The sequence below is a fragment of the Musca autumnalis genome, unplaced genomic scaffold, assembly GCF_047663935.1.
Source record: "Musca autumnalis isolate F117 unplaced genomic scaffold, ASM4766393v1 scaffold_3, whole genome shotgun sequence".
Lineage (NCBI taxonomy): Eukaryota > Metazoa > Arthropoda > Insecta > Diptera > Muscidae > Musca > Musca autumnalis.
Genome location: NW_027411866.1, coordinates 93,319,791 through 93,463,969, shown reverse-complemented (window position 1 = coordinate 93,463,969; position 144,179 = coordinate 93,319,791). Strand labels below are relative to the sequence as shown.

Sequence of the window (144,179 nt, the reverse complement as noted above, 5' to 3'; positions counted from 1 at the left end):
GGATTATTTCCAAAATTTCCAAAAACCATTATACACATCTGTGGTTTTTTTTTTCTTTTTCCTAAGTTTTGGTTTTCTTCCATACATTAATAATTTAGTAAACTTATTATTTTTACACAATAATATGTTTTTTCTAAATTTTAAATTTACTTTGAATTGTAACGCGTTGACCTTTTATAGTTTGAAAATCACTGTAGCGCATTGCAGCTGACCCCCAGATACCAATTGCCAACAAATGCATTATTGCAGTTTCTAATCATATAAAAACAATGATTACTTTATTTACATTCAACTAAATCTGACATTTCGTCTTTGATGAGTGTGATTTTAAACTTCCTTTCCTGTCTAAAAACCGAAGAGTGAACATCCATTCCATTGGCAAAAGTATTAAAACAACGAAATAAGAAAAGTGCAGTAAAAATTATCTTTAACATCAAAGTGATTTGGCATATCAATAAGTGCACCAAAATTCTCGTTGTATTGCTTAACAATCTTTTCTAATTATATTTCGGAGTTCTGTGAGTAAATTTTTTCTAAACCAACGTATGGCGATTGTAAACGTTCTTACTTCACAGGCAATTACATTTCGTTAAACCAACATTGTCAACCAACCTGGTCTTTGGGGAATGGTAAACGTGATACAAACGTTTTACCATAATCCCTCCCAGTTCTGCATCATTTCGTGAGCATTTATTGCTACTACCAAAATATCAGATTTTTTTTCCGGAGCTTGTTGCCTTATAAAGATAAGTTGGAAGAAGAAACATTCCCCGTTCTTAAATTCTCACATATGCCTTGTGAGTTTTGTCTTTCAAAAATTGTTCCTTCCAAACCTACGCCATTGATATTGGGTAAAGGCTTCTACACATAACCAGACGTTTGGTATGCAAATTTTATGACTTCTAGGCTTAACAACATTTCTGTTAAGTCAGATCAGAAAAACCAACATTGAATAACAACAACAACCACCAGCGGTCATCCAGAACCAACATTGCACAAAGCAACAACAACCACGGTAGTGATCTCCCCAAAATTTCTGTTTAACAACAACACTTCAAACAGACCATCAATCGATCACACGTTAGTCATAAATGTGACGTCATTAAATACCGCTCTGCAATCCCCAAAAACAGAATAGTTAATAGCATTTGACTGCGCTGTACCAGTCGTTTTACAGAGCAATAAGAAAAAGACGAAATCATCATCAGGCGCTAAAACATCAGTTTATTGTAATATCATATTATCAAAGACGGAGCATTATCAATTCAAAAAGCGAAAACGGAACTTAATACTGGGATTTGGATATCAAAATTGAAGTCAACAGAATTCCATAGCTTGGAACAAAAAAAGAAACCTGTAATGTATTTTTAAGAAACCAAGTGCTCCCTACGCAAATCAAAAAAAAAAAAAAAAAAAAAACAAAATCATAGTCTTAAGTTAATCATATTATCTTTCGTCTAGCATTACGATGACTAGTATATAAGTTGAACGTCAACATACATATCATTAAGAAACGCTAAGGCAAAACCAAGAATTCAATATTTAATCTCATCAGACATCTGCAGAAAAGGGCCCTCTTCGTGCATCGGTGGACAATTAATGTGGTGAGTGTTTTTGATATGGTTATTCATACATAGTGTTTTGCCTTACTAATAGTGATATTTTAAAAACCACCGTTTAATAATAATCATCTGACAGAAAGGGTTAAGCTAAAGTGAAGTACTTCTAAAAGTTGCATAAAAATTAAATCAAAATAATTGTGTTGTTGTATATGCTGATGTAAGCCTTTAAAGCGATATGGTCCAAAAACAAAACAAATAGAAAATTTGTTTATCAACCATATCAACTACTTAAAGTGAATGTTTAGAAGAAGTCAAGTGCATAGACTTATTGTTCTAGTGTTTCTGAAGATGATTATTACTAAATGCAAATCTTACCAGATAAAGTCTTGAATATTACCTCATATATAAAATAAATGTAACAATATTGAAATTATAATGAATTAACAGAAAGAACTTGAAATCCGCTAATAATCATCTGAATAGATAGCCAAATTGGACAATATGTAAATTTATTGAAATTAACAATTTTACAAAAATAATGAGAGTAGTCAAGGAATGTGCTTGTTTGCAGATGATTGTTAGTAAGTTGATCAAATGTTAGTGGAACATAAGAAACATTTAAGTTATCATAGATTTTTTTTTCCTTTCTAAAATTATTCATTGTTTCGACGAATATTAAAATTTCCTTGCAATTTTACCTTGCGGAATAGTTTAGAGGCGAAATTTGCAATTCAATACTTTGAATAATACAATAATTTTGAAGCTCATATACAAATTGTTAATAAAGATTAGCTTTAGACTAGAATATAAAACTACGCATGATTACAATCAGAACTTATTCCCTTCTAATCATTATTAATAAAAATCTACATATGTTGAAATTTTAATGAAAATGTTGTGGTTCTAGATACTTTTATGGGTGTTTCATTTTCAAAGGTAATGGTTTGGGGATAGTATAGTTTAATACTTTAGGCTTTCGTTATGGGGGTTCTATAAAATATATGGCTAATAGAACCTATGGTAGGGAGGGTTTAGAAGCCAAGGTTTCTCGCAACATCTTGAGAACCAATTATTCTAAGGTTTCGTTTTAAAGGATATCTTTTTTTTTTTGTATAAGTATAAAAGGGGTTTTTGTTTTATTTTAAATTAGTCCATTTCGAGAATTTCGAGTTAGAAAAACAGGAGTCTATAATAATTTTAGTATGTTGTACCAAAAGTAGTCGCTCAAGGGGAAAGGACACGAACCCCGCATCGACTGTTTGCTAGCCCTATAAATGGCTCCTACGTCCTCCTCTCTTTGGGGTATCCTTCTAAAATTTTATGATTTTTGGCGATCTGCTACAACAATAGAAATTGGTACGTTACAGCTACTGGTAAACACAACTAGTTACCACCCAATCTACTCGCAATGCTATAGACTGGTGAATTTAACATGGGGATGTCATAGGGAGGGGTCTATTGTCCCCTTACTGCATTCCAGTAACCACCCAATTCGAAAGTCGTGTGAAAGGCAATTGTCTCTTCATTGCATTGCCAGTAACCAGTCAATTCGATAGTCTTGAGAAACCCAATTGTCCCTTCATTGCATTACCAGTAACCAGTCAATTCGGTAGTCAAAAATGATAGCCAAAAATACTAGTAACTTGAAGTCTGGTAAATGGGTTAATGCATATATGCATTAGCCACACTTTATTTTATTACATGGAGTGCAAATATTTTACAAAGAACAATATAATCTTATATACATATACATAGATCTTGATCCTTGATACTGGAACGAGTGTATGACTACTTGATACAGCGACTTATGTTTATTTGGCCCTTGGAATGTTTTTCTCGTGGGTCCTTCAGATTATACAAAAGTTCCTGGAATAAAGTGTATAGAAGTTTAATGAAATGATGCGATAATGAATTGAGTCAAGATATGTAGCAATACTTACCACATATATATTATAAATATTCTTCTTAAATTATTCATCTTTTCTATGATGTAGCTCGTAACACGTTCTTTTTTGCATTTTTTCACAACAAACGCATCAATTAGTTTTTTTTTTATTTATGAATAAACAAATTGACAGAATATTTTTTGTATTTTGTTAAAAAAAGAAATAATGTTGAAAAGAAAAGAGAGAAACATTGTCGATTACACTATCCATCGGTAGTCTATAAAATAGTCAATATATTACACGCCGCATTAACTGTAACTAGTGAATTGAAATCAGGGATGGAAAATTAAAAATTTCAAAAAGTACTACAATGGTACTTTTTTCTTTGAAAAGGTACTTTTTATTATTTTTTTAAGGAAAAAAAAAACAACAGAAAAGTCTATCTCTTGTGCCAGACATTGAAAATACAACGTGAATTTTTTTAACTTTTAGGAGAGAGAAGGAGCTCCCTTTCTCCCTTCTTACCCATAAACTCAAAACTTTTCATGAAAATTTTCATAGCCTGGCACAAGAGTATGGTATATATTTTTATACCATACTGGAGGGTATAATTAACTTTGTCCTTCCGTTTGTAACACATCGAAATATTCGTCGGAGACCCTATAAAGTATATAACCAGGTCCGTCCGTGTGTGGAATTCAATATTTAATATGGAGCTTTTTTATTTGGTGCAGAAGCTTCAATTACGGTTCTCGTTTTGATATAGCTCTCATACAACAGTACCTCCCGATTTTCGGCATTTTGAAGCTTTGAGCAACATTATCATACCAAATGTGTTGAAATTTGGTATTAAGTCTTCGTTGGGGCTACAAAATTCTCCCCAAGAAATTTTTCAGTGCGGGTCCACGTTCTTATATAGCCCCATAGAACGGTATTTTAAAAGTTTTAGCCACTTTGTATTCGATATGGGTATAAAACATTCCTATAGAGAATGTGTGGATAGATGCACGTTTTAAATAGCCTAGAACTGACAAACTATCGATAGTCCGACTATCGTTTTGCTCGCTGTCGTACAGCCTTGTTTATATTGAAATCTGAACAAATTATTTTTTAAATAATTCGTGACAAATAGTCCACAAAAATGTTTTGATGGCCGATGCAAACATTGTTTTACGTCAGTAATCAATACAATAGTCAAGACTATCGATAGTTTGCCAGGACTAATATAGCCCCCATAAAAGAGGTATTGTTGGTTCTCATATTGGAATGTACTTCGATACCGCTCGATGTGAAGTCTATAAAATGGTTAGTCCGCCGCAGTGACTGTAACTTGATATTTCGGAAGGGTGGAAGACCTCCACGAAGAAAATGATCAATATCAGTTCATATTCTGGTATATTCCCAACATGAAGGTATATACATCCTGGTTTTTAAAATGTCTAGCAATTTTAATCTTGAATTTTGCATTTTTAGTTCCATATAAAATTTTTCTGGACTAGAGTGTGTGAAATGGTACTGAATTGTCCGCGGGGGTACTTCGGTACTTTTTATAGTGAAATGGTACTGAAAATAGTACTATTGTACTGAATTTTCCATCCCTGATTGAAATGATAGGCAGGGAAACCCATTTCCATTGACAAAAGCAGGCTATAGGCTATTTTGTGTGCCATTTTTGGGTGTAAAGAACCTAGGATCAATGAGTAACTAGTTACAAGCCTATGTCAAAGTAAACAATTGCTATTTATTGAACAACTGGGAAACCAAACAATTTTAAAAAGAATCGAATTCAATGATTTTTAAAATTGATTTTAAAACATTTGTATGGAAAGACACAATACCACTGAAAACCGTGAAAAAATAATAAATAATTCAATAGTTAACTATCATATTAACAATACAAACTGGGATGAAATGCTGAACAGTTCGCGCGATGTTAACGAATTATTTAACAATATCTACAATGTTTTTGATAACATATATTCCAAATCTGAAGTGAAATCTTCGAAATTTAAAAAACGGAATGCACATCCTTGGCTTACAGTCTATATTCTCAAATGTTGCAAGATAAGAGATCAGCTGTATAAGAAGTGGATCCAAGATAAAAACAACAACGCCAATGAAAAAATATACAAAAATTTTAATAACAAGTTGAATAAAACTATAATTAAGGCCAAAAATGATCACCTCTACCAAAAATTCGTAGAAAATCGAAACAATATAAAAGGAACTTGGCAACTTATTAATAAAGTCATTGGTAAAGAGACGGATAATATTGATGCCAATATAAAAAGAAGTTTCAAAAATGACACACTAAAAAAAATCTGCGAGAATTTTGCCATAAACTTTAATGAAAATGTACTGAAAATAGTACATCCATGTGCAATTGTAACCCTAAGTACTCGTGCAGAAAGATCTATACAAAATTCAATGTTTATGGAATATGCGACAGAACGAGAAATTCATAATATTCTAACGACCATTAACGTTAAGAAAAGCGCTGGAATTGATAAAATAAGAGCAATTGATATAAAAAGTAATGCAAATACACTCACGCCGATCATTACTAAACTAATTAACAATAGTATAAATGAAGCAGTAGTGCCGAATATCATGAAGCAATCGGTTATACGACCAATATACAAAGGCGGCTGTAAAACTGACTTCAACAATTATAGGCCAATATCAATACTCCCAGTCATTGAAAAAGTATTGGAAGAAGTTGTGGTAAGAAGATTGTCTGCTTTCCTAAAGAAATACGATATTATAAGCAAGCAACAGTTTGGATTTCAAAAGGGTAAAAACATAAACCAGCTTTTGGGATATTTCTCTGACCACATAAACCAATCACTGAGTAAAAATTTGAACTGTCTAGCCTTGTTCATAGATTTCAGTAAGGCTTTTGACACTTTACCTCACGAAAACATAATAAAAGTATTGGAAAAAATGGCATAAGGGGACATACATTAAAATGGTTCACAGATTACCTATCGTTCCGATCGTTTAATGTAAGATTAGACGAAACATATAGCGATAACAAAAACTTGAGTTATGGCGTACCACAAGGGTCTAAACTAGGACCAATTCTATACATAATATATTCAAATGAAATGTTACAACAACTAAAAAATAGTAAAGCTTTCGCTTATGCCGATGATACAGCAGTGGTTGTTTGTCATAAATCACTGCCCTCGGCTGTAAATATCATACAAAATGAACTAAACATCATTGGAAGTTGGTGTCATGACAATGGGCTAATTATCAATTCGAAGAAGACTAAAATAATGCATTTTAGAACAAGAAATACACCAAAAACTAACATCGACATCAAATTTCATGAAACTGAATGCCTACATAAGACGTATACCAACCAACCATTGATCGACAAATGTGAAACTCTAATAGAAGTTGTACAATCATACAAATATTTGGGAGTCCAACTAGATGAACACTTCAAATGGAAAACCCACGTTCAAACTCTGCAGAAAAAAATAAGAAAGTCAGTATATGCGCTTTATCACTTAAGTAACTGCGCCCCCCATTGCGTAATAAAACAAGCTTATTTTTCCCTGGTTGAGTCTCATCTTCGACACGGAATCACGGCATGGGGAAACGCCAGGAGCTGCAGACAATTACAAGCAACACAGAATAGAATTGTTAAATCTCTAAACAAGAAATCGCCAAACAACGTATCCCAAACTAATCGAAACTCAGTGGACAATTCCACTAAACAGATGTACATAAATCAACAAATACTTAATGTTCGAGAACTATTCTTAACAACAGTCATCAAAGAATTTGCAGAAGATAGTACGGTAGCAAAAAAACTTGATCATTGCCAACGCACAAGGAGAAGATCGGAAGGAAGGTACATAGTCCCGACTTATAAAAATGATTACGGAAAGTACTCTTTATCTGTTGCATTACCCACCGCATTGAACAGTTTGCCAATAGACATACTACAAGAAACTAATAAAAGAATTAGATATAAGTTAATCAAAAAACACTACTTAAATAATTAAAACAACAATCAATTGTATCATGAAATTTCATACTCATATTGAAGACTGGAGTAAAGTAAAATATATAACGTCCATTATTTATGTATTACCCACAGACAAGCTAAGATTAGCTTCGTGGGATCTATAAACTTATGAATTGTTATTAATTTTTGAACAATAAAGAATAAAAAAAAAAAAAAAAATTTGTCAGCTTTGCATTAATACAAATTGATACAATTTTATCATATCCACAACTCGATTATATGGAAAAACCTTCACATTTCATTCATGTTTCGCGTTTTTTATAAAATGCTAAAAAATGGTATTGTAAACAAACCCACTTGTTGCTTTTGTGTTTACTAATTTTGAAGTTTTAGGAATTCAGGAAAAACAAGGGTTCTATAGATTGTTTTCATTTAAATCTACCTCTTTACTTATAGCATGGCTGGTGTGATACCACTACCTGGGTAATTGTGCCATGGTTAATTAACTAAAATATACCTCATATTTGTGTTCAAAATTTAAAATTAAACATTTTATAAGACAAAAATATCAAAAGACCTTTAAAAATCGTTTTCACCAAACGACATAAAATACGCGTTTTTGTTATTGGAACAAAGAGGATGTGGTATTTTTTTGCTCTAATGGTTTCCCTAATTTCGATGACAAATTCAATATATCATCTGATTGTGGAGGGTATATAAATCGTAGAGTCACTTTCGGTATATTGATCATAGTTGCAGAAGCAAATAACCACCACGGGAAAGAACCAGATCCACGTCATTCCCAAACCAGCACTCCGATATATGCATATATTTACAGTATTTAATTCATGAGCATTGGTAAAATTTTTCAAGCGATCAGACATTGATTTCTATTCAGAAAGTCTCAATATTGGAGAAGATTTGAGAACCCGTAAGAAATTCCTCTAGAAGATTGTTTTCAAACAATCACTTTTAACTTTTTCCTACATAACATTGATATTCTTTACTAGTATTAGAAATGCACCAATTCCTACTGAACACTAAGAATATTTTTTTAATATGACGAAGAATAATAAATTCAATTCGAAATTACACTAAAATAATTGGTATTAGTATTCTTTCAATTATATACAATTCTTGATTCTATCTTCCTCATCGAATTTCTATATTCACCATTCCACGGCTCTGGGAACACAATCCACATTTGTATAAGATCTAAAATGATAGTGCCATTTGCCTTAAATGGAATAGCGACTATATTTCTTAAATATTGCCGAATCACTCATTCGACATTAACATATAAACATTCGGTATTGGATAAAACCATGTTCTTTCGACACAAAATAATCCTAATGTGGTTCTAGAAAGTTGTTTATTGAATTCTTAGGTACATTTTTGTAGTTGAATGTATCCTTAATTTTTGAGCGGTTAGGTATCTGTGGACCGGAATCGGAGAAAAAAGTATAAAAATCGAATATTTTCAAAAGTTTTTGGCTATTTTTACATTTAAGAACCAGACGTATGTTCAAGAAAGTTGTTTGCTGATATATTTGCTACATTATTGTGGTCCATTGTTTTTTTTTGAATTTTGAAAGGTTTAGTATCTATGGAGCTGGAACCGAGAAAAGAGGACAAAAATCGCATTTGATTTGCTATTTTGAAAATTAAGAACCGTTTCTACAGAGTTCGTATGTTCTAGAAAGTTGTTTACTAAGATCTAAGGTAAATTGTTCTAGTTGGTTGTTTGCTTCAATTTTGATCGGTTTGATATCTGTCGACTAAAATCCTAAAAAAATTAAAATGGAAATTTGACTTTGACGATTTTGACCTTGAAGGTGAAGTTAAATGGATTTCATGTGTTCACAATTATTATTCTTTAAGACGAGAGCTACAACTTGTATTGAAGTAAAATGGAACAATTAGTTCCCTTTCGTTTACGGAAAAGTCTGAATAACAAATTGCAGCAATTTCGGTAAAACAATGTTGCTAACCTTCAAAATAACGAAATTCGGGAGGTACAAATTTCTGGTGGAAAGTGTTTAGACTCAAAGAAGACTAAATACCAAATTTCCGATATTTCTATAATAATGATAAATCTCTTCAGAAATATTTTATAACCCCATGGAAGACTAAATATCGAATTTCAGGCCTTTGGAGGGATATTGAAGTCACGACCTTCAAAATACCGAAAATCCGTAGGTACTGTTCTATGGGGCTATATAAAGGCGTGGACCTATACCGATGAATTTCATATGGAATGTTTAAAACCTCAACTGAATACTAAGTACCAAATTGAGGAGTGAGGAATATTGAGGCCACAACCTTAAAAACACCGAAAATCGGGAAGTAAGTTCTATGGGGGGCTATATAAAGGCGTTGACCTATACCGACAAATTTGGAGGGGAAAGTTGAATACCCCCAACGAAGACTAAATACCAAATTTTAGCCATTTCGGAAGGTGTCCACAACCTTCAAAATACCGAAAATCGGGATGTGGGCTATATGAAGTCGTAGACTTATACCGAAAACTTTCTGGTACCGTTGGTTGGAAACTTCTATACCAATTACAAAGCTATCTTAAAAATTGCGAGCTATATTTTGATCTCAACAGACGGACATGGTTTTATCGACTTAGAATTTTACCCTGATCCTTCCCGCGAAAAGGGTGTACGCGACAAAAAGCAATTTTTACAGGAGACGGTTTTTATTGAATAATTGGTATAGTTCCGTTACTAAATGCTATTTACTAAAAAATATATAATTTGTGGAATATCTTCAATATAACGGTAATTAGTGTCGCTTACATCTTTTTCGCTGTCACGCAATCAGACTGTTACATTAAGAAGTGGCGGTAACATTAAAAAAAATGTATTTGAAACAAATAATTTTTAGAGTAAATCACATCTATAATTTAAAAGCAAAGCAACTTACTTTAATAGCAAGTGTTTATTCAAAAAATTATAAGATTAAAGCGTGTTTCTTGTAATATAGTCGAATAACTACATGGTATGTTAATGTAAAATTTTGATGTAAGCAACAATTCAATTTTAAAAACTTTTTAGTTCTGGAACAGAGCTAAAATTGTTTTTGCTCTAATTTCGTAACGGTACGTGGCAGAGTTCTAAAAATTTGTTTTAATATCGAGGATATCCAGCATTTGCCCCCGAAAACAAGCACCATGGCGCTGGAAACCAACAACAACAATGCCCCGCCAACCATGGCGCTGGAAATCCCGGCAACAACCATGAAAACCATGGCGATATTAATATTGAGGATATCCAGCATTTGCCCACTTTTTTAAAACTTGCTAATGCAGAACAGAGAATGCTACGTGCAGCTCGCACATGCTTATATACGAAAAGAAGCCTGGCGGAGGGGGCATCCATTTAAAACGTCATCCAAGAGGAGTTAGCCCGAAGACTATGTTGTAAAAGAAGAATGAACTACCTAATACTACTACTTTGCTTATTGCATTTAAAAAATATCTAGTAGTCATGGTACACTAATACAGGTAGCATTATCATGCCAGCTGATGGTAACATAATGTGTCAACTGCATTGAATTGATGTCAAATTTTGACACCTTATGTTACCAACAATTGCCGATGCGGCTACCTGTGTATTTGTACCATGCTAGTAGTTTTATATAGTTGTCATGTTATACAGAAAATTATTAAAATACATTTTTATTCGTTGAGAAACCTTTAATAAAATAACATGTTATGGATCGTTCCGTGTTTTAAACTTGAAAATTAAGATTATTTGCGCTTTTATAAAGCGAGAAAGTAATATGCAATTGGAGAGACTTCGCGGAAGCGAAAACTTCGAAGACTGGAAGTTTGCAGTGGAAGCATATTTCCAAATGAAAGGTCTGTGGAAATCCATTCAAGGGACGGAAGGCAAAGAAAACAAGAATTTTCAAGCTAAGAGAGAATTAGTCTTATTGGTGGATAAGTCTGTTTATCCTCATGTACGAGAATGTTAAAGTGTAAAAGTTATATGTACGGCATTAGCGAAAATTTATGCGGACAATGGCCTGGTCAGGAGAGCTAGATTAATTCAAAAATTGAAAGATTGTTCAAATGTTGAGGAATATGTAAATGAGATAATCAACTCGGCGCACAAATTAAGGGCTGTTGGACTTAACGTAGATAAAGAGTGGATCGGATCAATGCTATTAGCTGGATTACCAGATCAGTATAAGCCTATGATAATTGGGTATCAAAGCTCGGGTATAAAAATAACAGGTGACAAAGTTGAACATACTACAAGATGTGAAAAATGAAGCAACTGAAATGGCTCTAGTTGGTAACAAAAAAAGAATTGGCAAACATGTGAAAGAACCAAAGTGTTATAATTGCAATCAATGTGTTCATATTGCCGTCAAATGCCCGAACAAATCATTCAGGAATCCAAGATTTAAGAAGCCAATTTGTGGCACAAGCGAAAATGGCATCAGGAGCTGTCATTTGAATAAATTGTGAGATAAGTAAAGAACATTGTATTCCTTGCTTGAAAGGGAAAATATCAAGAAAATCATTTAACGATACAGTAACTAGAGTCAATGGCATATTGGATTTAATTCATACTGATCTCTGTGGTCCAATGGATACAGACTCCATTGGTGGTTCTCGATATATATTAACTTTTATAGATGATTACTCGCGAAAAGTTTTATTTTATTTTCTGAAACGGAAGTCTGAAGTTGCTGAAAAGTTGGTCGAATTAAAAAAATTTGTCGAAAATCAAACAGGACGAAAGATAAAAGCCTTGAGGAGCGACAACTGAACTGAATACTGTAATGAGAGAATTAGACGCATTTTTATTGAAAACGGTATTTATCACCAAACTACGGTACCATATTCGCCTCAGCAAAATGACGTATCTGAAAGAATGATGAGGGGCTGGATTCTTGTTCTATGAGAAATTTAAATGAAAAATGCTTTCTTTATATTTTTTTCATTTGAGAGTTTTTTTTATAAAAGTTTTCACTTTACATTTTCATAGAAACAGAATTGAGCCCCTGGACTATTATAAAAAAAACTTACAGCCAGTTTCTGTATATCGGAAGAAGAATGTGTGCGAATGAAACACGTCCTAACTAACGGATTGTTCATCCTTTCATGGTTTCGACAATGTATCGGAAAACATGAATCCAAGATCATCAGATACTTTAACTTATGGAGATTTCCACACCAAAACTGTCAAAATGTCGGGAGCAAATATTGGATATGTGTGTCATGCATCAAGTGATGATGAAGAGCCAAAGACGGTACAACAAGCGTTGGGAGGAAACAAAAAGCAAGAGTGGAAAAGGCAATGGATGATGAACTAGCCGCTTTATCACAAAATAATACTTGGGAAATTACTGAATTGCCAAAAGGAAAAACGCCAATAGATAGTGAACGGTGCTTCAAGGTGAAACGCAACTCGAAGGGAGAGATTGAGAGGTACAAAGTAGTAGTAGTAACAGCTTTCCTGCAAAGTGAACTGGAAGAGGAAATATATACATATGAAAATTTCAGAAGGTCTTGAGAAAAACAAAGGAAAAATTTGTAAACTAAAGAAGTCTTTATATGGCCTTAAACAAGCTAGCCGGGTTTGGAATAAGAAAATAGATGCAACTTTAAAGAAAACCGGGCTAGCACAATCTAAAACCGAACCTTGTGTATATTACAAATTGAACGGGCAGGTGACGTTGATGATAGAAAATCTACCTCTGGATATATTTTCAAATATCAAAGCGGTTGCATTTCATGGAACTCGAAGAAACAGTCAACAGCGGCATTGTCTACTACCGAAGCCGAATACATGGCAATGGCTGCATCTGCGCAAGAAGCATTATGCTTGCTATTTAAAGAGCTTGGAAATTCTTCTTTCATCAGTATCAAATGCGACAATCAAAGTGCAATAAGTTTGAGCCATAATAGCACATACCACGCACGATCAAAACATATTGATATAAGACACCATTTCATTAGGGAATTGTTTGAGATTAAGAAATTGTGTATTTAAATACAAACGAGATGATCGGCGATATTTGTACGAAGTCTTTATCAAGATTGAAACTCCAGTATTGCTGTGAACTGATGGGATTAGGAGTTCAATCTAGTGGGGTGTTAAAAAAGAAGAATGAACTACCTAATACCACTACTTTGCTTATTGTATTTGAAAAATATCTAGTTAACATAGTTTTATGTAGTTGTCATATTTTTGTTTTTGTATTTTTGAGCGCACACGCAACACACAGAGCTATAGGTTTGGTCCTTATACATAAAATTATTAAAATAAATTTTCATTCGTTGAGAAACCTTTAATAAAACTTTTACGAGGGCGGTTCGGAAACTTCTTAGCCTATCAATGAAAGAGAATAGTTAGTTTTTCAAAAATATTTTTATTTTTCAATATAATCTCCTGAAACTTCAAAACACTTAGTCCAACGCTTTTCTAGCAATTCTATCCCTTGATTAAAATAGTTTTCCTCAAGGTCTTCAAAATAGTGGTTTACAACTGTAATTGCATCTTCATTTAAGGTAAAATGCTTGCCAGCAAGGATTTTTTAGATTTGGGAACAAGTAAAAGTCACTGGGAGCTAAATCAGGAGAATAAGGTGGGTGGTCAAGCAACTCGTACTTTAATTCCTTGATTTTAGCCATTGTTAAAACACTCTTGTGCGCTGGTGCGTTGTCTTGATGAAAAATAATTTTTTTTGTGCTGAAAGCCAGGACGTTTTTCTCATATTTGTACATTTAATTGATCCAAAAGGTTGCAATAGTACTCTGAATTTATTGTTTTACCCTTTTGCAGATAGTCAATCAATAAAATACCTTTGAAGTCCCAAAAAACCGTTGCCATAACCTTACCAGCCGATTGAATTGCTTTTGCCTTCTTTGGGGCACTTCCTCCAGCTTCAGTCCATTGTTTGGATTGTTCTTTTGTCTCTGGAGTATAGTGGTGGATCCATGTCTCATCAACAGTTATGAAACGACGCTTAAAATCCATTTTATTTCGCTTAAAACGATCCAAACAAGCTTGAGAAATGTTCATTCTTATGCGTTTTTGATCGACTGTTAACAAATGCGGCACCCATCTTGCAGAAAGCTTTTTCATCTGTAGTTCTTCATGCAAAATTAAATGGACTCTATCATTTGAGATGCCCATGATATTAGCAATTTCACGCACTTTTATTCGTCGATCATTTAATACCATATCATGCACTTTGGCTACAATTTCTGTTGTTGTTGCTGTTTTTGGACGTCCACTACGTGGTTCATCTTCAATGCTTGTACGACCACGTTTAAATTCAGCAACCCAATTTTTGTACTGTTACATATGAAGGAGCACTTTCACCTAACACATTCACCATATCATTATGAATTTCTTGTCCGGATAAACCTTTTTTATGTAAATATTTAATGACAGCACGCATTTCTAATTTTTCCATTGTAAAAAAAATGCGAATGCGTCTGTTTTGAACACCTGTTTCTAGATGAAGGAGTTGCCAGATCGTAACAAAATTTAACATGTGTTCATAACAGAGATGGAAGTTTCCAAAACACTTAACTTTTTTCTGTTTATACCGCCCTTTTTGTGCTAGGCTAAGAAGTTTCCGAACTGCCCTCGTAATTTAACAGACTACAAGAACATAAATATCATATTACACTGTGCAACAAAATTAAATTTTTTTCAAAATGATGGGAAAAATCGAGTAGATTATGAAAGTACAGCTAAAAATATGAGACACGTGTATCGGCGTTTTAAAAGTTTACGTCGGAAAGTAACCAAAATAGGCGGGGCAAGTTCCGCCCATTTTTAATTTTTTCGAAATATTCGAGTTAAGATATCTTTGAATCCTTGCATTTCAGGTATATAGTGTCTTTGGCAACTTTACAGAGGAGTATGTGGGCAATATTTTTGTTAATATTTTCCAATATTCATACAGATTGTCGTTGTGATTGGATACTATAAATATGATATTGATATTGAAAATATGGCCCTACAGCCTATATATCAAAAACAAGTGCTGCTAAGAATGTTATATATTACGGTTACAGATTTCTTTTATTCAGAAACTCATAATGAAATTTCATTTGGAACATTTCTTTCTTTAACAATATTCCCATAAAGTAAAGGATTTTGCTAGATTTTGATCCAGTATGGAATTATGTAAAATTAACAGTCCAAAATTAAAACATATAATTTCTTCCAAATATATATAAATTTGTAATCTAATTTATTTAAGGAAATAGTATAGCTAGATATATGGTTTATTCTGAAACTCATAGTGAAATTTTGTGTAGAATTTTTCATCTTTTGACACTTTTCACCTATAACCAAGTTTCATATTACTTCCATGTATCAACTCGAAAAAAGAAAGAACAATTTTTCATCAAAAAAATTGGGAAATATTTTCATGTTTTTCAGCAAAATTGATACTGATATTTTAATGCTTTAGAATGTAAATAGACATTTCACTTCTTTGGTGACCCATAGTGAATTTTGACGAAGAATATTTTTGTCTCTGACATCATCTCTCTAAAATTATGTTTTGTGGGACAATTTTGAATAAACTCAGATGAAGTCCGACTTTAACCTTAAAACGTGTTTTTCATTTTTAGAGATTCCTGGCGATTAGACAAGAGTTACAGATTTGGTGTATTCTGAGACCTATAGTAAAATTTTATGGCGAACAATTTTGTAGAATATTTGGATTTGATACAATCACATTTTTAAGGAGTTTTTAAAAGATTTTTGAAAAAAGGACAAAAAAGACCCCTTTGATGAACCGCATGAGGGTTAAAATTTTTAACAAAAATATTGCCCACATACTCCTCTGTAAAGTTGCCAAAGACACTATATACCTGAAATGCAAGGATTCAAAGATATCTTAACTCGAATATTTCGAAAAAATTAAAAATGGGCGGAACTTGCCCCGCCTATTTTGGTTACTTTCCGACGTAAACTTTTAAAACGCCGATACACGTGTCTCATATTTTTAGCTCTACTTTCATAATCTACTCGATTTTCCTCGTCATTTTTTTGTTGTCGCACTGTGTTATTATTACAAGTTGTGCTTCATCTCTTTTTATGGCTTTAAATCCACAAGTGGAGGAATGTATCACTTTTTTCGGATGTCGGGGTATGTAAGTATCATCTGTTGTTGAAAGATACAACGTCGGAAGAAAATGTCTTACTAACCACTTTCTCAAGGACAGTGATTACCTTAAAAACTGCATATTTACGTGAGAAGCAAACAATAAAGAAGCGAAAAATAGGAGCAATCAGCCATGATTCGGAAAATCATGCAAAATTCAATTCATGCTCACCAGACGGTCACTAGATCAACTATCTCCAATCAAGTATTGTAGGCAATCGATCCGAACCAAACGCCTCTATACACAATGTTATGTATATCGGTTATATCACTACCTAGACTAATTTTATATAATTCCCTAAATTATAATTATGTGCCTTTTTTAGTGCCGTTCTTCACATTTTAAAACCCTCAAAATTAAGCCACAAAATTAAAGAAGTCTTTGGAGATGAAGTGTTTTTGTCCACACGTGAAATAAATAGTGTGGCTTACCTTAAGGTAAGTTCAGGATTCCATTCAATGACCCGCTATTATTACTATAGTACTATTATTCAAATAGACATGGATAATTGTCACCCTCAAGTCGAAGAGATTAGAGATTCGCCATAGAAATCGAAACCATTGGCAATACAACAAAATAACATTGTCGTAACGTGTAATTAAAATGCCCGAGCAATGACGAGTTTAGTATTGTGCGGATTGGAAGTGCATTTCATGCATGTTTGCTGGACAAAATGTAAGATATATCAAGTGTTTTCCGTGGAGTATATCTTTAAAACTAATTAGAACATTGTTTTACTACTTTAATTTTTTTATTATTTATGTAATGGAGAAAGATTTATTGTTGTGCGTCATGAAGTGCTATATGTAGCATACCCAGCAGATATAAGTAGTATACCCAGCAGAATTTTTTTCCTATCATTAACAAAGTTGTAGCTGAAACTAAATTAATGCTCAAACATTGGTTAAATGACATTAAAATCTGCTGTAATTTCGGCCTTTAGGCTAACGACAAAAATGTATGCATCGAAATAATGGCCCTTGACTTCTCATATGTTTCGACAAAAGCCGTTTCAAAGAATTTGGCGTCGATTTAGCCCAGTTCGTTCTTCTGTCTGTCTCGAGCGCATAAAAACTCTCAAACGGATCAACCGAACTTTAATATCGGTCATCTCCTTTTACCCCATAAGACTACAAAATGTTTCGCTAAAATGGTGCGCACAATAATTCTCGAAGGTCCAAATCGATTTCTTCGAGACATAGATTAGGTTCGGATATGGATTATATCAAATGTCAATATCCGATTTCACCGAAACTTTGTACATCCTGAAATTACTTCCGGACGTACATATGTATATCAAGTACCAAGAAGGTCTATATGCGACAACATCTTCGGATACCTCCCTAACAAAATTTCAACATAAATACAATATAAGGGCTGTTCGAGAATCCATTGGACATTTTGACCAATGCTACTGCTTGCGGTCTTGTTTACAGCGATATTCTATTTTTAGTGGGTAAGTCCATGCTTGGGTGTCACCGTGGTGCAATGGTACGCACACCCGCGTTGCACGCTGAAGGTCGTGGGTTCGATTCCCCGGCCAGTCAACATCAGAACACTTTTCAACGGTGGCAAAATACCCCTCAGTAATGTTGGCGACATTTTCTGAGTATTTCAGCCTTGTACAACTTCTCTACAAGTGGTGTCTTAGGACACGCCGTTCGGACTCGGCGATAAACAGTAGGTCCCATATCATTGAGCTAATATGAATCGGGGTGCTCTCATTGATATGAGAGAAGTCTCCCCTGTCCCGCCTGGGATGTTTGTGGAACAATTATTATAAGTCCATGCTTCCTGACATAACGGTTCAAAAGCTCTAAATCTTACCATGACCAACTAAAATGACCACTTGACACCATAATTATCAAAAGGAACGACTTCCGAAATTAGGACCACTTCCAAAATGGAGCATTTTTTCAGGTATCTTCTCCACAAAAGTGCAAAACTTTTGCGCTCTTATTGAAGTCAAATTTATGAGCTCAACATAAGCATTTATTCGCAACGCCCACAATCATGAAGTTTTATACCCAAATGTTTCGATATTTTTGTCGGAAAGTTTATACGTCCAAAAAAGGCCATGAAATTCTGAAACTCTCTGACTACACAATTTTTATGACAAAGACTTTGGTTATGAAGTCTGTATTCGATCTCTCTATAGATTAAAGTCTCAACTCACACAGGCTGAGGGTATATCTATGTCGGCAAACCCGACTGATAATTTTTAACTTGTTTTTGAGAAAACAAAAGTTATGCATTTTCATAAGTTTGCCTCCGCTGTGTCGACAGAAGTCATAGTCCTTGGAAAGTTTTAAATGTCATCGAGTTCATAAACATCTAATCGTACAATTAAGATTGAAATAAGGCGGAACAACAACCATTGGGATATCAGTTGATGGAGTTTTTCGACTTAACCTATTTTGCCAGGACTTAGCTAAAATTTTGCCAAGACCTAATGTGGATTTCGTAGTCTCAAACAGTGCTGCGAGTACAATTCGGAGTGTATGAGTCGTAGTTGGTATCGCAGTTGTCGTAGTTGTTTTCTGTTTTTTTTTTTTTTTCTAAATGCCTGTACCAGAACCTGCAAGAATCTACACATTTTTACTACTAAAAATGTGTAGATTCTTGCATTACTGGAACAGACCATAAATGTAATTTTCTGAAATTTTTAGTTGTCTTGCATGGACTCTATCACTTCTGTTAAAATAGTAAAGTTTTTGTGTATTTATGACAAAAAAGAATATTATTTTCCTACAATAGTTCGGTACAAGTCCAATCTGCACTCGCGGATTCGATTTATTCTTTTTTGAAGTTATTAATTTCAATTAATTGTTGGTATACAGATAATATTAATAGGGGTTTTAGATAGATATTCTTATCAGAATCAGTCCTCGCGGTAAAAATGTGTTCAATTGATAACTTACTAAGGCAAAAACAAGACAAAACTTTTTTAATGGGACTGAAGTTAATGTGTGATGTGTATATGGATATGTACTTTAAAGAGGAAGATATACTGAAAATCTTTGAAATGCCAAATTAGAGCTACTGTGGTATACATTAAAACGTAAACCTACATGGGTAATATTCTTTTGAAAGATTTTTTAGTTATTTCGTCAATTCTGTTGGAGAATTTGGTTAAAAACTTTAAAATACCAGGCGGAATTTTTGTACGTGTTCTGATATGGTTCATTTAAATTCTAAACATCCAAAGACCAAATTATTATACTCTGTTCCAAATTTCTATTGAAATTATATATTTTGTGCCAATATTTCATATAAAATCAACCAATAACCCTTTAAAATAGTTTTATGTAACGCTACACAACATTTTTTAATTCCATAATTCCCGAAATGAAATCCTGCGTACGTCCCTGGCCTCGGTAACCGGGTAGGTAGCTACCCGTTAGTTATCTTTACCAACGTGTTTGGTAATTTCTACGTGCCATTTACCGAGGCGTGTAATTTTTGAAAATATGTGGTAACATTGGTGATTTTCATTAATAATTTCGCAAAAACATTGCCACATATAAGTGTTTTACAATTTTTAACACATTGGCAACGATCAACCAGGCAAACTCCTTAGTGTAATGCCCGTAATTTCAACGCCTAGGTAACCATGTAGGTAACTACCCATCAGTTATCTTTACCTACGCGTTTGGTAATTTCTACGTGTCATTTACCGAGGCGTGTAATTTTTGAAAATATGTGGTAACATTGGTGATTTTCATTCATGATTTCGCAAAAACATTGCCACATAGAAGTGTTTTACATCTTTTAACACATTGGCAACGATGAACCAGGTAAAATGCTTGGTGTAAGTAACACGGCCGTTTTTGGTCCGATAACGTTACCTATGAGTTGAGATTATAAAATTTTGCTTACACGGAGATATCTATGAACTCATAAGTAACTACGCGTAGAAATTACGGGCATAAAACGTGTTTTTAATTTTTAGAGATTTCTGGCGATTTAATAAGATTTTCAGATTTGGTGTATTCTGAGATCTATAGTAAAATTTTATGACGATTGTAGAATATTTCGATTCGATATGATCACATTTTAAAGGATTTTTTGATGATGATGATTTTCGAAAATAGAACAAAAAATACCCCTTTGATCAACAGTATGAGGGCTTACATTTTTAACAATTATGTTCTCCACATCCTCCTCAGTAAAGTTGCGAAAGACACAATATCCCTAAAGTGCAAGGATTCCAAGATATCTTTACTCGAATATTTCGAAAAAAAAAACTAGAAATGGGCGGAACTTGACCCACCCACTTTGATTACTTCCCGATGTAAACTTTAAAAATGGTGATACACGTGTATCTTATTTTTAGCTCTACTTTCATAATCTTTCACTTTCATACGGGAAAATCAACAAAATACAAGATATAAAGTATTTGTCGGTTTTGCCGTTTTTTTGCACAAGTATATTCTGGAAGGAACTCTTCCCAGTGAAAAAATTTTTAAGCTTTTAAAATATGTGAAAATGAAGGGAAAATACAAAACATAGCGACTACAAGCGATACAACTTATAAGCAATTCATGACCAGATTTAAAATGGAAGTAAGCCAGCATTTTAGAGTGCTTCGAGAGCCTTAAGAGGTGACATCCAGTTGAAAACCCAATAAAACCCATTTTCATGATTTTTGTCCAAGAAAACTTTTGTGACAGATGTTTTCTTCATCAGAATGAGCATAACTTAACCCTGTTTGTATACCCTCCACCATAATATGGAGGGTATAATTAACTTTGTCATTGCGTTTGTAACACATCGAAACATGGTAACACCCTATAAAGTATATATCACGAATATTGTCAATTATTTCATATTCCATTTCAGAAAAAAGGATAAATTTTTTTCGCCCTACATCAACGATTTTTGATATGTAGGTTAAGAAAAAAATTCCCAGTACGAATCTGGTCGCGAGCCAATTTTTGGTTGTTGCGGACAAAAGTTATAGCGGTTTTACTTCTGCCTTTAAGAAAAAAATATTATAAAACCGCTAATTACTTTAGGGAGCAAAATTTTCACGGAAAAGATATAACTAGGATTATAAAATACATATACTAGCTACTTTAGAAGTTAGAAAATAGCTGTCCAAAAATGAGCATTTATTAAAATTTTGACTAAATCATACACAGAAAAAAATTTTATGAATATTTTTCTTATTCCGTGCATATATTTGATTTTTCATAATGTGCACGCACCTTGTTTAAAGGGAATGGACAAATTTGTCTATTTTTCAATAGTATGAATGATTTTCTAAAATACAAAAATAAATTTTCTAGTTTCCCCTACTTTCCCCAGTATTTGCTCTCTGTTTTTTTCTCGTTTGATGTAAAAACCTCTTTTTGTGCTTTGTGTTGTGGTTCGTTTTGATTCTATTGTTTTTGTCTTTCCTTCCCTCCATCGTATCTACTCGCACATTGACTTTGTATAAACAACCTTAAAGTTTAAGGGGTATACTATCTACGACTTTTATACTGGCATGGTACTACTGTAATCCATTCTTGCATGCTTATTCGTGTTTGTTTTATGACTTGAGAACATCAAAAAACGTTTTGACCTGACTATATAGGTGCTACAGCTGTATAAAAGTCGGGCATATCATACCGCTCTGTGCTAAATTTGAGTTCAAATTTTCCTCGTTATTTGTCGTCGAAGAAACATGACCAACTTTTGAGTATTTATGATACATGTGGTCAACTGTGGTAGAGTTCTGAGCATAATAATGCTTAAATTTATAATGTAGTTTATCGATCCTAATATTATGGCTAACACCTGTAGGACTATTCTGTAACTTTTTAACAATCCGACAATCGACAACGTTGTCGACACTAAAAATTGTTTGCAGTAACGATTGTGCTATGTCGTTAAAAAGTTACAGAATAGGCCCACTGGTATTTGTTCTAAGACAATTTTCGAAGCTCAGTGGGCCTATCCTGTAACTTTTTAACGACAGTCGATATTATTATTTTTTCGAGAAACTCATTTTAACAACATAATTAACAACCTTTGTATTCTGTAAACAAATTTTAACAACTTTTGTTAAAAATGTCGCTATGAAAAGAACACATAAATAGGTGTTGTTTGTGTGTATGTTTTGTTTATGAATACACGCAGAAAAATATATGTTAGAAATATGTTTGGATCCAAACAAATATTTGTTTGGGACTGATTGCAAACAAATATATGTTTGGATCCAAACATTATTTGTTTGTGTCCAAACAAATATATGTTTGCAACATTTTGTAACATATCTCAATTTAATATATTTGGGTACCAACATATTTTTTATGTTAGAACATATTTTTTATGGGTGGAGAGGATTTTGGTCAAAGAGAGTAACAACAGGGCTATCGCAGCTGCGGAATGCTTGTTTATAATAAAGAGCAGTGTGCATGTGCATTGTTACTATGTCGGTACTATTGGTTTGCTGAGCTGTTATTCCCTACATTTTCAAAACAACAAACAAACCACAATACAACCCCCACCATCGTCTCACGATAACATTGAGACTTTATCAACAAACAACACACACACAACAACTACCGCTGTCGCAACAATTGTTGTTAGTTAACTGACAAATCAAACAACTACAGTGCGTTTGGTGTCGAAAAAACAAAGTTCGTATAGTCAAATACTTCGCAACTACAAATTTGTAATTTCTTTAATATAAAGGCAACATCTAATATCTCAACTTAGCGCTGAAAGACTCAACATCTATGTACATATGATTCACATTGTTCTGCCATGCTTACAAATGGGGAACATTGTTCATCAAGACGATAACAACTACAGTGAAAATCTTTAGAAGAAAACCGGTAAGTTACAATATTACAAGATAAAAGAATTAATAAATAACAAGTGGGAAAAGCGTTAAGTTCGGTCGGGCCGAACTTTTTATACCATCCACCTCAAATTTCAGCCATTTCGTTGGATTAATGTGGCCACAACCTTCAAAATACCGAAAATCGGAAGTTACCGTTCTATGGGGGCTATATGATGGCGCGGACCTATACCTACAAATTTCTGGGGAGGAAGTTTTATACCCCCAACGAAGACTAAATACCAAATTTCAGCCATCTTGTGATAATGAGGCCAAAACCTTCAAAATACCGAAAATCGGGAGATATCGTCCTATGGGGGCTATATCAAAACGTGGACCTATATAAACATTTTATGGTAGAAATGTTTCTTAGCCTCTGGAAACACAAAATACAAAGTTGCAACCGATTCTGTTGTCAAATGGGACTAATAGATTCAAAATATATTAAAATGACGCGTACTTTATATGGGGCGTTATATGGGGGCTATACCAAAATCTGGACCTATATAAACCAACTTTGGTAGGAATGTTTATTGGTCTTTGGAGACACAAAATACCAAATTACAACCAATTCGGTGGTAAAATGGGACAAATATCTTAAAAATTCCTTAAAACGACGACGCGTCACGCGTCATTTTGTATGGGAGCTATACGAAAGCGTGGACCTACATAATCCGCTTTCAATAACAATAATAGATTTTCCCAAAAATTTCATCCACCTACGTCAATCCGTTCGGACGCTAGAGTGTTTTCCACAGACGGACGGACATGGCTATATCGATGTAGAATTGCACGCTGATAAAGAATATTTATAGTTTGTGGGATCTACAATGATTATTTCGAGTAGTTACAAACGTAGTGACAAACTTAATATACCCCCATCCTATGGTGGAGGGTATAAAAAGCAGCAAAATTTGTCTCTGCTTTGTTTGGTGGTGTGTGGTGGTTGTTAGTCAATAAAAAGAAAAACTCGCCTAAAATTGTTTTTTTCAATGTCTCAGAAAAACCACTATTTTTGTTTCGCTTTATGAAAGGCGTTGTTATGTTTGGGACTGCGTGCAAACAAATATATGTTTGCTGCAGAATATGTTTCAGACATATGTAAGAGAGGTCCTTTTTTTGTGTGCAGACATCTTTATACTTTATAGAGTTTCCGACAAATATTTCGATGTGTTACAAACGGAATTTCGAAGTTAGTATCTTGTGGTGGAGAGTGTCCATTGTCTACCATCTCCAAAAGAATGCATGTAAAACCAACGTAATGTTCGGGTAGGGCGAACAGACAATCGGAAATGATTAAATAGACATTGAAAATAATATACATATCTACCATCCTATGGGGTAATGTCCATAATTTAACGTCGATTTGTTAAACATTGTTCCTTGGCAAGAAGATCATCTTAAAGAATAATGTAACTTTTCTCATACAAATTCAGCAAGAAGTTTCAATATCACTTCTACAAAAGTGCAGTTGGTCTTCGATATGTTTTCTCTTAAAGTATTTCAAAGTTTTTCCTAGAAGTGCAATAGGTTTTTTCACAGAAGACATGAATGATATCTAATAGAAAATAAACAGTAAATCTTCTGGTAGATCTTCCCTAAGAATATGTGGGTATGAAACCATTATTCCAAAGTATATGATAAACAATCAATTGACCCAAAAATGTTTCCTATATGCATTTTGTAATCAAGATAAAATTAAAAGGATTGTATTTAAATTATGGTCCTTTAACGGATTTTAAGAATTTTTGTTGCCCGGAATCGGAGTCGAGCTTTTTTCACGACCCCGATTCCAGCAAAATTTGCTAGACTTCGACTCCGAAACCCTGCATTCATTTTTATCGTTTTTCATAAAGTGATCAAAAAATTTATTGTAAACGAACCGACTTGTTGCTTTTGTTTTTACTAACTTCGAAGTTTTTGGAATTCAGGAAAAACATGTGTTCTATAGACTATTTTCATTTAAATATACCTCTTAACTTATAGCATGGCACAATTACCAAGGTAGTGGTATCACACCAGCTGTTCGAATATGAATAGTCAAATTCCTTTATAAAAAAAATATTTTTGTTGTAATTTCCCCAAAAACATAAATCAAATTTTGACATAACATATATATATATATATATATATATATATATATATATATATATATATATATATATATATATATATATATAAATATATAAAATTTACGATGCCACTGCCTTGGTAATTGTGCCATGACTTATAGCATGAATTTCACATTTTTTATATTTTTTAAGCATATTTCTATTTTACATGTTATTATGAAGATGGTTGTTAATTACAAAAAAGTGCTATTCCTGTCCTGTTAAAAAAACTGACAACGTAGCACCAATGGCAGTAACTCTGCGGTTATATGTCAAAATTATCAAAATATTCCATTTTAATCTTAATTAGTCTCTCACATTAGTAAGAAGTTGTGGATTCGTAAGAAACAATTTTTTTTATACAGAACGGGATATATAGAACAGTTGTTGTGTTAATGCTACCTTTTTAATACATGTTTAATTACGCAGGAGGAATATGATTGTGGGACGCAATAAAAGAAAAAAATTGAGAAACCATTGAAATTTACAAACAAACGTGAATATGTGTGTATTATACATTTATTTTCATTAATATATTTATCTATGTATATATATTAGACTGATTTTAACTCAAGGGGGAAAATCGATGTCGGATTTTTTTATGCGACACCCCCTAAAGTGTTGAGTTTTGTTAGATTTTAAGATTACCAAAGTTTGAGCATAGACTAATAAATGTATAGACAAAGAAATTGTAGTGTGCTTCTTTTTCTCTAGGCGTCGCTCTGGCGAAATATGCTAGTGTTGTCACCCAATTGTTCAATGTTGTGCGGTAAATTGCAACATTTTGTTGCATATTTTCATATGTGGATGTAGATCCGGCCAAATACTACCCGCATATTGTCTTTTACCGGAATGTATAGTTATTGCCATTTTAAAAATTGAGTTCGAATGAGTGCATATTAAAGAGACTTAATTCGAACATACTCACTTCGTCTATACATTTATTAGTCTATGGTTTGAGCACAATCGGCATATGTTAACACTTGACACTGGGACCTCAAAATTTCCATAGTAATTTGTATGGGACCAAAGGTGAATTTTCACGAAATTGCTCTAAAGGCCTCATTTATTGTCCAATCGATGAGAAAATTTTACCAGTGCCGCCTTAAAAAATCCGACATCGATTTTTTAAACCATTCTAATGTACATATCACCAATATTTTTGAAAATTTAACATAGCTGAAGCCAAGGTTTACCCTTTTATAATACGCGACTTGTGGTTCTATATTATTCAAATTAAATATTTTTGGATAAAATGAAATGTTGTTGGACGTGGCAAAAAATATTGGCCTTAAAAGATAATTTGTGTGGAAGCTGTGGCTATATTTATGTTAAAAAATGGGTAAAAAAGGGTTGAAGTCACCAAGTCTGGACCTATATAAACCAACTTTGGTAGGAATGTTTATTGGTCTTTGGAGACACAAAATACCAAATTACAACCAATTCGGTGGTAAAATGGGACAAATATCTTAAAAATTCCTTAAAACGACGACGCGTCACGCGTCATTTTGTATGGGAGCTATACGAAAGCGTGGACCTACATAATCCGCTTTCAATAACAATAATAGATTTTCCCAAAAATTTCATCCACCTACGTCAATCCGTTCGGACGCTAGAGTGATTTCCACAGACGGACGGACATGGCTATATCGATGTAGAATTGCACGCTGATCAAGAATATTTATAGTTTGTGGGATCTACAATGATTATTTCGAGTAGTTACAAACGTAGTGACAAACTTAATATACCCCCATCCTATGGTGGAGGGTATAAAAAGCAGCAAAATTTGTCTCTGCTTTGTTTGGTGGTGTGTGGTGGTTGTTAGTCAATAAAAAGAAAAACTCGCCTAAAATTGTTTTTTTCAATGTCTCAGAAAAACCACTATTTTTGTTTCGCTTTATGAAAGGCGTTGTTATGTTTGGGACTGCGTGCAAACAAATATATGTTTGCTGCAGAATATGTTTCAGACATATGTAAGAGAGGTCATTTTTTTGTGTGCAGACATCTTTATACTTTATAGAGTTTCCGACAAATATTTCGATGTGTTACAAACGGAATTTCGAAGTTAGTATCTTGTGGTGGAGAGTGTCCATTGTCTACCATCTCCAAAAGAATGCATGTAAAACCAACGTAATGTTCGGGTAGGGCGAACAGACAATCGGAAATGATTAAATAGACATTGAAAATAATATACATATCTACCATCCTATGGGGTAATGTCCATAATTTAACGTCGATTTGTTAAACATTGTTCCTTGGCAAGAAGATCATCTTAAAGAATAATGTAACTTTTCTCATACAAATTCAGCAAGAAGTTTCAATATCACTTCTACAAAAGTGCAGTTGGTCTTCGATATGTTTTCTCTTAAAGTATTTCAAAGTTTTTCCTAGAAGTGCAATAGGTTTTTTCACAGAAGACATGAATGATATCTAATAGAAAATAAACAGTAAATCTTCTGGTAGATCTTCCCTAAGAATATGTGGGTATGAAACCATTATTCCAAAGTATATGATAAACAATCAATTGACCCAAAAATGTTTCCTATATGCATTTTGTAATCAAGATAAAATTAAAAGGATTGTATTTAAATTATGGTCCTTTAACGGATTTTAAGAATTTTTGTTGCCCGGAATCGGAGTCGAGCTTTTTTCACGACCCCGATTCCAGCAAAATTTGCTAGACTTCGACTCCGAAACCCTGCATTCATTTTTATCGTTTTTCATAAAGTGATCAAAAAATTTATTGTAAACGAACCGACTTGTTGCTTTTGTTTTTACTAACTTCGAAGTTTTTGGAATTCAGGAAAAACATGTGTTCTATAGACTATTTTCATTTAAATATACCTCTTAACTTATAGCATGGCACAATTACCAAGGTAGTGGTATCACACCAGCTGTTCGAATATGAATAGTCAAATTCCTTTATAAAAAAAATATTTTTGTTGTAATTTCCCCAACAACATAAATCAAATTTTGACATAACATATATATATATATATATATATATATATATATATATAAATATATAAAATTTACGATGCCACTGCCTTGGTAATTGTGCCATGACTTATAGCATGAATTTCACATTTTTTATATTTTTTAAGCATATTTCTATTTTACATGTTATTATGAAGATGGTTGTTAATTACAAAAAAGTGCTATTCCTGTCTTGTTAAAAAAACTGACAACGTAGCACCAATGGCAGTAACTCTGCGGTTATATGTCAAAATTATCAAAATATTCCATTTTAATCTTAATTAGTCTCTCACATTAGTAAGAAGTTGTGGATTCGTAAGAAACAATTTTTTTTATACAGAACGGGATATATAGAACAGTTGTTGTGTTAATGCTACCTTTTTAATACATGTTTAATTACGCAGGAGGAATATGATTGTGGGACGCAATAAAAGAAAAAAATTGAGAAACCATTGAAATTTACAAACAAACGTGAATATGTGTGTATTATACATTTATTTTCATTAATATATTTATCTATGTATATATATTAGACTGATTTTAACTCAAGGGGGAAAATCGATGTCGGATTTTTTTATGCGACACCCCCTAAAGTGTTGAGTTTTGTTAGATTTTAAGATTACCAAAGTTTGAGCATAGACTAATAAATGTATAGACAAAGAAATTGTAGCGTGCTTCTTTTTCTCTAGGCGTCGCTCTGGCGAAATATGCTAGTGTTGTCACCCAATTGTTCAATGTTGTGCGGTAAATTGCAACATTTTGTTGCATATTTTCATATGTGGATGTAGATCCGGCCAAATACTACCCGCATATTGTCTTTTACCGGAATGTATAGTTATTGCCATTTTAAAAATTGAGTTCGAATGAGTGCATATTAAAGAGACTTAATTCGAACATACTCACTTCGTCTATACATTTATTAGTCTATGGTTTGAGCACAATCGGCATATGTTAACACTTGACACTGGGACCTCAAAATTTCCATAGTAATTTGTATGGGACCAAAGGTGAATTTTCACGAAATTGCTCTAAAGGCCTCATTTATTGTCCAATCGATGAGAAAATTTTACCAGTGCCGCCTTAAAAAATCCGACATCGATTTTTTAAACCATTCTAATGTACATATCACCAATATTTTTGAAAATTTAACATAGCTGAAGCCAAGGTTTACCCTTTTATAATACGCGACTTGTGGTTCTATATTATTCAAATTAAATATTTTTGGATAAAATGAAATGTTGTTGGACGTGGCAAAAAATATTGGCCTTAAAAGATAATTTGTGTGGAAGCTGTGGCTATATTTATGTTAAAAAATGGGTAAAAAAGGGTTGAAGCCACCAAGTCTTTTTTTGTTTTCTCTCGATTTGTGAGTAAACCACACTTCTCTCGATTTTCCTGTCAAAGTAAAAGTAGAAGCAAACTCACTAATGTACTACTTTTCAAAATTTGAACTGCTTCTACCATTAAATGATGCTGACATTTTGAAGCCAGTTTTACAGTGTTTTTTGACATTTTCTTCTAATTTCATTCCGCAAACAGGTTTTACAAAAAATCGTATATAGGATTGTAGAACTCGCGATTCTGAGTTATTTGATATATGTGTCGTGAATGTAGTCTACACAGCTTCATAGAAATCTGCATCCAAATACGGAAATTTTGTGCGAACATTTTTCTAAAAATCATATTTTCCTCGTACTTGATTCGATTTCATTCGATTGCACATTTTAGTTTTTTACGTTCCGGATCTAATAAATCATTCCCCATGAAAATCCATCTACTAAAACGCGAGTTACAAGAAAGTCCAAAGTAGAAAAATCACCTAAAATTGTTTTTGGAAATATCGCGTATTTTATCGCGTTTTCTGCGGTTCGTTTCCACTGCAATGAAACAACTAATACAGCATCTTCGTTTTAGCGGAAACAGCGTTTTGAAAACTTCACTGATAAGGGAGCTACATTCATTTTATCCCAAAAAATAGTGTGTGATGCTACATCCACGGTTCTTAATTGATCGCCTTGAAATAGATATATATCGATGTAGATTTTCATGGTGGACATTGAAATCGGATGCGGACAAAAATTGTATGCACTTTGCGTAAATTAGCGATATTTTATAGGTTTTTTAATGCTAAGATGCAGCTGATGCTACATCTTAGCCTCCAAATTAAATTTCGAAAAATGTATACAAATTAACAGATATGGTCTCGCTGTACATGAAAATCACATGCGGACAAAATGATTTTGATAATTACGCGATTTACACGTATTTTAAAATGCATATAAATAAAAATGGATTATTTGACCCCTATTTCCATTTCAGAAGCTTTGACATACATATATCCTCATCAACCCAGTTAGCTTCCCTAATGGGAAAGCTTTAATATGAATGTCAATAAAGCAAAATCCGTCTATTTTGTTAGGAGATTTAAGCAAAATGAAGGAAGTTTTCCTATAAATTTTTACAATATTTTCTACTACATAATGCATGTAAAAAAATATTTTTTCAAACAAAAAATTATTTTTTGACCAAAATATGTGCTTATTTTGGCTGTAACATGCAAACTATAACACCAATCTGTATGATTGCAGTCTCATTTGATACGCCGTGAAGTTTGGATCCACAACAATTTTTTATGTAATTATATGACAACTAAATGAGCTTTAATTTGGAAAAAAGTAGACTTATATTCAATAATTTAGAAATTTTATGTACATTCCGCGAATTCTGTGTAACATGTTGCAGGTATTATGCAGTCTACTCGCTGAAGTCGCTTCGAGAGAACTTGTTTGTAACAATGGTGCTCATTAAAACAATTAGCGTTTTTATAATATTTTCTTTCTTAAAAAGCGAAATAAAAGCGCAATAACTTTTGTCCGTAACAACCAAAAATTGGCTCGCGACCGGATTCGTACTGGGAATCTTTTTCTTAACCTTCATATCAAAAATCGTTGATGTAGCGCGAAAAAAATTTATCCTTTTTTTCTGAAATGGAATATGAAATAATTGACAATATGCCTGATATATGTATGTATGTATTGAAGTATAGCATTATTAAGTCCATATTTATATTAGACAATTTTCCGAATATGAATATGAATATGAATATAATGCAGTCACGCGCAACAAATACAATATGGAGAATATATTCTATTTATATTATGCAATTTGAAATACTATTATATTGAAGGCATATTTCTGCCAGGGTTTCGGAGTCGGAGTCTACAAAATGTTGCTGGAGTCGGAGTCGTGAAAAAGCTCGACTCCGACTCCGGGCAACAATTTGTTCTACATTTATCAAAAACTAGGGGACCCGGCGAACTTCGTCTCGCAGTTTGTTAGGTACAGAACACAACTGTAAATCGGTTACTTGGTTACCCCATATTTAATCTCGACGTAAACAACATAGTCAAATTAATATCACAATGAAATTACCTCCGAGCTCTTGATTTTTCAAATAACCCACCAATTTTGTGGATTTTTACCTTTTTCTTCAAAACTGTGGAAACCACTTTCGGCGTTATCATCTTCATCTTTTCAATCGGAATCTGAAACCCCCACTAATCTTTACAAACTCTAAACTAATAGTACGTTTATATATAACCGGATTTAACAAACCCACTGGGTTTAAAATGTCAATTACTTTGCGTATACGTCAAATAAATCCCCATTGAGAAGGTTAACCCTGCAAAAGGCTATAATATAAACATGGTCTAAGCCCTCTCCTTTTAAACATTTTTCGCTGCTAATTTCCTAAAAAGACGCTTGAAAATAAATGAAAATCGATTTGATTGTGAATAACAAATTCTATACAACTTTCAAAAATTTACAAACCAGAGGCATTTTTAGCCAAAAACTGTCCAAATAGGTGTCAAGGTATACTCCAAACGCGAAGCTCGATAGAAATTTGTGAAAAAATAGACTTTCTTGAAAAAATACGTTTGCAATTTTTTCGCAAAGTTTGGCGATTTTTTTAGGTTTTATCCTTTTCTGCCATGAGACCATTCCGAATTGGCGCGAATTGTCAAAATCTGTTCAGCCGTTCTTGAGTTATAAGCGTAGTAACTAACATCATCCTTTTTTATATATATAGATTTCATAAATCAAAAATTCTTAAAATCTGTTAAAGGACCATTATTTAAATACCATCCTTTTAATTTTATCTTGATTACAAAATTTTTATTAGAACCTTTTTTGGGTCAATTGATTGTTTTTAACATACTGTGGAATAATGGTTTCGTACCCACATATTCTTAGGGAAGATCTACAAGAAAATTTACTGTGTATTTTCTATTAGAAATCTTTTGCAGAAGTGATATTGAAACTTCTTGCTGAATTTGTATGAGAAAAGCTACAGTCTCTTTAAGAAGATCTTCTTGCCAAGGAAAAATGTTTAACAAATCGCTGTTAAATTATGGACATTACCTCTACAGGATGGTAGATATGTATATTATTTTCAATGTCAATTTAATCATCTCCGATTGTCTGTTCGCCCTACCCGAACCTAACGTTGGTTTTCCATGTATTATTTTGAAGGTAGAAGACAGTGTCCATTGTCTCCGCCATAAGATACTAACTTTGTTATTTCGTTTGTAACACATCGAAATATTTGTCGGAAACTCTATAAAGTATAAAGATGTCTGTCTGTTGATGTCTGCTCGCAACATTAAAGATAGATCCAAATAAGTTGGTTCATAAGTTTACAGTACTCTTAAGATGTTTGGTGTTCAAGTTTTGACACCACATTATCGAACCGAGGTGCCTTAAAATTGTTATATAATCGCCAGGGGTATAAAACATTCATGCAAGGAATTATCGAAATAGGTTTACGACTTAATATATCAGAATGAAAGGGCACGGAAAGAATTTATGTATTTCGAAGGTTTTCTGTGTTTAGGAAATTTAATCCCTTCTCGAAGAAAACGAACAATATTGGAATTTATTTTCGGAGTCGACTCCGGAGTTGTAGTCGGATTCGTGAACAAAATGTGACTGGAGTCGGAGTCTGACAAACAATGGCTCGACTCCGAAGCCTTTATTTTTGCACCGCTACACAAGTTCTTCGTTTAAGAACAAGGTTATCAATGATGCGAATTCTCCTAAAAACACTATTCCGTTTGTTGTTGCAACGCAAAAATATCCTTGATTTCGTTTGCTGGAAAATCTGATTCGTTTAACCATAGACTAATGAATGGTCAAATAAGTATAGACAGATAAATTGTAATTTGTTTGTTTTTTGTAGGGGTCGCCCTTACATCGAATATACTATGCAACACTGAAAATGCAAACAACCCTAGTAGGGTTTTGTCCTGTCAGATCCAGTTCGGATTTTATGGCCTCATCTAAACCGGGCTAAATCTACACTTTTTGACTTTATCAGGCCTTTATTTCAGAAACGAATAGGAATTTGGTCTTGCTGTCTTTACCAATATTGTAGCACTAAACTAGTAGAACTTATCTTTGGAAAAAACCACATAAGAAAAACACCATCTAGGGCATCAAAATCTATAAAATATAGAAAGTTTTACATAATTGTTGAAATTCTGGTCAGTATCGGCTAAACTATTGGGAGTTGAACCAAGTAACCTTTTGCAAAAAGCTTCCAAATAAAGTTCTCATCAATTCTTTAGAACATTCTGAAACTCTAAAATGCTTACTTCATGTTGTTTCAGCGGTATTTTGCATCATATCTTTTACAACACGTATTTCAAACACAGTTCACACCAACAGTTTATTCTCGCATTTCGGATTTCACTACATTATTGATATTTATATTAAATCGTCGTTGAAAAATGTACTGATAACCACGGCTTAGAGGCATTTTACAACAATCACATGTTCTGAATTGTATTACATTCCAGGGAATATTTTTCCAAAAGAAAATATTCAGAAAAAATTAACGGTTTTCGAGATACCGTGCGAAATGTATAAAAATTGTGGAATTTTCGCATATATTTTGAAATTTGAGGCAATAAATGTAGTTTTTCGAGTTCATTATTTCTCAAAATATTTTATTCTTGTCCTTATCTACAAATTTGCTTTAGATGTCAGAAGAAGATTTGCATTGGTTTCAGAGATATAGCCCCGAATTTCTATAAAAACTCAATATTTAACCATGTTTAGATGGGGACATAAAATCCGAGCTGGATCTGACACAACGAAACCCAACTAAGGTTTCTTGTCGTTTGGGTCTGTACTTTCAAAAAATTCTCAGTTCGAATTGTTTGCACAAGATCATCTTAAAAATGTTGCACAGTGATATGCTGTGTGTTCACTCAACTGCATTTTGTTTTGGGGTAAATTGGAAGATTTTGTTGATTTTTTTATATGTGCATGTAGGTCCGGCCAAATACTACCCATACATTGTCTTTTACCGATGCCAATTCTCCGGCCAAATACTACCAACATTTTGTTTTTTACCAGCAAATATAGTTTTAAAAATGTATAGTTATTGACATTTAAAAATTGAGTACCTCTTCAACAGACTCAATTTACACTCTGTGAGAAAATTTGACTGAGAGATTTTCTTTGTCTATACATTCATTAGTCTATGGTTTAACTAGTTTTACCCCCTGTTTTTGTAAAAGTTTTTATTCTACTCACACGAACTGTCAAATTTTGTAGATCGATTTACTCGCCTCAGCGCAAATGTAGAGCTCTGATTTTTAAAAGAGGATTTCTTAACTATATATGAAGCGCGTCTGCGAAAAATTAGGTCCGTATGTCATCTGGGGGCTGAGCTATGGATGCCTAAATTATTACGAATATAGACGAATGAACAAAAAATAGTTACAAAAAAGGGGGTTAATAACACACAATAGACAAAATGAAAAAGAAAAAAAATTCAACTATATTTTTGTATTCCCAAAACTGTATTTTAACCCGCCAATGGAAACTAGGGTATCCAAAAACCGGGTTTTCCAAACGAAACGGTTTTCGGTTAACCGAAGTTTTCAATTTTTTTAAAAACCGGTTTAAACCGATTTTGTAAATTGCTCATAATTGATGAATATTTTATTAAAAATGTGCGGTAAGGGGTAAATTAAGAATAGTGGTTTCGTTATTATATAATTATATCTTAATATTGCTGTTATTTGACATTGAACCTCAAAGTGGGGACAGCAAAATCAAGACAGAAATTGTGCACGGTGCGCCTTAACTAAATTTAAATGAAAGGTACTTACACCTGGGAAGTTTTTGCGGTTTCTGAATCTACAATGTTCATAGATGAGAAAAATAAAAAAAAAAACAAAAAAAAAAAAAAATCACCGAAGGGATTTTCAAATAAATCGCGGTCAAAGTTCACATTTTTAGGGCTTTTTTAGGTTTTCACGATTTTGCTTGGAAACCGCAAGCCATATCGAAATGGCATTAAAGAAAGTATTGTAGCAGTGAAAATTCTATACAAGATTGTCCTTTATGATGTTTTCGTAGGTTTACCATTTTTGAGATATGATGACTGCATCGTCTCCTTATAAAACTAGGTCATGATTGCAATTTCCCAACTTACCTTATGTATCTCAAAAATAGTACAACCTAGGAAAAAATTACGAAAGCCAATCTTATAGAGAATTTTCACAGCTGTAAGATTTCCTCTAGTCCCATTTCGATGAGACTTACCGTTTTCAAGCAAATCGTGAAAACCTAACAAAAAAGTTTAAAAATGTGACCTGAACTTCTATATCTCAAAAATGGTAAAACCTAGGAACAAATCATAACGGCCAATCCTCTGGAAAATGTTCACAGTTGAATAGGTGATGTGTGGGCCCATGCCGCATACTGGGCAGATGTTTTGCACGGTGCTACCGATACTTGCCCAATAGAAATTTAAGCGACTGCAATATCCCGAACGTAGGTGAGCCAAAACAGATGCGATATATGGGGGATGTACTCCGAGGACTTTATTCACACTGTATTTGCTTATGGCCTTAGCAACTGCGTCCGTGTGAATGATATTCAGACCTGCCTCATATGCATGTTGAACTAGGGGTTGTCTCTACTATAGACCATGAATATCCTTGCTGATATGCCTGGGTGTGTCAGGCCTAGGCAGCAGATGGTGATTGGGATGGCGCTAAAAGCATCTCATTGTGTTTCTGTACTGGAAGAATCTTTGCCTCCTCATGTAGATGGTCCACTGACGACTTGAGGAGGCACCCTGTTGCTGTTCTCAGGGCGATATTTTGACAAGTTTGAATCTCTTTCCAATGCGTATACATGTACATGTACATGTGTTTGTACATTTGTAGAGTTGTGTCAATCTAGTTCCAATCCATTGCATCGTTTGTATGATTTTATACCTTCGTTCGTATGAAATTACTCAAATTGCCCTGCTATAAATATTTGTTAATATTAAGTCATTTATATTTTACCTGCTATTATGTATACCCTGCTATAAATATTTGTTAGTATTAAGTCATTTATATATTACATGTTAAAAAGTATTTACAGAAGAAAGCATTATTTGTTTCCATTGAATTATGCTTTTAGATTTTTGAAACTTATTTTTTTCTTTACGATTGGCCACAAATTAGTTCACGGACTTTATAATAACTTTATGTAGTTTTAATTGAATTATTTTCTTTGCGATATAATGAATCTCAAGTACTTTTGCAGTTAAGAACTTTTATGAAGATTTCCCCTAAGCTCTTCATTTCGTTCTCTGTTCTTGGCAACGGAAGTAGTAAAGGACAAACTGGGTGGACAAATATTATGAAGTTTCATCATATTTTCCTTGAGCTAAATTTTTTTAAGGGACTGCTGATTGTTTGGTATTTGCTACTACTACTGTTGCCAGGATACTGAAGGAAATTTCATTATGTACTTGAACTGGACTCAACACTTACAAACTGGGAAGAAAACTTTTCTGTAAGAAAATCATTGAACGTTTATGACATGAATAACGAATAAAGTTACATAGGGAATGTCATCATTGATTCATATTTAAATGTGTTAGAATGCTATCCTGTACATTATGTATGCGAAATATGTTTCAAATTCAAAGTCAGAGTGGTATAATTTGCTTATTTAATTGTTTAATTGTATTGATGATGCAATCATAGCATATTGCTCTATTCTTTAAAATTAACTTTATCAGACACAATTTATATAATTATATTTTACAATAATTTGTTGAGCTTATAGCTGGTTTATTTTCGGCATTGTTTCGTGATTTCGTGCGAGTCCAGCAAAATTAACATGATTTCAGATAACAGTTATTCTAAAGCTAGATAAATTTGCTGAATAAAACTGTTGTGAATTTAAGTTCAGTGTTAGACTGAACTCTGTAATCCGGACATTACATATTTTTTTGACCTCGATAATCCGGACATCAATATTTTTTCCTATTTTGAACATTATATTCTTATTTATTCCGTTTTCATTCTTAGCTATAACAATTGGTGTATAAATAAGAAAAAAATAGTTTTTAGAGTTTTACTACAAATCTCGACTTTCTGGCTAGCCACAGTTGACTCAGTATACTGACAGGAAGATCAATCTGTCGAATAAAGCAAATAAATAAAACCTAGTGTTGCGTAGCCTATTTCCCTAAAAAATCGGTCTTGCGTGTTCCTTTCCTCTTTCATTAGCCATTCGCTTAGTGAGATACTCCCTAAGGAGTATCCAAGGATAATTTACCTATACATGTTTAAAACGTTTGAATTGGTAGTTTAGTTTTTATTGGGATTTAAAGCTGAACGAGGAAACGAGAAGATATCTTGTATATAAATTACACTGTGTGTCATTTTTTAAGTTATGGTATTCTGCTAGAAGACTAAGAAAGAGAAGATACGTGTCTCGTCGTCATGGTTTATTAACCATATTCTGATAAAAGACTAAAAAATAGAAGATACGTGTCTCGTCGTGTTTCCATATCTCATCAACTTGCGAGGTTATGGCTTCCACAAATTTCAGACTTTGATGTCAAAAGGGACCATTTTGTGAGGATCATATCTTTCAGTCAGTTAAGAATCAATTCAATCAAACCTCATCTTCAAGGTCAAAAACGACAAGGTCTAATTTCTTTTAACAATTTGTCGCTGGTTTTGGTCTACAAATTTCTAACGAAGAAAATTGAAGCAAACAACCAACTACAAAAATGTACCTTAGATCTCAATAAATAACCTTCTAGAACATCTGAACTCTTAGAAATGGCTCTTAAAAGTCATAATAGCAAAACAATGCGATCCAATCCTTTAACAGTTCAATTTCTAGGAAACAATTAACTCCAATAATGTAGCATAGATATCAGTAAACATCTTTCTGGAACATAAAAACTGTCTTTGAAAGGATCTTAAAGGTCAAACGTAGCAAGAAAAGCTGCTCCCAGTCTTAAAATGATCACAACCCGTCACATTTGCTTAATTAGATGTCACATTATTATATAATAAACGTCCGTTAATAATAATTTAAACTTACAAAATTATATGTTTTTGTTACTACTCGATAATCCGGACACCCCATGTTTCGGCAGTGTCCGGATTATCGAGATTGCACTGTATTTCAAATTGAAAACAAATACATGTATTTTCTTTTTGTTTTTATACCCTACACCACTATGTGGTAAGGGGTATTATGTCTTTGTGCATTTGTATGTAACATACAAAAGGAAACGAAATAGACCCATAGTTCTTTTTGGGGATATACATATAATCACTTTCTGAGTCGATTTATGCATGTCCGTCCGTATGTCTGTCTGTCCATGTATTTTTGTTCGCAACGTACAGGTCGCATTTTTTGTCCGATTCAGCTGAAAATTGGGGACTACAACTTTTTTAGCCATAGGAAGAACGCTATTGCTTTTGGTGAAAATCGGTTCAGATTTGGATATAGGTCCCATATATATTTTCGCCCGATTTCACGTATTTGCTGCACCAAACACGCTATATACGTCCAATTTTTATGAAATTTTGAATGTGTGACTGAATTCCGTCTAGAAATAAGTGTGCCAAATTATATAGAAATCGGTTTAGATTTGGATATAGCTCCCATATATATTTTCGGCCGATTTCACGTATTTTCTGTACCAAACACTCTATATATTTCCGATTTCGATGAAATTTGGAATGTGTGGCTGAATTCCGTCTAAAAATAAGTGTGCCAATTTATATAGAAATCGGTTCAGATTTTGATATAGCTCCCATATATATTTTCGGCCGATTTCACGTATTTTCTGTACCAAACACTCTATATATTTCCGATTTCGATGAAATTTGGAATGTGTGACTGAATTCAGTCTAGAAATAAATGTGCCAAATTATATCGAAATCGGTTCAGATTTGGATATAGCACCCATATATATTTATGGCCGATTTCGCGTATTTGATGCTCCAAACAAGCTATATAAGTCCGATTTCAATGATATTTGGAATGTGTGACTGAATTCGGTCTGGAAATAAATGTGCCAAATTATATCAAAATCGGTTAAGATCTGGATTATCCGATCCGATTTATATTTTACATATTCACAGTGGTGTAGGGTATCATATAGTCGGCCCCGCCCGACTTTGATCCTTTCCTTACTGGTTTTTCTTGTACGCACACGCAATTAATTAGGTAAAGCCAACGAACATTAAGAGTTGTTTAGACGCTTTCATGACTGTCACTGAAAATGATGGAAACGAGTTGAGATTTTTTAACAATTCAAAAAACCACTTTGTAGGCTGAAAAGTTGTCTTTAAGATGGCGTACAGAAATATTCCGTTTACAGTACCGTTATACTAAAATTTTACCGGAAAACAAAAAATGGGCATATTTAAATTGAGTATTAAAAAAATGCACCATAATAACAGTACTGTAAACGGAATATTTTTGTATGTCATCATAAAGACAACTTTTCAGCCTACAAAATTGTTTTTTGAATTGTTAAAAAATCTCAACCCGTTTCCATGTTATCAACGTTTAAATTTTTTATTTCAGGTTGCATTATTTTTAGTGACAGTCACTGTACATCAATAACTCTTCGTAGTGTGAGCGATGAACACACAACTCCCGGTTTTGTAGTCGGACGCATCCAATCTTTAACACCGAACCTCATTACGTAGTAATGAGTAAAATAAGAAGGTTTGCCTTGGAAAATTTAAAAAAATATAACCCATTTTACTCAACCTACTGCTAAATCATACTTTGTAATGGGTTGTTCGGTTCATGTGCCACAAAAATCATTGAAGACGACACAGGTTGTCAATTTGGTCCTATTACAAGGCAAGAAAATCATGATTGAAAATTATGTTCTACGTTATCGAAATCGTCTTGAAGTCAACTCCAACGGTGAGTTCGAAGCTCCTGTCCACTGAGTGCATGTGCGCAACATTTCCTGCTTATTCAAGCCATATAAATTTTATATATATATATATATATGGCGTCTTACTAACTTTGAAACGACATACTGTTGGGCTAAAAATTGAATCAGTTTCACCTTCTGGAAATAGTTTTATTCCACAAGTTCGAATCACATTATAGAAAAATCCTTAAATAAAAATGTACATATTATGTAGTTGTTGTTATCATGACAAGTAACAAACCAAAAAGAACGCGAAACATGTAAAAGAGTGACATACACACATTGTCTTTTGTACTTTTTCGAAATCCATGTAGACTTCTTACTTTCTGGTTAATTCAATGCTCCAAATCACCAATAATACCCTTCATGGAAAAAGTGACAATCCCCTAAATAACCTGTCACATTAAGGACACACTTAACCGTTCACTTGTGTCAACTTAAGCTGTGCAAAAAAAGCGAACAAACGTCACAAAGTGTCACTTGTTTCAGTAAATATTTAAAATTGTTTCACATGTTTGGTTTCTTAACTTATCTGTGCTGGCAAGGACATAGTAAAAACGGATGAAATCCCTTGCAAGAACAACACAAAGAAAAAATCTCCTTGCTTTTGTTTTTCGTATGTGCCTCCCCACCAAATCTGTCAAAAACAATACATTTCAATCACACATCACATCCACTAAAACAATACATTCTTTATTCTTTATCTCGCATTCGAAATCACAGTTGGTGAACACTTGAAGAGCTACGATTTCGATTTGGGAATACGGTGAATATGTTCCCCAAAATATCACATATTTAAAATTTACTTATGTTTCTTGGTGGTATAGAATAATTTTCTAACCAATGTAATTCCTATCTCCAGTATGGGTATGTTTATTGTGGAGTCTAAAAGATTTGTTTTAAGAAAAAATTTGTTTTGTATCATATTTGTAGAAATTATATTTCTTTAAATTTTAAAATCGATCATGAATGTCTTTGTTTTTGTTGGATAAATCTGTACACTTATTTGTTAGCTGAAATGAGATTTCAATGACTGGTTAGGTCTTAATAATTTTTTATTTTAGTTGATTCATTTATATAAAAACATTGTTCCACAACATCCCATACGGGACAAGGGAGACTTCTCTCATATCAATGAGTGCACCCCGATTCATATTTAGCTCAATGATATGGGACCTACTGTTTATCGCCGAGTCCGAACGGCGTGTCTTAAGACACCACTTGTGGAGAAGTTTTTCAAGGCTGAAATACTCAGGAAATGTCGCCAACATTACTGAGGGGTATTTTGCCACCGTTGAAAAATGTTTGATGTTGCTTGGCCGGGGAATCGAACCCCCGACCTTCTGCGTGCAAGGCGGGCGTGCATACCATTGCACCACGGTGGCACCCAAATTCATTTATATACATAATAAAAATACACAAGTAAAAAAGCATCGTGGTGCAATAGTATGCACACCCGCCTTGCACGCTGAAGGTCGTGGGTTCGATTCCCCGGCCAGTCAACATAAAAATTTTCAACGGTGGCAAGATACCCCTCAGTAATGTTGGCGACATTTCCTGAGTATTTCAGCCTTGTAAAACTTCTCTACAAAGTGGTGTCTTCAGACACGCCGTTCGGACTCGGCGATAAACAGTAGGTCCCATATCATTGAGCTAATATGAATCGGGGTGCATGGGATGGGATGTTTGTGGAACAATTATTATTATATAAAAAAGCATCAATCGGCTTTGCCGATAGAGATATACCCTCAGCCTTTGTGGAGTAAAACATTTTTTCCAAAAAAAAAAACTTATGTATGTATCAGGGTTTCGAAAATTTTGGGCGTATGAACCGACAAAAATGTGGATTGGATTAAAGCTCAAAAATGTGCGGGTGATATCGATAGATAGGGCATACATATCGATAGATAGGGCAATTTTGAACATTTGTGTGGGTGGTACCCCAAGGATTGGACCGATAGGGCCCATATTTGAACATAAACTAAGTTTGGACAAAATATTTAGAGATCCAAAGTTTTCGAATATTTTCGAACTTTCGTGGGGGAAGTGCCGGAAGGAGTTAACCTATAAGCACCAACTTCGAATTTTATCTAATATTTGAAGAAATGTTACGATATCCAAAGTGTGGACGCACGCAGTATTTGGTTCTAGCCACTACATATTATGGTATAGGGGTTTTTACAAGTTTTGGACTGTTTTTCAAGAAGTACGGACTTGCCCCTGAAAAAAATTTAGCGTCGTAATTGAGGCAGCAAATGCAGGTTGCTTCCACAAAAATCAAAGTTATTCGAAAGCAGGTCTTAAAGTGTACTTATCCGAGGTACCCGAAGGAGTGGGGTGAATATGTCTGGTAGATACATTAGGATGTGTAAAGTATGGACCAAATCAGTCATCAGGGTATAATAAGTTTATCACTCGTAATGGAGCTTCTAGCAAATCACTTAAATAACAATTTATTTACAAATTATCGACAAAACTTCTGAAACGTCTACTGTCCTGTGCCAGGTGTCTGAGCTGTTGCCACGTGAGACCTTTGTGCCTAAACTCTTCTTCTACACGCAAAAAAAAAAATCGGCCTCTCTAACATATGTCCCAAACACATTTTGCAGCAAACATATATATGTTTGCAACAGTCCCAAACATAATATATCTTTGGGTCTGCAAACAAATATATGTTTGGGTGGAAACAAATATATGTTTGGGTGCAAACATATATATGTTTGGGTGCAAATATATTTATGTTTGGGTGCAAAGATATATATGTTTGGGTGCAAACAAAGATATGTTTGGGTGGAAACGATTTTATGTTTGGGTGCAAACATTTTATATGTTTGGGTGCAAACATTTTATATGTTTGGGTGCAAAAAAATACAAACCCAAAAGGCACAAACAAAAAACAAACACATGCACCAGTGGGCGCTTACTGAGGGCAAGGGAGCGTAAAATTCAATGTAAAACACTTTAAAATGTGTGCTCACTTGCTCTCAGTAAGAGCTCACTGGCTATCTCTATAGTATACACACAAATGTTGTGGTTTTTTATTAAAAGGCAAAAGAACAACAAACACATAGGTACATACAAAATTCCAAAGAAATACATAACACACTTTAATAAAAGAAAAACAGATTGAAATAATTTGTAGTCACACTTTTAAAAAGAAAAAATATATAGAAACGTAGTTGAACGCTTCTCCTTAGTTGTGAAATAAAACAAATTGTCCTCTTAGTTAAAATCATCAGCGGGGAATCGGCATCTAGAATCAAATGATTATGTAATGAAATAAATATATATGGATATGCCATATTTCAAATATACATAAGTATGTACATATGTAATTACCAATATTAAATGCGATTTTTTCCTTGTCCAATAAAATAATTACATTTTTGTATCCCCCACGGAGTCTAAGTACCAAAATTCAGCTATTTCGGTGTAATAATGAGGCTAAAACTTTCAAAATACCGAAAATCGGGTGGTACCGTTCTATGGGGGCTATATCAAAACGTGGACCAATGCCGACAAGTTTCATATGGAACGTTTAACACCCCAAATGAACACCAAATTGGACCTATATCCATTTCTGGGGGAAATTTTTGTACCACCCCCCCAACGAAGACTGTGTACCAAATTTCAGCCATTTCGGTGTGATAAGGAGGCTAAAACCTTCAAAATACCGGCAATCGGGAGGTACCGTTCTATGGGGGCTATATCAAAACGTGGACCGATATAACCCATTTCCAATATCAAACATCCTAGGAGTAATAGAAACTTCTATACCAAATTACAAAGCTCTATCTTACAAATTGCGAGCTGGATCTTGATTTCAACAGACGGACATGCTTATATCGACTTTGAATTTTACCCTGATCAAGAATATATATGGCGAATAACAAAAATGTTTTACAATCGATGAATCCGAGTTTCACCCATTCATAATTCGCGAACTGTTAACATATTCTATATAGTATGATTGAAATTCTTTAAAATAAAGTGTTTTAGGAGGGATCCTATAATGTCGACCATTGAAATTAATTTTCGTGGAAGCTGTGTTGGCATCAATGTAGAAAAATGGGTAAAAATGGGTTGAAGCCAACAAGTTTTTTTATGCTCCCTTCCGATTTCTGGCTTAACCTTACATTTTATAGACATATGCCCAAAGAAAGACTCAAAGAATGCTTCATGGGCAATATGATACTAGTATATCATTTTTCGATATATGCACTGCATCCACCTAAAATTGATACTGACATTTTGAAGCCGGAATTTCGGGGTTTTTTGAATTGTTTTAATAATTCGGACGCGCAACAAGATAATATTCAAAACTCATAATAGGGTTATAAAACTCGTGATTTTACGTCGTTTAATGCATATCTCATGAGAGTGCTCCTTACAGCATCCTAGTAATTGGAGTCTAAAAGCCAATATTTGATGCGTGAATTTTTTTAAAAAACCTATTTTTTGCGTTTAAAATTTACAAGTGCCATTCAATTTCCTTTGTACCCCGCGTGAATTTAGTTTTTTTACGCGACGGATCTAATGAGCCCATCAGCGATCGAATCCATCCACTAAAACCGCGGATATAGATACCCTGAAAATAGGAAAATCAGCAAAAATATATTTTGACAAATCCGCGTACTAAATCGCGATTTTCTTTAAAATTTTTCACATAAATGGAATCCTTTACTGGCGATTTTAATATTTGCGAAAACGCGTGTCATAAAAGAAAAGAGATACGCGAGTAATATGGGTCTTTGACAAAAAATTTATTGTGGAGGCACATCCGCGGTTCTTGAAGAATCTAATTAAAATTGGTATATATTGACGTATTTTTGATAGGCGCTTATGAAACCGGATGCGCATCAAAATCGTATGCACATTGCGCGACTTTTACCAACTTTAAGTTTTTTTGCAGTGTATGATGCAACTGGCGGCACACAATGGCCCCTGAGTGAAACATCGAAATATGCATAAATTTTGAAAGAGATTGATTCGCTGTATCCAAAAACGGATGCGCATCAGCCGACTTTAACTAATTCGCGAATAAAGGGCTTTTTAATTTTAATATTAATTGAATGATTGTAATTTCAATATTACTCTTAATTTCCTACCCTTATAAGTTATCAAAGTAATCAGTTAAACTCTCGCGATGGTAAACCATATTTTTTGATGAAGTTTTAACAGTATACATTCATTATTCTATGTGATTTTAGCAAAATAGTTGGAGAACTCACAAATATTTTTTTCTAATTTTTAGAATAAAACCAAAAAAATATTTGCAACAATATTTTCCAACAATAAGTTTTTCTCTTTTGTTGTTGCTATAATATACAATTTATGTACCCAATATCTATAAATTTGGTATCATATTTTTCTACGCATTGTCTAGATTCCCATATATTTTTTAATTTATTTTTTGACGGTTTGTACGGATTCTTGGACAGGATAATTTGGATGTACTTCAAATTTTTTTTATTATTTGTTGATTTTCCGCGAAAATAATAATAAATTAAATAACTATTTAAACATCTACGAATAGATATGGAATACTGTTAACGATTTATGCATACATTATCTCATAACAACAAAAAATATAATTTTAAATATTTTTTCTTTATATGAGAATAAAAACCGCTTTAACTTTTGCGCGCATTGGCCAATTTCGTGAACGCGAGCAGATTTGAAACCAGATTTTTTTTCTTTACCTCTATACCAAAAATCGTAGATGTGCTCGCAAAAAAATTTTTTAATTTTTTTCAAATGGAATTGTAAAGGAATTTTGTTATTCGCCATATACTTTATAGGATCTCAGATCAATATTTCGATGTGTTACAAACGGAATGACAAATTTAATTATACCCTCCATATTATGGTGGAGGGTATAAAAAGGTTGCAACTTAAGTTGGTGATCAGATAGTATTTAGCGGGTTAAAATGACTAAAAAATTTCGAAATTTTTTAATACACATACATCCTATATTTTGATCCTGGAAGACATATTTCGACCAAATAAATTATATTTGGAAGAAGAGCTATGACCTTGCTACTGATGCCAGTTATGTTAATATACGTTGTCGGATAAAAGAGTTATACCTGATACCACAACGAGAAATTAGGATAACGTGTTCCCATTTTCCCCAACTGAAGCATAAGCTATTGTAGAACTGCGTTGTTTTCAAATTATTTTTTGTCCTTTGCTTACTGCATTCGAACTAGAATTTCTTGATTTCTAAAGTACAATTGCAACAAAAACATTGGCTTGGTAGATGCCAACCAGTTTTTTTTTCTATTTTTCTGAATTCTTCATTGATTCAAGTAAACCCTTTTCGATGTTCACGTCTTTTGTTCGTACCCAAGGAATGTACGAATGTATGCGATATACATGTGTATTGCAAAGAAACATAAGTAACATTTTTCATTTACATTGGTATTATAATCGTGAATAAAATACCTATTAACAGCTTTAGTGACAATAAGCAAAGTATATGTACAGTGGTGCTCAGAACATTTGCAACTGCAGTGTCCATGTCACATTTTATATACTGACCCTTTTTTCAAAACAAACAAATGATTATTCAGTTATTAACACCTTTGTTTAGCCTGCTCAAAACATTTATTTATTTTATACAAAGTAACGCAAAAAGCTGTAGACAGCCATAAAATACATTACAGTAAGTACATGCTCAAATGTGTATACCCCGAAAGGTATTTTGTAATTACCATGTGTAGCTAGTATTTTTTTTTTCAATTATGAGGTTCCAGGGGCTGCATTCTTGTTATATGAAAATTTGAAATGAAAACTTTTATAAAGGAAATAAGTGTAAATGAACATAGAACAATAATCCAGCCCCTGGACTCTAAAGTGAACCCTAGACAATTAAAAATCTGTTAAAACCTTGTTATTTAACGATTATCCTTAGAACTCATATTAATTTATTCAGTTCAATGGACCGGATTGTCACGAATGATGAAAAAGAAGAAAATCACGATGATGTAAAATACAGTCGAAATCGCTTATAACCTCGTCGTAATATCGATTATAACGACGAAATTAGGGTCTGAAACCGGAATCGGTTATTCGGTTTTGGGTTACAAAACCGCAACCGGTTTTCGCCGAAAACGCCATTTTCGGTTAACCGAAAAAAAGTTATTTGTGTCGTTTAACCGGTTTTAAAAAAATAGTCATACTTTTAATATTTCATTGCAAATGTATTCTTGAATGAACTAACACTAACTTTAAAAAAATATTTTGTGTATAATGGTCCTAAAATTACCATTGTAGCAACAACATAGTCATTATTCAACAGACCGCCGAATTTGCCGTTGTTGTCTACACGCAGAAAAATTTATGTTAGAAATATGTTTGGATCCAAAAAAATATATGTTTGGGACCGGTTGCAAACAAATATATGTTTGGATCCAAACATAATATGTTTGGGTCCAAGCAAATATATGTTTGCAACATTTTTTAACATATCTCAATTTGATATGTTTGGGTAAAACATATTTTTTATGTTAGAATATTTTTTTCATGGGTGGAGAGAGGATGTTTGTCAACGAGAGTAATAACAGTGCTCTCGCGGCTGTGGAATGCTGTTTTATAATGAAGAGTTGTGTGTATTGTATAATAGAAGACGTAGAAGCGAAGAAGGGGTTTTGGTGGCATGTATGCGACAAACTCGTGTGTTTTTTGTTTTGTTGTTGTTACCCAACTTAGCAGGCGAAGAAGAAATGATATGAATTATATTTTTTTCTTTCTTCAGTTTTTAGATGCCTTTGTAGAGTCAAGACGGTAAAGAGAGTGAATAAATCAGTGTTTTGTGTTTTCTTAAAGAAATTGTGCTTTTTAGTAAATTAAATGCCCAATATATTTTATAATTGAATCGGAAAGTTGAATGGAATTATTTTATTGGACAAGGAAGAAATCGCATTTAATATTGGTAATTTATTTATTTAATACATTACATAATCATTTGATTCTAGATGCCGATTCCCCGCTGATGATTTTAATTATGAGGACAATTTGTTTTATTTCACAACTAAGGAGAAGCGTTCAACTACGTTTCTATGTATTTTTTCCTTTTTAAAAGTGTGACTATTTACAAATTATTTCAATCAGTTTTTCTTTTATTAAAGTGTGTTATGTATTTCTTTGGAATTTTGTATGTACCTATGTGTTTGTTGTTCTGTTGCCTTTCAATAAACATCCTCAACATTTGTGTGTATACTATAGAGATAGCCAGTGAGTTCTTACTGAGAGCATGTGAGCACACATTTCAAAGTGTTTTACATTGAATTTTACGCTCCCTTGCTCTTAGGAAGCGCCCACTGGTGCATGTGTTTGTTTTTTTGTGCCTTTTGGGTTTGTACTTTTTTGCACCCAAACATATAAAATGTTTGCACCCAAACATAAAATTGTTTCCACCCAAACATATCTTTGTGTGCACCCAAACATATATATGTTTGCACCCAAACATATATTTGTTTGCAGACCCAAACATATATTATGTTTGGGACTGTTGCAAACATATATATGTTTGCTGCAAAATATGTTTGGGCATATGTTAGGGAGGCCGTTTTTTTTGCGCGTAATATTCACCATTATCAGCCTTACTAGGCGAAGTCTGTGCATATTTAACACGATCGTTAGTCGAACGTCAGGTTATAAAGGTAACGATAATAAAATGTTTGTTTGATTCAGACATTTCACAATTTTATATTTGTAAGGGCTTTTGCTATTCTTAGAGGACAATTTCTGTCATAATATTGTTGTCCCCACTTCGAGGTTGAATGTTAAATAACAAGGATATTAAGAGACAATTATATAATAAGGAAGTCGTTATACTAAATTTACAAAATGCCGCACATTTTTTATCAAATATTTATCTATTATGAGCAATTTTGTAGCTATTTAACCGCTTTAATAAAATTAAAAACCGAAAACAGGCTTTTGAAAAAATTGAAAATTTCGGTTAACCGAATATTCAATTAATTAATCGAAACCCGTTTTGTTTGGAAAACCCCCTTTTTGGACACCCTAGACGAAATCCAAAAGTCCCAAATTTCTTAGGCCATTTATAGGCCACATAAAATAAATATCGTTATAACGAAATATCGATTATAACGTCCAATTCCGTCGGTCCCTTGGCCGGCGTTATAAGCGATTTCAACTGTATTGTTCTAGGTGTTCAAACAATTTATCCCCTTTCTTGTGGATTTGAATTGTAATGACGAATATCCACGGCTTTGGTTGGGAGCATTTCAACTAGGTCAAAGTGGTCAAATATCAAGATATAGAAAAATACGTTCAGCTATCCCAATTCCTAATTTCTGGAATTTTATTTCTTTGGCGAAGAGTAGACCTTCGGAGCTTTAAATCAATACCTAACCTGTTGATGGTGAAATAAAAGAGTTATTGCAAAAGGCGTCAACCAATGCCAATATTTTGAAACTTTTATTTTACTGACAAATATCTCTGCTTATACTTGGTGGATTATAAAACAAACTTTAATTTAGTGCAGATTTTGTGGGAGTTGTTGGCCCAGTTCTTCGAATTTTCTATAGAACATGGCTTTGAAGTAACTGATGTAAATTTTTGAAAATGCCTTATTATCGAAATAATAATTCATTTGGCCTGAAATCACCTGGTATAAAAGTCAAGCTGGCAAATAAATTTAGTACCTTCCTAAAAGAAATGTAGATCTGTGGAAAACGTGAAATGCATAAATATGATAGGCTCATCACATTTTTTTTAATATCGCTACTTCAAGATTGTTTACAGAAAGTCCATGGTTAGCATCTTGAGAACCCAATAGGAAAAATTCGCCTTTTCTCAAAAAAGTGTTCAATGCCAAAACTTTCCTTCAGATTTCATTATTTACTTATTGATTTAATGAGGACTTTAATCCTCAAAAGAACAGGTTAATTTAATTATATATGATTGACAATTCTATTGTCTTTCTATTGATACGCATACTTATACGTTAACAGGTTGTTTAAAACCGGTTCGAAATATTTGAAATAGCCGCTTCAAAATTTCAAACAACCGCTAAGAAAAAATATATTATTCTGTTCAGTTATTATTATTATTATTATTATTATTATTATTATTATTATTATTATTATTATTATTATTATTATTATTATTATTATTATTATTATTATTATTATTATTATTATTATTATTATTATTATTATTATTATTATTATTATTATTATTATTATTATTATTATTATTATTATTATTATTATTATTATTATTATTATTATTATTATTATTATTATTATTATTATTATTATTATTATTATTATTATTATTATTATTATTATTATTATTATTATTATTATTATTATTATTATTATTATTATTATTATTATTATTATTATTATTATTATTATTATTATTATTATTATTATTATTATTATTATTATTATTATTATTATTATTATTATTATTATTATTATTATTATTATTATTATTATTATTATTATTATTATTATTATTATTATTATTATTATTATTATTATTATTATTATTATTATTATTATTATTATTATTATTATTATTATTATTATTATTATTATTATTATTATTATTATTATTATTATTTGGATCCCAGACAGGAGAAACAAGAAGCCTATGAGAGAAGGAAAAGGAAACGGCTACGTGTGGATTCAGTTCGCCGAAGTCACAATCATGAGCTGCTACCTCACCCCCAGTGACTCTATTGACGAATTTCAGTCAAAACTCGATGCAATAGAGGATGAAACCAGAAGGGTTGATGGCAACATCATCATGGCCGGGGACTTCAACTCCCGCGCAATTGAATGGGGTTCTCAGGAAACAAACGGAAGAGGAAGAAGAATTATTGATATGACTGCCAGACTAGGACTCACAGTCGCAAATGTAGGATGTGTACCAACATTTAGAAGACCGGGCTGCATTGGTACCATACCAGATATTACGCTAGTATCGGAAAACATCGCCAGAAGAATATGTAATTGGGTAGTTCTACAGATATACACGGCCAGCGACCACCAATATATCTCCTACTCATTACAACCAGCCAGCGGAACAACCACTACAAGGGAAATTCGAGAAGGTACCCGCAAATGGAATTTTAAGAAGCTAAATAGACGAGCCCTAATCTCTGAAATAGACAGACAAAACCGATTGTTGCCACAAGAAAGAAATGCCACGGAACTGGTAAACAGAACCATGGAAAATATTATTAAGGGGTGTAATAAATCAATGCCAAAAGTAAAAGACATGGGCATTGGAAAGCCAGCAGTATATTGGTGGAGTAACCAAGTTGCCGAATTAAGAGCTAAATGTCTCAAGCAAAGGAGAAAATACACGAGAGCCAAGCGTAGAGGTCCAGCAAACATAGAACATGCGGAGTACAAAGAAGCAAAGAAGGCGCTTCAAATCACTATACAAGAAAGCAAACAACGTAAGTGGGAAGAAATGAGACAGGATATAAACAGAGATCCATTTGGACTAGGTTATAAAGTGGTCATGAAAAAATTAGGTGCCCAAACACCAACAAATGTAATGGACGTCGAAACAATGGGAAATATCGTAAACACATTATTTCCCACACACGAAACAAGAGTGGAAACCACTACCAACGTACACGTAACCCCAACAATGTTTACGATGGAAGAGCTAAAACTGGCAGCTACAAAATTGAAAAACAACAAAGCCCCTGGGCCTGACGGTGTTCCTTCAGAAGTACTTAAGGAAATAGCTGAAGCAAGACCAAATATATTATTAAACATGTACAACCAATGCATGTTAGAAGGAGTCTTCCCAATTCCGTGGAAAGAGCAACAACTCGTACTTATTAGTAAAGGAAAAGGAGATCCAAAAGCCCCCTCATCATACAGACCGCTGTGTATGCTCAACACTGCTGGTAAACTCTATGAGAGACTGCTCAAACAAAGAATAGAGGAAGCTATACGACTGAAAGGTGGCTTATCAGAGAGACAACACGGGTTCAGACCTGGGAAATCCACAATTGGAGCTATACAGGAAGTGGTCGATGTATTTAATGCCGCGCAACAAAGAAATAATTATAGCAGACCGATAGTACTACTTGCCACCCTAGACGTAAAAAACGCTTTTAATAGCCTAAGATGGATAGACGTGATAAATGCCATGGAGACAAAATTCGAAGTCCCTGCATACCTTCTGAAGATAATCAAAAGTTACCTGAGTGAAAGGGTACTTACATATAACACAAGTGAGGGTAAAAGGAAAAAACAGATTACGTCAGGTGCCGCACAGGGCTCTATCCTAGGTCCTGACCTTTGGAATATAAACTATGATGATATTCTAAAAATAGATATGCCTGATAACACGTTTTTAGTAGGTTACGCCGACGACATAGCCGCAGTAATTCAGGCCAGAAACACTGAGGATGCTCAACGCAAACTAAAGCAAGTGATGATCCGAGCCAAAGCATGGTTAGAGACACATGGCTTAGAATTAGCTATGCACAAAACTGAGCTGGTGCTACTCACTAGAAAACATATACCAACTGAAGTCGATATGAGGGTAAACGACATTGTTATCCGCACGCAGAAGACGGTCACTTACCTGGGAATTCAAATTGACAATAAAATGTCATTCACGCCGCAGATAAACCGCGCAAGTGAAAAAGCTACCACAATTGGAAGACAACTAAGCAGATTGATGGCAAATATCGGAGGGCCACTCCCCAATAAAAGAAAACTATTGATGGAAACCTGCAATAGCATCCTACTCTACGGATGTGAAGTCTGGGCACCGAGCCTCTCTACTAAAACCAGAGCACAAAAATTAATAGCGGTGCAAAGAACGGCGGCAATGAGAGTTGCATCTGCATACCGCACAGTCTCAGGACCAGCTGTGCAGATCATAGCGGGTATGGTACCCATAGACTTAATGGCAGAAGAGCGAATGAAAATCTACCAAATGAAACGTTCTCAACATGCAGCAGTAGAAATTTCTCAAATAAAAGATGAAACCATAATAAAATGGCAAACAAGCTGGAACAGAGAAACTCGTGGTAGATGGACGGCGAAGCTTATACCCGATATCAAACCCTGGGTGGACAGAAAACACGGAGAGGTAAACTACTACCTGACGCAGATGCTAACCGGACATGGGTATTTCCGAAATTACTTGTTTAAACAAGGAAAATGCAACTCCCCCTTCTGTCTCTACGAAGAAGAAGATATCATTGATGACGCAGACCACACATTTTTTGTATGCAGCCGATGGACTGATGCCCGGGCCACAACAGAGGCAGAAACAGGCATACTATCAGCCGAAAATATTGTGCAAAAAATGCTAGTAAGCAATGAAAACTGGATCACCGTTGCAAGATACTGTGAATCACTGCTGAGAGCGAAGAAAATAGATCTAGACAACGCAAATAGAGCAACCTGAAGCGAGGAATAAAGCGGAGCAAGCAAGAATGAGAAGAAGGCTCTTAGGCCTGGGAGCCACCTCGAAGTAATGCGAAAGCGGTGCCGAGGTGGATGCAGCTCCCAGAGCAGAGGAGGTGGGTTTTTAGTCGGTATGAAGATCGAGTCCGACATACCACGTTGAGGGACGGCCCAACGTGAATGCATAACGCATTTTCCCATCTCCGCCGCAAAAAAAAAAAAAAAAAAAAAAAAAAAAAAAAATTATTATTATTATTATTATTATTATTATTATTATTATTATTATTATTATTATTATTATTATTATTATTATTATTATTATTATTATTATTATACCCTCCACCATAGTATGGAGGGTATATTAAGTTTGTTTTTCCGTTTGTAACGCATTGAAATACTCATTTGCGACCCTATAAAGTATACATATTCTTGATCAGGGTAAAATTCTGAGTCGATCTGTGCACGTCCGTCCGTCCGTCCGTCCGTCCGTCCGTCCGTCCGTCTGTGGTAATCACTCTAGCATCCACAAAAATGGAGATAGATCGCTGAAATTTTGGGAAAATGCGTCTTTTGTTTGCAGGCACGTCAAGTTCGATGATGGGCTATATCGGTCCACGTTTTGGTATAGCCCCCATATAACGGTACCCGCCGATTTACGGTATTTTGCCGTTTTTAGCTACATTTTCAGACCGATTTAGCTATAATTTGACATTTAGGGTTCTTAAAAGTCAGTAAACTTATATAACAAAAGTTGTGGACATAGGTCCACGTTTTGGTATAGCCCCCATATAACGGTACCCCCCGATTTACGGTATTTTGACGTTTTTGGCTACATTTTTAGACCGATGCAGCTATAATTTGACAGTTAGGGTTCTTAAAAGTCAGTAAACTTATATAACAAAAGTTGTGGACATAGCTCCACGTTTTGGTATAGCCCCCATATAACGGTACCCCCCGATTTACGGTATTTTGACGTTTTTAGCTACATTTTCAGACCGATGTAGCTATAATTTGACATTTAGGGTTCTTAAGTGTCAGTAAACTTATATAACAAAAGTTGTGGACATAGGTCCACGTTTTGGTATAGCCCCCATATAACGGTACCCCCCGATTTACGGTATTTTGACGTTTTTAGCTACATTTTCAGACCGATGTAGCTATAATTTGACATTTAGGGTTCTTAAGTGTCAGTAAACTTATATAACAAAAGTTGTGGACATAGGTCCACGTTTTGGTATAGCCCCCCATATAACGGTACCCCCGATCTACGGTATTTTTACATTTTTAGCTACATTTTCAGACCGATTTTGCTATAATTTGACATTTAGGGTTCTTAAGTGTCAATAAACTTATATACCAAAAGTTGTGGACATAGGTCCACGTTTTGGTATAGCCCCCATATAACGGTACCCCCCGATTTACGGTATTTTGACGTTTTTAGCTACATTTTCAGACCGATTTAGCTATAATTTGACATTCAGGGTTCTTAAGTGTCAATAAACTTATATAACAAAAGTTGTGGACATAGGTCCACGTTTTGGTATAGCCCCCATATAACGGTACCCCCCGATTTACGGTATTTTGACGTTTTTAGCTACATTTTCAGACCGATTTAACTATAATTTGACATTAAGGGCTCTAAGGCGTCACTAAACTTATATAACAAAAGTTGTGGACATAGGTCCACGTTTTTGTATAGCCCCCATATAACGGTACCCCCCGATTTACAGTATTTTGACGTTTTTAGCTACATTTTCAGACCGATTTATCTATAATGTAACATTTAGGGTTCTTAAGTGTCAATAAACTTATACAACAAAAGTTGTGGACATAGGTCCACGTTTTGGTGTAGCCCCTATATAACGGTACCCCCGATTTACGGTATTTTGACGTTTTTAGCTACATTTTCAGACCGATTTAGCTTTAAATTGACATTAAGGGTTCTTTGGTGTCAATAAACTTATATAACAAAACTAGTGGACGTAGATCAATGTTTTGGAATAGCCCCCATATAACGTTACCGCCCGATTTCAGGTATTTTTACGATTAAAGTCGCATTTCTAGACCAAATTAGCTATAATTTGGTATTTAGGGTTCTTAGTGACCAAAAAACTTATATTCGAAAAAATTATGAACATAGGTACATGTTTTGGTATAGCCCCATATAACGGTACCTCCTGATTTTCTGTATTTTGAGATTTTTACCTACAAGTTTTAACCGAATTATCTGTAATTTGAACATTTGACATTTCAAATTATTAGTGGTCACCACACCTATCTACCTAAAATTGTCAAGAAAGGTCGATGTATTGTTAAAGCCCCCATATAAAAGTACCTCCCGATTTTCAGTAATTTGATGATTTTAGCTACAATATTAAACCGAACTAGTAGTAATTTGACATTTGAAGTTCTTAGTGGTCACAACACCTCTCCATAAAAAATTGTCAAAATAGGTCCATGTTCTGATATAGCTCCCATATAATGGTACCTCCTAATTTTCAGTAATTGGCAATTTTAGCTACAATTTTTAACCGAACTAACTGTAATTTGACATTTGATGGTTGTAGTGGTCACCACACATCTGCATCATCAATTTTCAACATAGCCCCAATATAACGATACTTCCCGATTTTCGTTACTTTGAGGATTTTACTTAAAATGTTTAGCCACGTAGGTCGATGTTTTGGTATAGCCCCAAAACAAACCTCCCGATTTTCCGTACCTTAGCTTTTTTTTTGGATGAACTTTCTGTAATTTGAAATTTAAAAGCCAACAAAAATTGTTCAATTAAATTCATATTTTCGTAAAGCCCACACACCTCCGAACTAGCTGTTAATGACATTTGAAGTTCCCACGTTATTTACCGATTTTCGGTATTTTGAGGATTCTAGCTACAATTTTTAACCGAATTAGGATTTACTTGACATTAAAGGCTCCCATCAAAAACTGTCAACATAGTTCCATGTTTTATTATAACCCCTATATAAGGGTACCTCCCAATTTCTCGTCCACCAAAAATTTTCAACATACATAGTTAGATATAGACACCATAAAAAAGGGCCTCCCGAATGAAGCATTCTATGTAAATTATCTGACATTTTAACGTACCCACTTAAGGTTGGGGACAGGAATGAAAACTAATTATTCCATTTTAGATCAGAATATTTTATGGTGGAGGGTATGAAAAGTTCGGCCCGGCCGAACTTAACGCTTTTTTACTTGTTATTATTATTATTATTATTATTATTATTATTATTATTATTATTATTATTATTATTATTATTATTATTATTATTATTATTATTATTATTGTTATTATTATTATTATTATTATTATTATTATTATTATTATTATTATTATTATTATTATTATTATTATTATTATTATTATTATTATTATTATTATTATTATTATTATTATTATTATTATTATTATTATTATTATTATTATTATTATTATTATTATTATTATTATTATTATTATTATTATTATTATTATTATTATTATTATTATTATTATTATTATTATTATTATTATTATTATTATTATTATTATTATTATTATTATTATTATTATTATTATTATTATTATTATTATTATTATTATTATTATTATTATTATTATTATTATTATTATTATTATTATTATTATTATTATTATTATTATTATTATTATTATTATTATTATTATTATTATTATTATTATTATTATTATTATTATTATTATTATTATTATTATTATTATTATTATTATTATTATTATTATTATTATTATTATTATTATTATTATTATTATTATTATTAACAACACCCATTTATATCCATCCGAGTTTACTCTTTCATCTTGTATGAAATCGTCCTAGCAATATTTTTAAAGAATATGTGGATTCCTTTATTCGTTTTGGCTGAAGACATCATAAAGTTTTAACATTAAAATTTTAATATTTTTGTTGTTATTGTTTTATGATGAAGTTAATTTAATTTTAAATCAATGCACAGTGGATACACGCATTGGCCAAAAATAAAAAAATGAATGTCAAAATTTTGGTAAAACATCTGGCAAAGCTAACAGCTATGACATGGACCTTTTTAAAAATATATTAATTTTTGTTTCATTCGAACGCGATCTTCTAAAGAATAGCTTCAAAATTCGGAATATTTGACTAATATTTTTTGTTGTGAGTACAACCTATATTTTAAGTGCAAGTAAATATATTAAAAATATCGCGAAACTAATGCGTAATGAAGGAGAAGGTAATAGCTTAATTTTCATTAAAAAATAGTGTTTTAGCGTGTTGTGGAATTCTAGTTAGCTGCATATTTTCTTAGTGTATTTTGTAATGCCAATTCGACCATATACTTAAATTTGACCTAAGGTTTTAGTCATGATGCCCACCAGTGCCCACCTCGGGAATAATTTTTCAAAGTAGGTCATGGGTTTAAGATTATTCAGTATTAAAATCAGCTGCCATCTAGTGCCGACTATAAATGGTGGGTCGCTGACTAAAGCTGCCCTGGAATAGGGTTTCTATGGATATATTAGCGTATAACTCTGTTATCTGACCACGTACATTAACATAATTGGCATCAGTAGCAAGATAAAGAAATCTTCTTCCAAATTTGTCTTACTTTGGCGGTGCGTACCTTCCAAGAAGAACACTATAAGATCTAAATTAAAAATTTTACCAATTTTCAGACAAAAGTGTTGATTTTTTGAATCCGCTAAATTGGTTGGATTTTATGTTGTTTTGGAGATTGTTTTGCTTCCCCAAACTTATTTTTGCATCATAAGATAATCGGGAGCTTTGTTCATGTCATTTTGTATTAACAGGATAAAACAATTCTTACCGTACCTCCAGAGGGGAAAGGGGGGAGAATGTTACGCTCGTGGTTTCTTAAAACACTCTTCGCAGCAGCACAAAGCTGTAACCGGCGCATTGGCTTGCTTTTTACACTCTAAATATTTTTGGCCACTTTCTCCATACAAGTGGATCCACTGTGCAATGCAAAGTTTATATTTTCCTTTACAACCTTTGCGAAACAAAGGCTATATGTAGATCTTCTCCGTCCTCACTCTATATGTGGTTACCGTTTATATTCAAAATATACATTTTTGTAATTTACTTAGCATTATCTACTTTGCCAAGAAATACGACTTAGGTATCATTGAAAATCAAAATAGCGCTCAAGTTAACTACACCGAACTAATATTTTAGTTAGTATGTTTATGGAGGTTTCAATCCACGTGACACTTAATCTGGAAACAAAATAAGCGTTTGGTTTAAGTTTTACCTTACGCATTGATAAAAACGACAGCAGTGCTTAACATTGTTGTGCGTTTTAGCATGATGTTCAAAATAACAGAAATTTTTGGTGTTAGCGCAAAACTTCAAACCTCACCACCAAACGTTTATTCTGTTTTCGGCTTTACATATGCATGTGTGCATTTTTACTTACTTACTTACTTAGCTGGCCTTTAACAGAACATTTATTCCATAAGCCGAACTAAGAAAAAATCTCCTATCCTCTCTGTTTGCTGCTGTATTTTCCCAATCTGGGATATGTAGCTTTCTGATATCTCGTTTGACTTGTTCGCTCCAACGAAGCTTTGGCTTCCCAGATCTGCGAGAACCTCCATGCGGCCCGTATTTATACGCCTTTTTAGCGGGTTCATCATCACTCATTCTTATAACATGGCCTAGCCATCGCAATCGTTGTATCTCGATTCGTTCAACTACATTGATGTCACTGTATATTTGATACAGCTCGTTGTTCATACGACGCCGATATTCACCGTCTACACAGATTGCCCCGTAGTCTTTCGAAGAATTTTTCTCTCGAACACACCAAGCACTGCCTTATCTGCTTGAGCAAGTACCCATGCTTCGAAACCATACATTAGCACGGGTAGTATCAGTGATTTGTAAATAGTTACTTTTGTTTGACGAGAGGTGGCTTTATTCCTAAACTGCTTACTCAGCCCAAAGTAGCATCTGTTAGCCAACACTATTCTTCTTCGTATTTCACAACTGATGTTATTTGTTGTGTTTATGGCGGTGCCGAGGTAGACGAAGTCCTTTACTACCTCAAAATTGTAGGTACCAACATTCACAGATGGTGCGGGGTTAGTGGACATATTACGCGTCGATACCATCAACTTGGTTTTTTCGCCGTTTACTGCCAGACCAACTTTAGCAGATTCTCTTTCGACTTTTGCAAAGGTGTCAGTTACTTCCTTTACCGATCGACCCATGATGTCAATGTCGTCGGCATAAGCCAGTAACATATGGCTGTTCGTGTATATCGTTCCATTTCTTTTGACCTTCGCCTCTCGTATGACCTTTTCCAACAGGATGATGAATAGATCAGACGACAGGCCGTCTCCTTGTCTGAAAACTCTTTTGGTAATAAACTCTTCGGAGAGGTTCTTTCCTATTTTAACTGAGGATCTCGCCCCAGTTAACGTCATTCTACAAAGCCGAATGAGCTTTGCAGGAATACCAAAATCAGACATGGCATGGAACACCTTTGAAAGTATAGGGCTGTCGAATGCTGCTTTATAATCGACGAAAAGATGGAAGGTGTCGATCTGCATTTCTTGGGCCTTTTCCAGGATTTGTCTCAAGGTAAATATCTGGTCAATGGTGGATTTGCCAGGTCTAAAGCCGCACTGATAGGGTCCAATAATTTCATTGACCATAGGCTTTAGTCTCTCACACAATATGCCAGATACTATCTTATATGCAATAGGGAACAGACTTATGCCCCTGTAATTGGAGCACACAGTCTTATCACCCTTCTTGTGGACTGGACATAGGATGCTCACGTTCCAATCGTCGGGTACGCGTTTTTCCTGCCAGATGGTGCTAACTAGCTGCTGCATACACCTTATCAGCGTGTTGCCTCCGGTTTTGAACAGCTCGGCTGGTAGGCAATCTGCTCCTGCCGCCTTATTATTCTTCAGCCGGTTTATTGCTGTCCTTACCTCATCCTGGCTGGGCGGTATACATTCAATACCATCTTCTGGGATTGGATCTGTGGTATCTTCGCCGTCTTCACTGCTATCGGATACCAACAGTTTGGAAAAATGTGCTTTCCATATCCTGAGCACACTATCTGTATCAGTTACCAAATTACCTTGTTGGTCTCTACAGGAGGATATGCCTGTACCAAAGCCATCAGTTTGATGCTTCACTCTTTGGTAGAATTTTCGGACTTCGTTCTGTCTCCTGTACATCTCTATTTGTTCACACTTGCTCTTTTCCATCTCTCTCTTTTTCATGCGGAAAAGACGTTTCTCCTCTCTCCCGATACCTCTCTCGTGCGCTACGCGTTGCTACTGATTGTAAAGTAGCCCTATATGCCGCATTTTTTTCTTCGGCAGCAGCACGGCACTCCTGGTCATACCATGGATTCTTTGGTGGAGGTCTCTGGTATCCAAGTACTGATTTTGCGGCTGTTTGCATGGAGTGGGCAATATTTTGCCATTGTGCGGGGGGTTACTATGGGTGAACGCGCGGCACATGTTAGCTCACTACCTTTAACGGGTGTTAAAGGCAGCTACCCAGGTGACAGCTCGGGGAGGTCAGTGTCCACTTGAGATGAGAGAGGGACCAAGATAAATCCTGGACTTTACCATGTTAAAGCCGGTCAGGACCGCTCCTTGGTATCTTTCATCCCCTACGTCACCCAAATTTTAGCTTATTCTTAAAAAAAACTGCAGAGACTTTGTCAAAGATATCAAGATTTTTAACGCAAAAATATGGATATTAAAAAAACATGTTATGTAGATACTCTGTGCTTGTTATGCATCGCAAAAAAACTTATTTTGCTAGGTAAATCAATGTTGATACTCCCACCAATGCACAGTGGCCAGATTTCCGAAAAAACAACCTAGGGTACTTACAAGGCTCTGATTTTATTTTTCATATTTTTTACCGTTATTTTAAATGTACGACTTAAAGGTTAAAGTCGTACTTAATATGAGTTTGTGCAAAATTGTCCCACAAACCATCATTTGTGACTAATGATTAGACTGGTTTTAACTCAAAGGGAAAAAATCGATGTCGGATTTTGTTACGCGGCACCCCCCTAAAGTGTTTAGTTTTGCTAGATTTTAAGATTGCCAAAGTTTGAGCACACTTGGAATATGTTAACAAGTGCCACTGGGGCCTTAGAGTTTCCATAGTGATTTGTATGGGACCAAAGGTGGATTTTTACGAAATTGCTCTAAAGGCCAATGGCACGTGTTCCGATTGTGCTCAAACTGTGACAATCTTAAAATCTAACGAAACTAAACACTTTAGGAGGGCGCCGCACAAAAAAATCAGACATCGATTTTTAAAAACCACTCTACTAATGATATAAAGGCAAAAATGTTCTTAAACAAATTTCACTGTAAGTCACCAAAGAAATGAAATATCTATTTTCATTACATACCAAGGAAATATCGGTATCAATTTTGAAAAAAAAAAAAACAGTAATGAAAGGATCAAAGTAGAACGGGTCCGACTTTATGATACCCTACGCCACTGTCAATATGTAAAATATATATGGGAGCTATATCTAAATCTGAACCGATTTCGATATAATATGACACACTTATTTCTAGACCAAATTCCGTCACACATTCCAAATTCAATTGGTGCAGCAAAAACGTGAAATATATAGAAGCTATATCTAAATCTGGACCGCTTTCGATATAATTGTGCACATTTATTTCTAGAATGAAGTCTTACATTCCAAATTTCATCGAAACATAGGACATATGTATATAGCGTATTTGGAGCAGCAAATACTTGAAATCGGCGAAAATATAATTCGATATAATTATGCACATTTATTTCTAGAAGGAATTCAGTCTTAAATTCGGACATATATGCGTGATTAATTTGGAACATTTATTTCTAGACCGATTTCAGTCACACATTCCAAATTTCATCGAAATCGGACATACAGTGCCGCTCACTTGAATAGAACCCCCACCAAATTTTTTTTTAATCTTAATTTTTTCCGATTTTTTGCAAGATATGAAGTGTTGAAGTTTTATTATATTTAGTTTCGTGTATTTGGAGTAAACTTAGTAATTCATTTGTTTTCAAATCCATATTATATAAGAACAAGTGAGCAAAGGCTATAGTCGGGACAAGGCCGACCATGTGATACCCTACACCACATAAGCTTTTCACTGGTAAACATTTCTTTTAGGGAATATAATTCGGCTACCACAAAACATAATATGCCTCTTTCTTTCTGAGAACCCCATAAGCAACCAAAATTTCGTGACATTCCCATCAAAATTACGACCTGTAGCGTGAATGCAAAAAATGGAAGAATTGGAAGTATTAGCGACTATTGTGGTAGCTCCCTTGTTTGACCACCTTCGCCAACCTACATTACACCAATTTAAAGGTAATATTTTCTTCTTCCATTGACAGGCTTTGTCCCTACTAGAAGCCGATATATTCACAAAGAATACAACTTTGAATTTGTCTTCACTTCAATATTATCCGACTATCACCAAAATCAATAGGCTTCTTCCTCTGTGGGGCCCCCATCTACCCCCAAAATTTCGTGACTACCCGATCAAAATTCCAACCTGTAGCGTGATTACAAAAAATTGAAAAATTGGATATATTACTGACTTTTGCGATGTCTCGGTTGTTTGCCCACTTACGCCAACATACTTTGCATCAATATAAAGGAGATATTTCCATCCATTGACGGGTTTTCCTTTTGGAATACTCCAACCAGAAGCGGAGATATTCGCATAAGAAAAAGCTTTGACTTTTCTCCATAAGCTTTTTGCTTATTCCGACTCCTGAATATATCCGACTATCACCAAACTTAATAGGCTTCTTCCTCTAAGGGCCCGCATCATCTCCCAAAAAATGACGATCCGATCAAAATTGCGACCTGTACCGTGATTACAAAAAAATCGGAAAATGGGATGCATTACCGACTATTGTTTTATCCCTGTTGTTTGACACCCTACGACAGCCTACTTTACATCGTTGTAAAGGTGATATTTTCTACTTTCCTCTTAAAGAAACCGAGCGATTGGCTTTGAAATAAAACTTTAACCTTTTCTCCAAATAAGTTTTTGCCCATTCCGACCCGACCATCATCAAAATCAAAAGGCTTCTACCTCTGTGGGACCCCCATCAACTCCCAAAACTTCGTGACGATCCGATCAAAATTGCGACCTGTAGCGCGATTTCGAAAAAAAATTAACAAGTAAGAACGGCGTTAAGTTCGGCCGTGCCGAACTTGTCATACCCTCCACCACAAGTTGTATTGAAGTAAAATGGAATAATTTGTTTCCTTTCGTGTATGAAGAAGACTTAATACTAAATTTCAGCAATTTCGGTAAAACAATGTGAGGCACCATTCTATGGGAGCTATTTCAAAACGTCGATCTATACCGACAAATATCTTACGGAAAGTTTTTAGGCTCAAAGAAGACTAAATACCAAATGTCCTATATTTCGGTAAGAGAATGTGGCTAAAACTTAAAAAATACCGAAAATCAAGAAGTACACTTCTATGGGTATATGGGAAGACGTGGACCTATACTGATAATACTCTTCTGAAATATTTTATAACTCTTGGAAGACGAAATAACGAATTTCAGCCATTTCGGTTGGATATTGACGTCGCAATCTTCAGTATTACGAAAATCGGGAGGTACCGTTATATGGGGGCTATATCGAAACGTGGACCTATACCGACGAATTTAAGTCAGAAATGGGACAATATGAAAGCGTGGACCTGTACAGACTTATTTCTGGCGAACAGTTTTATATCACATTGAAGACTAAATACCAAATTTCAGCCATTTTGGTGGAATATTAAAGACACAACCTTAAAAATACGAAAAATCGGGAGGTACCTTTCCATGGGGGCTATATGAAGGCGTGAACCTATACCGACAAATTTAAAGGGGAGGTTTGAGTACCCCCAACGAAGTCTAAATACCAAATTTCAGCCATTTCGGTGGAATATTGAGGCCACAACGTTCAAAATACCGAAAATCGGGAAGTACCGTTCTATGGGGGGCTATATGAAGGCATGTTCTGGGAGAAAGTTTTATACCCCTAATGAAGACTAAGTACCAAATTCCAGCCATTTTGGTAGGATAATGAAGCTAAAACCTTTAAAATAACGAAAATCGGGAGGTACCGTTCTATGGGGGCTATATGATGGTGTGGACCGGTACCGACAAAATTCTGGGGGAAAGTTTTGTACCACTAATGAAGACAACGTACCAAATTCCAGCCATTTTGTAGGATAATGAAGCTAAAACCTTCAAAATACCGAAAATCGGGAGGTACCGTTCTATGGGGGCTGTATGAAGGTGTGGACGGACGGACAGACAAGCGGACATGGTCAAATCGACATAGAATTTTATGCTGATCAATAATATATATACTTTATAGGGTCTCCAACGAATATTTCGATGTGTTATAAACGGAATGACAAATTTAATTATACCCTCCATATGGTGGAAGCTCCCCAACCAAAGCTGCGATATTCGCCATTATAATTAAAATCATAAAAATTAAAAGTTGGGTTGTATTACCGACTATTGCGATGTCTTCGTTGTTTGACCACTTACGACAACCTACTATACATTCTTGTAAAGGTGCCTTTGATATACCCCTTATAGATACGGAGATATTCGCTTTGAAATAAAACGTTGACTTTTTCCCTAAATACGTTTTTTTGCCCATTCCGACCCCTGAATATTATTCGACCATCGCCAAAATCAGTAGGCTTCTTCCTCTCCGGGACCCTCATCAACACCCAAAATTTGGTGACGATCCGATCAAAATTGCGACCTGTAGCGTGATTACCATATTTAGATGGACAGACGGACGGACACACATAGCCAGATCGACTCAGCTCATCGAGACATTAATTTGGTATATATAAGTATGGGTCTACGACCATTATTCCGATGCGTTGCAAACTTTTTGGCCAAAACCAACTTATAATACCCTCCCCACATCGTGGTGTAGGGTATAAAAATGGGGCCATATTCATGTACTGTCATCCAAATCTGAAAAGTGTGCAAAGTTTCAGTTCGATTGGTCAACGGCAACTGCGTTAAAAATGAGTTACTAGATTTGAACTAAATCGGGTGGTACCGCTATATGGGGGCTATAAGAAACAAGTGAGCAAAGGCTATAGTCGGGACGGGGCCGACCATGTGATACCCTACACCACTACCCCTGTGCATAAGCATTTCACTGGTAAACATTTCTTTTTGGGAATATAAACCGACTACCACCAAAAATAATATGCCTCTTTTTCTCAGGGACCCCCATAAGCAACCAAAACTTCGTGACCATCCGATCAAAATTACGACCTGTAGCTTGATTGCAAAAAAATGGAAGAATTTGATGCATTACCAACTATTGCACTATAGGTCAAACGGGCCGTTTTATTGGCCAAAAGTCTTAAACTTAAAACAAGTATTTGGTTTAAGTTAATATAGCGTTTCTAGATTCAGGGAGAAAAATGGAACAACGTGGGCCAAAAAATTAACCCTTTATGGACCAAATACACAACTGGTACCTTAACCCTTTGGGGACAAAAACTGGAAGGTCTGTTATTTGTCTACAGAATTGAAGGCATCGACATCCGATAAGTTCAGAAGCTTTTTTGTAGTGTTTCGTTTTAGTTTTAATGTGAATATGCCTTAAAAGTATTACCCTGAAAATCCCACAATATGATGTGACATATTTTGACTATAACTGAATGTATTTATAAAAGATTTGTAAATAATTTGACTTTAGAACACAGCAGAATGCTGTAGACTCCAATGTGGCTAACATTATTTGGTAAGAGGTTTAACCCTGACTTCAAAAAAAGCAATATTATGGAAAATGTGGTAACTTAAAAAAAGTTGTATAATTCTTGTCGAGCAAATTTACGCAAAACCACATAAAATTTTCTGCATTCGGCACGAGTTAATGAACCAATTTCAATTTTCACTTTCATTGCCGAACTTTGCCGAGACTTTAAAAGCGTACATAACCTCAAAATGTTCTACTTTCTTTGAAAATTCAAATTTAACACCCATTTAATAACTATTTATTCACATAAATGATGATAGGAGGAGATTTTTCATAAAAAGATATCGAATACTTTCTAATCAAATCGTTACTTATGCTAATATTATGATTTTGTTTCCCCCTGAACGTATACAAGTAAACATATTTCGTTAACAAATTTTTAAAGATATTTGGATAATACATATTTGGCAGCCTGCCATGTAACGGTATAATTTCTCATACAAAAACAAAATGTATTTTTATTATATTTGAAATGTTTCTTACAAAAAAGTAACACAAAATAAGTGAAAATACAAAGTGCGAAATCTGACTTTTGGCCAGTAAAATGGGCTGTTTGACCTATAGTGTATTGTGGTATCTCCCTTGTTTGACCACCTTCGCCAACCTGCTTTACACCAATGTAAAGGTAATATTTTCTTCTTCCATTGACAGGCTTTGTCGTTGGATACCCGTACTAAAAGCCAATATATTCACAAAGAATAAAACTTTGAATTTGTCTCCAAATGAGTTTTTCCCCATTCCGATCCCTAAATATTATCCGGCTATCACCAAAATCAATAGGGTTCTTCCTATGTGGGACCCGCAATAACTTTCAAAAGATTCGTGACGATCCGATTAAAATTGCGACCTGTAGCGTGATTACAAACAAATCGGAAAATGGGATGCATTACCGACTATTGCGATATCTCTGTTGTTTGAGCAGCTACGACAACCTACTTTACATCGTTGTAAAGGTGATATTTTCTACTTTCCTTGCTTTTGATATACCTCTTAAAGAAACAGAGATATTGGCTTTGAAATAAAACGTAGACCTTTTCTCCAAATAAGTTTTTGCCCATTCCGACCCTTGAATATTATCCGACCATCATTAAAATCAGTTGCCTTCTTCCTCTGTGGGACCCCCATTAACCCCTAAACTTTCGTGACGATCCGATCAAAATTGCGACCTGTAGCGTGATTACAAAAAAAATCGGAAATGGGATGCATTATCGACTATTGCCATATCTCTGCTATTTGACCACCTATGACAACCTAATTTACATCGTTGTAAAGGTGATATTTTCTATTTTCCTTGCAAGATTTTGCTTTTGATATACCTCCTAAAGAAACAGAGATATTGGCTTTGAAATAAAATGTTGACCTTTCGCCAAATAAGTGTTTGCCCATTCCGACCCCTGAATATTATCCGACCATCAACAAAATCAATAGGCTTCTTCATTTTTGGGACCCCCATTAACCCTAAAATTTTCGTGACGATCCGTTCAATATTGCGACCTGTAGCGTGATTTCCAAAAAAATAGAAAAATGGGATGTATTACCGACTATTGCGATATCTTCGTTATCTGGTTACCTACGCCGACCTTGTTGCCATCATTGTAAAGACGGGAACTTCTACTTTCATAGGCAGGCTTTGCTTTTGGAAATTTTCAACCAAAGCTGTGATATTTGTCAATATAGTTAAAATCGCAAAAATGAAAATTGGGGTTTTAATTGCTACTATTGCGATATCTTCGTTGTTTGATCACCTACGAGCATCTACTTTACATCATTAGAAATGTGATATTTTCTGCTTTTTGTCAGGTTTTGCTTTTGGTATACCCCATATAGAAGCTGAGATATTGGCTTTGGAAAAAAACGTTGTCTTTTTATCCACCTAAGTTTTTTGCCCTTTCCAACCCTTAAATATTATCCGACCATCACCAAAATCAATAGGCTTCTTCCCCTCCGGGACCCCCATCAACATCCAAAATTTCGTGACGATCCGATCAAAATTGCGGCCTGTAGCGTGATTACAAGGTTTAGATGGACAGACGGACAGACGGACGGACTGACACACATAGCCAGATCGACTCAGCTCGTCGAGACATTCAGTTTGATATATATATATATAAGTATGGGTCTACGACCATTATTTCGATGCGTTACAAACTTTTTGGCCAAAACCAACTTATAATACCCTCCCCACATAGTGGTGTAGGGTATAAAAATGGACCCATATTGGATTTGGTTTCATATTCATATGTATTGTGTGTGCAAAGTTTTAGTTCGATTGGTCAACTGCAACTGTGTCAAAAATGAGTTACCAGATTTGAAATGCAAGTTAAATAAAACACCATAAAAACAATGTAAAATTGACCAATCTTTGTTTTAATTTCATATTCATGTACGAGTATTGTCATCCAAATCTGAAAAGTATGAAGAGTTTCAGTTCGATTAGTCAACTGCAATTGTGTGGAAAATGAGTTACCAGATTTGAAATGCAAGTTAAATAAAACACCGTTAAAACACTTTAAAACTGGTAAACATGGACCAATATTGGTTTTGATTTCATATTCATGTATTGGCATCCAAATCTGAAAAATGTGCAAAGTCTTAGTTCGATTGGTCTCCTGCAACTGTGTCAAAAATGAGTTACCAGATTTGAAATGCATGTTAAATAAAACACCGTTAAAACACTGTAAAATGGACCAATCTTTGTTTTAATTTCATATTCATGTATTGTCATCCAAATCTGAAAAGTGTGCAAAGTTTTAGTCCGATTGGTCAACTGCAACTGTGTCAAAATTGAGTTACCAGATTTGAAATGCAATTTAAATAAAACACCGTTAAAACACTATAAAAATGGACCAATATTAGTTTCGATTCCATATTCATGTATTGTCATCTAAATTTGAAAAGTGTGCAAAGTTTCAGTTCGATTGGTCAACTGCAACTGTGTTAAAAATGAGTTACCAAATTTGAACTAAACGGACACCAAAGCAAGTTAAATAAACCACTGTAAAAACAAAGTTAATGTATTCTCCATACTCTGGTGGAGGGTATAAAATTCTAATCTCGTCTTAATTAGAAGCAATAGCATAATATAATACTAGACATTTCTAAACTGAACATTAGAAGCTTTAACACAATAAATCACAGTAGGGAGAGAAGAAACGTTGTGGTGGTGGTGCAGACTAATAGCGATAAGCAAAGATTGTAAAGGTACTGTGGTAACCGATACAGATGTCTATTATTGGCTACGATGGAGATACCACAAACTGCGGTATTAAATGTATAAAACCAACCACTGGAAGATCAGGACAGGAATTAATTTGCATAAGAACAAAAAGGAAGCAGGAGTTTATGGACTGTCAGTTGTCGTTTTAAAATCATATGATATGATTGTATGTTGGTTTTCCTGCTTTAATCCTACTCTATCTCCAGGTCCATAAATGTGATTGCTTCTATTGGTTGTAACCACAAAGCTATTGGAGTTAGTTGAGTTTGTTAGTCTGGGTAGTGAAAAAGATGCAGTGTGTCGTGTGGGCCTCATGCTGGACAGATGTTTTGGACTGTGTCATCCATGTCCTATACGAATGCAACATCCTGAACGCCTTTGGCAAACGAAATCAAGGAAGGTAACTGACGCCAAGATTGTCTAGAGGAGGTGGAATACAGCAAAGGTAGAGGTTAAAAAGTTCTGCCTTTGGGAACTCCCTGTATAAATCTAAGGGCTTCGTCTTGTTCCTGAATTCCACGTACAACAGATGTCCACACATATAATTGACTATCCAACGTATTAAATTTAGTTGTCCTCAAACAGGGTGCGGTGCTTGACAGTATCAAAGGCTTTTGATAAGGCGAGTTTCACCAACAGTGCGCTCTAGCATGTCTTGCTCTGGTTGAGTTCTCGTGTGGAGATTACGCACTGTGTTGCCGCTTCCATACAAAAGTGGACAAAAATAGAAGGAGTTGACCTAGGTTGATGAATTTTTGCTCAAGTACTTATAAGAGCATAGGAATGAAAAATTTCAGCTTGGGTCCATATCGGTTCAGATTTGGATATAGCCCCATATATATCTTTCCCCGATTTTACTATAACTCGGTCAATTTTAATCGAATAGCCTTCAAATTTTATATGTGATATTTTCTTAGGCTCCTGAGTAGTTTCACCGTTTTTCATAAACATCGTTTCAGTTTTGGATATAGCTCCCATATATATCTTTCCCCGATTTTGCTATGAATCGCTCCATTTTTTGATGAATAGCCTTCAAATTGAACATGGGATGTTTCCTCAGGCCACTGTTCAGTTTTACCGATTTTGATTTGATTTCGCAAAAATCGATATAGATTTGGATATAGCCTCCATATATCTTTCACTGATTTTGCTATAAATCGGTGAATTTTTTGTAAAATAGCCTTCAAATTTAACATGGGATGTTTTCTGAAGCCCTTTTTCAGTTTCATATATAGTTTCGCCCTATTTTATGTATTTGATGTAGCAAACACGTAATGTATGTGAGATATTGATTAAATTAGGATAATATGATAATTATCTGTAATTGAGTGACATCGGGCGAAATTATATATGGAAGCTATATTCAAACCTGAACCGATATGGACCAAAGTTGAAATTTTCTCATTAATGTGCCCTCTTAAGTACTTGTGAAAACATTCATCAATCTAGATCAACGGTAAAACTGAACAGGGGCATCCCATGTTCAATTTGAAGGCTATTCATCAAAAATTGAGCGAACTATAGCAAAATCGGGGGAAGATACATATGAGTGCTATATCCAAATCTGAATCGATTTTTAAGAAAATCGGTGAACCTATTCAGGGGCCTAAGAAAATATCAAATATAAAATTTGAAGGCTATTCGATTAAAATTTACCGAGTTATAGCAAAATCGAGAAAAGTTATATATGGGGGCTATATGAAATCTGAACCGATATATCTCAGAAGGTTGCAGGGATGGTCAGAATGTTTTTACATATTACTCTTCGGAGGAGATGTCCAATTAACGGAAATCAAGAGCCAAAGTGGCGATATGTGGCAATCAAAAGATATACCCTACGAAATATTAAGAATTTATGCTTTTTTATAAAATTTAAATGTTTAATTCCTGATAACGGTACTTTGCCCACGTGCAGTTGATGTCAACTTTTTGTACTAAAAGTTTATATTTATAGCCCACCCATCAAATCCCTATCCAAAACTTTTAATATTATCAACAAACTTTTCAGAAAATATTATTTTAAATGTCGTCTAATTCTCATATGATTATCGCTTTAGATTATCTGGATGGATGCACATATCGACAAAATTCTTTCAGATTCATTGTATCGGATGTGCTTACTGTAAGAAAAAAGCATAGACATATGTAAAAGTTAACGTCACATTTTTTGATTTTTGTCCACGCGGCAACACTGTGTGACGTGCAACGCTGCTGCTCTCGGCAGAAAGAGATCCAATGCAATGCAGTACTACGCCGGTCACTCCCTTGCAAATTGACAAATTATCGATTAAAATAACTTGCGCACATCTCAGAATCAGTCAGGGTAGGTTAGGTTATGTTTAAGCATGCGCTGCCATCTAGTAGTATAGGTGACTGCTTCATTCGGAGTCCGTTGGTCCATTGTGTTCATCCTTTGTAGGTTATAGATGAAGATGTAAAGACGAGAATTTTGATGCCGAGGTATAGATGATATTGTGCTGGAAAAGTAGAAAAAGTCTGATTAGTATTTAATAGTTAAGGACCTTTGTCAAGCCATGATAGATGTTTGGCAATGTTGAGTAGAGTAATGGGATCTACGTTAGACAGGAAGGTTAGAGTGTCTATCTCATATACACCTATTATTCGGTATCTCCTTGTTTGCAGCAAGGGGCACCTACAAAGCAGATGTTCGACAGTCTCTATCTCCTCTGCATCTTCATTTAGTCTGCAGTAGTCAATGCCACTGTCGTCTCATTTTGAAGTAAGAGATCTCACTCTGCAGTGACCTGTTATAAGTCCCACCGCGATTTTCATACCTAACTTATCAAGTGAGAGGAGATACCACAGGCCATATCGCTTTGGATACCCTACAACAAGGTTCCAATAGCCACATTTGATGTGCCCTCTCATTGAAGACCTCCCGAAATTTGCCGATGTAGTAGCACATCGATGGCCGGACTGTTTCATCAAGTGATAAGTCGATAGACTTAGAGCCACCTCGAGCTAGTTCATCTGCTACCTTGTTTCCCATAATGTTGCTGTGACCCGGAACATAGCTTTCCTGCAATCATGCATAGCTCTTGAATTCATGGTCCATGACTTGAGAGCCTTGAGGGCCGCTTGACTATCGACATATATAGTCACCGGTCCTGTAAGACTGTCTTCAAGCCCTTTCACCAGTTCAGCTGCTTTCCTGATAGCAAGAATCACCGCTTGAAAAACACTACAATTATCGTTGAGCTTGTATGAGTTTTTAATTAGTGGATTCTCGCAGTAGACGCCAGCGCCAGTACCTTCTTCCATCTTGGACCCGCCTGTGTATATTGCCATACCGTCCAGAGATGCACTCAGCCCATGCGTCCCTGCTTGGGAAGATGACGGTTAAACCTCCCGCTCACCTTATTTTTGTATACATAAGGTTTCTGGACTAGGGCGATGTCGATGTCTTGATTCGAGAGGTTTTTCAGTACTTCAGCAGCAGCTTTGCAATGATGCAGGTTTATCTGCACAAAGCTAAGCTTTTGCCTCTTCTTACCTACATAATCGTCCTAATCCAAAGTTCAGCATCCCTCCTCGACCCCTTAAAAAGTCTTCTCCGGACTTGTCAGTGGCGATTTTGATGAGCAGTCGCCGTTCTTCTTAAAGGAACCGAGTATCCTCCAGTTCCAACTTCAGTATTCATCCTAGCTCCATTGAAGGAAGAGGGACCCATACTGAGGTTACTATCCCACATGGTATCTCTGACAAAGGCACAACCGCCAGATTGCTACCTTCCCAAAGAGAGCCAATATCATTAACTGTTTTAACAAGGAAGTCTGCCGATTCCTTGTTTTCACTTGTGTCGGATGGTTTCTTCTTTTTTATCAGCTGACTCATCTCTATCACCCTTTGGTGGGGTTTAGAAGTTGGACCAGCTACAGAATCAGTCGAAACCTTCCCAGAGGATTTGGATACCTTCTTTTTCCTTTTTGGCTTCTTCTCAGCTTTCTTTGAGGGCTGCGACGTTGCGGCATTGGAAGAAGGGGTGTCCTTATCAAAGCTGAAGTCTCCTCCATTCGTCACCTCTTTGGAGGTTTCGATGGGGGTTACTCCCGCTCTTGACGTAGGGATTTCACTGACACGCACTTCCCTCTTTGTTACGTGACGATATCCTCTTTCAAATCTCCTCAAGAACTTGAGGTTAGAACGTATCATTTGAAATTCCCTTACCGATTGCAATAGTTAGTTGCCCTTCGGTATGATTTTTGTCTCTTGCTTCCTTGGCTTTGGCAGAATTGGAGGTGGATTTAGGTTCTTCGCTCGCGCCACTCTCCTCCTCTACTGCTTTTTGTCTTAGAAGCAGAGGTTTGTCTGGATTGTGCGACACCAAAACATCACCGGATGGGGCATCATTAACTAGACTAGAGGTAGGGACATGGATCACTGTCGCGCCCATATCTTCCTCCTGCTCAGTCAGCGATAATGTTTCCCAAATTTCATCCGTGATGCTTTCCTCCTTGAGTGTAAAGGGGACACTTTCCTCAATAAGATAGAGGAGTAGTAGACTTTGTCTGTTTAGACTGTCATTAATATGGTCTAGTTCCGGAGTGTCGTCCACGCCCATTTTTTCAGTCCGCTCATTTGCAGCAGAGTTTGAACTGCTGGCAGCAACATTGTGGAATCGTTGTCAATGTCCATTAGATTGGTTTTAAAAAATCGATGTCAGATTTTTTATGCAGCTCCCTCCTAAAATGTTTAGTTTTGTTAAAAATTAAGATTGCCAAAGTTTGAGCTAAATCGGAATATGTTAACACGTGCCACTGGTGTCTCAAAGTTTCCATAGGCCCTTTATACCTGTAGGAGTGGACCGACATGGCTTATCTTCGAACTTGATCGATGTTTGGACAAAATGTTACGAAGGCCAAATTTTGGACCAAATCGGTTGATCCGTTCGGGAGTTATTTTGCCCTCCAGCCGCTACACACGGTTTCAAACGGGTTTTTTGGCAACTTTCAGACCATTTTCTCAGGAAGTATGGACTTGCCCCTGATGAAATGTATACCATCGTTTGTGGGACAGTGAATACAAGTTTTTACAACAAAAAACAAAGCGATTCGAGTGCAGGTCCTAAACTGAACTTTTCCGAAATTTTGTGTGGGAGATACCCGAACGAGTGGACGGGTTGAGTCCATACCGGAACCTTATCTAAGTCTGGTAGAAATTTCACGATGTACAAAGTATGGACCAAATCAATTACTCCCTTCAAGAGTTATCGTGAGCACAAATTTTCTGAACATTTTCGAACTTTTATGGGGGAGGTACCGGAAGGAGAGTCGAACTTAAACTAAGTTTGGACAAAACATCACGAAAGTCACATTTTGGGTCGAATCGGTTCATCCGTTCGAGAGTAATCGTGCGCACCAGCCAGACAGACGGACGGACATTCCTAAATCGACTCCAAATTGTCTGAAACGGATTTCGTCCAAACATACTTGGGGTCTAAAACCATTATTTCGATGAGGCACATTTTGCCCATATGAAAGTGTATATACCCTCGTTAGCATAAATGCTGAGGGGATAAAATACTACCCATATTCAAAATAACAAAATTCCTTTACAATTCCATTTGAAAAATAAGTATATAATTAAAAAAATTAAGTAACAGTGTTTTATTTATAAATGCACTTAAAAGTAGAAAATAATTTTTCATGATGGAATCTCTCAAATAAAACGCTTGCCGTTCAATATTGTCACAATTTTTAGTTCAAATGCAAGCGTTTTATTTGAGAGATTCTATCATGAAAAATTATTTTCTACTTTTAAGTGCATTTATAAATAAAACACTGTTACTTAATTTTTTTAATTATATACTTATTTTCTAGTTTTTAGTGCATTTAAAAATATAACACTGAAACACATTAATTTTATAATTATTTTTAATTTTTTTTCTAAATACATTTTTAAGATTTTCAATTTTATTTGTATATACTTGAGATTATAAATGATATTTAATGATGGGCTTACATTTATTAATTAAATGTATAATGTTAATAAAAATTTATTTAGGTTGGTAGTTTCTCATCCTGTTGATTTCAGTTAACGCTTCGTTATTGCATGGCTTCTATCCTGTTAGTTTCGAGCAATCCAGTTCTTCTATTCTTAATCATCCAGCGATCTTACACGACTCAATGCCACATATGTTTGCCCTTCTTCTAAAAGCTTGGATCCTAGATACACCACTGCATATTTCACAGTTGACCCTTGTAATTTATGAACAGTTAGGGCCATGATAGTATAAGTGGAAGCATTCTTCTTTCAGCTGTTCCGTAACTGAACTTAGCAGAAAATTGTATTGTTTTTGGCTGAATCACATGTGTACCAATTCTATCAAAGTCAACCCTTACTGACGGTATATCTGTTTCGTACATTTGTTCTCTGCGGTAGTGAGGCCAAATTATGTTCGTTATAAATCCTATTGCTCCATTAACTAATCCCTTTGTAATCCGGCGGTCTTATTGATGTCACTAGAGATGACTTCATCCAAATCTCTGTTTCCGAATTGGCGTGTTGCGTCCACTAACTGATCTTGTGCTTTGATCGTATATATTTTAACATTTAGGTTTTTGAACCATTGCAGCACAGCTGTGTTGACGGGTGGTATAGCCCCCATATTACGGCTCCACCCGTAATATGGGGGCTATACCAACACCTTGACCTATGTCACAATTTTTGGTGGAGAAATTTCTGTACCACTGGGATCTCCAAATGCCAAGTTACACGCAATTCAGTATAAAAATGAAGATAAAATCCTTAAAACACTTGAAATCGGGCGGTACCGCTATATGGGGGCTATACCAAAACCTGGACCTATGTCCATAATTTTTAATAGGTACGTTTCGGTACCATTGGAAACCCTAGTTGTCAAAAAACAGCCAATACGATCTTAAAATGACGATAAAATACCTTAAATCAAGTGGTACCGCTGGATGGGAGCTACAGGAAAAAATGGACCCATATTGGTTTTGGTTTCATATTCATGTATTGTCATCCAAATCTGAAAAGTGTACAAAGTTTTAGTTCGATTGGTCAACTACAACTGTGTAAAAAATTAGTTACCAGAATTGAAAAGTATGCATAGGTTTTAGTTCGCTTGGTCAATTACAACTGTGTTAAAAATGAGTTACCGGATTTGAAAAGCATGTAAAATTGAACACTGTACAACACTGTAAAAGTGGACCAATATTGGTTTTGATTTCATACTCAAGTATTGTCATCCAAATCTGAAAAGTTTGCAAACTTTTAGTTCGATTGGTCAACTGCAACTGTGTGAAAAATGAGTTACCAGATTTGAAAAGCAAAATACCGGAAATCGGGTGGTACCGTTATATGGGGACTATAGGAAAAAATGGACCCATATTGATTTTGGTTTCATATTCACGTATTGTCATATAAATCTGAAAAGTGTGCAAAATTTTACTTCGATTGGTGAACTGCAACCGTTTTAAAAATCAGTTACCAGATTTGAAAAGGGGGTTAAGTTAGACACCGTAAAAACACTGTAAGAATGGACCAATATTGGTTTTGATTTCATATTCATGTATTGTCATCCAAATCTGAAATGTGTGCAAATTTTAAGTTCGATTGGTCAACTGCAACTGTCTGAAAAATTAGTTACCAGATTTGAAAAGCAAATTAGTTAAACACTGTAAAACAGTGTAAAAATGGACCAATATTGGTTTTGATTTCATATTTATGTATTGTCATCCAAATCTGAAATGTGTGCAAAGTTTTAGTTCGATTGGTCAACTGCAACCGTGTTAAAAATGAGTTACCAGATTTGAACTAAACACACACCAAAGCAAGTTAAATAAAACACTGTAAAAATTAAAAAAATTTTTTACGAGCACATCTACGATTTTTGGTATAGAGGTAAAGGAAAAAAAATCCGATTTCAAATCTGCTCGCGTTCACGAAATTGGCTATAGCGGTTTTTATTCTCATATAAAGAAAAAATATTTAAAACAAGTGAGAAAAGGCTATAGTCGGTACGGGGCCGACTATGTGATACCCTACACCACTAACTCTGTGAATAATCTTTTCACTCGAAAACATTTATTTTATGGAGATACGAAAGTTTTCACCTATCTGGCTTTTATACCAAATGACTTAAGGCGAACTGAACCAAAATAATTAATATTTAATTTTATATTTGACATCACCAACATCAATAGGCTTCTATCTCTGTGATCGTGATGATCCGATCAAAATTTCGACCTGTAGTGTGATTGCAGAAAAAGAGAAAAAAGGGATGCATTAACGACTATTGCGATATCTCTATTATTTGACTACCTACGCCAAACTACTTTGCATAAATTCAAAGATGGGATTTTCTACTTTCATAGTCAGAATTTGCTTTTAGAAGGTCCCCAATCAAAGGTGTGATATCCGTCATTATTATTAAAATCGCAAAAATGAGAAGTTGGGTTTTATTAGCGACTATTGCGATATCTTCGTTGTTAGACCACCTACGACAACCTACGTTACATTGTTGTAAAGCTGATATTTTATACTTTCATTGCCAGGTTTTGCTTTTTGCATACCCCATATAGACGCTGAGATATTTGCTTTGGAATAAAATGTTGACTTTTTCTCCAAATAAAGTTTTTGCTCATTCCGACCCCTAAATATTATCCGACCATCATCAAAATCAATAGGCTTTTTCCTCTGCGAGACCCTCACTAACCCTCGAAATTTCGTGACGATCCGATCACAATTGCGCCCAGTAGCGTGACTTCCAAAAAATGGAAAAATGGGATGTATTATTGAATATTGCAATATCTCCGTTATTTGGTCACATACGCCGACCTAGTTTGCATCATTGTAAAGATGGGATCTTCTACTTTCATAGTAAGGCTTTGCTTTTGGAAAGTATCCAACCATAGCTGTGATATTCGTCGTTATAACTTAAATCGAAAAATGGAAATTTGGGTTTAATTTGCGACTATTGTGATATCTTCGTTGTTTGGTCACCCACGAGAACCTACTTTACATCGTTAGAAAGGTGATATTTTCTGCTTTCATTGTCAGGTTTTGCTTTTGGTATACCTCTTATAGAAGCTGAGATATTAGCTTTGGAAAAAAACGTTGTCTTTTTAACCAAATAAGTTATTTGCCCATTTCGACCCCTAAATATTATTCGACCCTCACCAAAATCAATAGGCTTCTTCCTCTTTGAGATCCCCATTAAGTCTCAAAATTTCGTGACGATCCGATCAAAATTGAGACCTGTAGCGTGATTTCCAAAAAATAGAAAAATGCGGTGTATTACCGACTATTGCGATATCTCCGTCATTTGGTTACCTACGCCGACCTTGTTTGCATAACTGTAAAGACGGGATCTTCTACTTTCATAGTCAGGCTTTGCTTTTGGAAAGTTTACAACTAAAGCTGTGATATTCGTCAATATAACTAAAATCGCAAAAATTAAAATTGGGGTTTTAATTGCTACTATTGTGATATCTTCGTTGTTTGATCACCTACGAGCATTTTCTTTACATCATTAGAAAGTTGATATTTTCTACTTTAATTGTCAGGTTTTGCTTTTGGTATACCCCATATAGAATCTGAGATATTCGCTTTGGAAAAAGACGTTGTCTTTTTATGCACCTAAGTTTTTTGCCCTTTCCGACCCCTAAATATTATCCGACCATCACCAAAATCAATAGGCTTCTTCCCCTCCGGGACCCCCATCAACATGCAAAATTTCGTGACGATCCGATCAAAATTGCGACCTGTAGCGTGATTACAAGGTTTAGATGGACAGACGGACAGACGGACGGACGGACGGACTGACGGACGGACACACATAGCCAGATCGACTCAGCTCGTCGAGACATTCATTTTGGTATATATAAGTATGGGTCTACGACCATTATTTCGATGCGTTACAAACTTTTTGGCCAAAACCAACTTATAATACCCTCCCCACATAGTGGTGTAGGGTATAAATATCTTTTTTGTTGTTATGAGAAAATGTATGCATAAATCGTTAACAGCATTCCATATGTATTCGTAGATGTTTAAATAGTTATTAAATTTATTATTATTTTCGCGGAAAATCAACAAATAATAAAAAAATTTTGAAGTAAATCCAAATTATCCTGTCCCAGAATCCGTACAAACCCTCAAAAAATAAATTAAAGAATATATTCGGAATCTAGACAATTGGGTACATAAATTGCATATTATAGCAACAACAAAAGAGAAAAACTAATTGTTGGAAAATATTGTTGCAAATATTTTTTTGGTTTGATTCTAAAAATTAGAAAAAAATATTTGGGAGTTCTCTAACTATTTTGCTAAAATCCCATAGAATAATGAATGTATACTGTTAAAACTTCATCAAAAAATATGGTTTACCATCGCGAGAGTTTAACTGATTACTGTGATAACTTATAAGGGTAGGAAATTAAGAGTAATATTGAAATTACAATCATTAAAAAATGTGGAAATTAAAAAGCCTGTTATTCGCGAATAACACTGTGCAACATTTTTAAGGTGATCTTGTGCAAACAATTCGAACTGAGGATTTTTTGAAAGTACAGACCCAAATGACAAGAAACCCTAGTTGGGTTTTGTTGTGTCAGATCCAGCTCGGATTTTATGGCCCCATCTAAACATGGTTAAATATTGAGTTTTTAAAGAAATTCGGGGCTATATCTCTGAAACCAATGCGAATCTTCTTCTGACCTCTGAAGCAAATTTATAGATAAGGACAAGAATAAAATATTTGGAGAAATAATGAACCCGAAAAACTTCATTTATCGCCTCAAATTTCGAAATATATGCAAAAATTCCACAATTTTTATACATTTCGCACCGTATCTCCAAAACCGTTAATTTTTTCTGAATATTTTCTTTTGGAAAAATATTCCCTGGAATGTAATACATAACTCTTCAGAACATGTCATTCTTGTAAAATGCCTCTATGCCGTTGTTTTCAGTACATTTTTCAACGACGATTTAATAAAAATGTCAATAATGTAGTGAAATCCGAAATGCGAGAATAAACTGTTGGTTTCAGAATGTTCTAAAGAATTGTTGAGAACTTTATTTGGAAGATTTTTTCAAAGTGTTACTTGGTTCAACTCCCAATAGTTTAGCCGATACTGACCATAATTTCAGCAATTATGTAAAATTTTCTATACTTTATAGATTTTGATGCCCTAGATGACGTTTTTCTTATGTGGTTTCTTCAAAACATAAGTTCTGCTAGATTAGGCTACAATATTGCTAAAGACAGTAAGGCCAAATTCCTATTCGTTTCTGAGATAAAGGCCTGATAAATGCAAAAAAGTGTAGATTTAGCCCGGTTCAGATGAGGCCATAAAATCCGAACTGGATCTGACAGGACAAACCCCTACTAGGGTTTTTGTAGTCTAAATATGTACTTTCAAAAAACCCATACTAGAAGTTGTTTGCATTTTCAGTGTTGCATAGTGTAAGTTAAAGTCGGTTGATGCGCATCCGTTTTTGGATACAGTGAATCAATCTCTTTCAAAATTTATGCATATTTCGATGTTTCACTCAGGGGCCATTGTGTGCCGCCAGTTGCATCATACACTGCAAAAAACCTTAAAGTTGGTAAAAGTCGCGCAATATGCATACGATTTTGATGCGCATCCGGTTTCATCAGCGCCTATCAAAAATACGTCAAAATATACCAATTTTAATTAGATTCTTCAAGAACCGCGGATGTGCCTCCACATTCAATTTTTTGTGAAAGACCCATATTACTCGCGTATCTCTTTTCTTTTATGACACGCGTTTTCGCAAATATTATAATCGCTAATAAAGGATTCCATTTATGTAAAACATTTTAAAAAAAATCGCGGTTTAGTACGCGGATTTGTCAAAATATATTTTTGCTGATTTTCCGATTTTCAAGGTATCTATATCCGCGGTTTTAGTAAATGGATTCGATCGCGGAAGGCTTCATTAGAACCGTCGCGTAAAAACACTAAATTCACGCGGGTTTCAAAGGAAATGGAATGACAGTTGTAAATTTTACACGCAAAAAATAGGTTTTGTAAGAAAATTCACGCATCAAATTTTGGCCTTTCGACTCCAATTACTAGGATGCTGTAAGGAGCACACTCATGAGATATGCCTCAAACGACGTAAAATCACGAGTTCTATAATTGTGTTAAGAGTTTGGAATATTATCTTCTTGCGCGTCCGGATTATTAAAAAAATTCAAAAAACCCCGAAATTCCGGCTTCAAAATGTCAGCATCAATTTTAGGTGAATGCAGTGGATATATCGAAAAATCATACACTACAATCTTGTTGCCCATGGAGTATTCTGTGATTCATTCTTTGGGGATAGGTCTATAATATGTAAGGTTAAGCCAGAATTCGTATGGGAACATAAAAAAACTTATTGGCTACAACCCATTTTTACTCATTTTTCTACATTGATGCCGACACAACTTGCACGAAAATTGATTTTAATGGTCGACATTATGGGATCCCTCCTCAAACACTTCATTTTAAAGAATTGTAGTCATACTTTATAGAATATGTTAACAGTTCGCGAATTCTGATAGGGTGAAACTCGGATTCATCGATTGCAAAACATTTTTGTTATTTACCATATACCCTCGTTAGCATAAATGCTGAGGGTATCATAACTTGCGCACATCTTAGAATCAGTCAGGGTAACATCACCAAAGAATCTATCTGCCTTCTTTCCAGGGTTGGAGTGCTACTTAACCGTTGCCCACAGTTCGACCATCAAGTATATAGCGAGGGTTGTAGCTGTGTGCTACCCGAACTTCAGAAGGATTGGACAGTTCTCTGATGTCGTGATTGGTGAACTCTCTGAAACTTGACCAGTTAGCTTTCCAATTATGGAAGAGAGTTCAGAGATGATGAAGTCGGTCTGTCTACTGATGGAGACGATTATATGGAGATTGTCTGACGCAAGAGGAACGACGGGTTGCCAAGTGACGTCATTTGTCAAACCAGGTGACACGACGGTTATATCTGGCGAACTATGTCACTCTTCGCTCATTCCGGTATGGTTGTCCTCATCGACCTTGCAAAACGTAGATCTATCAATCTACTATGCCCTTATGGTTATTACCTAGAACCGAATGTCACAACTCAACAACCGAATGCCATCATCTATCAGAACGCTCTATACTGCAGTTGTTGTTGAGCTTGGTTTCCTGCACCACCGCGACCTTAATATTTTTCTTACTCATTAAGTCCACTCTTTCCTCGAACGACTCCGAGGTATATGGCAATTAAATTGCAAAAATAATCCATATGCAGGAATTGGACTAGATACGATTGGTATTAAGTGCAGCGTGTGCGGTTTCTGGTGGGGATGACTAAGGTGGTGTCTCGTATTCTGATGACGATGATGACGATTACTCACTGGGTGCTGAGTTCTCGCAGCACGCGACAACATAGTTCCTGTGGTAGTCCTTTCCTCCTCCAACCCCTGAGATGCACTCACTCCCGACATCTATTGCATCTCAGCGGCAAGATTATTGCTACCGATGATCTATTGAGGAGATGTCTTATGTGTTCATGTCTCTCCGGAAACATAGTTCATCAATAAATATTATGCTGTCGGTTAATATTATTTATTATAGAAACATTTATTTTGTATTCCTTCGATTAAGTTTTTTTTATTTTCCAAATTATATACATATGTAATTTATTATACACATTAATTATACACATAATAATTAGTAGATGCTATATTGTAATCGTACATACTCGTACCTTATTAAATGAACTTGACATTCAAATTGGACTTGTATGTATACGGAAATTGCTTTATTATAAAACTGAATTAAAATAGTACGAAAGAATATCAAAGGACAAAATATGTTCTAAACAAATTCTTCCGCCGGAAATAGTAAATTGAATACTCCGTTGGCGCAAAAAGTTTTTTAAACACAAATCACAAAACACCCTCATCGACACAGAATATTGTACATATGTGTGTGTATGTAATTTTCGAAGTAATTCTCAAAATCGGTTACTTCGAATTGCGGTTTTAGCTTTCCTAAATGTTTCCTGGTTCCTGGTTTCAATTCAACACATCCCTTTGTAGGTCAGGAATGTGGTAGCTCTCCTTAGGGGAGAGAGCTTTTATATCAAGCATGCGCTTACTGAAGTGAGAATATAAAGACAAAGAGAATTAATATTAAGAGAGGAAATCATACCCTTCACGCACTTGTATCTCTTTTTCCGATTGGAATGTGTGACAACATCATAATGAAGTTTACCGGCTTTTGTTGTTAGCAAGCTTTCCATTGGTAAATGTAAACAATACGGAAACATGTCAGTTCTTATTTGAATTTGATGGGTAACGGTAACGGATGCGGAAGCCCGGTAATGTACAGACATAACTCATGAACGCGACCACAAACACGTCGATTACGTACGTGAAGCGCTGGAATTAAAAGTGAACAAGAATAGTAGTTATGTGATATATCAACTCCTAAAGGTGTTTTGTTTTCATTCAATAAAAAATACAAAAGAAATTACTCCCAACAATGTTCAATTTATGGCTTTTAGCTATTGCAGTCACCCTGAGTTGCATATTGAATTCACAGCTGATTGAAACAACCAAATCTTGCCCACTCGAGTGTATTTGTCTTTCGCAAACTCAAGTAAGTCGAAAATGGCGCTTTAAATATATAACATATCCTAAGAGCATATACAGCATTTAGATCAAAATAAGAATAATATGGATAAAAACTTATTAAGAAATTTAGTGTAGCTATTTATGAATTGTCCGATGTTGTTTTGTATAAAAAAATTAAAGTGCATTTAAATTAAAAAAGTTAAAAAACAAATTAAAATTCTATGTGGAAAACAAGTGAGCCAAGGCTATAGTCGGGTCGGACCCACTATATGATATCCTACACGACTAAGCTTTTGACTGGTGAAATTCAAAATATTAAAATTGGCACAGCTTAGCGCCTTTGCTCTGAATGTCTTCATTAATACAGGCCAATTTTGTTGAAACGCATTTAAGTGCATCGTCAGTACAACTCAAATAAAACAAGTGAGCCAAGGCTCTAGTCGGGACGGGACCGACTATGTGGTACCCTACACCACTACCCCTGTGCATAAGCTTTTGACTGGTAAAATTCAAAGTATTAAAATTGGGATAGGTATGTAATAACTCTGATATTTGTGCATCAGTGCCAGTATATATATCATGTGCGGGAAGTCCGTATTTCCCGATATATAGGCTTCGAAAGTTCCGAAAACTATATGATGTTTGACAAAAAATAATTTTGAAAAAAAATTATAATCGCGTTTGCCCTGTTTAGCTTCTGTCCATAGGAGAAAGTCATAAATACCGGCCAAAGGCCGGCTATTTTCCACAAAAAATTGATTTTTGAAAACTTTCTGTGGAAAATGTTCCAAATCCAGCCACTACATTCAACTTGATCCCTTCCATAGACTGGCTTTGTCATTGGAACACCCCTAGTAGAAGCGGAGATATTCGCATAAGAATTAAACTTTGAATTTTTTCCACATAAGTTTTTTGCGCATTCTGACCCCTGAATATTATTCGACCATCACCAAACTCAATGCAATTCTTCCTCTCTGGTACCCCATTCGTGACGATCCGATCAAAATTGTGACCTGTAGCTGGGGCTTAATTCTGTTTCTATGAATGTGAAATGAAAACTTTTATAAAGGAAAAAACTGTCAAATGGAAAAAATTGCAAAGAAAATATTTTTCATTTCAAATTTTCATATAAAAAGAAACCAGCCCCCGAGATATTCGCAAAAAGAATAAAACTTTGAATTTTTCCACACACGTTTTTGCCCATTCCAACCCGTGAATATTATCCGACCATCACCAACATCAAAAGAATTCTTTCTCTGTGAGACCCCCATCAACCCCCAAAATTTCGTGAGGATCCGATCAAAATTCCGACCTGTAGTGTGTTTGCACAAAAAATGGAAAAAGGGATACATTACACTGTGCAACATTTTTAAGGTGATATTGTGCAAACAATTCGAACTGAGGATTTTTTGAAAGTACAGACCCAAACGACAAGAAACCCTAGTTGGGCTTTGTTTTTTCAGATCCAGCTCGGATTTTATGGCCCCATCTAAACATGGTTAAATATTGAGTTTTTAAAGAAATTCGGGGCTATATCTCTGAAACCAATGCAAATCTTCTTCTGACCTCTGAAGCAAATTTGTAGATAAGGACAAGAATAAAATATTTGGAGAAATAATGAACTCGAAAAACTACATTTATTGCCTCAAATTTCAAAATATATGCAAAAATTCCACAATTTTTATACATTTCGCACCGTATCTCCAAAACCGTAAATTTTTTCTGAATACTTTCTTGGAAAAATATTCCCTGGAATATAATACACAACTCTTCAGAACATGTCATTGTTGTAAAATGCCTCTGTGCCGTTGTTTTCAGCACATTTTTCAACAACGATTTAATAAAAATGTCAATAATGTAGTGAAATTCGAAATGCGGTGATAAACTGTTGGTGTGAACTGTGTTTGAAATACGTGTTTTAAAAGATATGATGCAAAATACCGCTGAAACAACATGGAGTAAGCATTTTAGAGTTTCAGATTGTTCTAAAGAATTGTTGAGAACTTTATTTAGATAATTTTTGCAAAAGGTTACTTTGTTCAACACCCAATAGTTTAGCCGATACTGACCAGAATTTGAGCAATTATGTAAAATTGTCTATATTTTATAGATTTTGATGACCTAGGTGGAGTTTTTCTTATATGGTCTGTTCAAAAGATAAGTTCTACTAGTTTAGGGCTACAATATTGCCGAAGAAAGCAAGGCCAAATTTCTATTCGTTTCTGAGATAAAGGCGTGATTAATGCAAAAAAGTGTAGCTTTAGCCCGGTTTAGATGAGGCCATAAAATCCGAACTGGATCTGACAGGACAAAACCCTACTAGGGTTTTTGTAGTCTAAATATGTACTTTCAAAAAATGCATACTAGAAGTTGTTTGCATTTTCAGTGTTGCATAGTGTTATCGACCATTGCGATATCTCTGGTTTTTGACCCAGCAAAATTTGAGGGAAGGGGTTCCATGCGATGACGTGATTTCATGGCATCTTTTGCATTGGTTCAAACGAAGTCGTGAAAGATCCGATCCTTTCATTAGCATTTGAACAACTGCAAAGGATGTCGTGAAAGATCAGATCTTTTCATAAGCATTTGAACCTATGCATAGGAAGTCGTGAGGGATCCGATCTTTTCATCAGCAATTGAACCCATTCTATTGATCCAATAGAGATGAATTTTGTGCTTAATCTATATATATATAAAATTCTTCGAGACTGCCATGATGTTCGAAATTAAACTCCTCCGAAACGGCTTGATCGAATTCGATGAAATTTTGTATGTGGAGTTTTTAGGTCTGAGAATAGGTTTTTAGCTATTTTTTATACTGGTCAGTGGAGTGACCAGGGTACCTCCCCCACAAAATTTTTTAAGAAAACGTGAAATCAAAGATAATTTTTAACGTATTGTATAAAATTTGATTTCAATACTATGATAATAACTGTCTTGATCCTCAATGGTCATCTCGGACGTGGAATATCGCGTTCAGCCCAATTTTTTTAAAAAATGAATAATTATAGGTAATTTCCTTAATTTTAGTAAGCGTGACTACAAAACCGCTATAAACACTGGTTTTAATAATTGGGAAAGCGCCGTCAACCACACATTTTGGAATACAGTACAACCCAAATAATGTGAAATGTCCCTTGACCGAAATTCCAAAAAATCGATTGAGAAATCAGGCAAATCATAATTTCAAAGATGGTTAAATAACTAGAACGTCTGAAAATTGTGCATTGGTCACTAAAGCGATGGGCCAGCAATTCGGTGTATCTATAACCTATCTAAATGTATATAGGTTTCTTTAAGACTGACATGATTTTCTAAATTCAACTTCCGAATCGGCTGGACCGAATTGGATGAAATTGTGTGTAGGTTCATAAGGTGGGAGAATACCGAAAATGGAGGGTGTGGGGGACCTCCCCAACAACGGGTTTTAACAAATCGCTAAATATCAGAGATTATTAGACGTATTGGTACTCAATACAATTGCAGTTGTGGCCTCTGCCATTAATGGGTGTTTTTGAAGCAGAATACAGCGACTGAGTCCAATTTTTGAAAACTTTATTCTTGCTGATTATATTTAAAAATTTAGTAAGTGGGACAGCAAACATGGCATGAACATTGACTTCAGTGTTTGGAATAACTCGATCAAGATACGTTTTTTAATACAGCAAAGTCTAGATAAACCCAATAGCATTTTGAAGCCATTTTTTATGAATCACAGATGTTTTCATGTTTAGGAGTGCAAAATAATAACGTGTTCAATGAAACATCTTTCTGTAAACAAGAAGTTAAAACGACATTAGGTTCGACCGGCCCCAACTTTTATGAACACCACCATAAATTATATTGAAATCAGGTTTAAGCCATTCCGGTTGAATAATGTGGCTAAAACATTTAAAATCCCCAAAAAATCGGTAGGTATCGTTTTATGAATGTAAACATGGATTTATACTGACAATTCTCTGCTAAGATATTTGATACCTCCAAGGAAGACTAAATACCAAATATAGCCATTTCCGATGAATAATGCCGCTAAAACCGTGAAAATATTGAAAATTGGAAGGTATCGTTCAATGAAGGCTACATAAAAAACTTCTACCGAATATTCTATGCGGGAATGTTTTATAGAAGGTACCGTCATATATGCCGATAAATCTCTACAGAAATGTTTTATACCCGCAAGGGAGACTAAATACCAATTATAGCCATTTCGTATGAATAATGTGGCTATAAACTTGAAAATACCGAAGATCGAGAGGTACCGTTCAATGAAGACTATTTAGAAACCTGGACCTGTACCGAATATTCTATGTTTTATACACACGCTGAATACTAAATACCAAATTGCAGCCATTTCGGTGGGATAATGAGACTAAAGCCTCCAAAATATCGACACTCGGGCGCTACCGTTCTAGGGTAGTATTTCAAAACGTGGACCTATGCTAATAATCGTTTGCAAAAATGATTTATGCCTCTAAGGGAGACTAAATCCAAAGTATTGTCATTTCGGTAGGATAACGCGGCTAAAACCTTGAAAATTCCGAAAATCGGGAGGTCAGTCGGTGCTATATCAAAATGTGGACTGATATAACCAATTTTCAATACCACACATGCTAAGAGAAAAAATAGAAACTTCTGTACAAAATTGAAAATCTCTGTATTAAATATCGCGAGCTGTATCTTGATTTCAACAGATAGACGGACATCGTTGTATTCACTTATTTTTTATGTTGATCACGAATATATACTTTATAGGTTCTCCGACGAATATTCCGATGTGTTACAAACGGAATCATAAAGTTAATTATACCCTTCATATTATGGTCGAGGCTATAATTAAAGTAATTTTCTATTTTACATCTGGATATACCATTGCATGTGGCTTATACCAAAAAGTCGAGTTATAGTCAGTTCGGTTATTAGATAGATAAATTGTAGACAGATTATTAAAGGTAAGGTCACATTAGGCAAATATTTGCTGCAAAGACCGGCAGTGTGCGCTTACTGAGAGCAAGTGAGCATAAATTTCAATGCATTATTTCCGCTCACTCGCTTTATGTAAGCGCACATTTCTGGTCGCTGGACCAAATATTTGCCTAATGTAACCTTACCTTAAGCCTTACACGGAAATCCAAAACGACGGGCCAGCAACGCGGAACCGGGTCAGCTAGTATATATATATAAGTTTAATTATTTACAATAGGCTCGAAATCACAACAACGTTGTTAAAACTCTAGTCATAATGGTAATGTCATGGCAAAGGGTTGGTGCAAATGAAATGCCAAAGCATTGGTGGAATGACATGCCAAAGCATTGGTGAAAATGACATGTCAAAGCATTGGTGTAAATGACATGCTTTGGATCCAAAAATAAATAGCATATTTTGGGGTCCACGCTCATATAAAATTCATCAATGAAGATGCTAAAAAGATGACATGCCAGATCACTTTTACCCATGATTGAATGGCATCATTGGCATCGAACATTTTGCTGGCTAAGTGTTCAGTGTGGGTATAAAATATAGAATATTCGGTACAGGTCCAGGTTTTGTAAATAGTCATCGCTAGATTTCTAACTTCGGTATATGTATGTGTATAGCCACATTATTCATACGAAATGGCTACCCAACAAAATTTGAAGGAAGGGGTTCCATGCGATGACGTGATTTCATGGAATTTTTTGGATTGGTACAAACGAAGTCGTGAAAGATCCGATCTTTTCATCAGCATTTGAACCCATTCCATCGGATTTTGGTTTTTTTGTTTACACATATTTTCCTAAATATGTAAGATTAATTATTTACAATACGCTTGATGTTGTCGGAGACTCGAAATCACAACCAACGCTGTTTAAACTCTCGTCGTAATGATAATGTCATTGCAAAGGGTTGGTGAAAATGACATGCCAAAGCATTAGTGTAAATGACATCCCTTGGATCCAAAAATTAACAGCATCTTTTGGAGTCCACGCTCATATGAAATTCATCGATGAAGATGCTAAAAATATGACATGCCAGATCACTTGCACCCATGATTGAATAGCATCTTTGGCATCGAACATTTTGCTGGGGACCACCTATGACAAACTACTTCACATCATTGTAAAGGTGATATTTTCTACTTTCCTTGCCAGGTTTTGCTTTTGATATACTTCTTACAGAAGATAGATATTCATTTTGAAATAAAACTTTGGCCTTTTCTCCAAATAAGTTTTTTTCACATTCCGACCCCTGAATAATATCCGACCATTATCAAAATCAATAGGTTTTTGCATCTGTGGGACCCCTATTAACACCCAAAATTTCGTGACGATCCAATCAAAATTGTAACGTGTAGCATGATTACAAAACAAGTAAAAAAGTATCAGTCGGCTTAGCCGACAGAGATATACCGTCAGGCTGTGTGAATTGAAACGTCCATCTATGAACAGTATCGAACCTACGGTTTACGGACTTTGTAGCCCCTTCTGAAATTTGCCGGCAAAAAATATATTTGGTTTGAAGCTCAAAAGTGTTGCGGAGAATGTATTTAAATGAATGGACCGACATAGTCCATTTAGGAAGTGGATCTTATTTTGGGATTCTTTAATTTTGATAGATTTTGTGCCCACCAGTCATTTCAGTTGGTCACCGTATAACATAGAGGTAAAACTACATTTGGACATAATATTAGAAGATCCAATGTTTGGACGGTTGCCCCGTTCAGCAGATATATGGCGTACTATTTTAGAGACATTTTTTAACTTTTAATGGTGGGGGGAGGTTCCGGGCGGTGCGCACCGATAGTTTGGACTATGTTGTTACCACAAAGATAAAAGCAATTCGAAAGCAGGCCGTAAACGATTTTTTCCGAAATTTTGTGTGAAGGAGTTGACATATATAGTCCATATTCTAGCCTGATCTATGTTTCGTAGATATATTACGATGGCAAAGTATGGACGAAATCCGTTTCTGCCTTCAGGAGTTATCGTGGGCATAAATTTTCCGAATAGTTTCGGACTTTTGTGGGAGAGGTACCTAAAAGAATGGACTGACATGGCTCATCTTCGAAATTAAACTAAGTTCAGACAAAATATTACGATGGTAAAATTGTAGACCGAATCGGCAGATCCGTTGGAGAGTTATCGTGCTCTCCAATCACTACACATTGCGCCATAGGTGATTTTTACAACTTTCTGGCTATTTTCTCGGGAAGTATAGACTTGCCCCAAATAGAACTTGTACCTTCGTAATGGGGCCAGCGAATACAAGTTGCAACAACAAAAATTAAAGCAATTCGAGAGCAGATCCTAAACTAAACTTTTTCGAAGTTTTGTGTGGAGTGGATCGACAGAGTCCATATTGAACCTCATCTATGTCTAGTAGAAATTTCACGAAATGCAAAGTATGAACCAAATTGGTTTTTCCCTTCAAGAATTTTCGTGCGCACAAATTTTCCGAACATTTTCGAACTTTTGTGGGGGAGGTACCTGAAGGAGTGGACCGATATGACCCATCTTCGAACTTAAAACAAATTTGAACAAAATATTACGAAAGCCAAATTTTGGACAAAATCGGATCATCCATTCGAAAGTTATCGTGCGCACCAGTCAGACAGACAGACAGGCGGACGGACATTGCTACATCGACTCCAAATTGTATGAAACACATTTCGTCCAAACTTACTTGGGGTCTAACAACATTATTTCGATGAGGCACATTTTGCCCGTATGAAACCAAAAATGTTTTTCAATCGATGAATCCGAGTTTCACCCTTTCCGAACTCGCGAACTGTTAACATATTCTATATAGTATGACTGAAATTTTTAAAAATGAAGTGTTTTAGGAGGGATCCCATAATGTCGACCATTAAAATTATTTTTCGTGCAAGCTGTGTCGGCATCAATGTAGAAAATTGGGTCAAAATTGGTTGAAGCCAACAAGCTTTTTATGTTCCCATCCGATTTCTGGCCTAACCTTACATTTTATAGACCTACTAGCTGAACCCGGTGCGTTTCGCTACCCCTTTAGATTGATATGCATTTGAAATTTTACGGATTTTTTAAAATCAGATAGAAATAAATTCAAAAATTTAAAGTAAAGTATTTATTGTAATGCTTTAGGAGATACAATGTTTTTTGTTTTTTCTTCAGGAGCGTAAACAAACAAATCGGCCGGTCTACCAACACGTGAACATGCAACGTAGAGCTGACCATGAGAAAAGCAAGAACATGCTAAATTTAGGCCGCATACACGAAGAGTCTGCCCTTGGGATTTATTTAGTCAATGCAAACGTCAAACGTACAGGAAACTGCAATCTTTTAAAATTGAAGGGCGTTTCTCTTGCTATTAGAGGGATTCGAGGTAGAATTACATCTGAACCTATATACTTCCCAGTAATAATGGTTGCCTCAATTAAATAGTTATGTAGTTTTTTTTACTGTTAACCTTGTACCATTGCAAAGGCGAGGTGGTTCTATGTTTCTTAATAAAATAATAGGAACACCAACTTTTTGCACTAAATTATGTGGTGGAAAGCCTGAAGATCCAACGAACTTAGGAATTCAACCGGATAGTTAACCGCGTCGTCTTCAGTTGTCACAGTGTCAATGGATTTGTACGTTCGTGCATTTCCTGAAATTCTATTGACTGAAATTCTTTCAATATAATTTACCAATTTGTTTTGTAGACCAATTCCCGCCACATATTCCAAATTTCATTGAAATGGGCTTACATAGCGTGTTTGGTGCATCAAATACATGAAATCGGCCGAAAATATATATGGGAGCTATATGTAAATCTGAACCGATTTCAATTTTGTAGATAAATTTTCGCCACATATTTCAAATTTCATTAAAATTGGACAAACAGAAGGTGTTTATTGCATAAAATACATGAAATCGGCCAAATATATATATTGGAGGTATATCCAAATCTGATCCAATTTCAATATAATTTGGCAAACTAATTTATAGGATCAATTCCGTCAAAGATTCCAAATTTCGTCAAAATTGAACATACATGGCGTATTTGGTGTAGAAAATACATGAAATCGGCCGAAAATATATATGGGAGCTATATCCCAATCTGAACCGATTTCAAAATAGTTTGGAACATTTATTTCTGCAATAAATTCCGTCACACATTCCAAATTTCATTGGAATTGGGCATATAAAACGTGTTTTATGCATCAAATGCATTAAATCGGCCGACAATATATATCCAAATCTAAGCCGATTTCAAATTACTTTGGCAAATTTATTTTTAGACCAAATTCCGTCACATATACCAAATTTGAAGACTGTATCGATAATCGTTCGTTAGATATCAGCATACAAAGTCTACAGTTTTTGGAGGTACTTCCGATCCTGAGGCTATATCTCCAGATCGGGGCGGAATTTTTAAGATTTATATAGCCTGTGACACTTTCAGGCCGTGTGGTAATATACTCTGAAAGTTTCAGGAAGATCGATTCAGCGGTTTTTGAGTCCATAAACTTCAAACAAACAAACGTACAAACATTTTCCTCCGTTATAGATATACTCGTAGATACCGCACAAATTTCATTGAAATAAACATGGGAGCTGTAGCCAAATCAACACCGATTTCAATACTTATTTCTACACCAAATTTAGTTACACATTGGACATACATAGCGTGTTTGGGGCATCAAATACATGAAATCGGCCGAAAATATATATAGGAGCTATATCCAAATCTGAACCGATTTCAATATAATTTTGCATACTCATTTCTAAAACAAATTTAGTTACACATTTCAAATTTCATTGAAATTGGACATACATAGTGGGTTGGGTGCATCAAATACATGAAATCGGCCGAAAATATATATAGGAGCTATATCTAAATCTGAACCGATTTCAATATAATTCGGCATACTCATTTCTACAACAAATTTAGTCACACATTCCAAATTTCATTGAAATTGGACATACATAGTGGGTTGGGTGCATCAAATACATGAAATCGGGCGAAAATATATATAGGAGCTATATCCAAATCTGAACCGATTTCAATATAATTCGGCATACTCATTTCTACAACATATTTAGTCACACATTCCAAATTTCATTGAAATTGGACATACATAGTGGGTTGGGTGCATCAAATACATGAAATCGGCCGAAAATATATATAGGAGCTATATCCAAATCCGAACCGATTTCAACATAATTTGGCATATTCATTTCTGCAACAAATGTAGTCACACATTCCAAATTTCATTGAAATCGGACATATGTAGCGTGTTTGGTATATCAAATACTTGAAATCGGACGAAAATATATATGGGATCTATATCCAAATCTGAACCGATTTCGATATAGTTTGGCACATTTTGTTATAAGCCACGTTCCGTCACGCATTCCAAAATTTATGGAAATCGGACATATATAGCGTGTTTGGTACATCAAATACTTGAAATCGGACGAAAATATATATGGGAGCTATATCCAAATCTGGACCGATTTCGCTATATTTTGGCACATTTATTTTTATGCTAAAATCCATTACACATTTCAAATTTGGAGTCTGTATCTGTAACCGTTCTATAGATATTTGCATAGAAAGTTTAAATTTTTTGGAGGTACCTCCGATTCTGATGCTATATCTCCGGATCGGAGCGGAATTTCGAAACTTTTTATAGCCTATGTTACTTTCAGGCGATGTAGTAATATACCCTGAAAATTTCAGCAAGATCGGTTCAGCGGTTTTTGAGTCTATAAATTTCAAACAAACAAACAAACATACAAACATTTTTCTATTTTATATATATAGATGTCAAAAGAAAGAATCACAGATTTTTCGATATATCCACTGCGTCCACCTAAAATTGATGCTGACATTGTGTGCTCCTTACAGTATCCTAGTAATTGGAGTTTAAAGCCAACATTTGGTGCGTGAATTTTTTAAAAAACCTTTTTTTGCATTTAAAATTTACAAGTATCATTCAATTTCCTTTGAACCCCGCGTAAATTTATTTTTTTTACCCAACGTATCTAATGAGCCCTTCCGCGATGCGCATTAAAATCGTATGTACATTGCGCGACTTTTACCCACTTTAAGGTTTTTGGCATTGTGAGATGCAACTGACGTCACACAATGGCCGCTGAGTGAAATATCGAAATATGCATAGATATTGAAAGAGATTGATTCGCTGTATCCTAAATCGGATGCGCATCAACCGACTTTAACGGATTCGCGAATAACAGGCTTTTTGATTTTCATATTTTTTGAATGATTGTTATTTCAATATTACTCTTAATTTCCTATCCTTATAAGTTATCACAGTAAGCAGTTAAGCTCTCGCGATCGTAAACCATATTTCTTTAAGAGAATAAAAACCGCTCGGGCGAACTTTTTATACCATCCACCACCATTGTTTTAAAGTACATATGAACAATTAGTAACTACTAAACTCTTTCTCTACGTTAAGTATAATTTCTTGCAATCGCTTTATACTGATAATTTTCAGTGTGGAGGTTTTTTACCCATTGAGATTCCAAAATCCCAGTTTACATCCACTTCAGAAGGAAAATGTTGCAACACAATCTCTTTTAAAGAGATTATCGTTGCTCTTTCTATCCTCTCATTAAACACAGTACCAAATTACATCAATCTCGGTTCGAAAATTTTACAAAATCCCCTCGAGATACGAAAAGTTGGGCAATACCGGTCCATGAGTGTTAGACTAAAACCTATATATCGTCACCATAAATGCCGGAAGTCGTAACCCATAAAAATAAAATTTTACAGCAGAAGCAAAAAACGTTATAAAACGAAAAACTGTTTTATGGTATATAATTCTTATGAGGGCGAGTATTCGGGATATTATCAATCCTATACGAATGGGAGTAATAAATGAAACCAAAACAGCGGAAACGCTTGGTTTTTGGATCCGTCATTACAACAAAATCTGCAATATTTTCCCATTTTCCGAAATGCCATTTCTTGAATAGGATCGTTGTTTTTGAACGTTGAAGCTTGAAATTTTGCCAGAGCATGTATTTTAGCTTATCGTATCAGATTCTACCAAAAAACGAATTTCGATTTTCATGCCGGATACGTCTTCCGGCATTTATGGTGACGATATATGGTAATATTCAAAAAAGTTTTTCAATCGTTGAATTTGAGGTTCACCATTTAATAAGTCGCGAACTGTTAATATATTTTATAAAATATGAATATATTTATATTAATTGAAGTGTTTTAGCCACGATCTCATAATATGGACCATAACAAATAATTTTCGTGGAAGCTGCGTTGGTGGTAATATAAAAAAATGGAAAAAATGTGTTGAAGTAAACATGTTTTTTGTGTTCTTTTTTGATTTCTGGCCAAACCACGCAAAATTCGAACCTGTGCTCAAAGAAAGAACTAAACAATACCCCTTGGGGAACATGGTTCTAGTGTATGACTTTTGGATATGTACACTGCATCCCCCTAAAATCGATGCTGACATTTTGAAGTTTTGATTTCAGTGTTTTTCGAATTTTTCTTATAATTAGAGGGTGCAACTAGATAATAATCCAAACTAGTTTATAGGATTGTAGAACTCGCGATTCCACGTCGTTCGATGTATATCTCATGAGTGTGCTCCGTACAACTTCCTAGTAATAGGAGTCCAAAGGTGAAAATTTGGTGCGTAAATTTTCAGAAAAAACCTATTTTTTGGCTTTAAAATTTACAACTGTCGTACAGGTACCCCTGAACCCCGCGTGATTTTAGTTTTTTTACGTGCCGGATCTAATGAGCTCTTCCGCGGTCGAATCTATCCACTAAAACACCGGATATAGATACCTTGAAAGTAGGAAAATCTGCAAAAATATATTTTGACAATTCCGCGAATTGAACCGCAATTTTCTTTGATTATTTTTGCATAAATGTAATCCTCTATACGCGATTACAATATTTGCCAAAAAGGTGTGTCACAAATTACAAAGATTCAGGAGTAATATCCCTATTTATCCCAAAATAGAATGTGGTGGCACATCCGCAGTTCTTGGCGAATGTGTCTAAAATAATTTATATTGACGTATTTTTAATAGGCGGCCATTGAAATCGGATGCACCTTATAATCATATGCACATCGCGTAATTTTTGCCCACTTCAAGGTTTTTTGAATAGTAAGATGCAACTGATGGCACACTTTGGTCGCTGAATGCAACATGGGAAAATCCATGCATATTGATAGACATGGACTCCCTGTATCCGAAAAGCACATGCACCTCAACCGATTTAAACCAATTCGCGAATTATACGGTTTTTAACTTCTATGTTTTTTCTTTGATTGTAATTTCAATATTACTCTCTACTTCTTATTTCTATTGCTTATCACAGAAAGCAAATATACTTTCACGATGACTAATTACTTTTCTCGTAGAAGTTTAAGCAATATACTTCAGGAATTGGATCGAAATTTAGCGTAATAATAGAATAACTCCCAACATTTACTTTTCAAATTTTTCGTATTTAACCAAAAATATATTTTTAAAATAATTTCCAACAATAAGTTTCCGTTCTTTGTTGTTGCTGTAATATGCAATTTATAAACGTGATCTTTATAATTTTGGTCTCACATTTTTCTACGCGTTGTCTAGATTCTGTACGTATTTTTAAATTATTTTTTTATTTATTTTGATATTATAGTTGACCTTTGGAATTTATATTCTTTGAGTTATTAGTTTGGCTTGAGGTCATCGGAAAATAAAAAAGCAAGTTTTATTTTTGATTTTTTATTTTATAACTTTATTTTTCCAATATTTCGGCCATCGTCGATGGTCATCATCAGGGTTGTAGCTTTAAACAGAAAAACAATAACACTTATACCCCGTTTATATATAACCGGATTTAACAAACCGACTGGGTTTTAAATGTCAATTCCATTGCTTATATTTCAAACAAATCCTCTCAAAGAAGGTTAACCCTGCAAAAAGCTCTAATATAAACAACATATTAGTTACATAAAAATTATTTAACAAAAATATAAGATTTTTGTAATAATTACATTTGTTCTTTTGTTTTAAAGAACTTGGTAAGACATTAACTTCCACTCACGCGCAAAGGTATTTTCTTACTAAAGCTTTTTATGTTTTTCTATAGTGTTTCTATAGATTTGAGCGCAATTTTCAGTATCGGTTTTGTAGTTAATACGATATTTTGTTGGTACATTTATAATGTGGAGCATTTCCAACATATATCGTCGTCTGTAGTTGTTTTCTTGTGCTAGTATTTGCACATCTTTTAAGTCAGGTGTATGTCCTGTTACTGCACAGTGGGCTGCTAGTGCAGTTTTTTTGTTCAATGGGTTTGTTTTTTACCCTTTGGTCAGATTTATGACCACTGAGCCTTGTTTTTAATTTAGTTTTGGTGGTCCCGACATAAACCTTTTCACATGTACTGGTGGCATCGCCGTTACATTTTATCTTGTAAACCACGTTTGATTTTTCTTCATTGGGAATTTTTGCCTTTGTGCGGCTGAAAAAGTTGTTGTTTGTATTGTTACTTTTTAATGCAATTTGGTATTGTTCTTTGTTGAATAAATTTGAATTGGAAAAACGTTCAGAGAAGCCAGACACATACGTTGATCTCTTGTATATTTTCGCTGTTTTGGGTTCAGTAATAACACTTTTATTGGTTTTCACCTGCGTTATTAAATCATTAATGGTTCTTTTTGGGAAGTCATTCATGGCTAAAATCTTTCTAATCTTCATTTCATTGGTTGCGTGAAATCTTTTATCGCTTATGTTAAGCACTCTGCGTATAAAATTTGTTGCAGTATTTATTTTTATGCGTCTTGGATGTTTTGAATTGTAGTTGATAATCCTTCCAGACGCCGTTGGTTTCTGGTACCAATCTAACATCAGTTTATTTTCTTGTCGGATTACCAGTGAGTCGAGGTATGGTAACTGATTATTTTTCTCACTCTCCATTGTAAATCGTAGTTGCTGGTTATACGCATTTAAAATATTGAGGGTAGTATCGACTTCATCTCTTTTAACGATGCAAAATATGTCATCGACATATTTGGTCAGTATTCTTGGTTTTGTTGTCAATTTTTCCATACTCTCGTCTAATAATTTTTCCATGATAATATCAGCGATTATTGGTGATATCGGGGAACCCATTGGCATACCTTTGAGTTGTTCATATATTTTGTCATTGTATAAGAAATAGCGTGAGTCCTTAATACACATGTTTAGCATATCTATGAATAGATACATAGGAATGTTTGTATATGCTTTAATTGTATTCCACTTCTCTTTTATGGCATTTATTGCAAGATTTACTGGCACGCTGGGGAACAAAGAAACGACATCAAAGGAAATAAGTATTTCGTCGTTGTCAATAAATTGCTCGTTGACTCTAGACTTAAATTCACATGCATCCTTTATATTATATTTTGAGTCTTTTGTCAAAGACTTCAAAATGTTGGCCATATATTTTGATAACTCATACGTTGGCGAGTTTATGAAAGAACATATAGGCCGTAGTGGAGTTCCTTCCTTATGGATTTTTGGTAGTCCATAGATTTTTGGTACTACCGAAGTTTTGTTTATTAGTTTGTTTTTGTCATTTTCATTGATGACTTTCATATCAAAGAGTTGCATGATTATTTTGTTGCACTTTTCTTGTAGTGCCGTTGTGGGATCCTTTCTTACGCGCCTGTAAGTACACATATCCATGAGTAGTTGCTGCATTTTTAAGTCATATTCGCTTTTCAACATTGCAACCGTTTTTCCACCTTTGTCTGAGTTGAGGATTAATATCTCCTTGTTATCTTTGAGGAACTTATTAGTTTGTCCCACTGTATTTAAAACAAAGCGATCTCTTTTACTCAGCTTAGTGTTGCGCATGTAATCATTAATGAGTGTTATTAAGTTTATTCTCGCGTTTTCACTCATTAATGATTACATGCGCAACACTAAGCTGAGCAAAAGAGATCGCTTTGTTTTAAATACAGTGGGACAAACTAATAAGTTCCTCAAAGATAACAAGGAGATATTAATCCTCAACTCAGACAAAGGTGGAAAAACGGTTGCAATGTTGAAAAGCGAATATGACTTAAAAATGCAGCAACTACTCATGGATATGTGTACTTACAGGCGCGTAAGAAAGGATCCCACAACGGCACTACAAGAAAAGTGCAACAAAATAATCATGCAACTCTTTGATATGAAAGTCATCAATGAAAATGACAAAAACAAACTAATAAACAAAACTTCGGTAGTACCAAAAATCTATGGACTACCAAAAATCCATAAGGAAGGAACTCCACTACGGCCTATATGTTCTTTCATAAACTCGCCAACGTATGAGTTATCAAAATATATGGCCAACATTTTGAAGTCTTTGACAAAAGACTCAAAATATAATATAAAGGATGCATGTGAATTTAAGTCTAGAGTCAACGAGCAATTTATTGACAACGACGAAATACTTATTTCCTTTGATGTCGTTTCTTTGTTCCCCAGCGTGCCAGTAAATCTTGCAATAAATGCCATAAAAGAGAAGTGGAATACAATTAAAGCATATACAAACATTCCTATGTATCTATTCATAGATATGCTAAACATGTGTATTAAGGACTCACGCTATTTCTTATACAATGACAAAATATATGAACAACTCAAAGGTATGCCAATGGGTTCCCCGATATCACCAATAATCGCTGATATTATCATGGAAAAATTATTAGACGAGAGTATGGAAAAATTGACAACAAAACCAAGAATACTGACCAAATATGTCGATGACATATTTTGCATCGTTAAAAGAGATGAAGTCGATACTACCCTCAATATTTTAAATGCGTATAACCAGCAACTACGATTTACAATGGAGAGTGAGAAAAATAATCAGTTACCATACCTCGACTCACTGGTAATCCGACAAGAAAATAAACTGATGTTAGATTGGTACCAGAAACCAACGGCGTCTGGAAGGATTATCAACTACAATTCAAAACATCCAAGACGCATAAAAATAAATACTGCAACAAATTTTATACGCAGAGTGCTTAACATAAGCGATAAAAGATTTCACGCAACCAATGAAATGAAGATTAGAAAGATTTTAGCCATGAATGACTTCCCAAAAAGAACCATTAATGATTTAATAACGCAGGTGAAAACCAATAAAAGTGTTATTACTGAACCCAAAACAGCGAAAATATACAAGAGATCAACGTATGTGTCTGGCTTCTCTGAACGTTTTTCCAATTCAAATTTATTCAACAAAGAACAATACCAAATTGCATTAAAAAGTAACAATACAAACAACAACTTTTTCAGCCGCACAAAGGCAAAAATTCCCAATGAAGAAAAATCAAACGTGGTTTACAAGATAAAATGTAACGGCGATGCCACCAGTACATGTGAAAAGGTTTATGTCGGGACCACCAAAACTAAATTAAAAACAAGGCTCAGTGGTCATAAATCTGACCAAAGGGTAAAAAACAAACCCATTGAACAAAAAAACTGCACTAGCAGCCCACTGTGCAGTAACAGGACATACACCTGACTTAAAAGATGTGCAAATACTAGCACAAGAAAACAACTACAGACGACGATATATGTTGGAAATGCTCCACATTATAAATGTACCAACAAAATATCGTATTAACTACAAAACCGATACTGAAAATTGCGCTCAAATCTATAGAAACACTATAGAAAAACATAAAAAGCTTTAGTAAGAAAATACCTTTGCGCGTGAGTGGAAGTTAATGTCTTACCAAGTTCTTTAAAACAAAAGAACAAATGTAATTATTACAAAAATCTTATATTTTTGTTAAATAATTTTTATGTAACTAAGTGTTATTGTTTTTCTGTTTAAAGCTACAACCCTGATGATGACCATCGACGATGGCCGAAATATTGGAAAAATAAAGTTATAAAATAAAAAATCAAAAATAAAACTTGCTTTTTTATTTTCCGATGACCTCAAGCCAAACTAATAACTCAAAGAATTATTTTTTTTAGAAATTTTTTGGACTCTGATTTAGAATAAATAAAATTTATTCCAAGATTTCTTCAATATTTTTTGATTTTCCGCGAAAATAAAAATAAAGTTAGCAACTATTTTAGCATCTACGGATAGATATCAAATGCTGCTATATATGTATATATACATGGTCATATTACAACACAATAGGAATTTTTAAAAATTGTTTCTTTACAAGAGAGTAAAACCGCGTATAACTCTTGAGTGCAGCATCCAATTTTGTGAACGCGAACACATTTGAAACCACATTTTTTTCGTAACCCATGTACCAAAAATGGCGGATGTGCTCGCCAAAAAAGTTTTTAATTTTTTTTCTATGTAATTGTAGAGGAAATTTGAAATTTACAATATATATTCTTGATCAGGATAAAATTCTAAAACGTCTAGGCATGTCCGTCTGTTGTAAACACTCTAGCGTCCGCAATAATTGAGATAGAGCGCTAAAGCTTTTCACCCGAGTATCTTTTTGCATAGGCAGGTAAAATTCACGTTTTGGTATAGCCCGACTCTATTTCAAGTACCTTGAAGTTTTTTTGTACTTTTTCTTATTAATTTTATTTATTATTATTATTTTATTTTTTTTTATTTATTTTTAATCCTAAGTGGTGCAATATATTCGTGATTTTTTCAATATTTTTAATCTTAGGTGTGGCCACATAAAAGCAAGGGTGATTTTATAGACCCTTTCTAAAAGAAGGGGTAAACAAATCCAACACCAGTACCGTGTGGGGAATTTTGTCCTGATAACGCAAACGAGTTTCTAAAATCGATTCGGTGAAAAAATTTCCGCACCGACTGCGATTACTAAAGCGCTTTTCATATTTGTTCTATTTAAAAATTTAAACTATCGGGGCAACGCACAGTGCGAAATATGAGCACTTCAGCTCAGAAACTTTACTAAGAACTTTTAAAGGAAAGGGAGTATATTCCTAACATTTTACAAAAAATGTTTCTTATATTTGTGGATAGTGTGGGGCTCAAATCGGGCCACATAGACCCGCGGTTTGTTGTAGCGCTCATGTTACGGCGGCTGCCGTTTTTAGGGTTTTTATTCATTTTCTGCAATTGGAACTGATTTTTTTTTTTCCAAATTGCAACTTTTAAAGGAAAGGGCGTAGATTCCTTAAATTTTGCAAAAATGCTTCTTATATTAGTGAATAGTGTGGGGCTCAAATTGGGCCACATATACCCTCGGTTTGTTGTAGTGCTCACGTAACGGCGGCTGCCGTTTTTAGGTTTTTCATTCATTTTTCAATCGATTTTTCTGCAAATTGGTATATTGTGTTTTCAGCGGACAGAAAACTTATGTACAAAATATTTTCAATACAGGTTCGCGTTTAGGTATAGCCCCCATGGAACAGTACCGGCCGATAGGACATATTTTAAATGTTACAGACACATCGTATTTAGTTGTATTTTGGCATTTTATGTTCTTCGTAGATAGGAACCTCTGTGCGAAATATTTGCAGCGTAGGTTCGGGTTAGGTATTTTAAAGGTTAAAGACAAAATTGCAACCGATTTTGATGCAAATGTAAATTTTGAGATGTTAGCGAATAAAAATCCTCCCTACACATCCATTAAGGAGAAACATTTTAATAATTTTTTGTTTTCATTTGTATCTTTAATGTTTATAGGTCTATTCAGCAGGTCTGTACCATTAATTTTATTAATAATGTCTCAGATTAAGTTCAGGTTGGCACTGTATTACAATTTTTAACGTATATTGGTATTTGCTACACAGCATCTAAAAATGTTGCACTATATGCAAATCACTAACATTTTCAGGTCAAAACTATGAAAAATAGCGAGACGATAATTAATTTCACATAAATCATCACTTTTGAAATGTCCACGGAAAATAAAAAAATATATTTTGAAAACTTCAAAAAAGCACATCTTTATTGCGCTATAACAATATGAGTTTTTTTTCCGTTTTTTAAAGAATAAAATAATTCATGGTATGCTGAATTACCATTTGTCTGCGCAACTACATTTTTTTAATGAATCGAAATTCTATTTCATGGAAAAAATATGAAACAAAATTGCAACTTTTAAGTGCATTTTTAAGTCGTTTCGCTGAGTAAATCGCCAAACTGAGTACGGGCCATTTGCAGTGAAGTACTAAGCTAACGAATTCAATAAAATTTTAATTAATTTTATGTACTTTCAAAATTCCTTAAAGTTCCACTTAACTTCCCATATTTCGCACTGTGCAACGCCGTTAAAGACTAGTATAATATAGGGCAAGCCTGGCTAATACAGGACTTTCCATATATCATTAGATTGTTTGTACGTACTCTGGACATAACCCTTAATAGCTTCAAAACTAGAAGTTTTTAGCCAAATTGCCTACAAAGGGACATTAATTACGATCATGCCAAAATTACGTCAGGAACATCATTCTTTCTGTCGGAGTCAATAACAAAACTACTAAAAACGATAGGGAAACAATTAATCCACCGTTCTGATTACTAAAATGGCACAAAACGCCAACAATATGGTAATTATTAATCGATTATTATGGTTCATCATTTTCAATGCTCAATTTAAAAATGCCCATTTTTTGTTTTCCGGTTAAATTTTTGTATAATGGTACTGCAAACGGATTTTTTTGTATGCCATATTAAAGACAGCCTACAAAATTGTTTTTTGATTTACATTTTTTATTTCAGATTGCATTATTTTCAGTGACAGTCACTGTATATTAAGATATAAATAAATTATTAAGATATAAATCTGTCCGATTTCATGTGTATTTGCATATTCTTTCACATTTAACAAGCTCATAAGCAGATATATGTACCGGAAACTCGAAAGACGGCCAGTAAATCTATTTCTTTTCTCCTTCGAATAATAAGCAATGACGTGAAGGTGAAGCTAGATACTTTCATTACTGAAGAGAATCTATGTATCTAGGTTGTATACACATTCAAATCAATAGTCGGCTCCGTCCGACTTTGATCTTTTCCTTACTGGTTTTATTTTTCAAAATAGTCTGGCTTCATCCCGTTATTGTTGTTTTAATATTTAAAAACAACTAACTTATTAATGAAGGGAAAATTAGGAATTGTTCGCCAAGGGGTAAGGCTAGGAAGGCTATTGTTTCGATACTCACCATAGAATCTCATCAGTTCTTTCATTTTTAAGCGGTATTATGTCGTTGTGCACTTGTGTGTAACATGCAAAAGGATGCGAAATAACCCAGTGTCAAAGATTTATGGTCTGTTCCTTTACTTTTAAAAATGGTAACAGTGGCAAAAAATAGTAAAAGTGTTGAACTGCTATATATATATAATATATAAATTGTATGCTTTTTAAAGTAAGGGAACACTTTGGGGGTAAAAAATGGTAAAAACTTGTAACCTCAGGCACGTAAATGAACACGACTATAAATACATAAAGATTGGAAAACTCAATTGTTAATATTTGTCAATAGATGGAGTTAAGCTCTGTTGTTACGATATCATAACAACATTCTGTTAAGTAGTTAACCATTTCAGGCGATTTTAACAGCTAAGTTCATATTCAATGAACATTAAACAGTACGGACTCAGGATTGCTTTCCTACCATTTGTGTAAACCGAATTGCGCTTTAATGGGGTTTTTAACATTAACATACCCCTGTTGTTGATAAAATGTTTATATACTTTGTTCCATAAAAATTTTTGCATTATGCACCTTTTTTAGTCTTTATAGTTCTATGTCTTTCCCAGTGTTCCTTTTAGGGATACACAGAATCACTCTCTGAGATGAGTTTTGCATGTCCGTCTGTCCATGTATTTTTTTGTGATCAAAGTACGGGTCGCATTTATTTTCCGATATAAATAAAAATTCGGGAAGGACGAAAACTATTTATTTTGGTAAATCGATATGCTATATCCAAATAGCACCCATATATATTTTCGCCCGATTTTAGTTATTTAATGCACCAGTCGCGCTATATTTGTCAAATATTGATGATATTTGAAAAATTTGACGGAATCTGGACCAGGAAAAGTTCCCCAAACTATATTTAAATCGGTTCGTATTTGGATATAGTGCCCATATGTAAGCTGATTGTGTTATCTGTCGAACAAAAACATATCTCTATCCGTTCAAAAGTTACAGAATTTTGAGCAGGAAAAACGGATTCTGAACCACTGTGTGGCGTTAGTTTCAGTCACGTCGAACTTTTTATACACTCCACTACGAACTGCATTGAAGTACATAGGGACAATTAGTTTCCTTTCGTTTACGAAAATACTAAGCTCTTTCTCTGCGTTAAATCTCATTTCTTGGAGGAGCAGAATATGTTAACTGATGATAATCAATTTATATTGGTTTTCTGTGTGATGAGATTCCAAAACACCAAGATACATCCACTTCGTATTTTCCTTACGAAGCAAAACCCATTAAAAACTCACATGGGGCGTCATCGTCGTTCTTTCCAAAACATGGATGAATATTTATAATTATCCGAATTAAGCTTGCGAGTAAGTTTTCTATCTTCTGGGAACACAAAATTCCAATTAACAATCAATTCGGTAGAAAAATGTGACAGTACCAAAACGTTATAGGTCCGTTTTGGTATAGTCTGGACCTATACCGACAAATTGCAAAACAAGACAAACCTTCTCCGCTGTTATGTCTGGCTTACTTCCATTGTTGATTTAATATTTTTAATTTTGTTACAAATATATTGGCCACCACTGTACCTACTGTCGATTTGGGGTAAAAGTCCACGTTTTAAATTAGGTATAATAGAACCGCAGCGCCCACCCAACCAAAGTACAGAAATTTGGCATTTGGTCTTCACTAAGGGGTATACAAAAGGTCCACGTTTGGATATTGCCCTCCTTAGAACGGTATCGACTGATGCACTAAATTCAGTTTTTTCTAGTTCTTGTGTCGAACAGGCGACACTTACGGCCTGTTTTTGTATTTCGAAACGAAAATGTGTGCGCATAAAACACACCCAAACTTTAGTTTTGGAAATATTATTTGCTTTTGGTTCAAAAAAAAAAAAAAAAAAAAAAAAAACAAAAAGAAACAAAACAAAAAAAAAAACACACTCGTTTTTGGAATTGTTTCTTACGAATTCATTTCCTTATCGACATACATAAACAGGCTGTTAAGTTCTATTGCATTAGGACTGTAATATTGCTGAAGACTACAAAGCAAAATTCCTATTAATTTCTTATGCAAAGCCTCAATCAGTAGAAAACCTGCCTTTTTAGCCCGGTTTAAATGAGGTCATAAATCCCGAATTTTGGCAGATTCTGAAACTACAATGCTCATAGATGAGAAATATCAAGAAGCAAAAAAATCGCCGGAGGGATTTTCAAATAGATCGCGATTTAAGTTCACCTTTTTAGGGGTTCTTTAGGTTTTCACGATTTTGCTTCACGATTAGCTGTGAAAATTCTCCAGAAGATTGGCCTTTATGATACTTTCGTAGGTTTCACCGTTTTTGAGTTATAGAAGTTCAAATTGAGACAATGCACTGACTGTATCGCCTCTTTATAAAAAATGTCATTACTGCAATTTTCCAAATAAAACTTTTATATCTTGAAAATGGTACAACCTAGGAAAAACTAAATCATCCAGTCTTGTAGAGAATTTTCACAGCTACAACATTTTCTTTAGACTCATTTCGATACGACTTGCGGTTTCCAAGCAAAATCGTGAAAAACCTAAAAAAAAACCCTAAAATTGTGAATTTTGACTGCGATTTATTTAAAAATCCATCCGGCGATTTTTTTCTGTTTTCTTTATTTGTCTTATCTATGAACATTGCTGTTTCAGAATCCGCGAAATCTTCCCATGTGTAAGCGGTTTCCATCAAAAGTTAGTTAAGGCGCACTGAGCATGATATTGTTTTATAAGGAGGCGATACAGTCAGTGCATTTTCTCAATTTGAACTTCTATATCTCAAAAACGGTAAAACCTACGGAAATATCATAAAGGGCAATCTTATGGAGAATTTTCACAGCTACAACATTTTATTTAGGCCTATTTACACAGGACTCGCAGTTTCCAATCAAAATCGTGAAAACCTAAAGGACCCCTAAAAATGTAAACTTATATCGCGATTTATTTGAAAATCCCTCCGGCGATTTTTTTGTTTCTTGATATTTCTCATCTGTGAGCATTGTAGTTTCGGAATCTGCAAAAACTTCCCAGGTGTAAGCACCTTCCATTTAAATTTGGTTAAGGCACGCCGTGCGTTATATGGGGGCTATACCAAAACATCAGCCGATATTGTTCTTATTTGGCCCATTATTACCCACAGGTACAAGCTGAGTTTGTGCCAAATTTCAGTGACGTATCTCAATTCGTTTGCAAGATATTAATTTCGCGCCGCTAGATCAGTGCTTTCGACCACCGTGCGCCGTAAACACAACAAACGACATCAGTTGTGAAATAAAAAGAAGAATTGTATTGGCCAACAGATGCTACTTTGGCTTAAGTAAGCACTTCAAAAACAAAGACACAACTCGTCAAACAAAAATAACGCTTTAAAAAACACTGATACTACCCTTGCTGATGTATGGTTCCAAAGCCTGGGTACTTGCGCAAGCAGATAAGGCAGTGCTTGGCGTGTTTGAGAGAAAAATTCTTCGAAAGATCTACGGACCAATCTGCGTTGACGGTGAATATCGACGTCGTATGAACAAATGTTCTATGGAACAAATGTTCTGTAATGGGTCAGCTAAGTAAGTAAGTAAGACAATAAATAAAAATAGGTAAAAAAACTTTTTAAGTTAAACGGTTTTATGTTAAACATACATTGCAATGTTTAAGATAAATGTACTAAAAACCAAAAAATAATAAAATAGATACAGTCGTGGGGATTATAAACATATGCGTAGACTAGACTAAAATAACTAAAATAACTGCTCGTAGTTTGTCTTTAATCGACAAAGTACTACTCGCTCACCACTATGAAACCCTAAAACTCGCTTATAATCGAGCTTGCTACCTTGTTTCCACATTCTAGCCCTACTTATCACACGTCCATCGTTGTCGGTTGAACAACTGCCTAATTATAGTGTAACATTACAAAACAAACATTTTAATCAACGATTGTAGACAATTGACGTGCCCCACCGTTTTATTTTAGTCTAGTCTACGCATATGTTTATAATCCCCACGACTGTATCTATTTTATTATTTTTTGGTTTTTAGTACATTTATCTTAAACATTGCAATGTATGTTTAACATAAAACCGTTTAACTTAAAAAGTTTTTTTTACCTATTTTTATTTTCTAGTTTTTAGTTTTTATTTCGCATTCTGTTTAATTCATTTAGTGCTTCATTATTGCAAGGTTTCTTGCCCGTTATTTTATTGCAGTCCAACTCCTCTATACGTAGTCCCTGCAAAGATCTTACTCTACTAAGAGCCACGTAGGCTTGACCTTCTTCAAACAGTTTCGCACCTAAGTATACGACTGCGTGATCCACAGTGCTGCCCTGCATTTTATGTATTGTAGAAGCCCATGATAGTATTCTTCAGGCGTTTCTGACGCTATCATCTGTGTGTATCGCTCACGTTGCTTTGTTAACCTGGCTTCATATTCTTCAGGCGTTTCTGACGCCGTCATTTGTGCATATCGCTGACGTTGCTTTTTTAACCTGGCCTCATATTGCTCAGGTGTTTTTGACGCTAATTGTTCCCGTCGTATCTGTAATCGACTAATTCTATCACCTTCACTTTATTTAGCTCGTTTTGCTTTATACTTTTCTTTCGCTTTTTGAAGCCTTCGTTTACGTTGTGTTGCAGTTTCTGTTTTATTTGTGTTTGTGTTTGTATTTTTTATATTTTTTTTACCATTTTGTTCCCACGAGTAATGGACATTTAAACGGTCGACCCCACAGAGGTCCAATAAAGAGGCAAGGCTATGTACAACAAGATGCGCCTCAGTCTTGAGGGGAAAACGCTAACGACATATCATTTTTATCCACCCTAATGTCATACAGTTATCGGCGCGTTTTAACCTTTCACCTTAAATTGGGTAGTGTACCGCTAACGACGTATCATTTTTAGCCACCCTAACGCCACACAGTCCTCATCACGATACAAAATCTTGACTTGGGTGGTGGATTCAGGCTGGATTAATCAGATACCTAAATTACAGATTCAATTTCTAAATTTAAATCTTAATTATACGCCATTTAGTGGCTGCGCCCATCTTAAATATTGAGGTTGTATAGTGCACTGTATTCTTCTTGTCAAGCCCTTTTATTTGATACCCATATTGGTGGGATTGATAAAAAATTGTTATCAGCCATTTGGTAGCGGCGGCCATCTTAGATTTCAATTTTGCATAGTAAATTGTATTCTACTTGTAGAGACCTTTCATTTGATACACATGTTGATGGGATTGATAAAACCTAAGTTACCCGCCATTTTGTAGCGGCCGCCATATTGGATTTCAATTTTTTATAGTATATTGTATTCTGCTTGTTGAGCCCTTTCATTTGATACCTATATTGATGGGATTGATAAAACCTACGTTATCCGCCATTTTGTAGCGGCCGCCATCTTGGATAAAATTTTTACAGTATATTGTATTCTGCTTGTTGAGCCCTTTCATTTGATACCCTTATTGATGGGATTGATAAAACCTACGTTATCCGCCATTTTGTAGCGGCCGCCATCTTGGATTTCAATTTTTTATAGTATATTGTATTCTGCTTGTTGAGCCCTTTCATTTGATACCCATATTGATGGGATTGATAAAACCTACGTTATCCGCCATTTTGTAGCGGCCGCCATATTGGATTTCAATTTTTTATAGTATATTGTATTCTGCTTGTTGAGCCCTTTCATTTGATACCCTTATTGATGGGATTGATAAAACCTACGTTATCCGCCATTTTGTAGCGGCCGCCATCTTGGATTTATAATGATAATAAATAAACATAATTGTATTGTCACCAAAATCCAAAGTGTATACAAAATTTCAGATTAATCGGTTGACAGGAAGAGGGTGAAATTTGAATTACTAAATTTGACCCAAGAATAAATAATAAAACAAACGGGGTGAGCTAAATAAAACCATTTAAAAAAACAGCAAGCCTTTTATTTGAGAGATTCCATAATGAAAGATTATTTTCTACATTTTGGTGCATTTTTAAATTATTAATTTTTGTAATTATTTTTTATTCGTGTATGTACACTAGGGATATAACTTTTTGCACTTTTTTGCAAATATCAAAAATACCACCACATAGCCGTGTAGAGCATGAAAAACTATTATGAAATACGGTGTCAATTTTTCTCTACGGCGAAAAAAGTTTCCGCACCAAATGCATTGAAGTTCTGTAATGCATTTTTTAATTTTATCTGTCATAACAACATATTTGCTTTTCATTAAAATTTTTATTTTTTTGTAATCTAATTTAAAATCATTATCAAAGCGTTCTGGACCAATTTGTTCTCAAATCGCGCCATTTCGGACCATATTAGGATTTTTTGACACTATTGAAATTTTTGGCTTTTCTTTATAAACTCGTGAATTTTATGTTTATATTTTTTTAACTTTGCTTGTGAGAATTGTATTTTCTTCTATAAATATTTATTCAAACAAAGCACATTTAAAATTATAAGTAGAAAAAGCATCAAAAGGGTTTTAGTAATTAAAGTTGGTGCGGAGAATTTTTTCACCGAATCGATCTTAGAAACGCGTTTTCATTATTAGAACAAAATTCCCCACATGGTACTGGTGTTGTATTTTTGTAGAAAACAAATACGATTCTCACAAGCAAAGTCAACAAAAACAGCCTGTAACTTTCGCGAATTCGTTGCAAATGACCCCATATTCTCTTATCCGATAGGTTAAAAAAATATAAACATAAACCAACCAACCATGGTTTTTAGTCCCTCAGCATTTATGCTAACGAGGGTATATGCACTTTCATACGGGCAAAATGCGACTCATCAAAATAATGGTTTTAGACTCCAAGTATGTTTGGACGAAATATATTTCAGACAATTTGGGGTCCATTTAGCCATGTTCGTCCGTCTGGCTTCCTGTTGCGCACGATAACTCTCGAACGGATGAACCGATTTGGTCCAAAATTTGGCGTTAGTAATATTTTATCCAAACATAGTTTAATTTCGATGATGAGCCATATCGGTCGACTTCTTCAGATACCTCCCCCACAAAAGTTCAAAAATGTTCGATAACATAGATAAGATTTCAATATGCATTCTCTCGGTTTACGCCTTCGGGTACCTCCCAAACAAAATTTCGGAAAAGTTCAGTTTAGAACCTGCTCTCGAATCGCTTTGATTTTTGTCGTAACAACTTGTTTGTATTCGCTACCCCCATTACGACGGTACAAGTTTTATCAGTGGCGAGTCCATACTTTCTGAGAAAATGGTCCGAATAGGTTTAAAAACTCCTATGGCACCATGTGTAGTGGTTGTAGCGCACGATAACTCTCGAACGCTTCCGCCAATTCGGTCTTATGTTCGAAGATAGACCATATCAGTCCACTGCTTCAGGTACCTCCGCAACAAAAGTTTGAATATGTTGGGAAAATTGTGCGCACGATAATTCTTTGTTGTAACAACTTGTATTAAACACGTGCAATGGTATAACTGTTTGTATCAACAAAACAGATATATCATATACATAACAGATATAATACGATATAAATGTGGGAATGAGTGTAACAGTTATGATATTGTTTGGGTTGTGTATACTCACAATAACATAACTGTTAGAAACAGTTCTGTGTTGTATATGAACGAGTGAGAACTTTATTTGTTTTTTCGTTCTCAAGTATCTGTTGTACAACAGATATTTTTCAAATACTACAGATACCAACAGATACTATAGGCTTGTGTGAATAACTTCTAAGGAAAATTTCATAAAAAATTTAATTTTTCCATTTTTTTTTTGTGGAAAAGGACATGAACTCACCAATTTGAATGTTTTTTGGTTTCAGTGAGTGGAATGTACGAGGGCTAAAAGAAAAGTTTCCGCTCTTAATGTAAAACAAAAATAAAGTAAAACATTTCAGCCTTTTGAAGTGAAAATAAAACAAGCAATATTTAATCAATCTTTGGATGAAACAATAAAGCAAAACAACCCATATTATTATTTAAATCAAAATGTTTATGTTATATTAGAAATAGTTGAGTATTGACAAATTTAATAATTGTTATAAGATTAATCATGTCCATAAGTAAAACAAAATAATTGAGGCTTTTAAAGTATAAATATAAACAGCAATTAAAGTTGATCTTGAGATGGATGTGTAACATAAACACAATAATTAATTGATAACATTAATTATAAATCAAATTTTTGATTTTAAGGTAGAAATGGAAAAAATATTATTTTCAGGACAATTATAACAAAATTGGAATTCGATCCTTGAATGACAACTATAAATAAATAAAAGGATTCCATTTATTATTATCAAAAGTTTGATTTTAACACAGAACATAACATAATTAGAAAAATACAAATATTTTATTGCAAAAATATTAGTTAAATGAAATCAGTCTTTAGAATTTACATTTATAAATAAAATTTCATTAAAAGATTTTCCATTGCATGCTAGTTTGGATCTTTTATCTGTGATAAGGGTCCTTGCAATGGAAAAAATCCTCTCTGATGCAGCACTAGAAGCTGGTATAGCCAAAATCCTGCAGCTTAATTTGAACAATAGTGGAAATTCGGTTTTTCTATCATTCCACCACTTTAAAACATCAAAGTCATCTTGTAAATGCACTCTCGTATTTTTATATTTGGTTATTTCCCTTTCAATAAAGGACTCACTATAATGAACTTCCTCGATTGGTTGTACATATTTAAAATTGCAACCTGTTCAGTTGCAAAATGGGAATAATACCTTCAAAAGGCCTTGAACCGACGCGTCACTTTGTAACGTAGTAGGTTGGTCCAAGCTGAATGGACCTACAATACATTTACGAAATTATTATCCACCTACATACTTCGGACATCAAGGTGATTTCCACTGAATGTCATGTCTATATCGGTGTAGAAGAACGCTGATTAAGATTACAAACAGAATGACAAACTTAATATACTCTCCATTACAAATTTAACGATTTTTATACCCTCCACCATAGGATGGGGGTATATTAAGTTTGTCACTACGTTTGTAACTACTCGAAATAATTATTGTAGACCCCACAAAGTATATATCACGAATATTGTCAAATATTTCATATTCCATTTCAGAAAAAAAGGATAAATTTTTTTCGCGCTACATCAACTATTTTTGATACGTAGGTTAAGAAAAAAATTCCCAGTACGAATCTGGTCGCGAGCCAATTTTTGGTTGTTGCGGACAAAAGATATGGCGCTTTTATTTCGCTTTTTAAGAAAGAAAATATTATAAAAACGCTAATTATTTTAATGAGCACAATTGTTACAAAAAAGTTCTCTCGAAGTGACTTCAGCGAGTAGATTGCATAATACCTACAAAATGTTACCAAAGTTGGGTTATATAGGTCCACGTTTTGGTATAGCCCCCACATAAGGCCGCGTCAAGTAAGTAAGTACGCGTCATTTGAATATATTTTGAATGTATTAGACCCATTTGACCAAAGAATCGGTTGTAACTTTGTATTTTGTGTTTCCAGAGGCTAAGAAACATTTCTACCATAAAATGTTTATATAGGTCCACGTGTTGATATAGCCCCCATAATACAATATCTCCCGATTTTCGATATTTTGAACGTTTTAGCCTCATTATCACACCGAGATGGCTGAAATTTGATATTTAGTCTTCTTTAGGCGTATAAAACTTTCCCCCAGAAATTTTTAGGTATAGGTCCACGCCATCATATAGCCCCCATAGAACGGTACCTTCCGAATTTCGGTATTTTGAAGGTTGTGGCCACATTAATCCACCGAAATGGCTGAAATTTGTGGTGGAGGGTATAAAAAGTTCGGCCCGACCGAACTTAACGCTTTTCTTACTTGTTTTTATTCCCAATGGTTTTCATCATGCAGAATTCGTTATTGGTCCATAGAATGATTCTGAAGAAATTCGAAATTCACATTTTTATTTGAAGTAGTCGGTCCAGTAGAACCAGGTCTAACTAGATATTGTATTCTGAGTTTCGGGTCAAATATGTTATAGGTGCTTTATATGTGCATATCAATATTATGTGACTTTTAGGAACGCGATATCTTATAGAGAATTTTACGGTCTTTGTTTGTCTTTTGCTTTAGTCACTTTTTGGTAAGGCTCACCGTTTTTGAGATATATCAAAAACAAAAATAAAAATATGACCTATGATCATGAATAAGTCTCTTTGCACGCATGGGACCGACAGAGAATTTTAGGACCTTATTTGTAATGACAAATCCTACATCTCCACCAAAATTCAGCTCTGTAGGAATTTTTCTATCTCAATTCCTATTTTGTTTGGGCTACATACAATAAGTACTTATTGTATCACACCAATATCCATTTATATCAGTTTGTACAAACCAGATATAAACAAATATGTTCCTTTTTTTCTGTCTATACCAACTCATATCATACCTGTTTGAAAAAGTATCAGTATCAACTTGTAACTGAAACTACATTCTACATATCCATACTCACTCAATGTTGAAAAATGTCGGAACTGATATATTCAGTTGTATCCATGCAGGTGTTTAACTTGTATTCGCTTTTCCATTATGACGGCACATGTTTTTTTCAGGGACAAGTCCTTACTTCTTGACATAATGGTCCAAAAGCTCAAAAAAAGCCAGCCGGCACCAACTAAACAGAGTAGTACGTAAGATAACTCTCGAAGGGGGAAACCGATTTGGTCCAAACGTTGTACATCATATTATATAGACGTCGGAAGTATTGTGCGTTACTTCTTTTCTTTAGGTTCGAGGCTGAGGGTATATCTCTGTCGGCCAAGCCGATTAACACTTTTTTACTTGTTGTAGTCTCAATATGTACTTTCCCCAAAAATTTCGGAAAAGTTGGTTCAGTAGTTTTGTAGGTGTAACATATTTTAGAAAGTGGGCGTGGTCAAATCTTTGTTTCCCAAATAGGTACGTAAGCCTCGAGACAAAACAACAATTGTCTCGCAAATTAAATTTCACACCGATGCATTAGTAATAATTGTAAATATAGCATTTTTGAAAAATAGGCTATGGGGAAAAACTAAAATATATAAGAAAAAGTCAAAATTTTTTAATATTCCATTTGAAAAAAATTAAAAATTTTTTTGGATGGTACATGAAAGATTTTTGGTTACATGGATTGAGAAAAAATTCCCATTCTCAAATCCGTTCGAGATACTAATTTTGGTTATTGCAAAAGTTATGGCGGTTTCAATTCTGATTATAAGAAAGAATCTTATAAAAACGCTATTCATTATATTGGAAACAGTGTTAATTTATGGCTTCCTACATACTATATGTATAGTGAGGTCCCATAACTTTAGTTGAAAAGATGTAAATTTTCGCGGAATTTAAGAAAGAATTCAAAAAATTGCTGGCTTGCAACTTGTATTAATAAAATTTAAGTTGTTTATGCATCGGAAAAATATTTTAAAAATATGTACGTAATCTAAACATCGCGAAGATTCAAATGAAACCAAATATATACAAATCTGTTTGGCGGTTTGCATATTATATCAAAAACAAAAAAATATATTGAGGGAATTTTTAAAATTTTTGTAACAGAAAATATTTTTTTTTCAAATTTATTTTGTGAGCTAGTTGAAGAAAATGTAGGAAAATTAGGTCGGAGTTATTCTTCTATTTCAGTTAAATTTCACGCAAAAATCACATTTTTTTATTCTAATCACTTCTCGAGTACACGCTAACATCTAGCGGAAGACATGGGTACCGTTCAAATAAATTTTGGGTTCCTTTGAATGGGGTATAATCTTCGAATAAAACTGAATCGAGTAATGTTCATTTTGAAATGCGTGTAAATCGCGAAATCCTCAAAATCATTTGATGCGCATGCAGTTTACCAATACGGCGAATGCTTCTCTTTTAATTTGTACACATTTGCCAAGATTTGCTTTGGCGGCTAAGATGTAGCATCGCCTGCAGCGTAGTGTGTAAAAACGGTACAACGCTTATAACTTGCACAAAGTGCATACACTTATCATCAATGAAAAAAGCCATCGATCTAAACCTATTTCGATAAAATACATCAATAACCGTGGATGTAGCATCACACACTATTTTTGAGATAAGTCGGATACAGCTCCCGAGCCACTAAATTTTTTAAACCGCTGATTTCGCAAAAACGCTAGTGATGTATCAGTTTCTTCATTGAAAAGGAAACAATCCACAGAAAACGCGATAAAATCCGCGATATTTTCAAAAACATTTTTCGCACATTTTTTCGATTTTTGCAGTTGCTGTTTTCGCCGTTCTAGTGGATGGATTTTCACGATCTATGATTTATATGATCCGGACCGTCAAAAAACTAGAATACCTTAGGGTCCCAGCCAGTGTTGCCGACAGTTTTTGATTGAAAATCGTAAAAAAAATCGTCAAATCGTCAGTAAAATTTGGAAAATCGTCAACATGATGCTTAATGTGAATTTTTCGCTTATAGTTATGACAATGAGACTGACTACATAAGATATATGTACACCCCACATCAGTAAAACAACTTAATCTCACTTAAAATGAATTTTACACTTACACTTAAAACATGTGTTTTGGGAGTTTACGTCATTTATTTGACAGATATACTATGGAATTGACAGCTTAAATGACGCATGTTTTATAAAACACGTTAAATGTAAAATGCGTTTAAATAACACCATAAGAAAGCTTTCACCAGATGAGATTTTCCTATGGCTATCGAGTTTGCAACAATGCAGTTTTGAATGACAGCCTTTCTCAAATATAGCCTGATTGTGTGACCGTCCATGTCTTTCGATCTTGACTGACCTCTTAAAGAGCGCAGAAAGCTGGACTCCTACGTTTTTCGCAACGAGATATACAATTTTCATCTATTAACAATCTTAAACGAAAAATTTCAACTGATATAACTCGAATGTGAGATACATATGTACCTAAATATAGCCTATCTGAGTGGAAATTGCTATGAACATAAAAAAGCTCATAAAATCGAATTTGCAACATTGTTTTCTTTAAATTCGTTCCTTAAATTTCGATTAAAATATAGTTCTCCTGTTTTATTTTATACAATTTTGGCTAACGTAAAAAATCGTCATTTCAGGGCATAAAATCGTCAAATCGTCATTTTCCAATTTTGGGCCAAAAATTCGTCAAAATGACGATAAATCGTCAAATTCGGCAACACTGGTCCCAGCACAATCAAAAGGATATTGTAAATACTGTACCCAAAGGATAGGGTTTTTCGAAAAAATATCGCACTAAATTTTGGCCTTTGGCAGTGGATTACTATGATGCTGAGCGGGCTACATACACAGAAAAAAAATTTACTGTATTATAGGAATAGTGTTCATAAAGTCTTGCCAAAGTTAAAATTTCAAGAACGCATTTCATAAAGCAAAAAATACTGGTTTCTTCTGAAAGATTGAAAAAAAAAAAACAATTTTGGCGAGTTGTTTTTGTTTTTATTGTCTAACAACAACCAACCAACCACCACACCACCCCAACCAAACCAGAGACAAATTTTGCTGCTTTTATTATAGTAATTTACCATTTCTTCTTATGATTTCCACTCAGTTGTTATCGTCTTGTGAGCACAGCAGAACAATATGAACCATATGTACATACATGTTGAGTCTTTCAGCACTTGATTGACATATTAGATGTTGCCTTTATATTAAATAAATTACAAATTTGTAGATGCGAAATATTTGTACGACCAATGACTTTGTTTTTTCGACATCAAACGCACTGTAGTTGTTTGGTTTGTCCCTGCAAACATTTTTTCAAATTTTTAATCGCTTAAAGATAATCTGCGATTCGCGGGGAAGATCAATTCAATCGCGGAAGAGCGCGCCTAATGATAACCTGCGAATCGCCGACATAAAGTAACTGTGTCCGGGAAGCGAATCGCGAGGAAGAATCGCAGATTAATCATCTGGAAGATCTTCAGAAGATCAACATGTAAAGAAAAATTAAAAAAAAATAGAACAATTGTTCTTTGTTTCTTTTATTTGTTGTTTAGTTTTCTGATTTTGTTTTCTTTTCTGCTTTGTTATGGTTTTTAATTATTCCTTTATGTTGTGGTTATTTGTTATAGGCACTGTACTCAGTACTGTTTCCTCAGTCACTTTGTTGTCTTTTGGTTAAACTTGGCAAAACCTGGACATGTGTGGTTTGTCAATACTCATAATATTATACGTGCCATTTATATCAAAGTTCTGTAGAAAGTGTATATGAGAATTATATGCAACAAAATCAAAAAAGTTAGTAACAATCATCTGTTGCTCTTCCAGAAGAGTCTTCTGTGATTCCCAACGGCGATCATTTGAAAAATGTAAGAAAAAAATTTAAACAATCACCCAATGATCGCCGTGGGGAATCACAGAAGATTAATCTAAGCGAACAATCTTCCAAAAAATGAAAAAATGTTGGCAGGGGTTAGTTAACTAACAACAATTGTTACGCCAGTGGTAGCTGTTGTGTGTGTGGTTTGTTGATAAAGTATCAATGTGTTGGTGAGACGATGGTGGGCGTTGTGTCGTGGTTTTTGGATGGTGGGACGATGAGACCATACAAAAGAAAACGAGAACAAAGTAGAGAGCGTTTACCAAACAAGCGAGGAATTGTGAGAGAATGTAGGGAAAAATAAGAAAGTGATTTTGCATCTCATGAAAATCTTACCTATTTTTGAAAAAATAGTGGCTTTCGGATGGATATAAGAAAGTGGACATGTATCTTATGTGAGGTACCTGTACAGTATGAAAAAACTACATCACGAACGAAAATATGTAAAAATTCTTGAAATATTTTTTTCTGTGTAGTCAATATACATATCAAATTATGCGTAATCGCGAGTACTTTAATCCTATTAATGTTTCGTAGAAAAGGCCGAATGCGCGCCCCTGTTAAATAAAAACTACAAAAAATCTGGCTTCAAGATGTCAGCATCCATAAAAGGTGGATGTAGTGGAGATTTTGAAAAGTGATGCATTAGAAGTGTAATCTTCATGTTGTTTTCTTCTACTTTTACTTTGGGCAAGCAATCGAACAACAACGTAAAAAACTTGTTTGCTTTAAGGTGTTTTTGCCTATTTATTCATAGGTTCCGCGCAAATAACCTTTTCTAGCCAAATTATTGAGCTTCGATCAAAAACACTTAATTTGGTCCAATTATAGTCATATTTTGTGGTACACATGAATAGTTCGCGTATTTTAATAGTACAAAACAAATAAAAAAAATGTTAGATTATCTGGAAGTCAAAAAAAATCTCGTGCTACTTTTGCTAATACATTCTTATATTTGATTGAATACCTGTCATTCAAAAACAATGCTGCAAGCAGCAAGTGAATATACAAAACCATTTCAATTTAAATTCAATTCAAAACAAGTAAGAGAGGGCTATTGTCGGACGGGCCGACCATGTGATACCCTACACCACTACATATGTGTATTAACTCATTGCGTATAAAAACCGTTTAAAAATTTGATTTTGCCTGGCTGGGGAATCGTTTTTAAGAAGGTGGCAAAGCTGCAATGTATGTATAAAAATCCAATTGGACAATTAAAACGTTAGGGCACAATGAATTATGCAACAATGCAACCACTGGGAATGGGAAAATGTGGTTCTCTACTCATAACCCATTATATATTAAGCAGTAGCCTAGCAGTAGTATCTAGCAGACACTTTATTGCACTTTTCATCGGGGGGAAGATCAGTAGTTCTATTTTCATATGTAGTCTACTTTGCCGGTATATGCCCTCCAGGAAAAAATATAGACCAAAAATATTTTTTTTGTATTTTTCATACAAATGTAATGGTCCATTTCACCCGCTAAATAATATCAGATCATAATCCAAAATTGTAGGCCTCTTCTTCGACCTAAACTCTCATCTCGTGCAAAATTTCGTCATTATTGAACTATAATTGCGACCTCTAGCGTGTTTATCATTACACTACAAACAAATAACAGGGTATATTTGGCTGTAACTCTGTTATCTTATCATGTACACGAACACAATTGACATCAATAGAAAGGTCAAGCGTTCCTCTTCCAAGTATAGCTTACTTGTCCGGAATGTCTCTTCTAGGAATAAAGATATAAGCTGTATACTAAAATTTTTCACAACTTTCACACAAAAGTTTTGGTCCATTTAACCCTCTAAATATTATCTGATCGCCATCTCAAATTGCAAACTACTTCTTTGTCATATACTCTTACCTTATTTAAAATTTCGAGGTCGATCTGACTATTATTGCGATCTACAGAGCATATACAACATCGGATAAAAAATATATTTTTGGTCCATTTCACCCGCTAAATATTTTACGATCATCACCAATTAAAATAGCGATATATTCTGATGTGAAACCGACCTCCATACCAAATTTCATGACGATCGGTCCAAAATTGCGGCCTGGAGTTTGATTACAATTTATAATGGACAGACGGACACACGGACGGACGGACACACATCTCAAAATCGCTTTATCTCGCCGAGATATGAAGATTGGTATACCACATTGGGGGTCTCCGACGAATATTTCGCGGTGTTACTTGAATTTTTACCGAAACAAACTTATAATACCCTTTCCACATAGTGGTGTAGGGTATAATGACTTCCAACTCGAAATTCTTCTTGCATGTCAGTTATTTAAGTTTTATTATTTTAAATATATCATAATAATAATAGAAATTTATTTATTTTTCCTTTGTTTTAGGTTCTTTGCAACACAGGAGGACTGAATCATATACCATTGCGGCACCTTCCCACCAATGTGGAACATTTATCCTTGACCAAAAATCACTTTGCTGTCATTAAACCCGACTCGTTTGCCGGCCTTCGTTCACTGAAAAAATTATCTTTGGATGGTAATAACATTACCAAAATTAAGCAGTTTGCTTTCCGTGGTCTGCCCCGTCTCAAGGAGCTCTCCATCCAGTATACTCCCCTGCAGGTTGTAACCAGTTTTGCCTTTGCCGGCCTACAGAACTTGTCCACCATACTGCTTAGTCACAATCAGATTGCCAGTATAGAGGCTTACGCCTTTGCCGGCACATCCAACGTAAAGCTAATACTGCTGACCAATAATCCATTGTTACGCATTGAGAGCTTTGCCTTTTCCAGTCTGACACAAGTTGGTCATCTACTACTGCCTGCTGGCATACGGATACTTGAGCCAAATGCCTTCTTTGGTATGTACACAGTTGGCCTGCTCAAATTGGCTTACATGGACCTCGAGCATATTCAGCCATTCACATTTCGTGGTCTCTCCAATGTGCTCCTACTCACAATACAAGAGTCGGATTTGGGCACAATCAGTGGCGAAGCATTTGCGGGGCTAACTCAGGTGGACACACTTCAGTTGCTGAACAACAAGATTGACATTATCGAGGCACTGGATTTCAATGACACAGCAGCCATAAAACATCTCAAATTACATGGCAATCATTTCCTGCAAACACCGGAAGCAGATGACATTTGTCTGGATGGTGTGGACAACCTGGAGTTGGACGGCAACTACTTTCCCTGTGGTTGTCAGCTACATAATCTGCTAGAAAGCCCCTTTGCCACAAAGACACCCAACTCAACTCGCAGTCTTATGCAGAACAACTACTGCATCTCACCCATCGAAATGAACGGTCGCCGCATGGCTGATGTGCATGTAGCGGAAATAGCCCCCTGTCAGGAGCATCTAATGCAGGCTAATTTGGGCTCAAAAGCAACCAATCTGAAACCTCCCGTATTGTTTATCGTTGCAGTAATGCTGTGGCTCAAATTAGTTTTGGTCACCAATTTATAGCAGGCAGCCCCCAACATCATCTGCTAAGTTTCCTCCATTTTCAATTTGTGTCGGATGCTTTGTTTTTTGTGAATGCACGTACATACACACGTATGCTGAATATGATGTTTGTATTTATTATTTGCAGTTCTCTGTTGGCCAATTTTCTAAGACTATATAGAATTAATACAAATAAAATAAGAATAAACTATAGGAAATAAAATAATAAAATAAACTAAGTCAATTTTGCTAAATAATTATAATCCTAAAAAAAGAGTGTTGAAATAAGTAATAAAGATGATATACATATAAAACAAATTGTCTATATAGCTTGAATTTGTGAATCTGTTGTTCTTTTTTACATATTATTAAACATGAAACATGAATAGATAATGGCGGATGGTTTGGTTTGGTCAAACGACACTATGCATCGTTATTATGCCCGAAATTTTAACGCCTACGTAACCGGGTACGTAGCTACGCATTAGTTATCTTTACCTAGGCGTTTGGTAATTTCTACGTGCCATTTACAGAGACGTGTAGTTTTTGAAAATATGTGGTAAAATTGGTGATTTTCGTTCCAGTCCGGTCAAAATAGACATTGAAATAGCAAAAATTCCCACAAAGCTGAATTTTGGTGGAGAGCTAGGGTTTGCCATTAGAAGCAACGTCCTAAAAGTCCCCATCTATCCGATGTGTGCAAAAAAAATTATTCGGGGTCAAGGGTCAAAATTTAAGGGTTTTTAGGATTTATTTTTTGAAAACGGTTTATCTTATCAAAAAGTGACTTAAGAAAATATTGTAGACAGAAAAATTATCTACAAGAGTGACCCTTACAATTTTTTCTTAGAAGGAACCATTCTTGAGATATAGCTGTTCTAAAAAACACATGATTTTTATGCACTTATAAGGGAAATATGCACATATTCAGACGAACCGGCTAAAATAAGAAGAGCGAAATTATAGCTATCTTCTAAAAAAAAATTCCAACATAATCGGAGTGTGTTTATTAGAGTTATTCAATGTTAGAGTCATTTTATGCAAAAATAGCCCATTTAACCCACATGTATAATCGAAAGCCCAACGGGAACGACCCCAACGAAAACTCTCCGATTTTTTTCAAGTTTTGTCCGAAGGTAGGGTTTGTTGCACTGATTACGGAAATGTATAATTTTCAACGGTTGCGGATCCGGTTCGCCGGTTATTAGACCCGAAAGGCTAAATTTAAAAACCGGGTTAGACCCGGTTCTACTGAACCGATTACTGCAAAGTGGATAACGTTTGAAAGCTTACGGAAGTATCTAACACATAGTGTCGTTACTTTAACCGATTCGCCTCATAATGTACTTACACGGCTAATTTTTTATTTGACCTTTAGATCGAGATATCTCGAAAATGGTAAGTCTTTTTTAAGAATCATAAGGAGCAATCTTGTAGACAATTATTGAATCTACAACTTTTACTTTAGCGGGCTTTTGCTAAGTATTACCGTTTTTGAGAAAAATTAAAAAAACTGAATAATGCCTCCAAAAATGACCTTTGACCCCGAATAACTTGTTTTGCACACATGGGATCGATGGGGACTTTTAGGACGTTGCTTCTAATGGCCAACCCTAGCTCTCCACCAAAATTCAGCTTTGTGGGAATTTTTGCTATTTCCCCCTTATAAGCATCTCTATTTTGACCGGACTATTCATGATTTCGCAAAAACATTGCCACATATAAGTGTTTTACAATTTTTAACACATTGGCAACGATCAACCAGACAAAATCCTTGGTGAAGTAGAAACTTTGTTAAAATCACATCCGCAACACAAGGCATTAGAACGATTTTGTTACTTTTAATTGTACTGGGTAAATGGTTCCATTCTTCCCGAAGGATGTCAGTACAGTAATAAGAAAGATAGTTCCCCTAGGCAATTGTGGTTATTGGCCCCCAAGGACCTGAGGCCTTGGTGTCAAAAGGGATAATTTTGTCAGGCACATATATTTTAAACCGCTATAGGAAAAGTTGTAGCTCTCGACTTAAAGAATAATAATAAAACAAAAAATTGAGAAAAGCGATGATGAAATTTATATTATTTTTTTAAAATTCCCCTGACAATATGGATTCAAATATATAATGTAAAATGCATAGTAGCAGGTATAGCTTTCATCTAACGGTATATAAAATAAAATAAAATAAAAAAATAGTCAACAAACAAACGTTAGTAATGTTGTGGTAATGGTGGATTTAATCGAAGTGTGCACTGAAAAATGTAATAAAGTTAGGTCTTGATTTTTTTATTTTTGACTGACAATTGCCACAAGGGAGATGGCCTAATATAAATATGGACTTATTTGTGTTTCAACCAGAGATGGTCTGCTTTTTTAGGTTTTCGACTGTCACAAAGTTGTGAACGTCAAAAACATCATATACCAGTAGAAAACGTAAAAAAGTAGTAAACGTCATAAACCTCAAAAATGCTACGATATCGTCACATTTTTTACTTCAAACTAATTGCAAAAACTTGTTTTTATATTAAAACTAGCTGAACCCGGTGCGCTTTGCTGCCCCGACTACGATAAAATATAATGGAATGCCATAATTATTTTAACGTTTTTAATATTTTAACGAATAAATATAGGAGATATGAAGGCCTTATATACCTATTCAGGGTTGTTATGGAGCTACTATGGTATTTTTGTATGTTTCAGGAGGTAACACTCCTCCGAAAGCCTTTCGGCCTATATTTATTCCTAATATATATCATAATAAAACATAAATCTGAAGAAATCTCTCAAAGACATGATACTTAATAGCTGTAGCCTTGGTCAATTCCTTCCCGACTATAAGTACTTCTGTAAATAATGATGACTTTTAATGACTGCTAAGTCTTCAAAATTTCATTGAAATTGAACATACGTAACAAAAACATGAAATCGACCGGAAATATATATGGGTAGCTATATTCCTATATGAACCGCTCTCGATATAATTCGTCAAATTTATTTTTAGACCAAATCCCGTCTCACATTTACATTTTGTGCATAAAATACAGAAAATCAGCCGAAAATATATATGGGAGCTATATAAATCTGAACCGATTTCGATATAATTTGTCCCATTTATTTCTAGAACGAATTGCGTCACGCTTTCCAAATTTCAATGAAATTGGACATACGTAGTGTGTCCAAATCTGAACCGGTCTCGATATAATTTGGCACATTTATTTTTGGAACAAATTCCGTCAGACATCCCAAATTCAGCGACATTGGACACATATAGCGTGTTTAGAGCATCAAATACACAAAATCGGCCTAAAATATAGATAGGAGCAATATCTAAATCTGAAACGATTTCGATATGATTTGGCACATTTATGTCTAGACCAAATCCCGTTACGCATTCCAAATTTCACCGAAATTGGACATAAATAGCGAGTTTGGTGCATAAAATACAGGAAATCGCCCGAAAATATATACTGGAGCTAAATCAAATCTGAACCGATTTCGATATAATTTGGCATATTTATTTCTAGACCAAGTTCTGTAACACATTCTAAATTGCAGCGAAATTGGACATATATAGCGTGCTTGGTGCATAAAATACAGGAAATCGGCCGAAAATATATATGGGAGCTATATTCAAATCTGAACCGATCTCTATAAAATCTAGCACATTTATTTCTAGAACGAATTCGGTCAGACCTTCCATATTTCAGCGAAATTGAACATATATAGCGTGTTTGGTGCATCAAATGTGGAAAATCGGCCGAAAATATATATTGGAGCTATATCCAAATCTGAACCGTTTTCAATATAACTCTGCACATTTATGCCTAGACCAAATTCCGTTACACACTCCAAATTCCGGCGAAATTGGACATATATTGCGTGTTTGGTGCATCAAATGCGGAAAATCGGCCTAAAATATATATGGGAGCTATATCCAAATCTTAACCGATTTCGATATAATTCGGCACATTTATGTCTAGACCAAATTCCGTTACACATTCCAAATTTCAGCGTAAGTGGACATATATACAGTGTTTGGTGCATCAAATGCGGAAAATCGGCCGAAAATATATATGGGAGCTATATCCAAATCTGAACCGATTTCGATATAATTTGGCAGATATATTTCTAGACCAACTTTTGTAACACATTCCAAATTTCAGCGAAATTGGACATATATAGCGAGTTTGGTGCATCAAATGCGGAAAATTGGCCGGAAATATATATGGGAGTTATATTCAAATCTGAACCGATTTCTATACAATTTAGCATATTTATTTCTAGACCAAATTCCGTTACACATTCAAAATTTCAGGGAAATTGGACATATATAGCGAGTTTGGTGCATCAAATGCGGAAAATTGGCCGGAAATATATATGGGAGCTATATCCAAATCTGAACCGATTTCGATATAATTCGACACATTTGTGTCCAGACCAAATTTCAGCGAAAGTGGACATATATACAGTGTTTGGTGCATCATATGCGGAAAATCGGCCGAAAATATATATGGGAGCTATATCCAAATCTGAACCGATTTCGATATAATTTGGCACATTTATTTCTATGGGAGCTATATTCAAATCTGAACCGATCTCTAAATACTTTAGCACATCTATTTCTAGAACAAATTCTGTGTTTGGTGCATAAAATAAGGAAATCGACCGAGGATGTATGTATGGGAGCTATATCCAAATCTGAACCAATCTTAATATAATTTGGCACATTTATTTCTAGAACAAATTCCATGAGAAATTCAAGATTTCAGCGAAATTGGACATATATAGCGGGTTTGGTGCATAAAATAAGCAAGTCGGCCGAAAATATATATGTATGGGAGCTATATCCAAATCTGAACCGATTTTGATATAATTTGGCACGTTTATTTCCAGACCAAGTTCCGTCACACATTCCAAATTTCATTGAAATTGGACATAAATAGCATGTTTGGTACATAAAATAAGGAAATCGGCCGAAAATATATGTATGTGGGAGCTATATCCAAATCTGAACCGATTTGAATATAATTTGGTAAATTTATTTCCACATGAAATTCCGTCATGCATACAAAATTTGGAGATTTTATCTGTAACAGTTCTAAAGATATTTGCATACAAAATCTACATTTTTTGGAGGTACCTCCGGTTTTGATGCTATATCTCCAAATCAACGCAATATTTCAAAAAATAATATAGCCTATTTTCATTCCAGGCCATGTAGCAATTTACCCTAAAAATTTCAGTAAGATCTGTTCAGCGGTTTTCGAGTCTATAAGACACAAACAAACAAACGTGCAAACAAATTTCAATTTTATATATTATTATATATATTATATTATATATATCGCGAACTGTTAACATATTCTATAAAGAATGACTACAATTCTTTAAAATGAAGTGTTTTAAGAGGGATCCCTAATGTCGACCATTAAAATTAATTTTCGTGGAAGCTGTGTTGGCATCAATGTAGAAAAATGAGAAAAAATGGGTTGAAGCCAATAAGTTTTTTTTTTTATGTTCCCATGCGGTTTCTTGCTTAACCTTACATTTTATAGACCTATTCTCAAAGAATGAATCACAGAATACTCCATGGGCAATAAGATAGTAGTGTATGATTTTTCGATATATCCACTGCATCCACCTAAAATCGATGCTGACATTTTGAAGCCGGAATTTCGGGGTTTTTTGAATTTTTTTAATAATCCAGACGCGCAAGAAGATAATATTCCAAACTCATAGCATGATTATATAACTCGTGATTTTACGTCGTTTGGTGCATATCTCATGAGTGTGCTTCTTACAGCATCCTAGAAATTGGAGTCGAAAGGACAAAATTTCATGCGTGAATTTTCTAACAAAACATATTTTTTTGCGTGTAAAATTTACAACTGTCATTCAATTTCCTTTGAAACCCACGTGAATTTAGTTTTTTTACGCGACGGTTCTAATGAAGCCTTCCGCGTTCGAATTAATCTACTAAAACCGCGGATATAGATACCTTGAAAATCGGAAAATCAGCAAAAATATATTTTGACAAATCCGCGTACTAAACCGCGATTTTCTTTAAAATTTTTTACATAAATGGAATCCTTTACTCGCGATTATAATATTTGCGAAAACACGTGTCATAAAAAACAGAGATACGCGAGTAATATGGGTATTTCGCCAAAAATTGAATGTGGAGGCACATCCGCGGTTTTTGAAGAATCTATTTGAAATAGGTGTATATTGACGTATTTTTGATAGGCGCTGATGAAACCGGATGCGCATCAAAGTCGTATGCACAATGGGCGACTTTTACCAACTTTAAGGTTTTTTGCAGTGCATGATGCAACTGGCGGCACACAATGGCCGCAGAGTGAAACATCGAAATATGCATAAATATTGAAAGAGATTGATTCGCTTTATCGAAAATCGGATGCGCATCAACCGACTTTAACTAATTCGAGAAATACAGGCTTTTTAATTTTCATATCTTTTAAATGATAGTAATTTCAATATTACTCTTAATTTCCTATCCTTATAAGTTATCACTAGACATCGGATTTTTGCATGTTTTTTATTTCTCATCCGATTGAACTCAAATTTTGGATCTAGGCGTTTTAAGGGTCAATTTTTCGATATTTGGGGTCATATCAAAAACATGCAAAAAATATGCAAAAAATATGCAAAATATATGCAAAAAATATGCAAAAAATATGCCAAAAAATATGCAAAAAATATGCAAAATATGCAAAAAATATGCAAAATATGCAAAAAATATGCAAAATATGCAAAAAATGCAAAAAATATGCAAAATATGCAAAAAATATGCAGAATATGCAAAAAATATGCAAAATATGCAAACAGTTTTTGGCCGAAAATCGTCATAAAAGTCGAAAAATTGTCAATTAAAGTTGAAAAAACCATCAAAAAATACATAACAGTGTTCTAAACTAAGACTGTTGACCGTATAACATCGTTTTTTTCAGCAGATTATTATAATTTTGAGACCATTTACGACAGTGTGGTGTAGGGTATAAAAGTATGGTATTGTAATACAATTTTTTTATTATTAAACTATGCAAAAATATAAAATTTGATAGAATATCAAACGCTCTATGTAAAATTCAATACTTTCTTTGTAATAATTTGTAGCGTTGGGCTGGCTATTGTTCAAAGGGAACAAATCGATGTCAGATTTTTTAAGGCGGCAACCGCATAAAGTTTTTAGTTGGGTCAGATTTTAAGACTGTCAAAGTTTGAGCACAATTGGAATATGTTAACATGTGCCACTGGGGCCCTTACGTTATGAAAATCTCGTTTTTTGGCTATTTTGCGATTTCGGCGACCCATTTCTCTGGAATGGTTAAAGCTTTTTGTCCATATTAAGCATTAAATTAAAGACCATTCTGTTCTTAACATTTCTTGCTGAACAACAAACTACGTAAATATTACAGAATTCGAGATAATAAAGGCAATGTCCCGAAAAACGTGACTAGGTACGACTTTGTGCGAAAATGGAGACTATTAAAACATTTTCTTAATTTTTATCAATTTTTAGAATGAAAACAAATGTCTTTGACATTTTGTTCTAAATTAAATTTATTCAAGAGTCAGACATCATGTGGTTTTGGAGCTATCTGGGTACAGCTGACTACTTGAAGAACGCTCTGCTATGTAGTTCGCAACTTTCAAGTTGTTTACCATACTTTGCGCCTCCTGGAAATTCGGAGTTTATGTTTAATCGCTTGAACAACAAGAATTATGCCAGATCTTTTTCTAGGATTTTCGGCAGTTGCTCTTTTGGAAGTTTGGATCGAATATTTCTGAAGAAATTTGAATCTTTGCTTTGTTAAGATTTTTGTTGCCTTTTGGCTCTTTACGGCGTTTTGCACCGTTGTACTGTGGTCCCAGCCCGCGACAAAAATACAAAAATCGATGTTTACAAATTATGATTGGAACTATTCAAATCTATCATAGACACATCAAATTTTAGTATTCCGGCTTTCTTTTTACAACTTCTAACGGTACTTGCTAAAGCAGAGCCACAGAAATGAGCATTTTCATTTGTAGAAATTGAGACATTGAAATTTTCATTAACGTAGTGACAAGTTACAAGTGATATCACAAAAAAGTAATGGGGAAAATTACTATAGTAAGACTTGGAAGTTAAAGTTAATGATATTGTTATTGTTTTTAATTGATAACGTCATAAAGTTGTACCTTTATTTTGTAGTAAAATTGATCTCTTTTGAAATGTGTTTTTGTGAGTGTTTTTTATTTAATATTGTGAAAAGAAATAGACTTTTAGTACCTTGGATCTTCGCGGATCCTCACGTTATTTTTATTTAAATGTTTGTGGAAGTGTCCAAAATTAGAAAAAAATTATATCATCTGCCGAAAGTTGCCGAGCGGAATTCAGTTTTCATTATACTGAGTATACTCGCAGTTTTGTGAATGTTTAGTATAGGGTTTTTAGGTGTTTTCAAGCAATCGGTGTTGTTGTATTGCATGTTGTTTCGATCTTATTTTATAAAAAATTATGTTTTTAGGATTACAGTATGAATGTCTGTTTTCCCACTTGTATGTTTTTGAAATAGAGTGCCACCGTGCAAAGGCAAAATCGATTAGTTGTCAATGAGAGCCGTACCTAAAATTATCTGAGCGACATTTTTGCAGAACATTTCGAAGCTGCCTTTCACCTCCATTTTGTTGCATAGTGTTATAGCAAACCTTCAGGTGGATGTTGCGGGATATGAGTTCTCTAAGTTGTCAGATCGTATACACCATCTCTGCAAAGGAATTTCAAAAATCTGAATACAGAACAAGATAACAAAAAATTGATATCCTGGTAAATTTTTAGTCGATCTGGGAACTCTCCTAATCGAGATATCCTGTATCTAGTATTTATTTTAATAGATGCCAACCCATCCTCGCGAACTAAAAGTCTCGTAAAACATCTTAGTTTCCAGATATTCCCTGTTTGAAACCTATAGGAAATTGTTTACATCTTATATAACCTGGAACACCCTTGGTCCATATGTTAACCCTCCTAGTAAGAATATTCTGTGCATCATAATGTTGACACTTGTTACTAGTTAATCCTTGTCAGGAATAAAATTCATAAAATGTCAAGATTTTTACAAACGTTTTTGTAAAAAACTTAGACCAAATACTTAAATATGCCAAATATCGGGAGTTAACATGATATAGGACTATACCAAAATGTGGACATATATTGATGAATTCTGGCCACAATGTTTGATACATATTATAAACTCCGAATGTCAAGTTGCAGCCCATTCAGTTGGAAAATATAGCCAAAATCGTGAAATTATAAAAAACGGGAGGTACGTCTATATGGGGGTATACCAAAACATGGACCTCTATTGACCATGGACCTACGCAAAATGTTTACTACCACCAAAGAACACAATATGTAAAATTACAGCGAATTCACTTTGAAAATATAGACAAAATCTTGAAATTAATAAAAAACTGGAAGTACCGTTCTGGGGGGTCTATGCCTAAAAGTGAACCAATCCCGACGATCTTTGGGGAGAATTATCTTCTATTCACTACCAGTTTACTGTAAAATTTTCAGATCGATATCTTGATTAGAAATATTTGTGTCGCTCTCTCCCATACAAGCTAAACCACAGTGCGTTGGATCAAACAATGCCAAGCCAACAAGTTCAGGACTAAGATCCACAGGTGATTTATTATTTTGCTTTTTCCTTTTTCTGATACTTGTTTGTCTATGTTTTCGTATTTCAATAGATTTTCAATGAGGTCTAGCTCTTGTTTTTATGCTAAACGTATCGTAGAATCTGAAGAACCATCTGTCCCGAAAACAATCAAGCGTGGCTTCAAGAAAATCGTAACTATGCAATTGTCATTGGTGCTGGACCCCTGTAAGGTGTATAGGAACGTCACTAGTATCATTATGGCTACAGTAGAAGCTATCGGAGAGGATCCCTACAAATATAAGATCTCTAGAAGCTTTATCCGTGAACAGCGGAGAATAAACCGTGAAAAATAAACTCAACAGCTTCAAGGAACGAGGCTATTTGTGTGCCCTGGCATGGAAAACTATTACCAGATATTCTCAAAACAGAGAAGAAAAAACGGGCTGCTGTTCTGGTATCTCATGGGGGTAAAGAACAACTCCTATGCGTTCCTGAAACTGACAGTAGCTCATGGGAGTCACGGGATCCACGAGCTCGAGCAGATATTAGAGAGCTTCTGTACCACCGTACAAACTTGTTAGAAAATTGTTAAGAGGAATTTTTGACTGCAAGTTTGGAAGCACATCCGGACATCAACCAAACATATTCAAGCGATTTCTATAAGAGTAGTCTGCGATTGACAAATCCAAGATCGAAGATGGCGAGAGTGTTTTAAAACTACTGCCCAGCCCACTTCCCAAGAACAAGAGGCCATAGAAGCACCTTGCGTTTAAATCGTTCGAGACTGGACGCCCCCAGAATGATTTTCTCTATTTTATTTATTTATTTGGTATCCCACACGACAACAACTGAGTGTTATAAGTGAGAGTTTGGGTTATTGATTTTACAAAACGTATAATGAACAAGTTCATGTTTATATAGATATAATATATGATATATTGGGTAAACATTATCAATAGATTAAAAAGAAATAGAGACAATAGATTGAGTTTAATACAAAAAATAGTGAAAAGGATATTCAGAAATATTTTTAGGTCCAAAACAAGACCTAAACCGCATTGAAGATTTACTTAATACGAAAGGCATTCACAAACAAATATCAGATAAAGGAAATAGCAAAATGATAAATCATATGTGGTACCTTAGTCCTGAACTTATTGGTCTGGCATTGTTTGAAATTTCAACGCATAGGTAACATTACTGAGTCAAAAACGGCCGTGTTATGCCCGTAATTTCTAGCCCTAGGTAACCGGGTAGGTAGCTACCTATTAGTTATCTTTACCTACGCGTTTGGTAATTTCTACGTGCCATTTACCGAGGCGTGTAAATTTTGAAAGCATGTGGTAACATTGGTGGTTTTCATGATTTCGTAAAAACATTGCCACATATAAGTGTTTTACAATTTTTAACACATTGGCAACGATCAACCAGGCAAAATCCTTGGTGTAAGTAACACGGCCGTTTTCGACCCGGTAACGTTACCTATGGATTGAAATTATGAAATTTTGCTTACACGGGGGATATCTATGAACTCATAGATAACTACGCGTAGAAATTACGGGCATTACTTACACCAAGGATTTTACCTGGTTAATCGTTGCCAATGTGTTAAAAGTTGTAAAACACTTCTATGTGGCAATAATTTTGCGAAATCATGAATGAAAATCAAATTCAAACTCGTAGGCAAAGATAACTAATAGGTAGCTGCGTACCCGTATACCCAGACGTTGAAATTACGGGCATAAGTAAGTTAAAATATTTATGAACAAAATGTAAGCGTTTGTCATTGAAGCCATACAATGAATGTACAAATCATGGTATAATACCATGGTACAAATGTCCATCTTTGTAAAAACAAAATTGCATTTGAAAAAGGAAATGTTTGATGGATAGCGATGCCATTCCACGGCCGATATGTCTGATGAGTCTCTACAAAAGGCGAACCATGTCACATAATGGTGGTTGTGAGGGTTCGAATCTTCGGCTTTCCATTTTCACTTGCAAACATCATCGGTCATTAAGCTCGACTCCAACGAGAAATGAATTAAAATTAATATTAAAAAAGATCATTTCCCTAATAAGCAACATTTTCAAATAAAGTAAAATATATTCGTTTTCATTCGCTAAAATTTGATAATATAGGAAGAAAAAAGTTGTTTTTTTAATAGACTCCATTTTTGCCCTAAGTCCTTTTTCGGGACATTGGGTTTAATAATTCGAATTCAGTAACACTTACGTACATTGTTGTTCAGCAAGAAATATTAAGAACAGAATAGATTTTAATTAAATGCGTAATACGGGCAAGTAGCTTTAACCGTTCCACATATATAGGCCGTCGAAGTCGCCAAATAGCAAAAAAAATAGATTTTCATAACTTCGAGGCCCCAGTACCACGTGTTAACATATTGGAATTGTGCTCAAACTTTGGCAATCTTAAAATCTAATAATACTAAAAGGTTTAGGCGGCTCCCCGGCTAAAAAATCCGAGACCGATTTGGTCCTTTGAGTTAAAACCAGTCCAATGCTACAAATTAAATTAAGATGCTACAAACAAGAAAATATTGAATTTTACATAACACGTTTGATATTTTATCAAATTTTATATTTTTACATAGTTTAATAATAAAAAAATGGTATTACGATACCATATTTTTATACCCTACACCACACTGTCGTAAATGGTCTCAATAACATAATAATCTGCTGAAAAAAACGATGTTATACGGTCAACAGTCTTAGTTTAGAACACTGTTATGTATTTTTTGATGGTTTTTCCAACTTTAAATGACAATTTTACGACTTTTATGACGATTTTCGGCCAAAATCTGTTTGCATATTTTGCATATTCTGCATATTTTTTGCATATTTTGCATATTTTTTGCATATTTTGCATATTTTTTGCATATTTTGCATATTTTTTGCATATTTTGCATATTTTGTGCATATGCAAAATATGCAAATATGCAAAATAAATACGAAATATGACCCTGCCATTGAATTTAGATTTCTTTGAAACGAATTTTGGTCCAATAAGAATCTTCGTATCTTTAATATTAAAAAATATGCAAATATGCAAAATCCGATGTCAAGTTATCACAGTAAGCAGTTAAGCTTTCACGATGGTAAACCATACATTTTGATAAAGTTTTAGCAGAATACTTTAATTTATGTATTAGATTTTAGGGAAATAGTTGGATAATTCTCAAATATTTTTTTCTAATTTTTCGAAACAAACCAAAAAATATATTTGTAACAATATTTTCCAACAATGAGTGGTTTCTCTTTTGTTGTTGTTATAATATGCAATTTATAAAGCCAATGTTTATAATTTTGGTTTCACATTTTTTACGCGTTGTCTAGTTTCTGTACGTATTTTTAATTTAGTTTTTAGAGGTTTATACGGACTCTGAGTTAGTATAATTTGAATTTATTGCCAGATTTTTTAATATTTTTGATTTTCCGCGAAAATAAAAACACATTTTGGAAATTTTGGTGCATCTACGGATGGATATCAAATGCTGTTACTGATATATGCTTACATTTTCTCAATACAAAAAATAAGAAATTTTAAAATATTTTTTCTTTATAAGAACGCGAGCAGATTTGAAACCAGATTTTTTTCCTTTAACTCTATACCAAAAATCGTAGATGTGCTCGCGAAAAAATTTTTAATTTTTTTCAAATGGAATTGCAAAGGAATTTTGTTATTTGCCATATATGGTAAATTTCAAATTTCTTTTGCAATTCCATTGGAGGAAATTTTAAAAAAATTTTGCGAGCACATCCGCAATTTTTTGAACATAGATTAAGAAAAAAAAAGTCGTGGTTTCAAATCTGTTCGCGTTCACAAAATTGGATGCTGCGCTCCAAAGTTATGGGGGGTTTTATTCCCTTATAAAGTACAAATATTTAAAAATTCCATTTTTGCTGTAATATGAAAATTTATATATACATTTTCATATTACAGCAAAAATGGAATTTAACAGCATTTAATATCTATCCGTAGATGCCTAAATATTTACTAAATGTATTTCTATTTTCGCGTAGAATCAAGAAATACTGAAAAAATCTTGGAGTAAATTTAATTTATTCTAATTTAGAGTCCAAATAAAACTCGAAAAAATAAATTAAAAATACGTACAGGTTCTAGACAACGCGTAGAAAAATATGAGACCAAAGTTTTAACGATAGGATATATAACTGCCATATTACAGCAACAACAAAAGACGAAAACTTATTGTTGGAATATTATTTCAAAATTATATTTTTTTGTTTAATACGAAAAATAGAAAAAAACAATTTTGGGAGTTATTCTACTATTTCGCTAAATTTCGATGCAAGGACTGACGGACTTCGCTGAAACTTCTTCAGGGAAAATGCGATGACAAACCCGAAAGTGTATTTGTTTACTTTGATAAACAATAGGATTATGATATAGAAAGTAATATTGAAATTACAACCAAAGAAAAAACATAAAAGTTAAAAAACGTATAATTCGCGAATTCGTAAAAATCAGTTCAGGCGCATGCGCTTTTCAGATACTGCGAGTGCATCTCTATCAATATGTAGCGATTTTTCCACTTTTCATTCAGCGGCCAAAGTGTGCCGTCAGCTGCATCTTACTGTTCAAAAAACCTTTGTGTGGGTAAAAAGTGCGCGATGTACATAAGATTATAAGGCGCATGCGATTTCAGTGACCGCCTATAAAAAACGTCATTATAACAAATTTTAAACAAATTCGTCAAGAACCGCGGATGTGCTACCAAATTCTATTTTATACGAAATACGAATATTACTGCAGAATCTCGGTAATTTATGCCACACGGTTTTGGAAAATAATATAATCGCATATAAAGAATTCCACTTATGTAAAAATAACCAAAGAAAATCGCGGTTCAATGCGCGGAATCATCAAAATATAATTTTGCAGAATTTCCTACTTTCAAGGTATCTATAACTGCCGTTTTAGTGGATGGATTTGAAAGCAGAGGGGTTCATTGGATCCGGCGCGTAAAAAAACTAAAATCACGCGAGGTTCAAGGGTACCTGAGTTACAGTTGTAAATTTTGAAGCCAAAAAATAGGTTTTTAAAGAAAATTTACGCACCAAAATTTCGACTTTGGACTCCTATTACTAGGAAGCTCTATGAAGCACACTCATGAGATATACATCAAACGACGTGGAATTACGAGTTCTACAATCCAGTAAATAGTTATAGTAATAGTGTGCACTGAAAAAAAATTGCATATTATTCAGTGGTAAAAAAAAATTGTTATTTAAAGGTGCTCATCTTTATTACTCAGGAAAGATATTATAATCATAAATAGATATGGCTATATTAAAGGCTTTGACACTAAAATCTCAAATTTTTAAAAAAGTGGAGTTAGTCGAAGTGTGCCCTGAGCGGCTCAATTGTGAACACATAAAATCTATTCAACCTTACCTTCAAGGTCAACATCGTCAAGGTCAATTTTCCCTTTTAATTTTTTTCTCGGATTTTAGTCTACAGATATCAAACCGATCAAAATTAAAGCCAACAGCCAACTAGAAAAATGTACCTTAGATCTTAGTAAACAACTCTGTAGAAACGGTTCAAAATAGCAAATCAAATGCAATTTGTATCCTCTTTTCTCGTTTCCTGCTCCATAGATACTAAACCGTTCAAAATTCAAGAAAACAATGTACCACAATAATGTAACAAAGATATCAGCAAACATCTTTCTGGAACATACGAAATGTCTATGACCGGTTCTTAAATGTGAAAATAGCCCAAAAACTTTTGAAAATATTCGATTTTTATACTCTTTTCTCCGATTCCGGTCCACAGATCCCGAACCGCCCAAAAATGTACCTAAGATTTCAATAAACAACTTTCTAGAAAATAAAAAGATTCTAGGAACGGTCCTTCAGCCAACAATGCTAAATTGAATGCCAAATTCCAGAAAATTTAATTCTTACAAAGTGTACATGATGGTTTTAACCTCCACAGAAAGCTAAAGGAATCTGTCGGAGTATTTAGAATGAAACAATCCAATCCAGTTATAACTAACAAAAACAATAAAGCTGTCTTTGACATGGAGGGAAGGAAGCAGATATGGGAGAATACAATCTTTTAATATATAGCGAACGATCACTTTATGGAGATGCTTTGCAAATTCTAAGAAGTGGGCCGTCTATAAAATCCTTCAAAGATAAAAAAGTACAAAACCGAATATATAGCGAACGATCACCTTATGGAGATGCTTTGGAAATTCCAAGAAGTGGGCCGTCTATAAAATCCTTCAAAGATAAAAAAGTACAAGACCGAAAGAAATCCCATTAGAATTACTCACATTTATTGTTTCCAACAACGTAACCTACTAGTCAACTATTTAAGCCATACATACAGGGTTATCCATTAAGTTGTTAAACCAATTTATTTCCTTTCAGTTGAAAGTCTAACATGGATCGCTTAACTATAAAACAACGCACACAAATTATCAAAACCTACCACAAAAATGGTGATTGTTTTGGTTGATTTTTCATGATTTTTGATCAAATTTTCTTCAGCGATGAAGCACATTTCTTACTCGTTGGGTATTTGGGGTTCTGATAATCCTCAAGTAATTGAAAAGAGGCCATTACATCTAGTCACTGTTTGGTGCGCTCTTTGGTCCGAAGGTGTGATTGGACCTTACTTGTTCGAAAACGACGATGGAACGACTGTCACCGTCAATTCGAGGCGTTATGGTGATGATAACCGACTTTTTTGTCTGCAATTGAAGAATACGACTTGGAGAATATGTGGTTTCAACAAGACGGTGCCTATGCTATTTGACACCATTAGACTTTTTTATGAGACTACGCTAAAGACCATGTTTATGCAGATAAACCTTCAACTCTTGAGCACTTAAAACTAACATACGTCATGTTATACCGCCCAATATGTGTGGAAAAGTGGTCGAAAATTATCTCAAAAGAATCAATACTTGCAACAATTCGCGTAAAGATCATTTAAATAATGTTGTGTTTCACACATAATGTCAACGTTCAAACTTTATAATAAAAAAGAAATATCATGAAACAAATATTTCATATATATTTTATTTACGTTTACTTTTGAAACCACGAAATGTGTAACGCTTTACAAAACTTGAAACTATCCAAAAGACTGGCTCGAATCAGCCTTCATCGCTATACCAAAAAAATGCAAAACAATGCAGTGACTTAATGAGTAACGCTTTGAATATATTTCTAAATATAATTCATTGTAGAATATTCACTAAATACGAAGCACGCATGGAAAATACACAATTTGGCTTTAAAGAAGGAATGGACACGAGAGAAATCTTACATACTTGTTAGACCTATTAAAAGCATATACTAATGCTTCCGTGGTATGGGATCCTTATTATGCAATATACTCTGATAAAATCGAATCCGGGCAAAAACGATCTCTTCTTTTTGTACTAAGGGGTCTTCATTGGAATAGCGATTTTGTGTTTCCTTCCTACAATAGCAGGTTAAAATTAATTCGATTACCTGCATTAGAAAGTAGACGCATTATGTTGAATAATATGATGGTGCTAAAAATTTTGAATGGTAGTGTGCCAACCCATTTCCTAATTTCGTCCATTAGAATTAATGTTCCTTTTAAATCTAGTAGATTCTATCAAATTCTTTACACAGATTTTCACCACACGAATTTTTCAAAGGGCGAACCAATTAGGAAAGTGTGTGCTGATTTTAATTCTTTATACCGTAATGTAGATTGTGGCATGAATTTAGAAGTTATAAAAAATAACATAATTTTGTTTTTAAATGAGTAGTACATGTATCCTTTAACGTTTAACTAACTGTAGCTGGTTTTCGATTTCCTTCTCATACCCCATCATGATGCGCATCCTGGTGTGTACGCGATCCCTATGAAAAAGGAGGTCGCCAACTCGGTCGGCAGGGGTGGGAAAGTGAGGCGTGGGAACGTTCGAAAAAAGGCAACGAACTTCGGTGCATAAAAAGTCTTCATTGGAATCGGTCGTCAGGAATTGACGTAAGTGGAAAACCTACAAATGAATGAGCTCAAGGGGGACTTCCTGTGGTTCTACTTGGGCTCAAAAGCAAAACCGACCGCTCTCGAGGAGGTTATAAGTGGAGTAACCACCCCTTGGGAAGGCGGTAAATTGAAGCTGGTGAGGAAGGAGAACGTACCTCACCTGACTAAAGCGGCAGTCTTCGTAAAAGGTTATGGCTGCAAGTTGGAGACAGAGCGCATGCTCGAAGTCTTTGAAAAACAAAATGAGACTTTGGGAGTGAAGAGGTGGGAAGTCTTCCACAGGGAGGAGAAAGAAGATGGCACTCTCCATGTGGTGGGAATTGACGACCTCTCACTAGCCAGTCTCCCAAAGACGAAGGGCAGGGCGTTCTATATCTGCAACACAGTCACCTTCAAGACTGGGAGGGCAAGAGTCGGAGATGAGGAAGATGCCCAACCACCTAGCCGGGAGAAAAACTTACCGAGCGAAGACACAGAGGGAGACGAACCCATCAGCACCTCCCAAGAAAACCGTCTACTGGAAGACCAATGATTGAGGTCATCCAAATCAACCTCCATCGGAGCGAAACGGCAACTCATGCGGTGGTGGAGAAAATGAACAAAGGTAATATACATATAGGTCTAATCCAGGAAACTTGGACAGTGAAGAACAAGGTCTCTGGATTGAACCATATAAATTATAAACTTTTCTACGCTAGTACAGGTACCCGACCGAGGACCTGTATTATAGTCCATAAAAATGTATGCTTTCTTTTCTCTCCAGAGTTGTCATCGTCGGACGCCACGGTATTGAAGCAAGGGAATGGTAATATATAGCTAGCGTCTATATACCTACCGTTCGACTCCCCGACATTACCACCTACGTCGGAATTGCAGCAGCTGGTGAGGAAAATCAAGCAAACAGGTAACGAAGTACTAGTAGGTAGCGATGCTAACTCGCACCACATTTCGTGGGGTAGTACTAACACTAACAAAAGGGGTCAAGCCCTTCTAGATTATTTGAATACTAACGACCTTATAACTCTTAACGTAGGAAATAAACCAACTTTTGTTAACAGAATTAGGGAGGAAGTACTAGATATAACAATATGTTCAGAAAACCTAATAAACGAGGTACATGACTGGAGGGTCTCAGATGACCACTCCTTCTCTGACCACAGGTATATTAGGTTCAAAATATCAAGGCCACCGCCAAACCCGATAACATTCCGTAACAAATCCAAAACAAACTGGACCAAGTTCGGAATTAAATTAAGGTACAGACTAGGGCAAGGAGAAGATGAGGAATGCCTAAGTAAAGAGGACATTGACAGTAAAGTCAACAAATTAGCCGAAGCCCTGGTAAAGTCTTTCGAGGATAGTTGTCCCCTACGAGAAAGGAAGTCTGCCTACGAAAAACCCTGGATGACAGGGGAAATTCGTAACAAAGGCAAAGAGGTCCGTAGACTTTACAATAGGGCAAAACGAAAAAAATTAGCTGTATTCTGGGACAACTACAAATCAAAACAAAAAGAGTACAACAAACTGACAAGGAACGCCAAACGCAACTCCTGGAAACTTTTCTGCGAACAGGTAGATAGCGTAAACGACGTATCAAAAATTAAAAAGTTTTTATCCAAAACCCATACACAAGCCGAGCTAATGGTTGATGAAATGGGAAGGAAGATGGAAACAAGCGAGGAAGCCTTAGGCCTTCTGATGAGAACACACTTTCCTTCAAGCACTGCGGCCCAAACAGTGCTTTTGACGGAAAATGTCCACACATCAGAAGAAGTACCAAAAATAGACAGCTCTATGGTTAAGCAAGCCATAATGAGCTTCTCACCAAACAAAGCAGCAGGACCTGACCAGATCTTCCCGGCCTTAATTCAAAGGGAAGTGGACTACATTTCGTCCAAGCTGGTCAATTTTTCAACGCGTGCTTAAAATTTGCGTATACTCCCATAGCCTGGTAGGAGGCACGGGTGGTTTTTTTACCCAAGCCAGGTAAGGCAAGTTACGCAGTACCAAAATCTTATCGCCCGATAAGTTTAACATCTTTTTTACTCAAGACAATGGAACGGACAGTCGATACCATGATCAAGAGCAAAATCCCCAACGAAATGTTGGAAACTGCATTACATGAGGTAGTACACCACATAGAGAGGACCTTCGAAATGTAGATGTACACACTCGCAGTTTGCATCGACATAGAATATGCTTTCAACAACGTCAGCACGGAAACGCTGATCCACTCCTTAGACGAATTTCGTGTAGACAGAACGCTGAGGAACTGGATAGGATGCTAAGGAACAGATGGATAAGCTGCGCGCTACATGACGTAACAAGAAGAGACAAAGTAGGGCAGGGAACGCCACAGGGGGGATTTTATCGCCGCTTCTGTGGGTCACTACCATAAATAGTCTACTAAGGTCCTTAACCAAGGAAGGATTTGAACCAGTCTGTTATGCAGACGACGTTATAATACTTCTAAGGGGAAAGAATCCAAATCTACTTTGCAGGAGAGCCGAAGAGGCTCTAAATATAGCTTACAACTGGGCTAGACCAAGAGGTCTTAATGTTAACCCGGAAAAAACAGAGTTATGTCTTTTCACTAGGAAAACGAAATTGGGCTCCGTCGAGGAACCAGTTTTCCTGAATAAGACATTAACTATATCTCCAACAGTTAAATATCTGGGGGTAATCCTAGATAGGA

The 144,179-nt window shown here is 34.7% G+C and overlaps 1 protein-coding gene across 1 annotated transcript; it reads left to right on the top strand.

Annotated features, from left to right (window-relative positions):
* The first annotated feature begins 84,611 nt into the window (after nt 1-84,611).
* On the top strand, nt 84,612-123,992 carry LOC141399707 (uncharacterized). The gene is made up of 2 exons (XM_073978926.1): nt 84,612-84,940; nt 122,723-123,992. The coding sequence occupies exons 1-2, from the start codon at nt 84,824-84,826 to the stop codon at nt 123,803-123,805; spliced, it is 1,200 nt and encodes a 399-aa protein (XP_073835027.1). The 5' UTR covers nt 84,612-84,823; the 3' UTR covers nt 123,806-123,992.
* The last annotated feature ends 20,187 nt before the right edge of the window (nt 123,993-144,179 follow it).

Coding starts and splice junctions, on each gene's coding strand:
- LOC141399707 (XM_073978926.1), top strand. CDS start 84,824: ATGTTCAATTTATGGCTTTTAGCTATTGCAGTCACCCTGAGTTGCATA. Junction 84,941..122,722: donor TTTGTCTTTCGCAAACTCAA/GTAAGTCGAAAA, acceptor CCTTTGTTTTAG/GTTCTTTGCAACACAGGAGG.